The sequence below is a fragment of the Schistocerca gregaria genome, chromosome 4 (genome assembly GCF_023897955.1).
Source record: "Schistocerca gregaria isolate iqSchGreg1 chromosome 4, iqSchGreg1.2, whole genome shotgun sequence".
Lineage (NCBI taxonomy): Eukaryota > Metazoa > Arthropoda > Insecta > Orthoptera > Acrididae > Schistocerca > Schistocerca gregaria.
In genome coordinates this window covers 583,009,491-583,153,669 of record NC_064923.1, presented here as the reverse complement: position 1 = coordinate 583,153,669, position 144,179 = coordinate 583,009,491, and positions in this window count along the sequence as shown.

The following is a 144,179-nucleotide window of genomic DNA, read 5'->3' as shown; positions in this document are numbered from 1 at the left end:
CCAAGCAGACGAACTTTTGGAGGACTTAGTCCATTCCATGTAATCTCACACCTTTAGGGAGCCACCACCAGCTCACTCAGTGCCTGTTCATAGCTTGAATCAATGGCTTCGTGAGGTCTGCATCATATTACAACGCTGCCATCAGTTCTTAGAACTGAAATCGGTACCCGTCTGACAACGCCGTGGATTTCCGATCGTCTAAGGTCCAGCTGATATGGTCACGAGGCCAGGAGAGGCGCTGCAGGCGATGTTCGTGCTGTTAGTAAAGGCACTTGCGCCGGTGGTCTGCTGCCATAGCTAACTGACGCCAAACTTCGCCCCAGGTCCTAAGGGATACGTTCATCGAACGTCCGGTTCTCCGGTTATTGCAGTCAGTATTTCTTGGCTGTAGCACCGACACCTCGACGCAAACGCCGCTGTTCTCGTTCGTTAAGTGAAGCCATCGGCCATTTTTTTCCCCTGGCGAAAGGTAACGCCTGAAATGTGGTACTCCCGACACTGTGGATAGTGGAATATTGAATTACCTAACGATTTCCGAAATGGAATGCCCATGCGTCTAGCTTCAATCGCCATTCTGCGTTCAAAGTCTCTTAATTGCCGCCGTGCCGTCTTAATAAAGCGATAAAATTTTTTCACATGAATCAGCTGAATGCAAATGACAGCTCCGGCTATGCACTTCCATTCTATACTTTGTGTACCGATGCTGCCACCATCCGTATGTGTCCATATCGTTATTCCACTATTTTTGTCACTTCAGTATGTTCTAGTTGCGAAGACACGATCGTCCGGTGACACAGTTTCCAAAGAATGCTTCACTAACCTGTGACCATCCTCCTGTCTGTAAGGTGTTTTACGGCTTGAAACCGTTTGTAATGATTTTCGTACCTGGCAATAGGAGGTGCTTTATGAGACTGACTAAAGTTGGCTTGTCCGTTGAATAAACCCTTAGTACGAAGCATTGACAAGATTATTCGCTCAGTACCACCTAATAACCAAATATTTTCCACTTGATTTTTTAACGGTCGAACCCTCTGGTTTTTTCATGGTACTGGCCCGTCTACTTCTACAACCTTGTTTGGCCCACCGATGGCCACATTCTCTTTGGTCACTGTCACGTAACACAGTTCTCAGCAGAAACCTAAGTAGTCACAGAAGACGTTCGTTGGTAATTCAGATTCAGTGGCTTTCGCTTGTAGCGTGTAGCCTCCAGTCCAGCAAGAAACTAAAAGTACTCTTTTGCCGATTGATAACGTCGAATATTCTAATCATGTATTTCTTCTGACAGTTTATCTCTCTCCACTGAAACTGTAAAGGAATGTTGACGTTGGAAGCTTTCCCGCGAAGTTTAACACACTTCTCTCCACCGGAATCTACACAATTTTTCATTTCTTCGTCTGGAAGTAGTCCGTATTCCCTACAAAACTAGAAATAGCTTTCGACATTACACAAACAAGGACTGAAATTTCTCCATGTCAATGTATTGTCAGAGAAACTTCAATGCTATCATTCACTGCTACTCACAACCGAGAGCTATTTAAATGCATTCTCGTGGTAACGCACTAAACACCGATCGTACGATGCGGGGCAAAGTCCGAGTGGTAGTTTGAGAATCGCAGTTCGATATATATCATTCGGGTATGCGAATTCGATAGGCAGTCATTCTTGGCTATTACCGTTGTCACTGATGTCAACTTCTGGGAATGTTGTTTTAAAAATTTCTTTCTGTTTCTCCTATCTGTATATTTTCACATTCTTTGCATTTTAATTTATAAATTCCAGTTCTAGTAAATTTTGTGGGTTGTTCTAGTGAATGGTACATCCTCTCTGAGCTGCACCCAAGTTTTAGATTTGTTTTTGCAGAGCGTGATGAAATTTTCTCACATTATTCGCCAATGTGGTAAAAGAATGTTCATGGATTTCGCTTTATTTTACACTCGTTTAAGTGTAAGTTCTTCTTTTAATTTACCATTCTGTTGTTTTGGAAGCTTTATTGTCGACAATTGTAGGACTATATCCGTTGTTTTTTGATGTAGTTGAAGGATAATTCCCATTAGAGGATATGTGTGTATTTTGTTAATGCAAGAACGAAAACAGGCCTCTTTGTGGCATCAGTGGTGGCAAGAGTCATTGTTAATTAGTGTATCTCTAGTTGTAGGTTTTCTGAAAATGTCGAAGACATATGCTGAATTTCCTTCTTCAATTCTTAGATATAGAAAATTTCTTTTGTGGTTCTTCTTAAATTATATTTTGAATGTGATACATTAGATCCACTGATTAGGACAAAGATGTCATCAGCCTATCTTCGGTAGTACTCTGTATGTTAGTGTTGCACTCTGTGTGCTTAATGGATAAGTTATTTTTATTTATGTCTGGGAATATATTTGCTAGTGTACCAGCAAGGAAGTTTCCCATAGCAAGGTTTCTTTCTTGTCTGTAGTATTGCTTATTAAAAATAAAATAGTTTTGTGGTACAATAAGTAGGGAGATAAATTCAGCTATTTTCACTCTCTACAGTCATCCGCAATTTTCCTCGACGATGGGGCAAGTCTCGTTGACTGGGACGTAAATATATAGATTTCTTCATTCACTTCTCTTACATTTGTGCCTTTTGTTTTACGACGAACATTAAAACCGATTTCGTCGAAACTGAAAACTTCGAACTTGGCCAAAACGTTGCGTCATGTCACTACGTGTTGTTTATTAATGCTGTTGGCTGTGTTTGACAGCTATTGGCTGATAATAGTAAAGTGAAATCTTACATTAGATTCACTTTCCGCCGTATCATATGTCACCTTCAGATTTTTCCTGACCTCTTTGGCACTAAGGTAGGAAGTGTTTGAATACCATTGAAAAGGAATCTTACGTAAGAAATTTAGTCTGTGCCTAAGTTCTTCAAATACGCCCATATTCTCTACTCAAGAGAAGTCACCACTCCACCGCAGAAAGAAAATTTCATTCTGGAACCGTACCTCAGAGTGGGTTTAAGCCATGTCTCAACAATGTCCTTTCTTCCAGAAGTGCTAGTACTATAAGTTTCGTAGGAGTGTAGATGAGATACTGATGGAAGAAAAGCTGTGAGCGTGGGTCGTGTGTCGGTGATAATTGAGCACTTGTCTACAAAAGGCAGAGGTCCCAAGTTCGAGTCTTGCTCCGGCATACAGTTGTAATCTGCCAGGAAGTTTCATGTCTGCGGACACTACGCTACAAAGTGAAAAACTCATTCTAGAGTATGACAGCAGTCAAGCAAACGCATAAGTAGAAACGAACTCGCCACACGGAGTGACTGCGCGGTTTAAGGCTCCATGTGACGTATTGCGCGGCGCCTCCCCGCGGACATAGGTGCGTGTGTTGCTCTTAGCATAAGTTATTTTAAGTATCGTGTAAGTCTAGGGACGGATGATCTCAGCAGTTTGGTTGCTTAGGAATTCACACACCTTTGAACTTTTGTAGAAACGAACAACACATAGTGAAATGACACATGTTCTAGGCCACTGTCGCATGGGTTCCTCTTCTTGGATTTCAACAAATTAGGTGTTCAAATTCGTCTTAAAACAAAAGGAAAATAACTAGCGGGTTTGCGTGAAGAACCTTGAAATTCGAAAACATAATGACCACGCTAACAGACTAGTAAAGTCTGCTTGAAATTATTTAGAATTTTTTGTGATTCTAATGTATTTTCTTTTATATAAAAGATCTGCTGATTTTGTGAGTTTCGTATTGTTTGTGATAATGATAAAATCAAATGGCTCCCAACACTATTGAACTTAACATCGGAAGTCATCAGTGCCCTAGACATAGAACTACTTAAACCTAATTAACCTAAGGACAACACACACATCCATGCCCGAGGCAGGATTCGAACCTCAAACCGTAGCAGCAGCGCGGTTCCGGGCTGAAGCGCCTGGAAGCGCTCGGCCACAGTGGCCGGCGTGTGATAAAGATAATAATTATTAATAATGTATATTATTCTCATTTATACTAATATGTTCATGATCTGGACACCATACAAAATTAATAGATCATCTCTAAAAGCTTCTATGAAGGCTTAAAAGTAAAATACAAGTGTGTAATAAACAAACAACACAAATACACAAAATTATGAACAAATTCCAACTCACATTGTAGGCAACCTATAGCACATATTGTGCATTATTTTTATATATTTTTTTCTAGGCCGTTGACTACGAACAAGCGCTCGAAAACTTTTCTGTAAGTTAGAAATTGTAACAAAGAAGCAGTCTTTTCTGTATATATACGAATGGTTCAAATGGCTCTGAGCACTATGGGACTTAACTACTGTCGTCATCAGTCCCCTACAATTTAGAACTACTTAAACCTAACTAACCTAAGGACATCACACACAACCATACCCGAGGCAGGATTCGAACCTGCGACCGTAGCAGTCGCGCGGTTCCGGACTGCGCGCCTAGAACCGCTAGACCACCGCTGCCGGCTGTATATATACAAATGAAAATTATTGTTTAGGGTAACAACAACTTTATACAATGGACTCATGTATGTCCTTGAGGAACCTAATATTTCGTCTCTATCTGCGGTGGACATGAAGTTCCGATTCACGATTCACACACTGGGTGGCTACTCGCTGAAGTTACTGTTCGTTTCGGGGCTGCAGAGACGTGACATCTTTTGTTTTCAGAATCAAAGAGCAATTGGCCGTTGTCGGTCGCAGTTATCTACTTTTGCAATCGCCCCACGATGAAAGACTATTACACACCTTCTTCGTTATTAGAGTTCGCATAAATTCAGTTTCATATTCTTGTTCTTCCTATTGAAGTTATTCACTTTTTTAACAATCTCTGTCTCGTCAATGTACAGTCTGTCGCAGTATCTGTTCGTGGCAGCAACGGTACGGCTCCTGTCAAAACGAATCTGGTGGTCTCCTGAAAGGCAAGCATATTTCACTGCAGCTGACAGATGCATTTCTCCCCATTTAAAGTTCCCCTTACATTCTTATAGTTGCTTTTCCAGCTTTAATTTAGTGGTACCTATATACACGTCCCCACATTTACATAAGATCCGGCAAGTTCTAGCATTTTGCAGTGGTTCACGAGCTCTCTTGGATGACCTTAGAGGTCAGTTAACGACGGCGACATTCTGTTTCTCAAAGATCTTCCCCACACTGTCAGTAAAATATTTAATGGGCGTTAGGAAATCGTTAGTGTTTGAAGACAGTTGCAGACGGCTAACATTTTTTCCTGGCAGTCTTCATAACGCAAATTCTGTGTTGAGCGGATCCGTTTCACAGACCATCTTTTCCCAGTCGGCCAACGTTCCTACAGGGTGGTCAGAAACAGTCTGGAAAGCTTGTGAGGGTGTTGCAGAGTGGGTAGCGCCAGGAAATATTTGTCAAGAAAAGTATTCCAAACGTTGCGCGACTCCTAGTTATTTAGCATTGAAGTTAGCCAGTGAGGCCATCGAGTGTGCAAACTCAATCGGCCTGCCGGATTAAATTAATGTCTTTTTCCTTGTATCGTGAATTATATGGCACGATACCGCTCAAGCTTTGGTTCTGGCTCGATCTTTTCTATCGTTCCAAGTCGTATGTTCGAATCACTCTCTTTTTCGGTTTTAGGAACCCAAACGTAGAGCACCTTTAACGACAACGTCTCTGGCGCGTCGGACGTACAATAGATTGATTGGCTAACTTCAGTGCTACTTAAGTCTTTAACAGCGCAACGTAGTAACACTTGTTTTTCAACACAACATATCCTGCAGCAAACACCACGCCGGTCTTTTGCCCTGAATGACGGCTCGAGGCAACATGCACGGTACCACCCGTGTGTGTGTATTTGGGTATACCGTGTGGTCCATGTCACCAACAACATTCTCGACAAAGTTTAGAAAATGTTATATACTTGTACCCGTCCACCATGAAGAACAGAATCTTCGGATTAAGAGCATTAAGGTGTTCAAGAAAACCGTCAAATTAGTTTCGCTAATGTTCCTAAAACACACTCATATCTTCAACATAACGGAAAACGACGTTGGAATTTTGGTAGCCGGGGACTTTTGCTAGATTTGTTAGCGGTAGATTCGATAAACAATACAATATTGCGAAATTGTACCTGAAGCCAAATGGGAATCGCTGGAGGGAAAAGAACGTGGAACAGGACATCCATTTCGCTAATACTATTGAGAACCTTTAGGGTGTCGTCATTTGCGGAAAACTGCAGGACGATGGATTCTCCTGCCAACCATACGACCTGCCACCAAATTAAGAGAAATCAGTACTCGTATCGAGCTATGTAAACAGTGATTTTTTGCTTGCTTCATTTGTAAGTGGAACAGGAGAGGAAATGAATAGCAGTGGTACAAGGTACTCTTTGCCGTGCACCATATGGTGGCTTAAGGAGTATAACCTTAGATGTAGAATGCATTCGATAATAGAATTTTTGTAATAGGGAAAATTCTCTGAAATCATTTAACGCTTTACTGCGCAGTACTATATAGCTGCTCGAAATTACAAATGCGTAAGCGACCCCTTGAAAATCCGACATCGTTCGTGGTAGCGCTTGTGTCATCTTTCACGTTTTAGTTAACTTTTCCATCTGACAAGTGGTTGCCGAGGAAGCAAACACGGTGAAAAGCCGACCACGATATTTAATGCAGAGCAATTAGTGGAATTTTCGGAACTGGACTTTATTTCGCTCACAAAATAATGCTTTAGTGTTTGGCTCTCTTTAGCTGAAAGCAAGTGTTTAGTCGAGGCGCCAAGTGAAGCACCGCACGTTTCGAGCACCACTAGAGAGAAGCTAACACATCGGGTTTTAACGTTTCGGGAACAAATTTTTAGGAATTAAACTGCAGCGTTTATAGATATAGCAGCGCTCACTGTTTGCAGCTGCTACTTGACATAGATTTTCCACAGCGAAATAAAGTTAGTCTGCTATAACGAACCATTTAACATCAAGATGTGGCAGACAACTTTTCACGTACATTTTGTTCATTTCCGATAGCTTTCATACTGGTCCAAAACGTTTTCTTTTAGTTATCGTGTGTATCGTAATACAAACATTCAAATCGCGTGTGTGGCGATAATTTTCTCAGTGGCTCACATTAAAGTTGAATAGTAACATGGCCTAGATCGTAGTTTTGGTTAATTATAATAGTACCGACTTGCACTTTTTCTCTAATTGTTTGCTGTCACTAACGGACGAGTGTCTCTTCCGTACATTCTGAAACATTTATTATGACGATCTCTTGACTTGGCTAACTTAAGTAATAATGTACATGTAGATATCATCATCATATCCCTCGAAAGGCAACCGGAGAGATTTGCTTTTACTTCTTCTTATGAAGTATCTGTACAACGACTGGAATTCACGATATCCAGTTTTATGACACTATACGATAAGATCGCTGTTTTGAAAAACGAGTATGGGGCCTGAATATCTCAAAATGAATTGCCGACAGTAGTTGCTTTCAGAAAAAAATTATCTTAAAGTTTACGGCTGTTGGTAAAGTTTATTGACATTGAAAAATACGTAGAAGCCGATGTCCCTTGGCCGTGATGACCCAACTGAGATTGAGAGAGAAATATCCTTAAGTACTAGGACTAGTGAGTCAGTTTCTGAACAAATGAAATTGTTTTCAAGCCCGAACGAGGCCTCGGATGGAAACAGTCGACATAAAGATACTACGATGAATGTATTCACTCTTTATTCAGTGATGTAACAGTATTGCTAACGTTGTTGTCAGTACATGTTTTTAGTTCTAGTTGTTTTTTTGATGGATTTAATGACGATGGTCGAGAATCACAATGAAAATGTTTTTTCGATACATTTTATTTTGTGTATAAAACCAAAACATGTAACGATATCACAATTTTCATATATCTCTGTACGATTACCGTAACATAAGTTCACGATTACCATTTACATATCACGAACACTGCGCCAAGAACAGGTTTTCATTTTCTTGAACAGCATTTATCATCTTTCCCCAATTTCTTTTTGTGTGTGATCAATTTTACTAAATTGGTTCACATTCGTTTCTTTTAATGCGTTTCAGGGCGCCGATGACGTCGACGTTGAGGCCCCAAAGGGTCCAACACACACACACACACACACACACACACACACACACACACACTTTCATCGGTCTGTTAGAGAAGTTATGTACAATGAGGAATTAATTTGTTTTGTGCAGGACGCTGATTTCTTACAAACACTGCAGTTTGTCCCTCGTGGAATTGAACACTGTTAAGAAAGAGGAGGAGGAGGAGGAGGAGGAGATTAGCGTTTAATGCCCTGTCGACAACGATGTCACTAGAGACGGAGCACAAGCTCGGATTAGGGAAGAATGGGGAAGGAAATCGGCCGTGTGCTTCAAAGGAATGATCCCGGCATTTGCCTGAAGCAGTTTAGGGAAATTACGGGAAACCTATTTGGGAATGGCCGGAAGCGAGTTTGAACCATCGTGATCCCAAATGCGTCTGTTAAGAAAGAATTTTCGCAATCACATATTTTGCATTTACATTCAATACATTTTTTGTTCCTGTTAGCCACTATACCGTCGTCGACGAATAACATATGGAAAGGATATGGAACATTGTGAGGTACATGTTTATACCATTAGGATGCAATTTTTAGGTATATCAGTGATTATTATCGTTGTTGTTGTTGTTGTTGTTGTGGTCATCAGTCCTGAGATTGGTTTGATGAAGCTCCGCATGCTACTGTATCCTGTCCAAGCTTTTTCATCTCCCAGTACCTACTGCAACCTACATCCTTCTGAATCTGTTTAGTGTTTTCATCTCTTGGTCTCCCTCTACGATTTTTACTCTCAAGCTGCCGTCCAATACTAAATTGGTGATCCCTTGATGCCTCAGGATATGTCCTAACCAACCGATCCCTTCTTCTGGTCAAGTTGTGCCACAAATTTCTCTTCCCCCCAATTCTATTCAATACCTCCTCATTAGTTATGTGATTCTTCTGTAGCACCACATTTATTGTCCACGTTTCACTTCCATACATGACTAAACTCCATACAAATATTTTCAGAAATGACTTCCTTTCACTTAAATCTATACCCGATGTTAACAAATTTCTCTTCTTCAGAGGCACTTTCCTTATGATATGATCTTCTTTTCGTGGCACGTCGTGATACCGTCTCATTTTGTTGAATTACTTGCAAGGAACTTTTGGAAGCGGCTATGATACACTGAATGCGTTCTGCTTACGACATACCCATACGTAAGAGCAGCTGATATTGCTGTCACATCTACATATCTAAACAATTTTAACTATCCCGGTAATTGTATTTAATTACAAGTCTTTCACCTACCGGCAGCATACAGCAGTTGATTAAAATACGGCAAGTGTAGTCGGACACTTGCAGTGTGTGCTGAGCAGACTGATAATATCTGTTCAGTTTTTACATAGGCGTTCGATAAAATAATGGAAGGTCCAATTACAGTACACTTCCTTGTCACCTTAACTTGATAAAATGTAAAGAGCGACCGACGTGACTGGACAGTGGATGGATGAAAATAAGCGATTTGAGGTGATTAATCACGCTGTACCCTGTGCCAATCACTTGAAAGGGTATGGGTTTGGCGAACAGTTGGTTGTGGCCGAGCGGTTCTAGCTGCTTCAGTCCGGAAACGCGCTGCTGCTACGGTCGCAGGTTCGAATCCTGCCTCGGGCAGGATATGTATGATGTTCTTAGGTTAGTCAGGTTTAAGTAGTTCTAAGTTTAGGAGACTGATGACCTCAAATGTTAAGTCCCATGGTGCTTATAGTCTTTGAACCATTTTTAGCTTACGGCTGGAAAATGTTACCTGCCGTAATGTTTAGTGCCAATAATAAAGAAAAGAGGTGATGGTGTTACGGCTTTGGGCTTCTTTTAGTGATTATAGAGTGGTCCCCGTATTGAGCTTAAGCAAACGCTAAATGCAGAATTATGTGAACATATGTGACAGTATTGTGTACTGTGACAGCAGACGAGCAGTTCGAAGACTACGAATGTTTGAATCGGTATGACCTTGCACCCTGTCAAAGACCATCATCCGTGAGGCATTGATCTGTGGCCAAAAATATTCCTGGATGGACTAGTCTGCACGGAGTACCCAACAGAACGAAGAGGTACACCCTTGGGAAGAGTTAGAAATTGAGCTTCACTCAAGATCTGAGCCATACAACATCACTCCTTCTCTGATATCGGCTGTTGAGGAAGAATGAGCTTCCTTCTCTCCACAGATATTCTGGTGCCTAACTAAATGTACTCCCAGCAGAATTCAAGCCATCTTGAAATCGAAGGGTAGACAGCCCGCTACAGATGTCCACTAATACACTACTGGCCATTAAAATTGCTACACCAAGAGGAAATGCAGATAATAAAGGGGTATTCATTGGACAAATATATTATACTAGAACTGAAATGTGATTACATTTTCACGCAATTTGGGTGCATAGATGCTCAGAAATCAGTACCCAGAACAATTACCTCTGGCCGAAACAACGGCCTTGATACGCCTGGGCATTGAGTCAAACAGAACTTGGATGGCGTGTACAGGTACAGCTGCTCATGCAGCTTCAACACGATACTACAGTTCATCAAGCGTAGTGACTGGAGTATTGTGACAAGCCAGTTGCTCGGCCACCATTGAACACACATTTTCAATTGGTGAGAGATCTGGAGAATGTGCTGGCCAGGGCAGCTGTTGAACATTTTCTGTGTCCAGAAAGGCCCGTACAGGACCTGCAACATACGGTCTTCCAAAAATTTAGGGTTTCGCAGGGATCGAATGAAGGATAGAGCCACGGGTCGTAACACATCTGAAATGTGACGTCCACTGTTCAAAGGGCCGTCAATGCGAACAAGAGGTGACCGAGACGAGTAACCAATGGCACCCCATACCATTATACCGGCTGATTCGCCAGTATGACGATGACAAATACACGCTTCCAATGTGCGTTCACCGCGATGTCGCCAAACACGGATGTGACCATCATGATGCTGTAAACAGAATCTGGTTTCATCCGAAAAAATGACGTTTTGCATTCGTGCACCCAGGTTCGTTCAAATCAAATGGCTCTGAGCACTATACGACTTAACTTCTGAGGACATCAGTCGCCTAGAACTTAGAACTAATTAAACCCAACCAACCTAAGGAGATCATACACATCAATGCCCGAGGCAGGATTCGCACCTGCAACGGTAGAGGTCGCTCGGTTCCACACTGTAACGCCTAGAACCGCTCGGCCACTTCGGCCGGACCCTGGTTCGTTGTTGAGTACACCATCGCAGGCTCTCCTGTCTGTGATGCAGTGTCAAGTGTAACCGCAGTCATGGTCTCCTAGCTGATAGTCTTTGCTGCTGCAAACGTCGTCGAACTGTTTGTGCAGATGGTTGTTGTCTTGCAGACGTCCCCTTCTGTTGACTCAGGGATCGAGACGTGGCTGCACAATCCGTTACAACCATGCGGATAAGTTGCCTGTCATCTCGACTGGTAGTGATACGAAGCCGTTGGAATAAGCACAGCGTTCCGTATTACTCTCCTGAACCCACTGATTCCATTTCCTCCTAACAGTCATTGGATCCCGGCTAACGGGAGCAGCAATGTCGCGACACGATAAATCGCAATCCCGATAGGTTGCAATCCGACCTTTACAAAGTCGGAAATGTGATGGTACGCATTTCTCCTCCTTATACGAGGCATCACAACAACGTTTTGCCAGGCAACGCCGGTCACCTGCTGTTTGTGTATGAGAAATCGGTTGGAAACTTTCCTCATGTCAGCACGTTGTAGGTGTTGCCACCGGCGCCAACTTTGTGTGAATGCTCTGAAAAGTTGATCATTTGCATATAATAGCATCTTCTTTCAGTCGGTTAAATTTCGCGTATGTAACACGTCATCTTCGTGGTGTAGCAATTTGAATGGCCAGTAGTGTAAATGGCCAGATACTTATCATACGTTAATGTACTTGTCACACTGATGAAAGTAATTCACGATATGTTTTTTTTAACAACAGTTTTCAGAAACATCGTTTTGACCTTCAAATACTTTTTTTCTACTAGCGGACAAACTGTGGAATGTAAAGCCTGCTTTGTCATCGCGAGTTGGTTTCAGATGTCTTCTTTAATTCGATAAGCCGGTTAGTAAACTTTCTTGGTCCTTTAACGGAGATTTGTCCAATTTCGATATTTAATATTTACTTCTCCTCTTACACTTTTTAGGCAACACTTGAATCTTGAGAATGTTTATCCTCGGTCCATACACTAGGCCAACTATCTGACAAATAATTTATTCTGCCATTGCACATCATCTTTAATTTCAGAAAGAATGAGTAGGTCACGCGATAATTTTATGGGTGATGCCTATTTCGTTCCTATATTTACCCCTTCAGTACTACAACGTGCCGTCATTATTTTCAAAGATTCTAGCATACTCAATCTAAAGCTATTACGCCCACGTTAGAAAACATATTGACAGATTCTAACTGAAGCTCAGTTCGATGCCATCTGTTTCGATCAACGAAATAGTCACCATCATGAAAAAACTTCCCCTTAGTATGCTGTTGTTTCACTTTGTTTCTATGAGTTCGCCTACGGTCAGATCTTTGGCACTGATTAGTCGATAATAACGTTTGAAATAATATTCAGGGTAGCATGTAAACCTTAACATTGAACACATACTGACATCTGACGACAACAGGAACGTTTTTCACTAGGGACTGATTTGTCACATAAAGTTGTTTACTAACATCCAACATGCAAATTATACCAATAGTTTGATTTGTATCTTAGATTTAAATTTGTCGATTTACAAACAGATTTGACCCTAACTGTTTATGATCTATAGGCAGCATGGCCGTTATAGAAATCATGATGGATTATACAAACAAGTGCTAAGCTATTGTTTTATAGACTGATGACTATCCTGCAGCACGGAAATACTAATAAACTAACGATATGTAACGCATTACTAAATCTAATACAATATTATTTGTTTATAAACTATAAAAGAAGATACAGCTGATTGTAACTCCCGCACGAACGGTATATCGTAAGCCACATTAGAACTGTGGGAACAATACTGAGCCGTGCTGCGGCTAGCATTGGTGCTGATAGTAGGTTTCCGCCCTCTGTTGCAGGCCAGACGGTATCGTTTAGTTGGCATGGTTGCGGTTATTTGTCTTCTTCTCATGTTGACTGGCCCCACTCGGTTTTACAAGCGTTGCCTGTCCTCTAGTGGCAATAGAGGTGGATATAGATATGTAGTAACTGTTGCCCTATCTTTGGGGTGACGTTGTTGTTTTCCCGGGCCGTGTGAGTGTGACAATTTAGTTGGAGACTCAGGAGGAGCCAGGTCCGCGCAGTGCTAGAACACAACAGGACCACTGGTGGTGAGCATGGACTGCCAGATGGAAGGGCTGTAGTCACGAGGGTGCACGACCTCGTTGTAGATAGATCCTAAAGGATTTAAGATGAGTGCATTTCAATTCAAGTAGAGAAACCACCACCACTGTGACATCGATTGTCCAGTGACTTGGGCTCGTGTTGCTGCTCGTAGTGTCGCCGAGGCGAATAGCAGTGAGTGGAGTGCTCGGGGAAAGAACATCTGATTAGCTTTCCTCTCCTTCTTATTACTGTTTAATGCATTCTGTTTGCTACAATTTGTCGCCTTCAAAAAATGGCTCTGAGCACTATGGGACTTAACAGCTGAGGTCATTAATCCCCTAGAACTTAGAACTACTTAAACCTAACTAACCTAAGGACATCACACATATGCATGCCCGAGGCAGGATTCGAACCTGCGACCGTAGTAGTCGCGCGGTTCGAGACTGAAGCGCCTAGAACTGCTCGGCCACGGCTGCCGGCTTTGTTGAGCTCAACCAGTGGTATTTCACCTGCCTGGTGGGCGACAACGCCCCAGTTACCTGCCCTGGGAGGTAGTGTATGTAACGGCAGTGTACCTTTCTTCGCATTGCCTCTGCTTTCCGGTAAGGCGTGAAGTTTGGACAGCTTTCTTCATTGTAGGCCTTTTATGATTCTTCTGCTCTGATGGTAGTGATTCCTTCTCGTCCCAGACGATCTAAGCACAGTATTCTGGGGACGTAGTGCAATCAGCCGAGTCCGGCTTTGGCGCGTTCCTCCATTCTTGCATTTGGTTAATTGGACGTCTGGTAGCTTCAGAAAGATTACCTTTGGTCATTCGTTAGACTGCTACTGGTATGAGTTACCATCTTGTGTAGTGAATGCAACTCTAGGTTGCCTATCTCATCGCTCGCGAAAGTGTTTGTTGCCGGAGCTTTGCAGAGGTCGATTCCTGGAGCACAGTCCGTGACTGACCCTTGTGTTATATTATTGTGTTATTTATTAGCTTACCTTGTAGTGCCTACATTAATGGTTATGTATGTCAAGTCAGTAGTTACGGTCGCATTCTGGAATGAACCTAGCTGTGTAAGGGTTGTGTTACTATGTTACCATCATCTTATTTCCCCCTTTTGATGGTAGTTGCTTATTTGTTTTAACTGACTTTTGATTGTAATTGCTATTTTACACCACGTTTCTAATTTTTTTTATATAATTGCCGTTACTGACGCGTAAGGCCTTCAGCCGTGATTGTGGTCATTTGCTTTGAAAAAAAGAATTGGTATCTGTATTTTAGCAGAAAGCCTTAAAACCTTATTTACTACCTTTCCTGGCGTATGATACCTTCTGCTGTGTTTGTGACCACTTACGTCTTAATATTTCAATACCTGTAAGTTGTAATTGCTGCGATTTCTTAAACATTATTAATTTACTCCCATTCTTGGCGTGTAAGGCCTTCATCCGTGATCACAGTGGCTTTTTTTCGAAAAACGTTGTCTGTATCTGTATTTTTTGGTGATTTGCTAGATTGTAACGCACTCAAAACACTATTTTTTATAAAGTTGTTTATTCCTTCATTAATAATGTGTGGTATTTTTTATTTGTTGTTGAGTTGGGAATTACTGTTTTAAAAATAAATCTCTGTAACTGTAAAAGTCCCAATAGTAACTGATCACGGCCCCGTCCACTATCGTAACCGAATCCTGCCTTCCCTTGACTACCACCTGGTTTCAAACATATCGGAAATATCTCATGAACTTCAAAGGCGATAAGCTGTAGACTTGCTATACTCTATACTCTTCCATTTCTCGATTGTTTACTTACATTATCAAATCAAGAGTAGGAGCTGAGAGAGAGAGTGCTTCTCTCTGCCGCTTATCAGAGCTCAGTTCAGTGTTTCTCTGTTGTTTGTGTACTCTCTCCGAAATAGCTGGCAAAAACTTTGCAGAGGAGGACATTTCATCGACGCCACTTTCCCTGAAACTGATCTATGCTCTGATGTCTTCGCACACGTCCTAACATTGTGTCTTTCTTCTAATTAGTGTCTTCCATATATTTATTTCTTGGACGATTTTGCTGAGAAACTCTTCATTCGACCTTCAGTCCACTTCATTTTCAGCACGCTTTGGTAAAATCATGTGTCCAACTCTTCGGTGGATTATTGTTCGATTTTCCACAGTCCATCATGGCACCCTTAAATACAATTCTGTGCTGCAGACATTCAAGAATGTCTGTCTGTATAATTATGACCTAAGTTAGATTCTACTAGACATCTTTTAGGATAAATATTCAATTTTTCCCTCATTCTTTTGCTTCTTATGTCCTCCTTGCTTCTTCCATCATTCATTGTACTGCTTTTGAGATAGGGGATTGTTTTCGTTGCGTATTATACGTGGTCCTACATTTTCGGTGGCAAGTTTGACAATAACAACATTTCTGTTGCCGCTCAGTGCGTTCGTCTGCCTTTGGTTTACTTTCGATCAATATTCTGCTTTCAGGAGGTTTCTCATGTCATTCAACAGGTCCTAGAGTTCTTAACTATCACTGAGAGAATTTTAATCCCAGTGTTGCACCTTTCGTTAGCATCTTTCGTTCTTACTTCTGTATATATGACAAAAGATGGGCGAGTGGAGATAATGGATTAAATATGGCAGACATAGCTTATGGGAAGTGGGTATTTGAATTTTGAAAAAGAGACCACATTGACATATGTGGTAATATGTTTTCTCTACATCAAGAGAGACAAAGATGGCGGATTTAAAGTTGTAGAGCTGCTTGAATGGGAGATGGGTGAGGTTCAGGAGTTGGTCATCAGCAGAGAAAGGGGGGTAGGATCCATATTGGGTAACAGGAAGCAGATGGTTTTGGTGCATATGGTGGTGGATGTATTGGGAGAAGATGAATTCAAAGACCTTGCTGAACAGTATAGGGAGCAATATTTGACAGTACAATGAGTATAAGTGGGGAGTTTGTTGCGTTTGAGGAAAAGTGGAATTCTGGAGGTTTTTGACAGATTGGGACAGTAGATGGTGCAGAGGATAGTGGTATATAGGGTGACAAGGGCCGTAAGAAAAGAGAAAGGGCGTGTATGGGTCAGATGGTCGTTACCAGGAAAACGTGTTGAGCAATATATGAAGGACTTGCTTTATGTCCTGTACTGTGTTTAACTCTATAGCTGATATACTGTCCAAATACTGGAAACTGGGGCTAGGGAGAGGACTGTAATACCAGTTTTTTATGGACATTAGGGAATTCGAAGTAGTCAAAGTGAGGATTGTCAGAGGTGGAGAAGGTGTCAGCAACATAGGATGCAAAGTGGCTTTGATAAGGTCATCAGCTAGGGAAGAGTGTTGTGAAGGATTGGGTAGTGAGTGGTGGGATGGGTGCCAGTAGATTGGTGAAATGCTTTCCCATAGCTAGAGTAATTAATGAGGAATGTAGCATTCAGGCTTGTGCATTTCTGTGCCAATCCTGTCGTTTATTGGCATTAAGGGAATTTCTCATATGTCACTACAACTGCTAGTGGTATATTGATGTGTCCCTGCCTCAACTCTGTAGGAAGGTGCGACACAAGCAATGGGATTCACAGGAGGAGGAGTATGACCTGTCGTGGGAGAGATGATATATGGCTTTAGTGTAGATATGGGTGAAGATATTCTCCGACAAGGTTATCTACAGGATTGCTGCAGAATGGGTGAGATCGTCATGTTTGCTAGAAGGATATGGGATGGCTTCCTATCTGGGTACCTTCGGATTCCCAATAGGCATTTTTGTCATCACAGCAACAGTCACAGCAAGCTTCAAATAGGGATTGGTATGGGCTGCATAGGGATGGAGTAGGATGTAGGACATGGCGAGGGGGATAGGTAGGTGGTGACTTTCAGTTTGGTTGAGGACTTCTGCAGTTAGACATTCCAGGGTGTTGGGAGATGCTAGGACAACATCTGGGGTGGCGTTGCTTTCAGGATGGGCATGCTGTGGGATGGGGACATAATCACCTTAGAAGTAGTCAATTCACTGACCTCAGCACTGGAGCTCTGCATGAGATTGCCTATGGATGTCGAGGTTGGTGGCAAAGATATAGGATCAAAAGGTAGGGTCCATTTTGATGAGAAGATCCTAGGGAATGGAACTATTAGGTCAGATGTATAGAGTAGCACAGACAGTGTTTAGGGGTCTTTTTAGGGTTTTGAAAACGAGGCTGAGGATCTGATGTTTGGAGAAGTTACTGAGTAAAGATTGTGGCTGAAAAGGGATACTGCTGTGATGATCAACTGACACTCCACCTTGGGCCAGGGGGAGGGGATTTTCAGTGTGGTGGAGGAGATAGGGAGAGGTACAGATGGTGTAGTGTGGTTGGAGAAATGTTTCATTGAGTATGATTGTATTGAAGTGGTGATAGGGAGAGGGTATGTGTGAGAAGGGTCTTGTCGGTCTGGAGGTAATGGACATTGCTATATAGGATGCTCTACAGCTGTTGTACCCTGATGAGACTCTAGGTACCTGGTTGTGTTGGTTAGGGGTGGAGGAGTTTACATGAGGGTGTCAAGATGGGTAAATATGAAATGGCTTTGGTGCTGAGGTGGAATACTGAATGGGTGGTGAGAGAGATTTACTGATGAGTGTGTGAGCATAGGAAGAAAGGGATATTTTGAAGTACAGCAGCAAGGAACTGGATGTTTTTCTCAGCTGTGTGATGTTGGTGGATCGAGTTGTGATGATAGTTGGCATGGTTAGTAGGATATACAGTGCCCTCTGGTCTGCAGTTCTATTGTAGCTTACGTATCGCAGGCAGCACGTGAGAAATCCATCGAAGTTACATCTGCTCGAGCTCGGTAGCAATAAATTCCTTAGTTACGGACCTCTTACATAACCCTCCACTGGGGGGAGGGGAGGGTGGGGGGGAGGGTGTTAAGAATTTGACCATAATGGTGAGCCAATTGGACTTGCCATGAACAACAAATTTTTCTACAACCTATTTAGTTTACTAAGTCTACAGTCACAGAGTATATATATAGATAAGATATATCAAACACCAGTTGACTTTGATAGTTTGCCTTATGATATCTCAATATCTTGACAATTCTACTTTTTTTTTTTTTGCTCCTACATTATGATATTGTGTGTACATTTCTGCACTTCAAAACTGTCTATGGTTTTGCCTAATACGTTTTCTGTCATGCTATGCTGTATGCTTAGTCATATCACTAGAAACAAGTTTTCATTTAATGGGTATATGATTTAAATGTAAGATATTAATTCATATTCATCATTTTCAGAAAACAATACTGTGTAAAAGTAATAAATTAAACGTTCACAGTGGTTTACTATAAAATGAAAATTTTATCGTAGGAATTAACGAAGGAAAATGCAACACATTGTCATGAAGTGTAAATGGATCAGAATTAACAAAGATTACCAAAATATAGTATATGCACCGTATGATAACAACCTTGACTAATTACGTTTCTTTCACAGTATGACGCAACGGCGGCAGACCGTCGAACAGAGCTATGTATGTTACTTTCAGTGATGAAGTATGCTAGATGTAAGAAACTTAGTGATATATGAAATGATGATGCTGATGAATGATGCTGATAAATAAGATAATTAATAATGAACTATTTCTGCAGAGAATAATAAATCATGGTGTCTAGTTATACGAAGAAAATGGTAAGGAATAATGATTTTTTTTTCTTTTTGCAGATGAGAATAAGGATGAAGTTTATGTAGTTATTTAAGTATTTGTTGTAGTTCCATTAGACAACATGTCTTATAGCACATAGTATAATGATTGAGTGTTTTGGAAAGGGGCAGCTAGAGTACATGCATGTTAATCAGATGAGTCATTACCTGTTAATTAGAAGTTTACCACTTTTCAGCATAATATACATTTCATCTATCAGCTCAACAATCCACTTTGTATTTTTTGCAGGAGAAGCTTTTCATGACATTAAAATGATTTCTGAAATATGTCGTTATGTTATGTGCTACAAGCACTTAGTTATTAAACCTGTTCAAGTACTTGCATTTTTATTTTTTACCCAGTTGTCTGTATCATTCATGAATGTGATCACATATACTATACTTGTTTGATAACCTTGATACAGCTAACTCATGACGAATGACGTTAATAATCCTAATAACTCAAATGCATATATTTTCATGCCCCAGCAATTGACTATCGATCAAAAAGCAGTGCACTGCTAGCACCATACAAAATTATTACTAGTCCCAACTATTACCAGTATACAACTAAGTAATGCTACCAGTTTACGATCTATTGCTAGTCCTAAATATACTGCAAATTTTTCTGATGTATTGATTCCATTATGTCTATGTATTATTGGACTAAACACCTTGAGTACTAGGTCCAGTGTCTTACATTTAAAATATGTCTTATCTCACTTGCATGATATAAAATATACTCAATATCAGCTTGTTCCTACATTGAATAGGTCCTGTTTTGATTAATGACATCTACGTCAATAGTAATGCTGAATAATGTTTTGTAATACTACATGAATGCTTTGTAAGTGTCCAACGAGCGGCAATAATTACTGCAATAAGATGAGTCCTGAATAATGTATTGTAATACTACATAAATGCTTTGTAACTGGCAAACAAGTGCCAATAATTATTCCAATGAGATGACTTCTGAATAACGTTTTTTAATACTACATAAATACTTTGTAGCCTGCCAGTTAGTGCCAATAATTACTGTAATGAAATGACTGCTGAATAATGCTATACTATATAAATGCTTTGTAACTGGTAAATGAGTCCCTAATATTCCTGCAATGAGATGACATCTGAATAAAGTTTTGTAATAATCCAGAAATTCTTATAACTGGTCAATGAGTGCCAATAATTATTCAAATCGAATGATACAGTCCTGTGGTTCTAAATGATGACTAGCATAACACTTAATGTATGATTCCCCTTATGACCTACTTAGGACCAATTACTCCTATATCTGTATGTTCCGTTCATCCTCTTGGTAATGGAGCTTTCCATTTGGTTTCTGCATTAATGCTACATCGTTATAAGATTATGGATTCTACAAGAATGTTGTGTGACATATTAAGATGTCCACCACTCTGACAATCGGAGATGTCCGTATGGTCCTACTATTTGGTGTACCTAATGTACTACCAGACGGACAACATGCAGCCTTAATACCACATTTCAATGTTTTGGCTACACTGATACATACTTCAGGCAAAAGAACTTTAGATTATTACACTTGGTGTTGTGCTTCTGTGAAAAGATATGGACTTTTGTGCAGTGATGTGAAATCCACTGTCCTACAACTGTGATGCTATCCTTCCCATTCCTTTCCTAATTTCAAAGACTGATATAATGCGTATGCACTTTATTTCATTTCTTAACATGTTCAGAACTTATATTATTTATCAATAACGTTATACACACACACACACACACACACACACACACACACACACACATATATATATATATATATATATATATATATATATATATATATATATATATATATATATATATATAAAGTCTACAGTCACAGATTATATATACATATATATATATATATACTCTGTGACTGTAGACTTAGTAAACCAAATAGATTGTAGAAAAATTTGTTGCTCATGGCAAGTCCAATTGGCTCACCATTATGGTCAAATTCTTAACACCCTCACCCCCACCCTAACTCCCCCCCCCCCCCCCCCCCCAGTGGAGGTCCGTAACTAAGGAATTTATTGCTACCGAACTCGAGCAGATGTAACTTCGATGGATTGTTCACGCACTGCCTGCGATACGTAAGCTACAATAGAATCGCAGACCAGAGGGCACTGTTGGCTGCAGCAGTAGTAGCAACTACCAGTCGGGCGGTTGGGTCAGGTCTCTCGTAGAGAGCAATGTCGAACTGTATAGCTCACAGCGAGCACTTGTGTGCTGGAGTTCCTACAGTGAAGTCCAGTAGTGGTGTTTTGTAGCTCGACAAGAGCAGCAGACTTATGGAATTACCAAGGTCAATCGTAGAGAACGATAGCGGTGCCTGAGCGATGTAGTATGAGGTAAAAGCAAAATATTATGGTTCTTTATTACCTCTCGCATATGTTAGTTGCTGCAACAGATCTTTGCACTATTGTTGTATAGAAGTTCCATATAAATGTTTTCAAAAAACTTTCAATAACAATCTTTCTTATAAAGCTAACTTTTGACAGTCATTCATCAGAATTTAAAGTTTTTACTAATTTCTCCGCCGATTATTGTATAGAAAATCAGTTGTTTTCCAAACATAACATAATCTAGTGGCCATCATTGCACTGCGCTGTGCCAGAAAAATTTCTTATAGGAGCAGATGTATAAGCGTTATCCTGCGACTTCATTGAGTTAAGAATTTTCAGTTTCATCAGAATGATTTTTTAGGGCGATGACGCAGAACGGCTGACGTCCAGATTTACCAGTTTAGACTCGCAGTCAGTTAATTATTGAAAGGTTACATTATGAGATTTCTGTTGAAAGATTACATTTGAGTCACATTTTTATTCTGAGGTTATGGGATTAATCTGTTGGGAGGTTACAATGTTTCCCATGTTTCAGTTGGCTGCGATGCGCCTTGTGACTCTAGCTATAAGTGTGTTTCATTCCCAAATAATGTTGCTACAGGAGTTCTGCATATATGGGCAGGATGTTACAGCCGCGCATCAGTAAGCTGCAATTCCTCCTCTTGTCAAGTGTAACGACTGCCTGAGTTATCCTCGGGTTTCGAAAATTTTTCGGCCATCGCAATGTAAGCCGTTGCTGCCAGTGCTCGCGGTCAGTGGCCACCGCCTAGTCCTCGTCGTCGAATGCCTGCCGTTGCCTTCCCGTCGTCGTCGCCACCTTCCCGCATCTGCTCCCGTCCGCATCGCCGCTGCCCCCACCTTCCTTCAAAGCGCTCTTCGTGACCGTCGCCGCCGACGACTCGGCTACTCATTCATCCTCATCACATCATCTTCGACATCGTAGCAGCAGTCATAAAACATCTTCGACATCGTAGCACCAATCATCCCACATCCTAAAGACACTCCGAAATCGGAATGTATTGATTTCCATAACCCTCTTCTCAAATCTTAATGAAGACCCAAATCACTACCATCATTTTCCCAATCCCTCCACCATCATCATTTGAAGCGCTCCCTCTAGACCACCACCATATGTTCACCCCCCTTTTCACACTGCTTCCTCCCCATCAACAGTCACATATACCTCCTCCCTCCCCTTATTGTGATGCCTTCTTCACCAATGACATTTTCGTTTGCTTGTCCTCCTCTTCCATCCTTTCCCAACCTCAACATTGTCCTGCAACTCCAGCGTCGATTACAACCAACTGTGATACTGTGGAGACTCCAGATGCCATGACACTGTCCACCAGCAGCTACAGTCGCTTCTGCCCAATGCAAAGACCTGACCAGCGCCATATTACACCATTTGCACAACCTCCACCCCACTCCTCAGTCACCAAAAAACCACAGAAGCTTCAAAACACAGTCATCATAGCAATCAACACCCCCAAGGAATATGAAACTGGCCAACACCCCGTTGAACAAATGGACACTGGTCTTTCTTGCACACGCTCCGCCTCACCTGTCCACACCTTCCTCCTATTCCATCCTGACCCCAAATTTCGTAACGCAAAATCCATCACCCTTGACATTGAGAAGTATCTCCCCCATCAGAAGTATCTCCCCCATCACCCAAGACTCCATCCATATCTAAAATGGCTCTGAGCTCTTTGCGACTTAACTTCTGAGGCCATAAGTCGTCTATAATTTAGAACTACTTAAACCTAACTAACCTAAGGACATCACACACATCCAAGCCTGAGGCAGGATTCGAACCTGCGACTGTAGTGGTAGCCCGGCTCCAGACTGTAGTGTGTAGAACCACCCGGCCACTCCGGCTGACCATTCTCAGCTAATCAAGCAGCCCCACCTTCCCCACATACCATCTATCCAAAATATCCTGCATCATCTATGACTGGATTAGATTAGATTAGTTTTTCATTCCATAGATCCGTGCTGAGGAGATCCTCATGGACATGGAACATGTCAATAATTTTTTTATATATAAAAAACTGAAATAACAACACATATAGTATGAATATACACTCCTGGAAATGGAAAAAAGAACACATTGACACCGGTGTGTCAGACCCACCATACTTGCTCCGGACACTGCGAGAGGGCTGTACAAGCAATGATCACACGCACGGCACAGCGGACACACCAGGAACCGCGGTGTTGGCCGTCGAATGGCGCTAGCTGCGCAGCATTTGTGCACCGCCGCCGTCAGTGTCAGCCAGTTTGCCGTGGCATACGGAGCTACATCGCAGTCTTTAACACTGGTAGCATGCCGCAACAGCGTGGACGTGAACTGTATGTGCAGTTGACAGACTTTGAGCGAGGGCGTATAGTGGGCATGCGGGAGGTCGGGTGGACGTACCGCCGAATTGCTCAACACTTGGGGCGTGAGGTCTTCACAGTACATCGACGTTGTCGCCAGTGGTCGGCGGAAGGTACACGTGCCCGTCGACCTGGGACCGGACCGCAGCGACGCACGGATGCACGCCAAGACCGTAGCATCCTAGGCAGTGCCGTAGGGGACCGCACCGCCAATTCCCAGCAAATTAGGGACACTGTAGCTCCTGGGGTATCGGTGAGGACCATTCGCAACCGTCTCCATGAAGCTGGGCTACGGTCCCGCACACCGTTAGGCCGTCTTCCGCTCACACCCCAACATCGTGCAGCCCGCCTCCAGTGGTGTCGCGACAGGCGTGAATGGAGGGACGAATGGAGACGTGTCGTCTTCAGCGATGAGAGTCGCTTCTGCCTTGGTGCCAATGCTGGTCGTATGCGTGTTTGGCGCCGTGCAGGTGAGCACCACAATCAGGACTGCATACGACCGAGGCACACAGGGCCAACACCTGGCATCATGGTGTGGGGAGCGATCTCCTACACTGGCCGTACACCTCTGGTGATCGTCGAGGGGACACTGAATAGTGCACGGTACATCCAAACCGTCATCGAACCCATCGTTCTCCCATTCCTAGAACGGCTAGGGAACTTGCTGTTCCTACAGGACAATGCACGTCCGCATGTATCCCGTGCCACCCAACGTGCTCTAGAATGTGTAAGCAACTACCCTGGCCAGCAAGATCTCCGGATGTCCCCCGTTGAGCATGTTTGGGACTGGATGAAGCGTCGTCTCACGCGGTCTGCATGTCCAGCACGAACGCTGGTCCTAATGAGGCGCCAGGTGGAAATGGCATGCCAAGCCGTTCCACAGGACTACTTCCAGCATCTCTACGATCGTCTCCATGGGAGAATAGCAGCCTGCATTGCTGCGAAAGGTTGATATACACTGTACTAGTGCCGACATTGTGCATGCTCTGTTGCCTGTGTCTATGTGCCTGTGGTTCTGTCAGTGTGATCATTTGATGTATCTGACCCCAGGAATGTGTCAATAAAATTTCCCCTTCCTGGGACAATGAATTCACGGTGTTCTTATTTCAATTTCCAGGAATGTATATACTATACATCATTTGTTTCTATTAAAACATTCGTCAATGGAGTAGAATAGTATGACTATATATATAATATATCATTTGTTACTATTAAAAAATTCGTCAATGGAATACAAGGAGTTGGCCACCAGTAATTCTTTCAGTCTCACTAGTGGCCTACTCTCTCTACTCCATTGACGAATTTTTAATAGTAACAAATGATGTACTTTATACTTATTCAAATTATTCTACTGATCCTCGTGGTTATCTCACCCCCTTCCACAGTAACACCACATCCAAACAACCCCAGCACCATGATCACCTTACCCTCACTGCTGTGATTATGAAGCTTGGCACTGACATCACAGCAGAGGATGTGTTAGTTGAATTAAACTCTAACTCTTCCCCAGAGGTAAGCACTATCCACCACATCTGCAATGACTCTGGACCTACCTCCCTGATGCATGTATTTACAGAGCGTCCCCCATCACTGACTACCTCCTCATGGAGGGAGCCCTCATCTACAACAGTTGTCAAATACAGTGCGACTCCGACTAACTGCAGCTTCACCCCTGACGCAGGCCCTTCAGTTTCAAAAATCCGAGACGGGTATGTTGTTTGCTTAAATTATGCAACTCTAATTTCTCACAGGCAATATAGATTCCTCTCTTTTATACTAGTTATTTTCTAAGAGGGAAGAAATACACGTATTTTGACGTCGCTAGAGTATCGTTACCTGTTGTGACAATCCTTTACAATACAGTGGCCTAGACTATATTTCGTGGGTGCTTCCAGAGTGCACCAGAACGAATATTCAAAGTCGTGAACGGCAGACCAGCACCAACTTGTCGTGTATGCTCAGACCAGTATTCATCAGCAGGTTGGAATGAATGCTGCACTCCTACTGGCTTCCAGGTTGAAATTGTGGGTGGAGGGGCTAGAGGTTACACAAACTCTCGTCGTGATGTAGGAGCTCTCATTCTGCTACCGTCACTTCGCCTTTGTGTTTGTTTGTGGGTGTTTGTGTCAGTTTTCCTAGGGGAAGAATGAAGTGCAGCAACAGTAGCATCAGCGTCAGCGGCAAGCTATAGAATTGAAGAATGCGATCTACCATGCAAGTAAATGATTATCTGTTTTTGTAAATATGTGGTTGTAGTGTAGAAATAGTGAAAAATTGGTGTGTTACAAAAATTCTTCTCGGTAATTCCATTTCTTTTCATTTTTCACAGTACAACTGCAGGATTTTATGGTGGAAATCGAGGGAAGCTGAGAGGAGGAGCGAACTCTCCGTGAGGAAATCCCACAACCCGACCTGCCTTGTGAGTAGACAAAAAATTCATGGTAGTAGGGTAATGCTGCATTAAACACAGTAGCAAAAATCGCAGAAGTACAGAAAAAAATATCTATGTAGTAGCAGGAGCTACGAAATTAACAGAAAATATGTATTTTTCGTGTTCTTGTAGCATCAATTCTAAAGGCACTAGACGCCATGGACAGACAGGTGCCGACTGTTACCCAACTGCAACAGTCTCCAGCACCTAACGAGACAGCCGAGCAGTCCTGTAAGTGGAAGAGAAGAATTCAAATTTGTTTTATTTTTCTTCTCTAGCAATTGGGTATATTTATATATACCTTTTGGCTTTGTTGTAGGCAAGATGGATCGGTGGCACCATATAGATTCTGACGAGGATGAGATGCCTGAATGCGTCAGGGAATGGCTCTAGAAGAAGAGCTGCGAAAGTGGTGTGACCTGGCCCCTATATAGGAAGACGACTTTTCCAATGGGTTGGCAGAGATACAGACAACGTCAATGAAATGCTCATGCCTTGGGCCCCGAGTTGAGAAGATAATTACTCACCCTGATTATATATAACGACGCTGTGATAGTCTGTATTCTTTCTTTTCTTGCAGCAGCAGGTGATGTCTTTAATTTTTTAGTTACTCTACTGTGGTCACGACTCCACAGCAGCAGCGTGCCGTGGCATGGGTACCAGTGACGCTTCAGCCTGCCTCGCCAAATCATATCCTGGTGAGACGCTCCTCATAGGCAAGAGCGCCGCTAAATGTACTGTGAGATGCCGTGACCGCGGCTGGCGGTACCCTAGCATCGCTCTGGTGTTTATTTCATCGGATAAGGATGTACCATCCATCAGGCTAGAAGGGCAGGCCTACAGAAGCAGCACTTGAAGTCGCCGCCACATCCATGCTGCTCCCACTGGCCTGACCGGGTAACGGCACCTCATCCTGTTCCTCTTGCTCGTTAAAAATGACGACCTCTCTAGGTATGGATGCTTCATTGCGTACCTCTGTGCACCTTAACGACTCCATCCATCACGTGGTATTAGTTGTATTTATGATCCTGTGGCCACCGGCAGTTTCCTCTCCCATTCTTTTAGTGCAGGACATCAGTTCAGTGAACCACACAACAATTAGAACATTCGGTGACTGCAGAGCATACTTTGAGGAGCGAATCTCGCTCGAGAATCCGGCATGAGAATACCGCGACCCTCTTGGTTTCCTAACGGTGTGGAAACCAAGCTCTTCGAGATAGTCCATGATCCGTAGTATACCGACATTAAATGCTGTGCAGTTCTCTGTATTGAACTATCTCCCGCCGTCTCCCCAAAGATACCACTGGCTTTTCAGACACAAAACTTCCTTACCTTTGAGGGGAAAATGAACTGATAACAAAAATGGCTCTGAGCACTATAGTTCAAATGGCTCTGAGCACTATGGGACTTAACATCTGTGGTCATCAGTCCCCTAGAACTTAGAACTACTTAAACCTAACTAACCTAAGGACATCACACACATCCATGCCCGAGGTAGGATTCGAACCTGGGACCGTAGCAGTCGCGCGGTTCCGGACTGAGCACCTAGAACCGCTAGACCACCGCGGCCGGCGAGCACTATGGGATTTAGCATCTGAGGTCATCATTCCCCTAGAACATAGAACTACTTAAACCTAACTAACCTAAGGACATCATACACATCCATGCACGAGGCAGGATTCGAACCTGCCACTGTAGTGGTTGCGCGGTTCCAGACTGAAGCGCCTAGAACCGCTCGGTCACACCGGCCGGCGCATGATAACAGGGACGACATCAATCACCGAGTATTTTCGTGAGTCCATCTAGAGTGCTATACTGGCCCAGTTTTCTGAGATAGAAGTGAGGCGAATACGACATCTGGACATCCATGCACATGTCTATGGCCCAGTAAATGAAGGGTCCAGCTATATCAAGCTCTCTAACGATTAGTTGATTAGAAGGCAAGTATTGATGTTGAAAATAAAACGGACCAAGCTTTCCTGCGTAAGAAAATACAATCGTAAGGATCATCCAAAGTGCGTATCTCGATGCGGCACAGGTACAGAAGTTTGTAGGAGTTACAAGTTTCATGCTATCGAATTCCTAGTCAAGATCCAGGCACACAATACCGGAATATGTTCAAACGTGTGTGAAATCTCATGGGATTTAACTGCTAAGGTCATCAGTCCCTAAGCTTACATACTACGTAACCTAAATTATCCTAAAGACAAACACATACACCCATGCCCGAGGGAGGAGTCGAACCTCCACCGAGACTAGCCGCACAGTTCATGAATGCAGCGCGGCATACCGGAATATCGGTTCACGTTTATTGCCTGGAGAAGTAAAGCAGAAAGAGCATACTTTCGTCGGCTTCTCCATTTCTTGGAATTTGCCATTGAGGGCAAGATGCCTGTGAAACCAGGTTGTTAGATACTTAGAGAGCCCACAGGATAAGGTTATGATTGTTGATGGGGACGTAAACAGTTACTGTTAGTTGCACAAACAAACACAAAATTTTATTTTTCTAGGAAACACTCATTTACACATTGCTTTAAAGATCACAGTTAAACAATACTGCTGAAGGTCTAGTTAAATAAACTGAAATGATTCCTGGGCTGAAGGCCCAAAACCGCACCAAACACAAGAACAGCCAAAGGCCTGGTCTAGAAATCAAAAGCAATTAAAAATAGATGGTATATTTTTTCCATTAAAAACCTGCAAATGAAAACAATTAGTGGCTGACGGCCTACACTATACGTCTAAATGACCACTATAATTAAAACACATTAATAAACAATTTTTCAAACCAAGAAATTTCTTTTCAAACTTGAAACAGAACGATCAAAAGTCTAGTTATAGAATACACACAGCTGAAGGCCTTATTAAAAGGGGTTCATGTAAATCCTCAGCTGAAGTCCACACATAACACATCGAACAACTAACGGATTAAGGTCTTGATTACAAAAAATTTCAGATAGAACCAATTTTAAGGAAAATATTTTTTCTTTTTTAAAATAAGATCAATCTTCAAAATTTTAGCTTAACACCCCTGAAGGCAAGTAATTAAAGGTCTTTACATAGATAGTAAGGCAGCAGTTAGAGTTGACGGTAAACTGAGTTCTGGTGCAGAGTAGTTTCAGGGGTAAGACGAGGCTGCAACTTGTCTCCACTGTTGTTCATATTATTTATGGATCATATAATGAAAACAATAGACTGTCTGGGTGAGATTCAGATATGTGAACACAAAATAAGCAGACTCGCATAGGCGGATGACTTAGCTGTGATGGCAGATTCGATTGAAAGTTTACAATCTAATATTTCAGAGCTAGATCAGTAATGTAAGGACTGTGGTATGAAGATTAGCATCTCCAAAACGAAAGTAATATCAGTGGCAAAGAGATATAACCGAATTGAGTGCCAAATCTACATCGACATCTACATTTATACTCCTCAAGCCACCCAACGGTGTGTGGCGGAGGGCACTTTACGTGCCACTGTCATTACCTCCCTTTCCTGTTCCAGTCGCGTATGGTTCGCGGGAAGAACGACTGTCTGAAAGCCTCCGTGCGCGCTCTAATCTCTCTAATTTTACATTCGTGATCTCCTCGGGAGGTATAAGTAGGGGGATGCAATATATTCGATACCTCATCCAGAAACGCACCATCTCGAAACCTGGCGAGCAAGCTACACCGCGATGCAGGGCGCCTCTCTTGCAGAGTCTGCCACTTGAGTTAGTTAAACATCTCCGTAACGCTATCAGGGTTACCAAATAACCCTGTGACGAAACGCGCCGCTGTTCTTTGCATCTTCTCTATCTCCTCCGTCAACCCGATCTGGTACGGATCCCACACTGATGAGCAATACTCAAGTATAGGTCGAACGAGTTTTTTGTAAGCCATCTCCTTTGTTGATGGACTACATTTTCTGAGGACTCTCCCAATAAATCTCTACCTGGTACCCGCCTTACCAACAATTAATTTTATATGATCATTCCACTTCAAATCGTTCCGCACGCATACTCCCAGATATTTTACAGAAGTAACTGCTACCAGTGTTTGTTCCGCTATCATATAATCATACAGTAAAGGATCCTTATTTCTATGTATTCGCAATACATTACATTTGTCTATATTAAGGGTCAGTTGCCACTCCCTGCACCAAGTGCCTATCCGCTGCAGATTTTCCTGCATTTCGCTACAATTCTCTAATGCTGCAACTTCTCTGTATACTACAGCATCATCCGCGAAAAGCCGCATGGAACTTCCGACACTACCTACTAGGTCATTTACATATATATTGTGAAAAGCAATGGTCCCATAACACTCCCATGTGGCACGCCAGAGGTTACCTTAACGTCTGTAGACGTCTCTCCATTGAGAACAACATGCTGTGTTCTGTTTGCTCAAAACTCTTCAATCCAGCCACACAGCTGGTCTGATATTCCGTAGGCTCTTACTTTCTTTATCAGGAGACAGTGCGGAACTGTATCGAACGCCTTCCGGAAGTCAAGAATAATAGCATCTACCTGGGAGCCTGTATCTAATATGTTCTGGGTCTCATGAACAAATAAAGCGAGTTCAGTCTCACACGATCGCTGTTTCTGGAATCCATGTTGATTCCTACAGAGTAGATTCTGGGTTTCCAAAAACGACATGATACTCGAGCAAGAAACATGTTCTAAAATTCTACAACAGATCGACGTCAGAGATATAGGTCTATAGTTTTGCGCATCTGCTCGACAACCCTTCTTGAAGACTGGGCTACCTGTGCTCTTTGCCAATCATTTGGAACCTTCCGTTCCTCTAGAGACTTGCGGTACACTGCTGTTAGAAGGGGGGCAAGTTCTTTCGCGTACGCTGTGTAGAATCGAATTGGTATCCCGTCAGGTCCAGTGGACTTTCCTCTGTTGAGTGTTTCCAGTTGCTTTTCTATTTCTCGGACACTTATTTCGATGTCAGCCATTTTTTCGTTTGTGCGAGGATTTAGAGAAGGATCTGCAGTGCGGTCTTCCTCTGTGAAATAGCTTTGGAAAAAAGAGTTTAGTATTTAAGCTTTACTCGTGTCATCCTCAGTATCAATACCATCATCATCCCGGAGTGTCTCGATATGCTGTTTCGAGCCACTTACTGATCTAACGTAAGACCAGAACTTCCTCGGATTTTCTGTCAAGTCGGTACATAAAGTTGTATTTCCGAATTCACTGAACGCTTCACGCATAGCCATCCTAACGCTAACTTTGACATCGTTTAGGTTCTGTTTGTCTGAGAGGTTTTGGCTGCGTTTAAACTTGGAGTGAAGCTCTCTTTCCTTTCGCAGTAGTTTCCTAACTTTGTTGTTGAACCACGGTGGGTTTTTCCCATCCCTCACAGTTTCACTCGGCACGTACCTGTCTAAAACGCATTTTACGATATCGTTGAACTTTTTCCATAAACACTCAACATTTTCAGTGTCGGAACAGAAATTTTCTTTTGATCTGTTAGGTAGTCTGAAATCTGCCTTCTATTACTCTTGCTAACCAGATAATACTTCTTCCTTTTTTTTATATTCCTATTAACTTCCATATTCAGGGATGCTGCAACGGCCTTATGATCACTGATTCCCTGTTCTGCACATACAGAGTCGAAAATTTCGGGTCTGTTTGTTATCAGTAGGTCCAAGGTGTTATCTCCACGAGTCGGTTCTCTGTTTAATTGCTCGAGGTAATTTTCGGATAGTTCACTCAGTATAATGTCACTCGATGCTCTGTCCCTACCACCCGTCCTAAACATCTCAGTGTCCCAGTCTATACCTGGTAAATTGAAATGTCCACCTAAGACTATAACATGCTGAGAAAATTTATGTGAAATGTATAGGAGGCACAAAGTTAGAACAGGTGGACGGTTTCAAGTACTTAGGATGCATATTCTCACAAATGGTTCAAATGGCTCTGAGCACTATGGGGCTTAACTTCTGAGGTCATCACTCCCCTAGAACGTAGAACTAATTAAACCTAACATCACACACATCCATGCCCAAGGCAGGAATCGAACCTGCGGTCATGCAGTTCCAGACTGTAGCGCCTAGAACCGCTCGGCCACTCCGGCAAGCATATTCTTACAGGATAGCAACATAGTGAAATAACTGGAAGCGAGGTGTAGCAAAGGTATTGCAGTGAGCGCTCAGCTACGATCTACTCTCTTCTGCAAGAAGAAAGTTAGTACCAAGACTAAGTTATCTGTGCACTGTTCAACCTTTCGACCAACTTTGTTGTATGGGAGCGAAAGCTAGGTTACCTGATCAATAAGGTTAAGTTTACGGATAATTGCAGGTACTAGTAGGTGGGAGCAATGGCAAGAGAGTGTCCACAATGAGGAAATCAAAGAAAAACTGGGAATGAACTCTGTAGATGTAATAGTCAGGTCGAACAGGCTTAGGTGGTGGGATCATGTTACACGCATGGGAGGAGCAAGGTTACCCAAGAGACTTATGGGTTCGGGAGTAGAGGGTAGGAGGAGTAAGGGTAGACCAAGAAGAAGGTACCTAACATCAGAAGATGCACCAATGTTAGCACTGAATTGGGGATCATGGAGGAATTTTATAGGGGGGTCTGTGCTCCAGACTGAACGCTGAAAGGCATAATAAGTTTCAAATGATGATGATGATGATGATGATGATGATAATGACGCCTGAAGGCCTTTATGTAAAATTTAAAAAGAACTGAAATAATACACGGCCAAGTGCCTCGCACAATACTTCAAACTGAAATGGAAATAACAATGTTAGACAAACAGTACAAATGTTGCACGGAAGTGTTCCAAGGGTCTTCCTGAGAACGTATCTCAAATGTAAGGTGAGGTGAGACAGTTAGCCAAGAGCTGAAGTTAAGTAATCGGATGTCAACCCAAACTAGGGACGGCTCAAGGACCGACCAGCAATTTAACGAATTCCCTTCTGTCCGACCAACGGCAGAACGATGGAAAATATGGGCCAAACACGAGGATACTAACAGCACTTCGTTTTCACAAATTGGCGTTTAAAAACAGCCAAGGAAACAATAACCACTCTAAGCAAATATGAACCAAATAACTGAAAAGGCTTTTGAACGCCATGCTGGACAGCATTAACCCAACGAGGAAAGGCACACTGCCAGAAAAGTATGCTAACGACCAGGGCAGGTAACTGGGGTGTTAATGGCCACAGGGCAGAAAATACCGCTGGTGCAATTCACTGGTAAGTAAGAGTGAATTTAATAATTAATCACAGTATAAGAAGACGACTGCAAGATTTCGCCAACCCCAACACATCATAAGTTGTTGCTGGCCCGAACGGTCCAGGCGGCAACAACCCGCAAATGAACAAAGAGGTGTCACAATAGTTGAGGCCTCGTAACAGGTTAATTGATCACTCAACTTCAACATCCAGGTTCGGTGGGCAACGAATTTTGTCGCTCTCGCAGCTAGCGCGTCAAGATCCGAGAACGCGGGCAAGCTGCCAGCGCGGTCCCAGCCTGTTCTCGCGCCGCGCAGAGTTCCTCCCTGCTCCGTCCCAACTGATTGACTACCACACACATCACCACCACCCGGAAATACTAGCGGTCACACCAAAGATAGCACGACAGTACTAATATCGATAAGCACTGCTGTAGCTATTTAAGGAGGCGAGCGAGTAACTTCGTTACGCCAGTAAGTAAGGAAGAAACAAGACGCCACTCGATTTGACAAAATCCCAAAGAACAAATGGCATGAACAAGAGCCGCACACGACTCAGCAGCCAGTAAACACGATTTTATTCAAGATGAGAAAAATAACGGGAAAGGCAATTATCATTATGTTTGGATCAAAGACATCTAAGGACTCCCTTCCTCCCAACTGACAACCGATCATTACGCAAAACATATTTGCTTAAGGTGTCTCAATTATTTTTACTGAGACAAGTTATTAGCAAAGCATATAGAAGATCGCGCATCCAAGTAACACGGGAAACAAATTCATAAGGTTTAAAAATGCTCACGATCAGAGGTGATGGGTGTATATAGTGATGCCGACTTTTAATGTCTCGTTTCTTCTGTGATCTGCTGTGAAGGTGATCCCTTAATCTCACATACTACCTTTACAGAGAAACAACTACCATTTGTGGCAGCGTAGCAAATTGTATCGTCTTGTGATTCAAATCGTAACCGTTACAAATCTCATGTCAGGGATTACCCTGCCGTTCTGCTTGCCACTGAGCTCGAAGAACTTTCATGGGACGTTGTTCCCATGACCAAATCGAAGGAGAATGAGGATTTGCACAATAACGCGGTTGTGGTTATATTTTCGGGATGCCATTTGATAGAAACGCGGAAATTCTTCGAAGGGACCACTGTCATCTTATGGGGAAGTTGAATGCGTTTTGGAGAACCAGTTGCCACGCGGGATTAGCCGAGCGGTCTGGCGCACTGCAGTCATGGACTGTGCGGCTGATCCCGGCAAAGCTTCGAGTTCTCCCTCGGGCATGGGTGTGTGTGTTTGTCATTCGGATGATTTAGGTTAAGTAATGTGTAAGCTTAGTGACTGATGACCTTAGCAGTTAAGTCTCATAAGCTTTCATACACATTTGAAAATATTTGGAGAACCAGTTACCAAGGCAGATACCCGTTTTCTACCATAACATAAGCGGGTAAGACGCACGGTTGCATGTTGAGAACTTAGCTGATTTCGGCATGGAGATAAATCAGGGCAGTATCCTACCTGAGAGCGTCGAGAAATATATTTCATTCTCCACACGAATGACGTTCAGGATTACGCTGAGCTTCCATGACTCGCTATCTTGCAGGCACCACTCCAGAAACTCTTTGAAGCTCTACCTCGGGAGGATACGCACGTCACTCGAGCTGAATTTACCGACGAGGGGAAGTTTCAACTTATGTCAAGGAAGAGGCTTTTCCGTAAGACTAACTGAATATAATGGCAAAAGTCAACGAAACAAGACTACCCAATAGAGCTTCATTCTCCAGCAATTTTACAGGCGATGCCATAGAGGATGCAGAGTATGATCATGCCATGAATCTTTGGCAGGAAATCAACATTTCCACTTTAGGAGAATTAACACGTCTTAACATGGACACAGACGTGCACTTGTTTTCCGATGTTTTTGAGAAACTCGAGAGTCTGTGGATGGTCACATATTCTCTGGATTTCGTATCTTTTACACGGAATCTAGGTTGTCTTGGGACACTATGCTCGAGAAAAATAAGAGAAGCATCGAGCTGTTGAACGCTCCCGACATGCTTCTTTTCTTTGAGCAAGTGATCCGTGGGCGACCTTGCCAATGTTGCCATAGGCTCACCAAGGCAAGTAATCGACGAATGGGTGATACATTCAACGCCTCCCTTGTTTCGAGTTGCATTATTTACTTGGACGTAAATAACTTATGAGTTCATACTATGCTACGATCACTACAGATTGGAGAGTTTCGATGGGTGCCCGAAAACAAATACAAGGGATTAGGTGGAATAATCAAGGAGGATATGCCGACTGATTCTGATGTGAGGTGTGTGGTGGAGACTCACATACCTCACAACCCTATTAGTTTGCATAATGCTCATGCAGATTTGCCATTGTGTCCAGAGCAACTATTTTTGTGAGGTGGTTTCACGCCAAACCTGATGACACATATAAGCGGAGATATATTATTCATTATAGTTATCTCCAGCAGTGTCTCAGCTTGGAACTGGTTAACATCACCCAGGCTATCTCCTTCAAGCTGTCTCCCTGACATTCTGAGATGGCCGTTATGGTGTACGAAAATGCGTTGTCAGACGGAATTTTAAGCGGATCACCATTTTCAATAAGAACTTCGTTGCTGTGGAGATGGAGAAGACTGCAGTAGAGTTTACGAAGCCTGTTTATATGGGGATGTGCATACTAGACTTATCCAAACTCAACATGTGGCGATTACACTATGAGTTTTCGAAAATTCATTTCGCAGATCGTAAGTTACGTTACATAGATACAGATAGCTTGATCTGTTAGCTGAAGAATTGCGATCAATGTAAAGTAATGAGGTATCATGGCGTTTAATTCTACACGTCCTCATACACAGCCGATAATCCGTATGGTATTGTTCCACAGGACAAGAGGGTTATCGGCCTTATGGAAGACGAGGCGAATGCATTTCCGATTTTGGAGTTTTTAGGTTTAAAAATGGTTCAAATGTTGCCAAGCACTATGGGACTTAACATCTGTGGTCGTCAGTCTCCTAGACTTACAACCACTTAAACCTGACTAACCTAAGGACATCACACACATCAATGCCTGAGGCAGGATTCGAACCTCTGACCGTAGCAGAAGCGCGGTTCCGGGCTGAAGTGCCTAGAGCCGCTGGGCCACAGCAGTTTGTAGGTCTGTAATCAAAAATGTATCCCTTTCGCGCATTGGAAGGCGCTACATAGAGGCGGGCTAAGGATGTGCGTCGTATGGTATCGAGAGCCCTTTCTATCGCAGACTATTTGCAGTGCCTGTACAGCGATGTTCGCAGCCACTCCATATAGTGCAACAAATTAGTATCCCGTCTCGAGAACGAATTTTACATTGTGCTGCAGTCTAAAATCGGCCTGTGGCCACATAACGATGGAAGGGTCATTTGTGATGTTGGGACTGAAACTCTCCCATACTCACACTGTTCACATGTTTCGAGAGAGAGGGTGTAGGACACACACTGAGCGAGAACAATGTTTAAAAAATGCAAAAAGCATAAAAATAAATATTTCAGTATCTCTGTTGCTAGTTATCGAAATATTTACTGATTTATACGCATCTTGTGTACTGTGTACAGCTGCAAATATTTCTGTGAACAATGTGCGTCATGTAAATAGAAATAGTCTTTAAGTTTCATCAGTAAAAACAAAAAAAGTACACACAAATTATAAGGTAAATTTCATTTAGTTCTCATCCTACTTCAAAGTAATTTTACATTTTCGTTAACAGGCTCAACGCTATTGTCACACATATTCTTCTTTCTCTTGAGTCGATGGACAGCAGAATATACATAGAATTCGAGACCTTGAAGATTAGACGCATCCATGCGATCTTCTCCTTCCCCTTCACGTAGATGATGGTATCCGTGTGCTCGAATATAATAATGTTGCAGGGAGTTCTGTACTTGTTCTCGGAAAGTACGCAAGGGTTACAATGCGTACTGCGAACCTACCTGGCGAGGGTCAGACGTGTTCGGCTGGAATCTTCTCAACGAATATACCTGCTCTCACGTTCGAATACTGTTCAAAATCTTGCTGTTGTCACATCAAAATTTCCCACCAATTTGGATATTTGACGATCGACCAGTTGATGAAACGGAGACTAACAGTGAGACCCTCTCAAACACTGTCAGATGCTGACAACACAATCTCAAGCGAGTAGGCGGCATTTCAGTGTTCTTCACATCTGATGCAGTTTCAGCTTCAAATGCAAGTTAGTAGTTCCTGATCAAACTCGTAAAATTTATCTGTTAGCTGCCACAGTGTAAAAATTTGATCAAGAGTCGACCTCCCAGAAATGAAGCCACATTGATAAGGGTTTCAAGCGGTTTAGGTGCAGCATTGTAAGTACTTTCATATTATCAATTCTCATATTCTCAAGTAGTAAAAGCCCGTGGTAATTGGATAATTGTGTGACAACTCTCTTCTTGAAGTTAGGACATATAATTGCACCCTTCGATTCTTCAGCATATTTCCCACAGTCCAGACGGTAGATATTAACCGCTTCAAGGCCTTCATCAATGCGTCACCCCCCCCCTCTACCCCCAGGCGAATTATCTCATTTGTGATACCACTACCACCTGGATCCTTGTTGTTACTGAGGGCCTCTAAGCGCAACACGGATTTCTTCCTCTGATGGCTCAGGAATTTCCTCTCTATCAAATTGGACCCCTATCTGGGGTGTCAACACTGTAGGGCTCTCATGGCTCAATAAATTCTCAAAATGTTTTTTAAATAAGTTTGCCTGGTGTAGTGGTGGTACAACTTCACCAGTCTCACTCATTGAAACCAATATATGTTGCCGGTAGACACCTCTGGCAATTCTTGAGGCCTGGAAAAAAGAGCATGATGACTTTGACTCTTCGACTGGTATCAATGGAGTATTTTGGTTCAAAAATAGCTCTGAGAACTATGGGACTCAGCAACTGACGTCATCAGTCCCCTAGAACTTAGAACTACTTAACCCTAACTAACCTAGGGACATCACACACATCCATTCCAGAGGCAGGATTCGAACCTGTGACCGTAGCGGTCCAGATTGAAGCGCCTAGAACCGCTAGGCCACAACGGCCGGCAGTATTTTGGTGTTTCTGTTTCTTTTTCCATATGAGCTGGTCTGTGTTTCGCCTCACCTCACAATTATCTATTCTTGTATCTTCGGAAGGTAGCTCTAGCCATTTCAGCCTCCTCGCTGATCTTGTTTCTACCGGTTGCGGCATTGTTCATCAAACTAATGTTTACTTTTTCGCTTTGGAGGGCAAACAAGTACTTCATTTGCACTCAGTATCACTGCATTCCGTAGTCACAGTCATGTACCATGTTCCTTTCCGCATCTTACAATGTTGTGAGATGTTCTGGAGTTTTTTCTCGGTAGCGCTGTCTACTGCTACATCTTTCATTATTTCGCCATTTGGTTGACGCTTTCAGACATAGTTTGGCTGGCTCCAACCAAAAACTGGTCGGAGTTCGTATCTGCCCCGCAGAAGGTACGTACATGTACTACACTTCCATGATGCCCTCAGTGAACTAGAACATGATCGATCTGGTTCTTCGTACTTCCATCTGGGGACTTCCAAGTAACCTTCTGCATTTCCTTACGTGGAAAGTACATGCTTCTGTTGTTCATTCCCACTGTTTGAGCGAAGTTAATTGGCCTGAGACCCTTCTCATTGATTGTATCACTGCTACTATCAGAGTCAATTGTTGGGCGATACGTCTTATCTCTTCCCACTTGGGCTTTGAAATATCTTATTATCAGTTGGTTTGAATGCTTATATAGTCAATCTGCTACATTTTCTGACACGAGAGAGAAATTGCTCTTCAACTGTTAATAGATGACACATTATTCCAGCTGAGAGTTTTCATCAAAAACTCTCTCATTTGAATGCTAAATTATTGGTTTGCCTCCCACAGTATAGGGATGAATGATAATCGACCTCCAGTGACTGGAGCTCGAATACAAGGATTTAAGTGTCAGATTTTGCACGCGAATCTCGAGTGGAACTGGAGAAGTATAATGTGACTAACTTTCAGAAAGTACTTAAAACATTAACTGCAGAGTTATCATATTGGTACAGGTGTTAAGGAGACTGCAAAAAATTCTGTTCTGACATGATATACTCCGAGGTCGCCAGTTAAATGTCATGCCTCGTCGCAGACTCGAGGGTATGATACATTTTGAGAAACGAGGAGGAATATTTTTAAATTTTTATCATATATAACTGGAAGGTTACGCTGTATCTCACGAGGTCGTATAACTGACAGCCAAAAGTGTTTTTCAGTCTGTGCGAGACAAATGCAAGCTGGGACGCGGAATTCTTATCGAGTTCCGCCTGTGGTCGGAGGGATTTTTTCCCTCTTTTTGTTTTGTTTTGTTTCGTTCCTGCCACGCCCTTTTCTCCGCCTCTTCATTCACGGCAGCAGAATCCAGTTAAAGCACAAAAGAGATACTTTATTGCTGCTTTTCACGCTGGGTTGTTCCCCGGGGTAAATCCATTGTTTCAGTGGAAACGAGAAGCGAGGACTGCTTTATTTTACGCAACTCTCTCTTTTTTCGCCAAAAGGAAAAAAAAGAGGCAAAAAAAGAACACGAATGACTGGTGAAAACTGAAAAGAATGAGCTGAGGGGCAGGGGAAATGAATCAGAAATTAAGAGTTGCTCGCGGAATTGTGAGCATGTTTTCTGTTTTCCTCTTCCATCTTTCTCCGTGGCAGCCCTTCTAACTAAATCAGTCCTTCGCCTGAATTCCTGTATTTCTTTTCGTTTACATTTCCGATTCAAATGAAGATTGATTTCTATAGTTTCCTATCTTCTGCAAAGTGATACACTTTCTGACCCACAAAATGAAGAATTCGTCACGACGGAGACGTTTTAGAGCGAGAATGTTTCCACGCAGTGATACTGCCATCTGACGAATCTAATATCAAATCTTAAACAAACAATTTATTGTGTTTGTATATGTTAATAGTACCAACCTTTACTACTTCATAAATCTTAACTACGTCATATATCAGTTGCAAATGAGTGGTCCGATCGCGTTTCACATAGATTTCCAAATGTGGCAGCATATAATGGACATAAAACTAAGATATTTGAAACTTTCATATGTTTGTTGGGTTACGATCCTGACATTCTCGGTTACTTCAGCATTTCATTCAAGTTTAGACGACACACTGAAAGGAGTTCGTAACTCTGTCCTCGTCGTGCGAAAACAATTGAACCTTAGTTGTTCAGCATTTATGTCTACATCTATATCTACGTCTGCATGATTGTTCACACTCAGTTGGTTAACACAAGGTTCTAGATATAAAGCTATATCTATAGCATTCCACTCTAAAACTGGCGTGTGGGAATTCTCTTATAGTCATCAGTCCTCTATATGTATCTGGTGGTAGGGGCACAAAAATGTCGGCTTTCTGATGAGAAAGTTGTTACAAGAAGTTACCTGAAAATATTTTCTCGCAATGGGAAACGACTTAGTTTGGTCATCGTAATACTCACTTTTAATGTGGATGAAACACTATCAGTTCGTGACAAAACAAGAAGCACAGCTTTGTTTTTGGACTACGTCTATGTCTTCTGTCGATCCTACCACATACGTAACGCGTTCACTGCATCAGTACTCTTATAAGAGGATTATAAATCGTAGTTTAAGGGGTTTTATCTGTTGATTTGTAGTATCTACCAAGGGTTTCGCCAATAAAGAGTAGTAACAACTTCGCCTTTCTCGTTTCACTATTTCAGTTCAAGTTGTTCCTGGCTGTATTTCTCGAAATTTAGTTGATTCGTAATTTCTGTAACTGAGTCGATTATAATGAAAGAGAAATTTAACGAAAGTCTCCTCATAACGACGCAGAGGATTTCGCACCCTTCGTTTTTCATGCTACTTTTTACGATCATTAGAAATTCACATGTAAATAATTATGTAAATCGTTTCGATTTTCTGCCAAAATCTATACGTGTACAGGAAGGTGTCGCATATTCTTACAGGTGGCAGTACTGGTCAAAACTAGCAGAGAAAATTCTATACTCGTAGGTCCAGAAAACATTACCTATTGAGATATTGACCAATCATTCCCATCTGCCTTTTACGCAGAAGTAAACACTATAGGAAGTGCTACATGTGGTTACTCCGTATCCTGACTGAATTCAGCCGTTTCTGCGATGATTCAAGCGCTCTTTTCGATACACCTGGCTCCATTCAGACCGCGTCGACTGCTTTCGTCACACGTACCTGTAACGGATGACTGCACATGGTAGAAGCATTGTACGTACTTCAGTGCCTATAAATGTTCACATATCCAGAATCCTACAGATTTGTATCCGGCGAAGTGCAAGCCCATGTTAAAGGACCTACTCGACCAAACCATCTGCCTTGAGATGTTGCTGTTAGGTGTTGTCCCACAATCGGTTGAAAATGAGTTGGTTCATCTCTGCAAGTATAACGTTCTCCGCTGTATAATTCATCGTGAATAAATCGGTAGTATACTGTACCAGTTAATTCGTCAAGTAAAGTGTATGGTCCCATGAGTCTGCCACTAACAATTTCAGCCGTTACGTTGATACTGAGGCGATCGTGATACCTCCCTTCTATGGCCATTCGATGACCTGGAATTTTGTGGTAAGGACTATGAGACCAAACTGCTGAAGTCATCGGCCCCTAGGCTTATGCGCTAGTTAATCTAACTTAAACTAACACTAAGGAGAACACATACACCAATGCTCGAGGGAGGAATCGAACATCCGACGGGAGGAGCCGTGCGAACCGTGACAAGACGCCATAGACCGCTCGGCTCGTGGAGCTGCACCTGCCCACATGTTCTGAAGTATTGTCATAATTTACCACGCCAACTCCTGTGAATCCTACCTCATCTCCAAATACTACACATTAAGCGCCACAAACGAAATGACCCTTCTCAGCAAGTACTGGCCTTCGGTAACTATGGGAACTTTTCATCTAGTTTTAAAAAGTGCTACCTCCTGTAGAGGTATGTGACACTCTTTTAAACAGTCTGTACACAGACCAAAAAAGGTAGTGGCCAGTCACACATACTGAGCAAAAGGCAGTTACCATTTCGGTTTTACGATGTTAGTTGCCATCACTTACTATGTACTGTGAGCTTAATGACAGAAAATTACTTGTTTAGTCACGTAGCTGAAATTATATTCTATAGGCGTACTACTTTATTATAAGGAACAATGAAAACCTAGAATTCAGTACAACTAGGAATTTAACTGTGTCGTAACACTTGCCAGAATTAAAACATCACCAAACAGTAGTAACAAACGTAGAATTATATAAAACCAGTCGGAGAGGGGCTAATTAATATCCATTCATTAGCCTTCATTCTTATTTTCAGTATTAATAATGATTTTCGCTACAAAAATGAAAAGCAATGTCACTAATAATTGATGAATGTGTTTTATTAATGTGTATTACATCTGATTGTTTGATGAAATAATGCTCTTCACTCTATCGTGTTTTAATGCTGTTTTACGTGATTATCTTTCATAATTAAAGCACAATTTACAATTCACGCATCGTTTGTACTTACTTTGAGTCGTACAGTTTGCATGTACGGTTATGTCTGGTGGCATATAGACAGTCAGTAATTTCTCCGGCGCTCTTTGCTAGTGGAATGAGAGGAGAAATGACTAGTAGTTGTCCAAGGTACAATCCGCTATATACCATACGGTGGCTTGCGGATCACTTACGTTGATATAGCCGTGTAACAGGGCTGTTATATTTCAGAATGTGTTCGGTTGATTGCATATTGTGCTGCATCAACTTCGCTGCATTCGTGAAAGAGCACAAACTACTGATAAGTCGATAAAGGGGTTGTTGCATCAGATAGTGTAAGTCCCGTATCTCAGTTACGTTCTCGTTTTTTCAGGGCTGTCGAAATACTTGTCTTGTAGTGACGTACGCGTACACTCTGAGACAAAAAGATAAATAAAAGAAACGACGCATCACGATAGAGTTACCCTTTTCGGGCAGTTATTGATGAAGTTGTTGGATGCCCTGCTGAGGTATGTCGTGCCAAAGCCTGTCCAATCGGCGACAGTCATCTTGATAGCCCACTGCCGTGCAGGCCGTCTCCACACACGTCTTCACTGGTCATTGGGGGCTCAGTTCGAAGCAGTGCTCATCAATGAAGACAATTTTACTCCAGTCAGTGAGATTTCAGGCCGAACACAGCGGTACGTCGGCGATATTCGACGCCCCGTTTTCTTGGACTCCGTGGCAAACCATCCTTGGCCTACGTTTCAGCAAGATAATGTCCGCCCACAAACGGCAAAAATTTCTACTGCTTGTCTTCGTGCTTGCCAAACCTTACCTTGACCGTCAAGGTCACTAGATCACGCTCCAATTGAGAACTTTTGGAGCACGATGGGCACTGCCCTCCAACCAGTTCGGGGTTTTGAAGATCTAACGCGTCCGTCGGACAGAATTTGGCACGTTATTCCTCAGGAGGACATCCAACAATTTTCTCAAATGCCAAGGCGGATAGCTGCTTGAATAAGGGCCAGAGGTGGATCAAGTCACTGACTTTCTCTTGTTTAATCATCCTGTTTCTCTCAAATATTAATCATTTTTTGTCTGTACATGTATACAACATCTACCGATTTCCGTCTCGTTCAGTTAGTTCCTTCGCGGAGCATCGTTTTTTTTTTCGTGATTTACTGGAACCTTTCAGATATTGTAACGTCTGTAATGGCACATTGGATTTAACTGCCATTTGGTTTAATGTGCATTGAGCTCAGAAACATTTCAGATTTCCTTCTTAGCTTTGGCAAATTGAGTTTTCACTTCCAGACGTGTACAACGTCCATTTGTAATACCCCACACAGTAGGAAAAGTAAATAAAAAGAAGGAAAATATTTTGTTTCGAAATGTTACAGAAGAATATCTAAAACTGGTTCGTAACGGCAGTGTTTTATTATTTTAGTAACAAATTACTTTCTCTGAGCTCAACTAATCAGCACCTATTGCAGTATTAGACTACAATGGAAACTCCCTTTTGCATTTCAGAATAGCTTTATTTTATTTGCACCGTCATTCTATAGAGTATTTATAATTTCATTCTTTTATAATTCTCGTGTTTTGAATATCTACCTACAAAAGGCGCTACACGAAAGAATTGCAATATCTCAAAGTACCTTAATTATATTAATTCAGTCGAAAAAATTTTCGAACATTGTTAGTTCGCTCCAATCATATTTCATATACAGCTGTCATTTTCAGCGAATTCAGTCGACTCGGACATAAGAGTCGGAGGAAGGTTGCAGGCTGTAGTCTTTCAAAAGTTAAACGTGTAAAAGTCTGTTGCTCACTCTGCTACTGTTTACGGAAAGAAACAAAAATCTAATTAAGACGTCATGATCCACATCATGCACAGGACCAGATACAATGAGTACAAAACTTAAAAGCACAAAATAAATTTTGCTCAAACTTCATAGGTACAAAAGGGAGCAGCATCGCCGAATTTTATTTCAGTTCGTCAGTATATACTACCAGCAATTGACAGCAGGACTGCGAAAATACTCTGTGTGTTCGGACAGTACAAAATTTCGGTTAGGTCTACTCTGTGCCAGCAGTTAATCTCTACTAAGAGTGGGAAAGTGTCTGAGGTCTTCCTACAACAGCTACGAGGCCAAACGCCAGACTTATTTCCGTACTTGCATGGGGAACTTATGCTTCATCACATTTCACATCATTTGAACCGTATATAAAACCAAAGGGCATGAGGGACACTTCACAGACATTAGTCACACGATAGTCTTACTTAAAACAAAAAGAAAAGAATTAATGAACTTCAGACGTACTGTAGCCGCCAAAACGCAGCCAAGGGCAGCCACTCGTTTGGCGCCATCTTACGTATTGCGGACTGAAGTTTCTGTTGGCATTTACGAATTATGATCTCATTCCTCTTGCATTTGAGCACAGCATCTGAACAACAAATAAAGCTGCAATAATGTAATTAGATTGTCACAAACGTCTGTTTGACCAGAAAGACGAAACAGTCTGGAACACAGCAATAAATGCTTTAAAAATTACCATTTCAGTTAACTCCAAACCAATGGAATAAAAAAAATCATAGATCCATTAACAATACAAAATTAGAATTATATACAGGGTGCGTCAAAAAATGTATACACACTTTGAACTGTCATAGACAATTTATTTCCCGTTCTACAAGGTTAAATATCTGTGAGAAAGTAATGTTACGTTTCTTCAACAGGTGGCAGCAGTAGCAAGGAAGTAATTGCAACATGGTGGACGTGCGTTTGAGGTTTGAAGCGCGGAACCCGATATTTAAGTGGTACTGCATGTTTGAGAATGTAGCTGCGATTCGAAGACAGTGGAGAAGTGAGTATGGTACAGAACCACCTTCAAGGTTAACTATTACACGTCTACGAGACAAATTCGAAATTTATGGAACAGTGTGTGAAGTGCATAATGGTCGATCAGGGCGACCTCGTACAGCTACAAGTGATGATTTCACAACTGCGGTCTTGGAACTGTTTCAGCGTTCGTCTCAAAAATCTTCAAGGCAAGCGGCACGTGAGAGTAATTTAGGTGCTAGTGGTGTGCTACGCATTCTGAAGAAAGGTAAGTTTTTTGTGTACATTCCAAGGCTGGTGCAACAGCTAAGTGACGGTGATCCAGATCGAAGGTTAGCATTTTGTGAATGGGTTCAGGAGATGGTGAGACGTGAACCGGGATTCACGGGTAGCATAATTTGGTGGGATGAATCCCAATTCAAACTCAACAGAACTGTCAATAGGCACAATTGTGTGTACTAGGCTGAAGATAATGCTCACATTACAGTTGAAAAAGCTGTGAATTTTCCTGGTGTAAATGTGTGGTGTGGTTTTCCGCAAGGGGACTCATTGGGCCTTTCCACTTTGAAGGTACTGTTACTGGAGAAACGTACCTAACAATGCTTGCTGACTCCATATTCCCTGCCATTCGTGCATTATACGGTAATGCTGAGTTTTATTTGCAGCAAGATGGCGCCCCGTCGCACTATCATAGGGATGTACTAGCATACCTGGATTACAATGTGTCAGGCCAGTGGATAGGACGCAGGGGCCGAATCGAGTTTCCTTCACGCTCTCCAGACGTCACGCCGCTGGATTTCGTCTTATGGGGCACAGTAAAAGATGGGGTGTACAAACGTAAACCACGTAACCTGGACACACTTTGGAATGATATTCAGGCGGTGTGCGCAGAAATCTCATTGGACTCTTCGGTGCGATGTACGGAATCAGTGGTGATTCGTACTCAGAAATATATTGTTGCTGAAGGCCACCTGTCTGAACTTTAATCACATTTGAAATGTTCATTTATTTTCCCATAGGACTTTAAGCTGCTTTCCATTTCCAGAAATGTAACGTTGTAGAACGGGAAATAAATTTTCTATGAGGCTTCAAATTGTGTATACATTTTTTTGACGCACCCTGTATTAATACCTTCAGCTGCTGAGAGGCATAGTCATATATCAAAGGGGACAGGTGAAATTTGTGTGCCCCGACTGGGACACTAACCCAGGATCTCCTGCTTACATGGCAAACGCTCTATCCATCTGAGCCACCGAAAGCACAGAGAATTGTGCGGTAGCAGGGAATATCTCGCCCGCGAGACCCACATTCTCACCTTACATGTCCACACACTACATCCCTTGTGTCCCTATCCAGCGCACTCATTACTTGTAGAAGATATTCTTACCAAGTCCTGTGGGAGATCTTGTAATATGTGAGCATTTACACAGAAGAAAAAGGTCACGGCCGGTATTGCCAGAACTATATACTTATATGGATATGGTATCTGTCCTTTTGGACATCTCCGAAAGAACGAACACCATATCCATATAAGTATAACAACACAAACGGTTCTGAGGGTCGTTTCGAAGGTTTCAATCGTGGTTACTAACAGACGAACACAACAGTGTCAGGCGGTCGTGCTTGACAGTGCTGCAGAATGCGTCACTTACAGCGTGATGGTTGCACCTTTGGCGGCGTGCCTAAATGTTCGCTCGAGTCGTCTTGGCAGCATCCCCGTCCAAGCAGTGCACTGATTGCAGCAAGCGCTGTGTAGGTCACGGGTGCTCCTGGCGTTGAGTATCCGGCGATAGCGACAGTGATGCTCAGAGTACAACTGGCGCCAAGCTCATCATCACTGAACATTTTTGACTCGCCAATAGAAATCTCTACAAAAGTCTTCAGCGAGCGTCTCCTTTGCAGATTCGAAGTCCCTGCACTCAGTCGGTCTCTCTCATTGCATTTTAAACTGATCTCTCTCTTGATGTGGCCATACACGAAATCGGTCAGCTCAAGGTTTCTTTCTAGCCAACAAAACTAATTGGGATCATCCTCCTACGTAGTTAAGTACAACCCACAACTTCCACATAACAAAAACTACACACAAACGCCGAGAAAGGAATTCCTAGTAGTCAGCCTGTCATTTGGCATTTTCTGTCCCTTCTGCCGTGTTTTAACATACAATGCGCTGTGGACGCGCCCATTAGTCACCTCTGCCTTTATATTTGCAAACGTACCGGTCACTGACGAAACATACACAGTGTGAATAAAAGTATACGGACACCCCCGAAAAAATATGGTTCAAATGGCTGTGAGCACTACGTGACATAACTTCTGAGGTCATCAGTTGCCTAGAACTTAGAACGAATTAAACCTAACTAACCTAAGGACATCACACACATCCATACCCGAGGCAGGATTCGAACCTGCGACCGTAGCTGTCGCTCGGCTCCAGACTGTAGCGCCTAGAACCGCACGGCCACTCCGGCCGGCTCGAAAAAATATGTTTTTCATATTAGGTGCATTGTGCAGCCACCCATTGCCAGGTAGTCCACATCAGTGACCTCAGTAGTCGTTAGACATCGTGAGAGAGCAGAATGAGACGCCATGCGGAACTCACGGAGCTCGAACATGGTCAGGTGATTGGGTGCCACTTGAGTCATACGTCTATACGCGAGATTTCCACACTCTTAAACATCCCTAGGTCCACGGTTTCCGATGTGGTAGTGAAGTGGAAACGTGAAGGGACACGTACAGCACAAAAGCGTACAGGCCGACCTCGGCTGTTGACTGACAGAGACCGCCGACAGTAGAAGAGTTTCGTAACGTGTAATAGGCAGAAACCTATCCAGTCCATCAGGATCCAATGCAAGTATTATGACAGTTAGGCGGCAGGTGAGAATATTTCGATTTCATGGTAGAGCAGCTGCTCGTAAGCCACACATCACGTCGGTAAATGCCAAACGACGCCTCGCTAGGTTAAAGGAGCGTAAACATTGGGCGATTGAACAGTGGGAAAAAGTTGTCTGGAGTGACGAATCGCGGTACACAATGTGGCGATCCGATGGCAGGGTGTGGGTATGGCGAATGCCCGGTGAATCTCATTTGCCAGCGTGTGTAGTGCCAACAGTAAAATTCGAAAGCGATGGTGTTATGTTGTGGTCGTGTTTTAAGTGGAGGGGCTTGCACCCTTGTTGTTTTGAGTCGCAATATTACAGAATAGGCCTATACTATTGTTTTAAGCACCTTCTTGCTTCCCATTGCTGAAGAGCAATTCGGGGATGGCGATTCCATATTTCAACACGATCGAGCACCTGTTCATAAATGCACACACTGTGGCGGAGCGGTTACGCGACAGTAACATCCCTGTAATGGACGGGCCTGCACAGTCCTGATCTGAATCCTATAGAACACCTTAGGGACGTTTGGAACGCCGACTCCGTGCGATGCCTCACCGAGCGAAATCGATACCTCTCCTCAGTACAGCACTCCCTGAAGAAATGGCTGCCATTCCCCAAGAAACCTTCCAGCAACAGATTGAACGTATGCCTGCGAGAGTGGAAGCTGTCATCGAGGCTAAGGACGGACCAACGACATATTGAATTCCAGCATTATCAATGGAGGGATCCACGAACTTGTAAGACATTTCCAGCTAGGAGTACGCATACTTTTGATCACATAGTGTGCATTCTGAAGCTGGAGCTTGGTGGCCGGTACTCTTCTTGGTGGAATATACAATGGAGGCTGCTGAACGTCCTTTGGAGTCTTTTGGCGTGCGACTCCTAAGTGCATACGTCTCAGCAGGCGACTGTCGTTTCTGGGTGGCTAGTTGAGTGCCTCCTCCGATCGATACATTACAGTACATACACACGTATCATGTGGACTGCATAATTATGGCAACTGCACTCAAAAAGAGGTCAAAAGTGTGTAGCAACAAGTGATATCGATCAGTCGATATAGACGATAGTGATATGTACAGTATATTTTGTCTTTAAGTTTGTATTTATTTGTTCCATTGTTTTGGTCCTCACTCTAAATATATTTTGACGCTAATTCTCTGTGTTTGTAATACGCACCTTAGTGAAAATATATGACGTAATCTTGCAAGTGTGACGCTTATTATTTCTCGCCATCGGTTCAATTCACTTACGGTAGATAGCTAAAGTTGGCGCAAGTTTCCAACGGATGCGACGCGGAACCGCTTGAATTTCCGGAGATGACAGAAATCAGGAAACCAGGAAAGGCTTGCAAGCACGACACTAAGCTCTAAATTCTGACTCCACTCCGATCTCCAGTAACGGGCTGCCCAGTCAGGCTTACGCCAAAAACCACCTCGCTTAAAGATGACATAGCGACACCAATTACTGAAGGCATTCTGTCTCCACCAGAAAAAAGGACAAAATTGGCACCTTTGTGGGGATTGTAGAGTCTGAAATAACCGTAATATTCCAGATAAGTAACCGTTACCTCAGGTGGCTGCAATGACGCCTAGCGCGAGAGACAGTTTTCAACGTTATCGACTGTCACAAGGTGGATAACGGTTTCCGGTAGCAAAGGGCACTACTGCGTTTAGTTTGTTCCATTTGAGCTTTACGCCCTTTGTTCTTCAAAATGCCGCACAATCATATCAAAGGTTTATTCACAAGGTTGTTAGATGAGGTTTTGTAGACATGGGCGAATTTATCGTCTCCACCGACGATGCGGAACAAGATACACAGGTACCAACCCTTTTTCTGAGGCTTAATTACTTCTGGGTGGTAATCAACAAAAACAGGTGAATTTTTAGGAAAGCGGGCTTACAATTTTTTGAGTTCATCGTTTGCGCAGAAGATCTATTTCCTAATCCTGAATGAGTACAACTCATCCTTGACTTACCGGTTGCGCAGACTTTCATGGAATTAAGAAAATTTTTCGGAATGATTACTTTTTACCGGACGCCATCTACCACAGGCAGCTGTCAAACTGGTTCCTTTGACTGCAGTTCCGAAGCGAAAGTTCACCTCAGGGATTGAGAAGGTACAGCAGATCGAGAATGTACTGGAGGTGTTTAAGGATGTTGTGGATGCTATGGTGGGGGCTGCGGCATTACAACAACCTATTCACGATGACAAACTGGCAGACATAGTTGAAGGAGGAGGAGGAGGAGAAGGAGAATGAAGATATTGTTGTTCAGCGTCCTATCAACGACAAGGGTATTAGAGACGGAGTACATGATCTGATTAGGGAAGGATCGGTAAGGAATTCGGCCATGCCGTTTCAAAGAAGCCTTGCCTGAGGCGATTTAGAGAAATCACAGAAAACCTAAATATGGATGACCAGACGCGGGTTTCAACCATCGTCCTTCAGAATGCGACTCCTGCGTGCTAACCACTGCGCCACCTCGCTCAGTGCTGTCATGGTGTCATGGTTGACGTCAAGTGGTAAGCATTCGGCGCGACATTACAACAGGGAACCAATGGTGATCCGCAACTCTTGTCGCCATTTTTTTGGTTTTTTGTTTTTCGACTCTTTACAGAAATACAGCTCCGTTTGGAGCACTGCAGACCGTGAAATGCTGGCCGCATCTACGCATGTCTGGCTACGGGCTGACACTGTATGTCCCCGTCTCCGCCACCTGCACTCAAGTTCAGAAAAAAATCTGAACGCCTTGAACGACTAGAGGTAGGACATGTAGTTTATTCTACAGAAATGATTAGCATTTGAAGCATGTCGCAGCCCTGGTTGAATGTCAACTTCGATATCACGGCGCAACACCACCTACTGGTAAAATGTGCTGAGGCTCCTGTTGACACTATAAACGGAAGGTAATGGATCAGTATTACTTGAACCAACAAGCAGGGTGCCTCAGAGACATATGCTTGAACCATACCATCAAATCAGTGCGCTTGAAATAGGGCGCATTATTAGCATTAGACGGTGGGATGCACCCATCCGGGAAAATGCTGCTCGTATAGGACGAAGTTTTTCGGCAGTAGAAAGAGTGTGTGCAGAATGGTTCACGGAAGGACGGAGAACACGATGAGATTGATCACGTCGCACCATCCAAAGTACCTCCTGAGAATATCGACATCTAATCCGAATGGCGTGGAGGAACAGTTCTGCGTCCTCCTCCAGTTTGGCGCGACAGTGGAACAGTATAACACATCGTACACCACCAGTGGAGGGGGGCGGGGAGTGTGTGTCCATCGCCGTTGCTGTTTATTACGGCATGTGTTGCGTCTGCCTGTCTTTGACGAATGTGCAGAAACACGCTAGATGGCAATGGTGTATGGAACGAAGTCAGTGGAGATACGAACGGGATCACACAGAGTTTTCCGACGAATCCAGGTTCTGTTCGTCTGAAAATTATGATCGCATATTGGTTCGCCACAGAGAGGGGGCGCAGCATCACAATGACAGCATTCGCTCAAGACATACAGCAACAACAGATCACATTTGAAGCATGCACAGGACACTGTGACCAGTATGATCCACCTGAAGGGCATGCTGCCACCTGCAACCATACGCATTCTGCACAACACCCCAGACACATTTTTCAGCAAGACAATAAACGACCACATGTTGCTGCTCGAACATGTGCCTTCCTGGTGTCACAGGATGTCAGGCTTTTGCCCTGGTCCACCGGTTAACTAGACTTATCGCCAATCGAAGATGTGAGGGATATGGTGATGAACTGAGTACTTTGACCAGTGCCAATCACCACAAATGAACTTTTGTACCAGGAGAGTTCAGCATGGGTGGCTATACCACAGCACACCATTCGCACCTTATACGCATCGATGCTATCAAGCACAGAATATGTTTTCTGTGCCCACGGCAGGCCCTGTGCCTAATACGCTACAGGACGTATTCTGAAATGAGGCGCCTGAAACGCTAATCATTTCTGCAGAGCTTACTAATTTACGTGTCGTATCAATACGAACGACCCATCTCTAATGGTTCAAGGTGTTCTGTTTTTCTGAAAATTAGTGTATGTACATGCCCGTTGCGACTGCTGCGCACATTCCTGAAAGACTTCATGATAAATTGGAACGGAAAGCATTAAACGGTCTCCTAGAGTGGCTGAAACCCGCTAACCTCGATTCACAGATCAAAGTGATTTCCAGAGCGGCCGCTATAAACCAAAACGTTCGGGGTCCACACAGACCTCGAGCTACAGACCACAAAATAATGGTTACAGGCCCTCCTACTACTGCTCCAGTGACTGCACTGACCGGGAGAAGTGTTCGGCACATGCCCCCATGTAGCTGGGGCACAGAAATTCAAAAACAGAGGGTGGTGTAATGTCAAGTGATATCTATCAGTGAACGTAGAAGGCAGTGATAGATTTCGGTGTGTTTTATCTTTATGTATATACTTTTTTGATCCATTGTTCTACTGCTCGTTCTGGATATGTATTCGTTCTAACTCTACGTTTTTTATAATTTGTGCTTTAGTGTAAGTATATTAATTTAACTTGGAAGTGTGGAGTTTATTCTTGCTCGCCATCAGTTCTGTTCACGTGAGGTAGATAGCTAAACATGTTGTGTGCGTGTGGGTGCTATTCTGTCATTCTGCGCAACGGATTAATCTGAGATGTACCCTTTAGCCTGTGGCTCCTGCAAGATGCAATTACCACACCCACATTACTACAGAAGACCGACAGACGCTCCTAACGTTCTGAAGAGAAATGCCTGCAAAACTTTCAGCAATAAACATCTTCTGGAGTTGTCAGCTAGAAGGAAATGACACAAAAATTCACAAAATTTCTTATGTAACTAGTGGGATACTTCTGTACTGGAGTAGTGCTAGTTAGTGTAAGAAAAACATGAAACTAACGATAGTTATTTTTTTGCAAAAATTTTGAGAAATTACTATTGCACCTTTAGTTACGAACTGAAGAAGTTATTTCCGGGTTCGTTTAGGAATGTGAAGTTACCTCTTAAGGAAAGGATTTGCTGATGAAATATCTATAGAAAGTTTAAGATTATTATGAACTTGGCAGAATGGCTGAGAGACACCCCTATTCAACTTAAGTAAGTATCCGTTAGAACGTTGCTAGGTATGGTCGAGGCTGTCGCATGTGAAATGCAATGAAGTATACTGTTGTGGAGGAAAAATGGGTCTCGCAAGAGGTGTAGCGCACAATACCGTAAGATGCAATGACTGTTGTCTGCGCCGCTCGCTGCTGACAAATAAGACAACTCTCGTTCTATCTGGATTGACCTTCGCCAATCAAACACTCCCTACGCCTTGATGAAGTCAAGGATTCCTATTGTTCTTGTCTAACTGCTGGCGTGGTATACCGGCCAGATAACCAGTCCACCGCTATGCCACTCAAAAATTCGCTTGCAGGCGTGTAACTATAACTCTGTCGGTTCACACTGCACAATAAGTGTGGGAGCCAACACAGTGAACAACACTTAATCACAAGGACTCAATACCGAATCTCACTGCAATTCGCTCTCGACAGAGTTGCTCTCCCAGTGAAGGACTGAGGAGAGACTTGTTCCTCAATTTTTGAGTACACGTACGAGCGCACATGCTCTCGTTACGTGTTCTCGCTCCAAGAGCGACAACGGAACGGTTCCTCTCCACGCCAGATCGTCTCTTCCACTACTCCTTTAGCTCAAGGTGTCAGGAATATCGTCTGCCAATCAGCATTGCTCTTCTTAAACGGGAGAATGACGTTTCGTTTAAGGTGACAAATCCGGAAATCTGTAGCATTGGCGTTTGGCGTTTGCTGTCTCCATGTGAAAACCTCTGAAACTGTGTGCTATGTTTTTCAAGAATGCATACGCTGGGGGCTGCCTCACAATGTAGCGGAATTTGCTTTTAAATGAACACGGGATCATTCTCCCTTTCACTCGGGCAAACGCTGTCTCCTCTATGGGAGGTCATCGGCCGACATAGATAGGTTGACTCGTTCTCTGAAGAGACCGGCCTCCTGGCGTGCAGTTTGCCTCTCCCAAACTGAAAGCTTTTGTGACCGTCGTGCCTTGAATGTGTGTGTGTTCGCCAGCCTCGAGTATTTCAAGCATGGTGCGCTTACTTGTTATTTTCATATTGTTTACATGAATTCATACAACATTGATTTTATCTTATGGAGTTTGGGTTCGAATGAAGTGCCTTGATGTGCGGAATATGATTGTCACGGCGGAATATGTAAGCAATGAAGGTCAGGAGACCATGACGTCTTACATACCTCCCTCCTTCTGACAAAATGTTTGTCTGGGATTTGCCAATGCCGAGGTAAACATTGACAAAGTCAGACAAAAATTGTACTTTAAGGTTTCCTAACAAAATTTTCTCAGACATTCTTAACAATTTTTTTCTAATGATTTCTTTACAGATATTGTTTCTTTTTTTAATTCTACAATTTATGTTTTGTTGTTAGGCAAATATAGACTTTACAAATATTGTTAATCTTCGTCGTTGCCAGTACATGTCTCTGTTTTTCTTTTTCATTTCCAAAAATTGTTTTTACAATATTAATTTTTCTAAACTCGTTAGTGTACAGTGTATCATGTTTTAGTGTGATTATATCTTTTCTTTAGTTAAGCTTCGCGTGAATGTTTGCAAAAGCTCTGTTGTGTGACTTTCTTTTATGTATTTAGGCATTATTTTTCTTTCCTCTGTGTCACTGTTTTAAGAGTGAAGAAGTGTTTTTTCTTTATTCTATCCTCTTTCAACCTATGGTTAACCAAAATCTTTTTTATATAAATAGCTGACTTGGCTTTACATGGATTTTTTAAGATTATTTACTTAAACTTATTAATTTTTCTTACATACTGTTTTAAGGTCACTATCACATTATGAGATTTACACATATGATAATTACTTTTACAAGAAAGCAAAGAAAAATAATTTTACAAATATATCATTTTCTTAACTCTACATTTGTATTTTTTCAGTCTTTTTACTTTGTGCTGAGTCGGTTTCTGTGCTCGACGATCCCCACTGAAATACTGGAAGGCGTCGTCTCATTTGTATGGGTGTCACAAATCATGAGAGAAGCACTTTAGCATGCGATGCTGCGTCGCACTTGTTAACATTGTCATCATGGAGTGGTACGTTTAACCGATGATGATGATGACTGTGGTTTACTGCATAAACACTGATTTCTAGGCACTCCTTTGCTGTCACACCTGGTTCCGTATGTCAATTTGATGATGTGGTAGGGAGAATACTGTTCATTTTGCTGAATCTATTTCTAGATAATGTTGGTTGGTACTACTTAAGTATTCCGTTTGCCGTTCGCTTGTATTTCTTTGACGATTCAAGGTTTATTTGTGGAGAGGTAGTTGTAGTAATTTCCATGCCTCAAAGTTCATGGAAAGACGTTTGTAGCAATTTGCTTTGTAGGGTAGGAGAGAAAGGTATCTTCCTGTCTTCTGCCCTTCTTCATCTTGTATCTTCAGTTCTTCTCTTCTTCTGTTCTTCTTGGGCTAGGAATATGTGAATTTTAGTGTAAGAGTGATATAGGATTTGTAGGATCTGACTGCCTTTTCAAATGTTACTTGATGAGTTTGTAGATCTTAGTAATTTTTTGTAACTTCGTTGTCGTCTCGTCGTATTATGATCCTCCCCACGCTCTTCTGTGGTGTAGTAGTGTCGTGACATATGAAATGTCCATGCTGCACGTTGTTCTCCTGAAGTCCAACCTGGTTGCAACCTGCATTTCTAGTGTGGCGTTGCTCTACATGTAGTTGTTATTGTCCTAAGTTCTTTCTCAACATGTCTGTACCCTCTCCGTCGCTATCTCGAAGCAATTAGTGTTAAGGGAGCAGGTGACTGGTGTTGGTGGCGATGTCCGTCGTTTCGTGTAGAGAAATTTTTGTACAATGTTTTGTTTTATACAAACAATAAGAGATTTAGACTCTATACAATGCAATGTTCATAAAAATGACAAAAATTATTATTTATTTCTCGTATGATAATTTAATTAAAGCATATAGATATAATTTTTATAGCCTACCACTTCTTCATTCTTTCAATTGTTGTGTACCATTTATTGTTTGTGTGCATGTTGTAATGTACTTGGTACTACAAGAGATTGTTAAAGTGTTTAGTGTCTCTTTTCCTTTTAATTGATGTGTTATTTTGTTGATTCTTAATATATTTTTTACTTAGTGGTTAGTATAAGATAGGGTGGACGTTAGTTTGCCTAATCTCTTCGGCAGTTTTCAGTTCAATCTTTACGTTTTGCAGTATTCGGTGGCCTAACTTCTACATCTGGCTTCTGTTTGCTGTGTTGTTCTTGTCTCTGTGGACCATAATTTCCTCGGTAATTATTTACGCCCTGGACTCGCCAGTTGCTGTTTCTAACATCGTGATTTCTTTCAAAGTACCCTTAACCGTTGGCATTTTGGTTTCTAAAGCCATATCCGCCACTGTATGAGTGTCAATTACTCTTCCTATTTCGGTACCAATTATTCTGGTTATCGTTTCTGTGCTAATTGTCTCCATTTTGCTCTACCCTTGTCTGTTAAATTGCCTGAAATTATTGATGCTTGGATTACGATTATTATTATTAGAATATTTGTTCCTAGTCCTCTCATTTTGCTGTTCCCTTTCCTTTCGTTTCTCTTTCACCTCTTCTTCTTTAAACATAAATTCAAGTTCCCTTAAAACCTCTTTGAATTCTTCGGTATTTTCATTTTTTCCTACTGTTGCCTTTTGGCCTGTTGATACTTTACCGGTAATTCCATTCTACACAGACGTATCAGCTCTCCGTTGCTGTATGGTTTGTCTAGGCATTGATTCTTTTTGTCCATTACATCAAAGAATTTTACCACGCTTTTCTCTCCTGAGTTTTCATAGGGTGTCATCTGAAGTAACACGTATTTAATTTTGTTTTGCGCTCCTTAGACCAATATCTTTCGCGAAATGCTGTTCTCTACTGTAGGTAAGACGTACATGTAGCCGCCATCTTTTGCATCACCTCTGCGACTGTCCCTGACATGTGTGCACAAATGGAGTCAAGTTTGTGAGCTACGGTCCAGTGGTCTGGGAAGCCTACTTGAAACTGGCCGATGAATGTGCGTGCATGCAAGCTACCGCCTTCTTCCGTGAAATGTTGTAATTTGGTAACTGTAAGGAAGTGGTCTGTATCATATCTACTCATAAATCCGGTTTGTGGCAGATTCATGGTCTCAAATAATCTGCCACTGCTTGTGTCGTCGTGTTTATTCTCTGGTAATCCACTGCCTGTCTGCCTATTCTCAATTTTCTGACTCATATCCGCGCCATATCGTATCATTGGTGAACAAAAGGGTTGGTCGTGTGTTTATTCTCTCGTCGTTCGTGTTATAGCACCTGTGCTGGTATTATGTTGTGTCCTTGGATTTACTGGTTCAGTTGCCTGTCTTTCGATTGGTACCGGCTGAATCCATGTGTATCGTTTCTCTAGGTACTGTGACTCGTCCTGTGGCACGTCATGTATTACTTTAATCGGGGTTTTCTGTTTCGATTTCTGCACGAGTGTAGCGTCTAGCCTTGGTTCTACTTGAACATTCTTAGACGGTTCGTATCAACTCTGTTCGAAGCTTTTCAAATTGATCTTTGTTTTTAAGTTCTATGTTATTGATCCTCTGATCAGAATGGCTCTGAACACAATGGGACTTAACATCTGTGGTCATCAGTCCCCTAGAACTTAGAACTACTTAAACATAACTTACATAAGGACATCACACACAACCATGCCCGAGGCAGGATTCGAACCTGCGACCGCAGCGGTCACGCGGTTCCAGATTGAAGCGCCTAGAACGGCACGGCCACACCGGCCGGCTGATCCACTGATTATATTTTTTCAGTGCAACCTTTGCGACCTTGCTTTGAATTGCTAGTTCTTCCGAAATTTGTATTGCTGTTCGAGTGGATTTTTTCGGAAAACGTTCCATCTTTTTGTCAACGTTTACGATGTCCAATTGGACCTTGTCCACGTCAGCGCGTAATTGCTGCTGACCTTGTGTTTGTACTTGATTTCTATCTAGATTATTTCGCGTCTTTGTTTATCTGAGTGATCTGACTATCAATTCTGACGATCACTTCTTCCATCTGGATTTTAATCTGTTGGATCTATGTCTTAGTAGCCTGATTATCCTGTTTCAATTACTGATACTGTTTTGCCATGTGTGTATTCTGTTTCGTTATCTGTGGATTAATATCCTGATTGTGTTTCGTCATACTAGCGTTCATTTTTTGTAACATCTCCATGATCGCGTCCTGTCCTGTAACACTACCTTCTACTGAAGTATGTATTCTCGATCTATTGTTTTCTACTCGGTCAGTTACGTCTTAGACTGGGCTATGCTGTGGCGTTTTTAAGTTTGATAAGTGCAATAACCCGAGCTCTTTGAACGTTAGCTAACTGCCGGTTCATTGACTGTATTGACGCGTATTCCGTCCCTGAATATGCGGCAAACAAACGCGTTTCCTGTGCTCGTTTCGCCTCTAATCTTTGCCATTTCCTGCCTGGGCTGTGTATTTCTGGCTCAGAATGTGCCCTACCTGGAATTTCATGTTCTGGAAATTCGATGTTCTCGTCCCTTCGATTCCCATCTGTCTGATGTGTCTCAATTTTATCCCAGTCTAACTGAACCTGCTGATTCTGCAGCTCCCTGACTGTCCTATTCTGTGATTCACCGACTGTCCTATTCTCAGGTTCACCTTCTGTCCTATTCTCAATAAGCTCGTTTACTTGCTGTCTATCTGGTTGATTCTCCCCCATCTTGTGTACTTGTTGTCTCTCACGTAACCTTTTGGCTGGTGCTCTTGTTAACATGGAAATACTTTCAACACACCACAACCGTATCTATAAAACTGTACGACCACTTACCAGTTGGTTGAACCAACAACAACAACAACGTCGTGACATCTCGGATAATGTTCGGTCTGCTCTGCTGCAGTCTCCAATTTCGCTTGCAAAGGGTGCCAAATGTTATTTCTTAATTCTAACTTATATGATGCTGCGTCACACTGCGTCTCTGCGTCACTGTGCGTCTGTGCCTATCACATGAAAATCCTATGCCCTAAAAGTTACTCAAAAACCGTAAAAAAATGCAAAATTGTCCAACACAATAACAGACACCCTTTTCCCTACAGTTCTGCTTTTTTCACTAACTGTATGTATTCTGATCCCAATCTTTGCAAATAATTATTTATTACATGATAGAAAGTTCTTCAAAGTGCTATTGTTGCGACCTGCCGTAAATAACTATCCTGACACTTTCCTATCCTGGTAGCTTACCTATTTTACCTATCCTGGCAGTTTACCTATTTTACCTATCATGGTAGGTTCGCCATTTTCTGTGGGCACGTGGGGTTGATTTGTTATTCTCTGATTCTGCGCAACAGATTAATCTGAGATGTACCCTTTACCCTGTGGCTCCTGCAAGATGCGATTTCCACCGCCACATTACTACAGACGACAGACTGACGCTCCTAACGTTCTGAAGAGAAATGCTTGAAAAACTTTCAGCAATAAATACCTTCTGGAATCGTCTGCTGTTAGGAAATAACACAAAAATTCACAAAATTTCTTATGTAACTAGTGAAATACTTGGGTACTGGAGTAATCCTAGTTTATGTAAGAAAAACATGGAACTGCCGAAATTATTATTTTTTTTTTTTGCAAAAATTCTGACAAATTACTATTGCACTTTTAGTTATGAACTGAACAAGTTATTTCTGGGTTCTTTTCTGAATGTGAATTTACCTCTTAAGGATAGGATTTGCTGATGAAATTTCTGTAGAAAACTTAAGATTATTATGGACTTGGCAGAATGGCTGAGAGGCACTCCTATTCAACTTGAATAATTATCTGTTAGATTGTTGCTAGGTACGGTCGAGGCTGTCGCATGTGAAATTCAATGAAGTGTTCTGTTGTGGAGGAAAAATGGGGCTCGCAAGAGGTGTAGCGCACAATACCGTAAGCTGCAATGACTGCTGTCTGCGCCGCTCGCTGCTGACAAATAAGACAACTCTCGTTCTATCTGGATTGACTTTCGCCAATCAAACACTCCCTAAGCCTTGATGAAGTCAAGGACTCCTATTGCTCTTGTCTAACTGTTGGCGTGGTATACCGGCCAGATAACCAGTTCACCGCTATGCCACTCAAAAATACGCTTGCAGGCGTTTAACTATAACTCTGTCGGTTCACACTGCACAATAAGTGTGGCAGCCAACACAGTGAACAACACTTAATCACAAGGACTCAATACCGAATCTCACTGCAATTCGCTCTCGACAGAGTTGCTCTCCCAGTGAAGGACTGAGGAGAGACTTGTTCCTCGCTTTTTGAGTAGACTTACGAGCGCACATGCTCTCGTTACGTGTTCTCGCTCCAAGAGCGACAATGGAACGGTCCCTCTCCATGCCAGATGGTCTCTTCCATTACTCGTTTAGCTCAAGGTATCAGGAATATCGTCTGCCAATCAGCACTGCTCTTCTAAAACGGGAGAATGACGTTTCATTTAAGGTGACAAATCCGGAAATCTGTAGGAGTATTCCAAACATCTGAAACTGCTTGCTATGTTTGTATAGAATGCGTAGGCCTGGCACTCCCACACAATGTAGTTGGATTTGCTTTCAAAACGAACATGGGGTCGTTCTCCCTTTCACTTGGGCAAACGCTTTCTCCGCTATGGGTTGTCGCCGTCTGATGTAGATGGGTTGACTCGTCCTCTGAAGGGACCGGCCTTCTGGCATGCTGTTTGCCTCTCCCGAACTAAATGCTTTTGTGACCATCGTGCCTTGAATGTGTGTGTGTGTGTACGCCACCCTCGAGCATTTCAGCCACAGTGCGCTTACTTCTTATTATCATATCGTTTACATGAATTCATAAAACATTGACTTTATCTTATGGAGTTGTGGTGTGAAGAATATGATTGTGTGGGCGGAATATATAAGCAATGAAGGTCAGGAGACCATGACATCTTGCACTATAATAAAGGAAGAAATTTTATTGATATTGTTCCAATAACTGAACATAATGCAATTCACAGGTAACAAGAAGCGTTAGATAATGTGATGGGGGAGAGAGATGGAACAATATGTAAAGATACACCGACAGTTAAACATTTTGGTGCCACCTGAGATGCAGCAAGGTTGATCTAAAGTATCAGTGGTGACTGTACATTCGCGCTACCATCGTCACATTTGATGATGTGCTATTGCGATCGATAAGTAAGAAAACGAATATAATGATTGCTCAGGGAAGTAGATGCTTCCAGTACTCTCCTGAGCTTCTGCAGTCAGTGAAACATGTGCTAACACGGCGGTTAAATTAAGTGTTTACTTGGAATGGCCGTAGACTATACAGACCGCAGAAGCTCATTATATCTCCTGAAGTCCAGGTTAGCTGTTACATTGGCTTTACTAGTCACGGATCTATCCACTTATGCTTTGATGTCTTCCTGGCACTGAGTCCAATCCAACAGCTCCCTGTCTCCTCTGTAATTGCTCAAGGTAAATTTATAATATTTCATAGCTCAGCGACCACAGACAAGAGCCCGTGCTTTCTTTGTTATACAGCCACCCGACAGCAGTGTTTGACAATTCGTCATTAGGAAACAGCATGCCGATATTTAATGGTATAACTGGCATGCCATGAATGGAAAATGGTCGAAACTGCACCAAGTTCTGAAAGATGTAGTTCCAAAATTCAGTTCCTTAGGGAGCTCCCACTTCCACACGCTATACCCCTACCACAACCCCTCAGCCCATCCTCTAACAGCAGTCGCTGTCATCACAACATCACCACCTTTAACATATAGCAAATGCCTGTAAATGTAATTATAATAATACTCATAAAAGGCATAAAACTTCCTAACATAACAATGAGATGAGTAACTAAGCAGATTCAGAAGGATGTAGATTGCAGTACGTACTGGAAGATGAAGAAGCTTCCAAAGGATAGAGTAGCATGGAGAGATTCATCAAACCAGTCTCAGGACTGAAGACCACAACAGCAACAACAACGTAACAATAATAATCTGTTTATATTAATGCTTTATTATAATGTCCACTACAACTCAAATCACTTAAATATAGCTTTTGTGGAATTTGTGTTTGCAAATTTCAGCAGTACACTGAAAAGCCAAAGAAACTGTTACACCTGCCTAATTTGCGTATGGCCCTTGCGGGAACGCAGTAGTGCCGTGACACGATGTGGCATGGACTCGGCTAATGTCTTAAATAGTGCTGGAGGGAACTGACACCATGAATCACTTGGGCTGTCTATAAATCCGTAAGAGTAACAGGGGGTGGAGATCTGAAAATCACGCTCCAGGGCATCGCAGATATGCTCAATAACGTTCATGTCTGAGAAGTTTGATGGCCGGCGGAAGTTTCTGCAACCACTCTGTAGCAATTTTGGACGTGTGGGTTGTCGCATTGTCCGGCTGGAATTGCCAAAGTCCGTCGGAATGCAAAATGGATATGAATGGATGTAGGTGATCACAAAGGATGCTTACGTACATGTCACCCGACGGAGTCGTATCTAGACGTTTCAGGGATTCCCTATCACTCTAACTGCACACATTCCACACCATTACAGAGCCTCTCCTGAAATGCAGGGTCCATGATTTCATAAGGTTGTCCCCTTATCCGTACGCATCCGTCCGCTCCACACAATTTGAAACGAGAGTCTTCCGACCAGGCAACATCTTTCCAGTCATCAACGGTCCAGTGTCGATGCTGACGAACCCAGGCGAGCCGCGCAGCTTTGTGTCGTGCAGTCATTAAGGTTACACGAGTGGGCCTTCGGCTACGAAATCGTATACCGATGATGTTTCGTTGAATGGTTTGTCCACTGACGCTTGTTGACGGTCCAGGTTTGAAATCTGCAGCAATTTGCAGAATGGTTGCACTTACGTCACGTTGAACGATTCTCTTCAGTCAACGTTTGTACCGTTCTAGCGGGGTCTTTTACCGGCAGCAGCGCTATCGGAGATTTGACGTTTTGCCGGATTGCTGATAAATAAGGTACACTGATGAAATGGTCGTGTGGGAAAATCCTCACTTCATCGCTATCTCGCTCGTGCTCCGACTTTAAAACCACTTTCAGACTCACTTCAAATCTTGATAATCTGCCATTATAGCAGCAATATCCGATCTAACACCTGCGCCAGACCCTTGTTGTCTTACAGGGTGTTTGAAAAATGACCGGTATATTTGAAACGGCAATACAAACTAAACGAGCAGCGATAGAAATACACCGTTTGTTGCAATATGCTTGGGACAACAGTACATTTTCAGGCAGAGAAACTTTCGAAATTACAGTAGTTACAATTGTCAACAACAGATGGAAACTCTATAGTACGATATTTTCCACATATCCACCATGCTTAGCAATAATATGGCGTAGTCTCTGAATGAAATTACCCGAAACCTTTGACAACGTGTCTGGCGGAATGGCTTCACATGCAGATGAGATGTACTGCTTCAGCTGTTCAATTGTTTCTGGATTCTGGCGGTACACCTGGTCTTTCAAGTGTCCCCACAGAAAGAAGTCACAGGGGTTCATGTCTACATCTACATCTACATGACTACTCTGCAATTCACATTTAAGTGCTTGGCAGAGGGTTCATCGAACCACAATCATACTATCTCTCTACTATTCCACTCCCGAACAGCGAGCGGGAAAAACGAACACCTAAACCTTTCTGTTCGAGCTCTGATTTCTCTTATTTTATTTTGATGATCATTCCTACCTATGTAGGTTGGGCTCAACAAAATATTTTCGCATTCGCAAGAGAAAGTTGGTGACTGAAATTTCGTAAAAAGGTCTCGCCGCGACGAAAAACGTCTATGCTGTAATGACTTCCATCCCAACTCGTGTATCATATCTGCCACACTCTCTCCCCTATAACGCGATAATACAGGTAAGGATCCCACACCGCGCAGCAATATTCTAACAGAGGACGAACGAGTGTAGTGTAAGCTCTCTCTTTAGTGGACTTGTTGCATCTTCTAAGTGTCCTGCCAATGAAACGCAACCTTTGGCTCGCCTTCCCGACAATATTATCTATGTGGTCCTTCCAACTGAAGTTGTTCGTAATTTTAACACCCAGGTACTTAGTTGAATTGACAGCCTTGAGAATTGTACTATTTATCGAGTAATCGAATTCCAACGGATTTCTTTTGGAACTCATGTGGATCATCTCACACTTTTCGTTATTTAGCGTCAACTGCCACCTGACACACCATACAGCAATTTTTTCTAAATCTCTTTGCAGCTTATACTGGTCTTCGGATGACCTTACTAGACGGTAAATTACAGCATCATCTGCGAACCTTCTAAGAGAACTGCTCAGATTGTCACCCAGGTCATTTATATAGATCAGGAACAGTAGAGGTCCCAGGACGCTTCCCTGGGGAACACCTGATATCACTTCAGTTTTACTCGATGATTTGCCGTCTATTACTAAGAACTGCGACCTTCCTGACAGGAAATCACGAATCCAGTCGCACAACTGAGACGATACCCCATAGCTCCGCAGCTTGATTAGAAGTCGCTTGTGAGGAACGGTGTCAAAAGCTTTCCGGAAATCTAGAAATACGGAATCAACTTGAGATCCCCTGTCGATAGCGGCCATTACTTCGTGCGAATAAAGAGCTAGCTGCGTTGCACAAGAGCGATGTTTTCTGAAGCCATGCTGATTACGTGTCAATAGATCGTTCCCTTCGAGGTGATTCATAATGTTTGAATACAGTATATGCTCCAAAACCCTACTGCAAACCGACGTCAATGATATAGGTCTGTAGTTAAATGGATTACTCCTACTACCCTTCTTGAACACTGGTGCGATCTGCGCAATTTTCCAATCTGTAGGTACAGATCTATCGTTGAGCGAGCGGTTGTATATGAGTGCTAAGTAGGGAGCTATAGTATCAGCGTAATCTGAAAGGAACCTAATCGGTATACAATCTGGACCTGAAGACTTGCCCGTATCAAGCGATTTGAGTTGCTTCGCAACCCCTAAGGTATCTACTTCTAAGAAACTCATGCTAGCAGATGTTCGTGTTTCAAATTCTGGAATATTCCATTCGTCTTCCCTGGTGAAGGAATTTCGGATAACTGCGTTCAATAACTCCGCTTTAGCGGCACAGTCGTCGATAACAGTACCATCGGCACTGCACAGCGAAGGTATTGACTGCGTCTTGCCGCTTGTGTACTTTACATACGACCAGAATTTTTCGGGTTTTCTACCAAATTTCGAGACAATGTTTCGTTGTGGAACCTATTAAAGGCATCTCGCACCGAAGTACGTGCCAAATTTCGCGCGTCTGTAAATTTTAGCCCATCTTCGGGATTTCGCGTTCTTCTGAACTTCGCATGCTTTTTCCGTTGCCTCTGCAACAGCGTTCGGACCTTTTTGTGTACCACGGGGGATCCGTTCCATCTCTTACCAATTTATGAGGTATGAATATCTCAATTGCTGTTGCTACTATATCTTTGAATTTGAGCCACATCTCGTCTACATTCGCATAGTCAGTTCGGAAGGAATGGAAATTGTCTTTTAGGAAGGCTTCTAGTGGCACTTTATCCGCTTTTTTAAATAAAATTATTTTGCGTTTGTTTCTGATGGATTTGGAAGAAATGGTATTGAGCCTAGCTACAATGACCTTGTGATCACTAATCCCTGTATATGTCACGATGCTCTCTATCAGCTCTGGATTGTTTGTGGCCAAGAGGTCAAGTGTGTTTTGGCAACCATTTACAATTCGCGTGGGTTCGTGGACTAACTGCTCGAAATAATGTTCGGAGAATGCATTTAGGACAATCTCGGAAGACGTTTTCTGCCTACCACCGGTTCTGAACAAGTATTTTTGCCGACATACCGAGGGTAGGTTGAAGTCCCCACCAACTATAACCGTATGAGTGGGGTATTTATTTGTTACGAGACTCAAACTTTCTCTGAACTGTTCCGCAACTGTATCATCGGAGTCTGGGGGTCGGTAGAAGGAGCCAATTATTAACTTAATTCGGCTGTTAAGTATAACCTCCACCCACACCAAATCGCACGGAGTATCTACATAGACTTCACTACAAGATAAACCACTACTGACAGACACAAACACTCCACCACCAATTCTGCCTAATCTATCTCTCCTGAACACCGTCTGAGACTTCGTAAAAATTTCTGCAGAAATTATTTCAGGCTTTAGCCAGCTTTCTGTACCTATAACGATATCAGCTTCTGTGCTTTCTATTAGCGCTTGAAGCTATGGGACTTTTCCAGCGCAACTACAACAATTTACAACTATAATTCCGACTGTTCCTTGATCCAAGCACGTCCTGTAATTGCCATCACCCTTTGACATTGCAGCCCATCCCGCACTTTCCCGAGGCCTTCTAACCTAAAAAAAACGCCCAGTCCACGCCACACAGCCTCCGCTACTCGTGTAGCCGCCAGCTGAGTGTAGTGAACTCCTGACCTATTCAGCGGAACCTGAAACCCCACTACCCTATGGCGCAAGTCAAGGAATCTGCAGCCAATACGGTCGCAAAACCGTCTGAGCCTCTGATTCAGACCCTCCACCCGGCTCTGCACCAAAGGTCCGCAGTCGGTTCTGTCAATGATGATGCAGATGGTGAGCTCTGCCTTCATCTCGTAAGCAAGACCGGCAGCCTTCACCAAATCAGATAGCCGCTGGAATCCAGAGAGAATTTCCTCAGATCCAAAGCGACACACGTCATTAGTGCCGACATGTGCCACCACCTGCAGCTGGCTGCACCCTGTGCTCTTCATGGCATCCGGAAGGACCCTTTCCACATCAGGAATGACTCCTCCCGGAATGCACACGGAGTGTACACTGGATTTCTTCCCCTCCTTAGCCGCCGTATCCCTAAGGGGCCCCATTACGCGCCTAACATTGGAGCTCCCAACTACCAGTGAGCCCACCCTCTGCGATTGCCCGGACCTTGAAGGCTGAGAATGATCCTCTGAAACAGGACAGGCAGCTGCATCTGGCTCAGCCAGAGACAGTGCCTGAAACCGGTTTGTCAGACGCACCGGGGAGGCTTTCTGATCAGCCTCCGGGGACGCCTTTCGCTGCCTGCCACGCCTTGGAACGACCTCCCAATCACCCACAGGCGAGGGCTCAGCCCCACTGCGGGCAGCAACCGGGGCAACCACAGCGGCAGACCGATCTGGGGACAGACGGGACGAGGTTGACATTCCCGTGATACCCGAGTCCGGCTCCCTACAGTGGTGCCCATTGGCAACAGCCCTAAGCTGCGCGACCGAAGTCAGCGCCGATTGCAGCTGTGAGCGAAGGGATGCCAAGTCAGCCCTCATCCGAACACAGCAATCGCAGTCCCTGTCCATTCTAATCGATGTTTAACAACAGTTACCGAAACACGAGTCCGTGCCTAGATGACGCAAGCGGAACACGCAAAGAATGTATCAACTAACCTGTACAAATGCCTAACGACTGCGCTACAATCTGCTGAATTTACGATTACAGTAACTAAAACTCGAAATTGCACCTCCTATACGAAACTCACACGCAATTTAAATAAGAATCTACGAAGTAAACACTAAAGCGCGATGCTACAACTGACCAATACTATAATACGCCCAAAATATATGAATTAAACAATGCAAGTACCCAAAAACACGCAAAGAAATTAATTAAACTGTCTAACAAATAAGTAAGCTAGGGTTATACGACTTGCTGCTGCAGCTACTTATCCAACGGCGGCAGGGAGCACATTGACGGACCAACCGACACTGGCCGTTCACAACAAAAACAGAAGACAGACGACTACGCGAATTTGCACTATTCAGGTACTAAGGCGCGATGCTACAACCCTCAAATACTATAATACGCCCGAAATATATGAATTAAACAATGCAAGTACCCAAAAACACGCAAAGAAATTAATTAAACTATCTAACAAATAAGTAAGCTAGGGTTATACGACTTGCTGCTGCAGCTGCTTATCCAACGGCGGCGAATAGGGAGGCCAATCCACGCCGCCTCCAGTATGTTTCGGATAGCCCAAAGCAATCACACGATCATCAAAATATTCATTCAGGAAATTAAAGACGTCGGCCGTGCAATGTGGCCGGGCACCATCTTGCATAAACCACGAGGTGTTCGCAGTGTCGTCTAAGGCAATTTGTACCGCCACAAATTCACGAAGAATGTCCAGATTGCATGATGCAGTAATCGTTTCGGATCTGAAAAATGGGCCAATGATTCCTTTGGAAGAAATGGCGGCCCAGACTAGTACTTTTTGAGGATGCAGGGACGATGGGACTGCAACATGGGGCTTTTCGGTACCCCATATGCGCCAGTTCTGTTTATTGACGAAGCCGTCCAGGTAAAAATAAGCTTCGTCAGTAAACCAAATGCTGCCCACATGCATATCGCCGACATCAATCCTGTGCACTATATCGTTAGCGAATGTCTCTCGTGCAGCAATGGTAGCGACGCTGAGGGGTTGCCACGTTTGAATTTTGTATGGATAGAGGTGTAAACTCTGGCGCATGAGACGATACGTGGACGTTGGCGTCATTTGGACCACAGCTGCAACACGGCGAATGGAAACCCGAGGGCGCTGTTGGATCACATGCTGCACTAGCTGCGCGTTGCCCTCTGTGGTTGCCGTACGCGGTCGCCCTACCTCTCCAAAACGTTCATCCGTCACGTTCCCAGTCCGTTGAAATTTTTCAAACAGATCTTTTATTGTATCGCTTTTCGGTCCTTTGGTTACATTAAACCTCCGTTGAAAACTTCGTCTTGTTGCAACAACACTGTGTTCTAGGCGGTGGAATTCCAACACCAGAAAAATCCTCTGTTCTGAGGAATAAACCATGTTGTCCACAGCACACTTGCACGTTGTGAACAGCACACGCTTACAGCAGAAAGACGGCGTACAGAATGGCGCACCCACAGACTGCGTTGTCTTCTATTATGTTTCACAGTACTTGCACCGCCATCTGTTGTTGAAAATTGTAACTACTGTAATTTCGAAAGTTTGTCCGCCTGAAAATGTACTGTTGTCCCAAGCATATTGCAACAAACGGTGTATTTCTATCGCTGCTTGTTTAGTTTTTATTGCCGTTTCAAATATACCGGTCATTTTTGAAACACCCTGTATATAATTGTTGCGGACCGCAGCTCCTTATTATGCCTGTTTGAATTCGAATACGAATGAGTATAGTAGTTTCTTGGGGCTTCAGTGTATATGCGTCAGACAATTAAGTTAAGAACAATGTTTTCAACAAATTATGCCATTTTTGATGCCACAATTTACGCAATATAAAATCGAACAATGCACTTGCCAGTACCTTATTTTACCAAGCGCTATGATTGCTATCACAGGCCAGCAGACTATAGCTCTGCGGACATATAGAAAAGAGGGTGTAGCTTCTTTTTGAGGCCTCCATTTATGGTTGCGAAGTCAAGCTTTATACTATACCCTTCTCTTTCATGGAATCTCTTTGCCTGTCTTCCCTTCCACATTTCCTGTGGGTTGCCAGTTCGACCATTGGACTCACAAACATTGTCCGATTTGTTGATAACTGCACGCTTGGTCTGCGCTTAAATGTGCATATTTACACGTTAAAAAGCTTTCTAACACGATGTGCTACAGACTCTAGTCGCGCACGCTCCAGTTAAGGCTAGTAGGCATGCTGGCACACTGTGGCAACGTTGCTGAGCATAGCAGAGGCGGATATGACGTCAACTGCGCCGTCAGCGAACAAAGAGAAGATTTATATTGATCGCATTTGTACACCTGCAACACAAACAATTTAAGTTACAGAGAAGAACCATACATCATTTTAAAGAGGAGGTGAAAATCATTCTGGTAAGAAGATATTCTCTGTATTTAATATGTGCGGGAAGCTACAGTGTCGACAAAATTTATTTATCTGAAATTCAGTAAATAATTTTTAAGTTTCATGATATGTGTGGTACCGAAAAGGTTGACCTATCACATAGTAACACTTCTCAGTGTATATCGATTGAGCTGTTTACACGTGTGCTAACGTAATTAATTGAAAATTTTAAACATGGCTGTGGTTCTGCAACTGTTCATGCACGATCTTCAAAGGATTCGAAATAATAGTCAACCAGTTCCAGAACACAAGCTTATTAAACCTTAGCCATTGTTTCAACACTTTCAAAACTGTTTTCAGAAGGTATTGTACGTATCAACAAATATTACGACATTGCGTGTGCAACAGAAAGGATAAGACTACGATAAGCAAAATTTCAAGAAATGTTTGCAAATAATTTTAGTGAAACACATTCATGTAGATTCACACATCACCTGTATCCGATGTAGGAGTGGTTGACCCCAGTACATGTGCATGTTATCCACGTAATCAACATTTAAAGTAAGTGATCTAAAAACAGTAGCTCTCTACTGCAGCAGTTTGTCTTAAATCTTTTTAAAATACCACACGTCTGATAATCGGTTTAACAATGTGTAGTGTCCCACGTGCATATACAAGGCTTTAATGTACCGCAGTACACATTGTTAGATTCTCTATCAGGTGTGCCCCAGTAGACTGTACAAATCTTTCAAGTGTCACACTACACGTTTTTGGATTGATTGTCAAATATGTACTATTTTAAAAAGATTTAAGACATAGCCATACTATGCATAAGTCATCTATTTTAAATGGTGATTAAGTTGATGATACACACATGTACTGGATAGAGTTAATGTTTCTCTCACCAAAAATAGATGATATGTGGTTCCACACTAGGATGCTTCACTAAAATATTTGTACACATTTTCTGTAATTTTGCTTATTGTAATGATAACGACTCTATTTCAAACACAATGTCGTAATATTTGTTAATAGGTGCGATACCTTCTGAAGACGACATTTTTAAGACTGTCTAAATAATGCCCAAGGTTTAATACACATGTATCTAGCCACTCTTGGACTGTTATTCCAATCCATTGCAGCTTCTAATTAATTGACCTGTGAGAGACATATTTACTTGCAATTTTAATTAAAATCAGCATATCACTTAATGTAAGACACCTGCAAAATTAGCAAGTAGGTAATACTACATACAAGTAACAGCACATACAAAATTTAATGTGTAACATTTGTAGGTTTTGTGGTCATTTACAATGAGTTGTTAATTAATTCGTCTAGTTTTTTTCATAATTCGAAAACTAATACAGATACATCCATTTCGACTGAAGCAGTGAAGAAACGATAAAACTACTTGTAAAAAGGAGGTGCAATAGTCTCTTTTCCTGCAGTAATATAAAGTAAGGTGATGATAAGCTATTTTCGAAGCTCCTACTAAAATTAGCAGTTGTTTATTTTCATTTTGTAGCAGATTGCTGCACGTAGATGAAAGTGAAATTTATCACTTTTTTAAAATATTTTTAGCGTTCTTCTGATGGCACATTCGGATTTTTAATAACATTTATTTGCAATAAGCTGTAAATGGAGATAGTGATCGCATGTGGTCATTCAGTGACTTAATGCTCGGTTTTACTGTCGAGGAAAAAGCGTGGCAGCCTTCTTGCTCGTTCACATTGCCCGGGTTAGAGTTGAAGAGGCTAGACCTATGCTTGTTTGAATGGTGATCCAGCCACAGTTTCTTGCGTCACTCTGAAATATTAGTAATTTGTTCACTGGAGACTGCGGCAATGGTTCAGGGCTGATAGTTCAGGAAAACTTGTATTTAGCGTGTGAAGCTGATGTTAACTCAGTTCACATGTGTGGACATTGACAGTTTTTCGGTCCTGATCGTAACGACGTACCTTCGTTTGAGCGTCACACAGACTCATTTATGGAATATGTAGAAATAGTTACCCGGCGGTGAGAAGCGACTGAAAGAGATGAAAAGAAATAGGTCACCAAGTGTGAATTGAATCCCAGTCTCGTTCTGTAATGATTATTCTTCGGCATTAACCCTTTTTAGGTTGCATTTATTGCGAATCTCTCGTCCAGCACAGGGTCCCAAGCTACGGGCAATAAAGGACAAGTGACACCCTATGCAAATGGATGAAAGAACAGAACCACAAAATTTTAGACCATAAGTGACACCCAATTCCAAAACAATGAAGGAACAGACCCACAAAATTTTAGATCAATACCTTAATATAAGTCTCATGCAGAACGCTTTGGGATATTCTGAATTCGAGTATAGCAACATTCCTTGCAACAAAATCAGTATGGAATCAGAAAGCATACCTTGCGTAAAATTCGCCTTGACCCTTCCTCGCGTCATATCCTGTGTACCATGGGTGAGGGGCAAAAGGCGTATTCCATACTCGTAGACTAACGGATAACGTTTGACACAGCGCTCTACAACAGACTGTTAACGAAAGCCTATGCATATGGAATACGTTCTCAAATATGTGATCGATACAAAAATTCCTTAAGTAACGGAACTCAGTTCCAAGTTCCGGACGTCAAGAGTTCGTTTGGAAACAATGTATCGTCAGGAGAGCCCCAGTGTAGTGTAGAAGGATCACTCTTGCTTTTCATATTCATAAAAGAACTGACCGATGTGTTGAGCAGGAATCTGCGACAGTTTGCTTATGACACTGTTAGTATACAGGGAAATTTCATCGTAGAGTGACTTCAGGAGGATATAGGATGACTTAGAATTTACAAAGTGTAAAAAAATGTACAAATGCTGAAAAATATAGCTTTTAAGCTTTTGACAGCTGCGGATGCCCGAATACGAAATTCGTTGTGAATAAACAGTAGTTTTCCCACGCTCCTTTTTTGAATGGAACAGGAAAGGGAAAGATTAGTAGTTGTGGAAGATACACTGAATCACACACCGTATTGATGGTTCGGGAATATGTACTTATATGTATAGCCATCAATACGGTGTATGGTTCAGTGTATACAAATACAGTATCAGTCCTTGCGCGACACTGCATGGTACCAATATGTTCCTAAAAACCGCGCGTGAAATTATGATTTTCAGCGGCCATATCTCGGGTTCAATTATTCACAGAGGCGCCGAATGAAGAGTATGGTTAGCGCTTGGCTACCGACCATTACGCACTTCTTCCAGCAAGGCAAATTGAGGAAATTTGTTGGTTCTATTATGTTAAGTGTGGTTTAGGGCGTGGCGTTAGGCAGTTTCTGAGAGTTATATTTGTTCACGTGTCGTTCCAGAGAAATCCCCGAAAAACCATATTTGTACTGTACCAAATGTACCATTTGTGCGGTTGGCCAATTCGATAATTTTTATTTGTGGTAAATGGTCGAAACTCTTCCCATAAATTCTGAAGATGTTTTCCTGCAGGGACATTGAAACGGTTTTCGGTGTCATTATCCGTTACCGAGATTCAGAGGTTCAAAGTTGCAGTACTTATGAACATAAAAGTAACTAGTTTGAATGAGGTCATTACATGCTTGATCGTTTACATATTTACGGTAGGACGAACACATGCCTATAAATGCCTTTAAATACTTTCTCTACTTTGGCGTAGCACAGTCTTTGACAATCTTTGTATTCAATAGCGAATATCGTAATGACGTTCTCCCGGAGCTTTATTGTTTTCTTAATGAAATTCTTCTTCTTCAATATCAGTGTCAAACCCCATTAGGTCAATGCTTTGAATACCTAGTCCTATAGTATTAAATGTTCGTTTAAGGTTTCCATGTCAATAATTGGATCATTAACACATACTGAGATCTGTGATATATAATTCGTTATCCGTTATACCGTCCAGTGCTCTTATAAACACTAAAGTGTTGAACACAAAGGGTAAAACTTTATACAGCCCGCTTTTTGTCCACTAAATGATACGCTGTATATTTCCACGATTTTATGTTAAAGATATCTGCCAGTATCCAGGAGTCCTATCTAGACAAGTCATCTATCGTTTATTACGAAATGTTTACAGAAGTTAATGATCTACAGAACGACCCATCTCTCGTTTTACTATTTCTTTTAGTGTTCTAGCATCGTTAACTAAGTTCACAATTCCGTCTCTATCACTTACAACCACTACCGGGTAATTATATGGACTATCGCTTCGTTCAGTTACTCCCGACTAGATCATTGCATCTATTTCGTTTTGCACTTCAGCTTTCTTGAATATAACAACAGGATAAGATGATCTTAAAAATGGTTACTGTTCTATCACACTCATGTGGTGTTCGAAACCTACTATGTCTGGTTCGTTGGAAAATACCTTTTCATTTTCCATTAGGTCTTTAAGTAACTGCTTTTTTTGTAATATTCCGTAAGTGAATTATAACATTGTGCTGAAGTTCTATTTCTTCTCTTTATTCTCGACAATAGTTCGTACATAATAACTTTTCAGTACCATCTCCTAGACCATCATTCACTCCTAAGAGATTTACTTGCAGTCGTCATTCCTGTAGTATATTTCCAGCTTCTAAAGAAATTCATGATGATTTCTCTTCTACCCGACAGGTAATAATTTCTTGTCAACGACGAATTAAAGCTTGCTGTTTAATTAGCCAATCAATGTACAAAATTATTTACATACTCAAGTCATGTACACTAAGAATACGTGTGTGTAAAGGATTACCCTTGTGATTTGTTTTTGGAGAGGCTCCACCATGAGGAAAACACAATTCTTATTTTATTTCCTCACACCAGTGTCGCAGAAGTTTCATCATTATCAGTGAATTGTTGTCTGCTATAGAACAGGAAAAATAGTTTTACTAGTTGTAGACACAATAATTTGAAGGTTTTTAGACAGTATTTACATATATAAGAACTGACAAAGTAGTGTATATTTACCTTGTTACCAAATGCTGTGGATTTCCTGGACTTTATAATTTGTCATGTACTTGTTTTGTTACACAGTTTGTCTTCTGTGTAACTTAATGTAGATTAGTTATTTATTTCGAAAATTCGTGATTGGATATGTTATGGCTATGCCTACTAGTAACTAATACTGTGTGGAAGATTGTATGTGTGTTCGCCATATGTTTCACTTACTTTGAAGATTTTCCAGTTATCTTCACTGTGAAGGCCTGCACTAATTCACTTTTCGTGTCACTGTTTACAAAACAACAGAAACACGATGGTGGACACATAACTAGCTAACTGCTTTCTGGTCAGGAACTTTGAATCTTTGTTGGGTGCACTTGTCATTTTGTGTGTGTGGGTGAATGGGTATGAGCTGTATTTATTTAATTATCACTTTTTATCATCTTATATATATATATATATATATATATATATATATATATATATATATATATGTGTGTGTGTGTGTGTGTGTGTGTGTGTGTGTGTGTGTGTGTGTTTTTAAAGGGGGTTTGGGGTGTTTAAGCGACTGTTACACAATACAAGAATGAATACTTACGAGAGAGAAAAATTTTGACTGAAACTGGTCTGTAGCTAACAAACAAAACTGGTATTAAGTAGTTAATCAATTTTGCATTTTTAAGACGCTCGGTGATTGCATGTAAAGGAAAGGGACTCTGCTTGGTAAAGTCTGAGAACAATGACAACTCAGATGCCCTAAAACTTTTAACTGCTGTAGGTTATTATTCACCATAATTATTAAACTTGTGAAAAAATGTGCCACTGTGTAATGACTGTCAGCATTGGTAATAGTCTGGGAGTTAAGCGTCTTATGATGTTGTAGCTGAGTGGACGACGGAGAATGTAGCCGACGACAACGATGCTGTTAGCGAACTACGAGTCTTTTCCAGAGTGACGAATGATTATGAGACAGTCAGTAGCTAGAACTGCCGTATCTTCCGCCTGCCCACTCCGACCGAGCTCTCAGTACTGGCAGGTTAACGAAGGAGGGGCACCTACACTGGCGCGATCAGAGCTGCACACCGCGTTTGCGGGAGCGCCCAACAAAAGCTTTCGCACTCTTTCATGATTCAAGCTGCTTAGCTTCTTCTTTGCTACCAACACGACAGAGTCTTTCCATATACATAGGTAAACTATGGCACAACTACTGCCATTTTTTCGTTGGCTAAAACGCTGCAAATTAGAATATATATATTATAAGTACAGTCACTTATACACAGTCAGAAATAAATACGTTGTTACATCAATTACATATTAAATACAGTTTCTGTAATAAAGCTGGCAGACTCATAATGTACAGTACAGTAGAAGTTATCAACGGATATTAAACGGCGAAAAATTTTGGATGGTCCGGAAAACATATTGTCTGTGTTTTCGGTGTTACAATTTTCAACTAATCTATAAATATTAAGTCGTTATAATAATATAACACTTCCATTATTATGGTTTTGGGTTCTTTAAACAAGTTATATGTATTTTGTTTACTATTATTAGATCCTCAAAGTTATGAAAACTTGTTCGAAAACATGGATACATTTAAGCTAATTTGAAAGCATTTATACTTTTATGCATGGATTTTTATAGTCACGTTTTAAACGAAAAATGTATTAAATATTTTGTTTAAGATGTTCTATTACTAACTACCATGGTATAATTATACCCAAGTGGCACAGTGATAGAGCCTGCTGACATATATGTAGTCTTCATTTTCTGTGTGTGTGTGTGAGCGAGCGTGCGGGTGCCCGCTCGCATGTGTGTGTGTGTGTGTGTGTGTGTGTGTGTGTGTGTGTGTGTCTGTGTCTGAGTGTGTGTGCTTCTTATCGCCCTTCAAGTAATCAGTACCATCTACAGTTTGATTTCTTTTCTTCTGGTTCTCGTGTGGTTTGGGTTGCCTGGAAACAATTTTATCAATAATCATTAGCGATACAGTTTCCATAGGCAAAAACACATACAAACACGCAATCTTCTCTAATGCATATTCACAGCTAAGGAGCTACTTTTAAAAACTCATTTTGTGCCAGAAAGTAAATTTTTTACGAGAAGAGAAAAACGTACCCCGCAAAAAAATTCGATTAATTTTTACGAATTTTACACCGCATACTCAGGCAGGGCTGTTGATTAAGATATTTTTAATACAAGGAAATTGCTTTTTATACTTTAAAGCTATAAGCACTTTAGTGATGGACAAAATGCGTTTTCGTGGATTCTGTAGGACAATCTGTCTTTTGATGTAAGCTGTTTCGGAAATAATGCGTTTTGATTAGTTTTCAGTGACACAGAACTAGAAGAAATACTTTTCATTGTTTGAAAGTACATTTTTCAGCATTTAGTAAAACATTTTAACACCAGAAGTAGGAACAAAAACAAACTGTGCTTCATTTACAATAACCACGTACACAATATTTTTCTCAAAACAGTCTCCTGTTCTAAAGGATCACAAATAGTACGAGTTCGTTACATGGAAGGTTGATAGTCTGAGCGAAAAAACAAAGTATTTCGTTTTCTCTCCAGTTGTTTCCATATCTGAGGCTTCGTACTTTTTCCAGATCGTCTTTCTTTTCTTGTTCCAACCTCATTAGTGATCACACTTGGGAGATACTTGATTCTTTGTTTGAACTGTATCCACGTTTACCTAATGGCAAAAAGCGCTTTGAAGGAATATCAGAATAGTAGTTGATGTGCGTTTTCATTTTCACATCAGTTACCCTTCCACCTACCATATATTCCTTCAAATGGATCCTTTGCAGATCACTGATCCCATCTACACGCCTCACAATTTTACTTAGTTCCTTGAAATCAAATATTTCCCATTATTTCGCTAAAATCCTTCTTTTGGATACTTCTGCATAAGCATCGTGGTACGTGTTTGGATTCAATATTTATGACATTTTAAGAAGTTTCTTTCCTACTCGTCCAAATACTCTGTCAGGAGGTAAAAAGGAATGTCCTCATACCGGAAAGAAGAGAAGTACCCCAGTCACATGCACTGGAGATTCTTTAAATAACCAGAAAGCAATTTCATGAATAACGTGCTGATTTTTGTTTCGTCCAGCACATCGATGTGCAAACAATCTGAAAAATGTGACAGATGTGTCAATGGTCAGTTTCTTTAAGAAACTGGTGATGATTGATGAAATTTCTTGTGATCCTCCACCTGCCTGCGTTTCATTCCATATGTAAAATGTAGGTTCTGTACCTGGCACATTTTTTACACAAAAGGAGATCAGAGATATCTGTCTTGTATAGTATGTCTCACCAATAGATAATTCTGGAAGAGGCTGTACATGCTGTATATTAAAGGCAAATGTCAGGCTACAGTCATAAGTTTGCTTTATTAACTTGGGAAAAGCTCTGACACTTAATTTATGTGAGCCAATGTCAATTTTGAACTTATTCTTTGTGTTGATGTCTGTAGCAGTTTTCATTTAGTGATACTTTCTATGGGAGAAGCTACAGGTATCACTTGCTGGAGTTCGAAAACCTAGATTAAATTTTGTATTAAATAATTTCGTATATCATGTTTTCTTCACGTTCAGATCAGATATGACTGAACTGTTACACATGAGGAAAACTTTGTTTATACTCAGGTCACTTGGCAGATTAAAGGCTCTTGCTCTTACTTCTGGAGTAGTGACTTTCCATTGCTTGCAGATGTGAAATGAATTTAGTTGCCTTTCTACTTTTTGCACTAAACTTTCCAGCTTTATGGTCTCCTCCTCTCTTGTCACGCACTTCTTCGCCTGTCTTAAGGCCATAAGCGATGCTAAGCATTCTTGTTTGACGAACGTCCAAAAGCATCACACGCAGGAATCCTTCCACCTTTTGAATAAACCTGAAAAGCATTAATGATGGCAATTAATATACTGTTCCTCTAACACGTTTTATCAGAGTAATAAATCATAAATTTGACGAATTTTTAGTTAAATGATACTGCACTATAAGAGCAGTTTGTTTATTTCTCGGATCATTCCTTAGTCTCCTGCGCTTAGGACTGCTCACATTGAGAAGGAAGGAATGCATTTTATCTTGCCCTTTTGGTCTGGTTTAGTTAATACTACCATTTCAGTTTGTGTAGACTTAACAGGAATCGAAAATCAGCAAAAGCGTCCTACTTTATGCTGGCAAGAAGGTTCGAAGCTCATGAGATAAGGATTCTTATCCCGACATATGACAATAAAAAATGACAAGAAAAATAATTATACAGGTAAGTAAAAGTAGATTAATTTGTATAGCTTTGCAACAACAACTATTTTACTACTCTTTTCTCTTACCTGTTTTCACACTCACATTCCTTTTTTGATTTGCTCGTCATCGATTTCTCATTCCACAATCCATTTCTTCTGCAAGTCACACATTCACTAGCTATAATACTCTCTATCTAGGCATTATAACGTTTTTACATTTGACTTCTATGAGTCTAACGGACAGAATGATAAACGTTTTTACACAACAACGCTGTAATACTGAAAACGAATATTAAGTGATCATTGTTAGTGAGTAAAAGGGTTTCGCTTTAGTCCACAAGTCTTAAATTGTAGCTAACATAGATTAATAATAAAAGAATAAAAGCAACTCTTGGACTTCATGCAGTTTGATTCAATCATACTAGAGGACAAAATTGGTATTTGTAGCAGCTGCCACTTTTCAGCGCTCTTTTTGAAGGTTTTAAAATGCGTTTCGACACAAGATTGAATCACGTTTACTCAGCTATTAGTCTCAGTTTCTTTGAAGTCCGTCAAGATTCAATTGCATTTATGCCGCCCATTGTTCTTGGTTTAAGATTATTTCTAATGAAGTAATTTTAATTCATCTTCCAGTTAAAACTGAATTACACAACATTATATAATTATTCTTATTATCAGCCCTTCCCATATACTTACATGATTATTAATTTTTCTTTGTAACCTGTTAAACTGTTATCTTTCAAAATTTTCAAACATAGTATGGGACTCATTGGTTAGGTGTCTTAATGTTGCGGTCTTTCGTTTAATTACTTTTCTCTTTCATGAATTACGTCGCTCCAGAGAGATCTACTGGAATTTATGGTTTCTCTGTGTTACCCATGACTCGCCATACATAATGCTTCTCCTCTAAACTACTGTTGCCACACAAAAGTTTCCACACCAGATTTTAGCCGTTTTGGCTATCAGTGTTTCCTTTTAACGTCTCATATAGTACATTTGACATTCGCCCTTCTATCATTTCTCGTCCTTCACTTACTTTGGTTCGCAAGCATAATTCGGCTGTCAACACAAACAAAATGTATTCTACATCAGTTCATCTTATTCTGTGCATCTTTTGATTACCTGTCCCTGTTGTTTTAGTCGCTTACCTTTTACCATATTGCACTGTCATCTGGTGTCTGTCTGCATAATTGTGGTAGATGCAACATTCACAAACACTTGCCTTCAAAAGGTCATAGCACTCTTTCATCTACTCATCAGTTTTAACTGAATTACAAGTGTATCTTCGTCTTTCTGTCACATCACCAGCACCTGAAAATACATCAGATCAGTACATACTCCCATTAACTTATAAAATACGTGTCTAAGTCAGCAACCAAGTTAAAATGCTTCATCCACATGAAATCACTCATAACGGACAGCATCTCTCTACGTCTTCTAAAACTCTAGCTTTACAGTGCCTGCTTGCGCCTGCTAAATACCTAACCCTGCTGTGTCTCTTCATGTCTGTTAAAACCAAATTGGATAACGTCCCTTCCAAGCAACTCGTTAAGCACCATGATTTCTTGTTAAATGCGTTGTCGCACCTGGCGTACCTACAAAATTTAACCTTCAACAGTCCCAATAATCTTTCCGGTGTTCTCATTTTCTGTATATTCTGCAAGATTTTTCTGACTTTTTACAAGTATAATCTCGCTTTTCCATGCAGATTTCTTCCTTTTACTGTATGTTTACTCTGCTCCATAGGGTCGCCTCGTGGTTCTGTTATTGCTTCTTCTTAATGACAGAACGGTGGTTAGGGATTACATATCGGTTAAACTATCCAGAACTTATTAAATATTTGCATGTGTGAAATTTGGTAGATCCCTCTGATGCCATACAGTTTAAAATTCCATGACATTATGGTGGATAATTATTCGATTACTTCGTACTGGGTAAGACCTTCAAAATGTATACAAAGGTTTCCTGTGCAGATACTGGTTCTTCTTTGGATTTTCCGGTATCTCAGGAAACTCTATCTCTAAATTGGCTTTCCATCAAGATTCTCTCTCTTCTTCACAATCAAAGAACCTTTTGTTTCACTACTGTTATTTTCTTACGTTATACACATTTCATGCATTCTCCACATTTCTGAGGTTTAAAACTCTGTATTTAGTAACTCCTTTTATCATCCATCTCTGTTGTTTTTTCCATGCTTCGTTAGTGTTTTTCGGTTGATATTGAAGTCTTCTTCGTCCCTCATGCCTGCTCTTGTCAGTATCTTTCACTAACGTTTTCCAATTCTTCGCGATGTTGAACTCTTCTTCGTTCCTCCTATCATACGTATTCTCGTCTAAATTATTAGGAACTTGGCTATCTGTATTAGATGCAGAGTACCTTTAAGTTCTACGTTTACAACTGGGTACTCGCGTAACTCTACCTCCTCTTCCTCTTGTAACAACACATTACCAATTCCTTCACAGTCTATGTACAAAGCCACGACTGTTCTGCTAAACCATGCTGTCCGTTACTGAGAGGACCCTATCATCAATTTCCTCTGTTCTTCATTACTGGGTTTATGTCAGGTGTCACGGCCTCTAACATCGATTAACATCTCTTGTATTCTTGTCTGTTATCTTTCCGGTCGATATTTCTTCTGCTGTCATTTCTTCAGTTGTTTCTATTGTGATCAGGTCGATAGCACAGCCCTCAGTGAGGCTGTCATTTCGTCTCTCCACTCTGTTGCCATTCCTCCCTGGTAGGTGGCGCATTCTCCAGCTCTGGGTATTTATTATTTGATTTACTGATGGAAAGTTTCTCTGCCCGAAATGTAATAGCACCCTCCCTTCTCCACTCCTGTTACAGCGTAACTCGAGCGTTAGATGCTTGAATCGTTTGACTAAGTGCTTTGTCCTATTAGCGAACCTTATTTCTTTTTCATTCTGACGTGGGAGGTTTGTCAATCAAAGGTGCATGACTTCAGATCGTTCAAACACCACATGTAAAAAATTTGTTCCTCTCTACCATCTCTGAAAAACTGCACAAGATCTAGCCAGCTCTGTCCTTCGTATTTCTGTGACGTCATGATTATAAGTTTTGCTTTCCCTTGTTTGCCCTTAGACCAGTATTCTCCTGTAAATGCACACGCAAATTCTTCGTATGTTCTACGTTGTCTCACAGTACCTCGCATTTTCTTCGCCGCTTCCTGTCTGAATTGAGCGCACATGAATATAATTTTCAAGACAAATTTTGATAATGTCTCAATCAATTGTGAGATCCACAACTTTGAAAGTAGACGGTTCGCAATGTCCGGAAACAGTGAAAATATCTATACAAACACGAACTGCTTCCTAAGCTCTTCTTCGTCAGTGTCGCAATATATCGTATCGGCAGTCAGAGTTTCAGTTCTCGCTTCGGATGTGGCATTATCTTCGCATATAATCGCCAGTCTCTTGTTCTTCCCTGTTCCGTATAGCTTCCCTCGGACGTCATTTTTATGTTCTCTGTTATGGATTGTTGAAAATCTAGTACCATCCTTTTCTTTGGCGGGTGAGTCCAACTTCTTGTTCCCGCAGTTTATGGTTTCTTGTGCATTCTTATACTGCGGGAATTCTCGTATTCTGGCGTTTTCAGTAATGTGTGTCAGAACCGTTCTGTCAGATGCACTTTCCTGACGGTTTGATAACTGCTCCACTTGTTCTGTTGCTTCCTGCATTTTCTCCATCCGTTCTTTCCTCCCATGCTTTCATTCCTTCACTGTTCTTGGTATTGACATTTAAATCTTTTCTTAATATGTCTGTCACGCTTTTAGTGTCATGCATTAATGTAGCCACCCTTGCATTTATTTCTTGCGGCTTGTCGTTCATTTTCTCATTGAAAGTTGTTGTATCCTTTTCTTCGCATTTCTTAATGCGATCATTTAATTTCTGCTTTACGGCTCTAACGTGTTCATCTTAGGTTTTGTCTAAATCTTTGAACTATTGGCTACTCTCATCAAGTAGTGCACCAATTTTTGATCGTTTTTCCTTATATCTACTCTAGTTTTCTTCATCGCTCTTTTCGAGTCATACACTTAACTGTTTGAATTGTGCCTCGTTCTTTCAATAACTTTTTCTAAGAATTTCTTTCCTTTTCCTACATCTCACGTGATTTCTATCGTCGGTGTTCCTATGGTTCACTGTTATCTATTCCCTGTATATTTTCCTGCGGCACCACCATGTCTGTATTTCCGTTAACCGTTTCTGAATTATTTGAAATTTCTCTGTCTGTCTCATTCGTGCGAAATTTCTCACCCTCCATCTCGTAAACTTTGGCATCTCCTAATACCAATATTAATTTTGAGTGTACCTAATATTCTGAGGAAATATGATCATCCTATCACGAAATTCCTCTATCTCTGCACACACACTGTAATTCATTCTCCTTCTAGAGTAAGACACTCACATACACAAAACAAATAATATCCCGTTACAAATTTTTATAACGCCTCTTGAGCTTGACAAAACACATACTGACATTAATGAAAAAAGAAAAGAATAACGTAAATGATTCCGTACCAGTACTTAACAGTTTTATATTTTGTGGACATGTTAAGTAGTAATTATTGAGATGATGGTGTATATCTTTCCGTTAATTTTAACTGCCGCAAATCTAACTTCTGCATCAAGGGATGATAAGTCAGTGAATCCAAGGATCCATCGGCAAATATGAAAGTTGCCATGGTTGTTTAAAATAGGAATGTGAGCCTAGCAGGTGTTAAATAATATTAGGGTTCCCTCCAAAATAATGACTGGGGAGACATTTGACTATTAAGTAAGGAATGAATAACAATGCGTTTGACTTGTTCTCAAGAATTTATTGATAACGAATTAAAAACAATGGAGAAATTAACATAATAATGCATCAGAATATCTGACGTATGGGTCGAGGGGAAGATACTAATAACCGTGCAATTTATGTTAATTGCAATGCAAAGCACCCAATGATTGCTGTGATGTTAGCTGAAAACAGACAATACTACAGAAGGGAATACGTTACACGTGTCGCTTGAGTTGAAAGCAGGTTGTTCATGCTGTTAATTTACAAGTATTCATAGTGAAACTGAAAGCAATAGAATTATTATAAAACCACTTTAATGCCCCTACACATTGTTTCATGGTTGTGCCTCGATCTCACCTTAAAACTGCAAGCAGATGCTCAAGTGGCTGCAGAATCAATCACTGGGAATACCGATGACTCTCACCTGTGGCTAAGTGCCCATCAGCTCAAAAATTTTCCAAGTCCCAAATATATCAATTCAGGCGATGCGGCAGGCCGACAGCGTTTACGGCGGCTCTCAGATTGGAAGTCTGGCAACGAAGGCTGATGAACACAAAGACTGAACTGGAACTGGAGATAACCAGATTTTTGGTCGAATGTTTACTGCAAAGAAACCTCACGTCGCCATCGTTTGCCTCTCTTACTAAATTCAATTTAGCTGGGCTCCAAATCTTCCAGACGCCAACCTATAAAAATGCTCTCTAGAAAAAGTAATCCTTTCCCGTACCTGGTTAATCAGTGACGTTCGTCCTATCACTTGCCAGAGAAAAAAGTTGCTTCATTCTTTATTTCCCTCTTTGACCACTGTGGTAGTCTTATTCTTCCCCTTCACTATCACATTTCCCTCTGTAACCTGTAGTTTATGTCAATGTTGCGTGTTCTTAAACTGCTTTTTTTCTTTTTTTTAAAAAAAAGTCAAAACGTTTAGCACCGTCTCATGCCTTCAAAGGCTAAAAACTGTGGGACACAATCCATGTTCAAGAAGTTATTAATGGTGCCAGGTCTTTCTGGAGGAAATGTCAGCTTTATAAATTTCAGCACTACAGTGTCTTCTGCTGAAATGCGAACCTTCCCCCTCCATTCCTAGGTTGTCAAATATTTTCACGAGTAGTTTGGCCTAGCGAGATTCTGTCTGCGTCCGTTCCGAAGAAACTGAACATTCCGGTGCAGCACTACAAAAGCATGGCCTATGTCGGTGGGATATTGACCCTTAACCCCCTCTCAACACGCCTTCTGCAGATTTGCTCTAGGTGGTGTGGTGGCTGATTCTACTGTCTCTGGTGATCCTCGTGCTATTTCCAACACTATCAATGTTTTCAGCGTTCTGTTACTTCTAAAAGGCATACAGATCTGAATGAAGAGTGAAAGAAGAGTAAGTTTGTATTAATCAATTGGCGACAGTCACTAGTACTGATGTTTATCATATTCTTTGGTTTCAGTTAAAGGTTCCCATCAAATAACTTTTTGAATATGAACTTGTATATGTTATGTGACTCTGTGGAAAAACAGTTGGGTAACACAGTTTATATCTGGTGAAAGATCGAATTCAAATGATGGCTTACTTACAATTGTTCACCCCATAGACCTTTCGCTACTGGAAAAAGAAAAGTGATAAGTGACAATATTACGGAAAGTACCCTCCATTACACAGTGACTTAGGAAGTACAGATAACCATTCTTGTGATGATTGTAATTGAAATAATAAGACGAAACACGAGTACTACAAACAATATTAGCAATACGTTGAAAATTTAGAATTTCTAAAGACTGGTTGCAAAACATTTTCGGGCGTTTTCACATTCTTATTACTCTTCGGTTTAGGAAAAGTAAAATAAGTATGGTGTTTCATTAGTCTTGGTAATGTTGTGGAATAGAATAGTTCTTTGGAAAGCATCTGGATAACATGATCGCACTGCATTCAGGTATTGGCTTACTGCAGCACAGATACACAGAAAATGATATACAATGTCTACTGTCTACGTGTTACCACAGTCAAGAGTGCATACTTTTCCGTTTTCGCTGTGTTTTAATCACTTAATTGTCACTTCTCATTTCCACTTCTACGTCGACGGAGAGCATATGAAGAACGTACGACCACACAACAACTTTCACCTAGGGAAGTATGACAATTTACGTGCTTTGCACGTTAACGTATATTGTTTTCAGGATGTTTTTCGTGTTTGGCCACATAATAGCACATTTGTAATTGTTGAGAATCAGCTAGTCACTGTTTTCTGTTTTACGGTAGTTTTTATTGTGTAATCGTTGACTTTTCACTCTTTAGAATCGTTAAACTTCAAATATATACTGTACACAAATGCAGCATTTTACGGATGGATGACCCTTATGAGTGGTAGAGCAAACACACCTCTGCTTTCAAAATCGTTTTTCCTCCATTTTTGTAACTGGACATACGGTACATCCGTTGCAAGTACCCGACAAAAATCTACAAGCGTGTAAAATGTATTGCAGATATCTTTGAATTCTATGCTGTTATAAAAATAAGTGTCCGTATTATGACAGGATTCACGCTGTTACTTTCAGTCTGCACTACTCGTATTTAACAGAAACTGGACCAAGTGGACGTTAGTGGTTAACGTTATTAAAGAACTGAATTTTTGATATTTCTATTTTGGTTTGCATGTTTTCACACAATACATTTTCTTTTATTGTAAAGTGCTGAATTGTATAATTTTTTTTACTTCTATGAACTCTCAATTATTTAGCCATTTTTAAGAGCCAATGGTAAAGTGTGATCTCTACCACAGATCAAGATTGCAGCCCTGATAAGAAACTAGAAGACAGTACTTGTTTCACTAAATATTGCTATAATTATATTTCTACTGGTTCTATTGAAAGGGTTTTTGTATGAAAATTAATAAAACTCTAGATCAGTGTTATTCATTAGGAAATATCAGACCAGGTGTTCCACCCTTCGAATTTCTTTGAGATGAAACCAGGAGAGTAACACTTCCCCAACTGCTGTTTTGCACATACAGAAAATGGCACGTTCAAGCCACTGAATACGTATGCTGTTTTCACTCTCCTCGAAAGTCACCCAGATCTGAAGGACTGATATCTCAATGCTTAAATAGGTTTCCGCTATGTTGCATTAGTGAAAAAACGAGAATTGATTCAGACACCCAATTTCCGCAACTGATGCACTTAGTAAGATTTTAAAGCGATGCAGAGATTCCCATCTAGTTTAACTTATCAGAAATGTACATTTGACCATTTCAAAAAACGCTGTCACTGTCAGATTATGGTTCGCGCGTACTGACTTACACTAACCGAGTAGTTTAACATGTAGAAATAAGAGCTCTCGAGTGGTCACTGGATCAACTGACTCTGGTGAGAGTGTCAGGAAATAGTGGAAAAACCGAAATTGGCGGACACTTTAGGACAGACGCCTGTTATTCCGAAAAAGCCAACTCTCAATATTTGAGGACCAGTATGAAGTGAAGAATCGAGAGAACTCCTTCGTCTCTCTACTAATGCTCGCCTATGGACAGTGAATAGACGATTGAATGAATTACGGCACGCATAGAAGCGTTTAAGCATTCAACTCATCCCGTTCTCCATACGCGGTTGGAAAGGGTAGAAAATGTGGTACTATGCTATGTATACTCTGAAATACACTTCCCAGTGGTTTAGGTAGATATAAATTCAGTCATCTTACATTTTTGCATCTGTTTAAAGACAATTTAGAAAATTGTTGTAGGAAACCAGTCTATGATAGACACTTACTTACTTCTGTAGTACCAGCAAGACTGCTGCCCTGTCGGGAGCGGTATATGGAAGGGAGTCCCGGCTGTGTAGATGAAGACGTCTTCATTAAATGAAGCGTCTGCTAGAATCTAGCAGCCGTCCACAGACGAGCATAACGGCGAGTTCATATAGGTGTCCGCCCGGCGAAGGACGTTTCGCGCTGCTAATGAAATTCCTTGCTCAAGGCAGGGCAGCTCAGTATGGGTCGGAATGCGGTGTGTGTGTGTGTGTGTGTGTGTGTGTGTGTTTTTGTGTGTGTGTTTCTGTGTGCGCGGGCGTGTAGTCACTAAATATACACGACACGAACAACGCCTCCGGCAAATCCCAGCCCAGAGAGACGGTGCAGTAACAGCCACAAGTCTTTTTGAGGATGGACGATAGGGCTCACTGCACTGCCCTTCCGACAGCGTTCCAAGTTCCTGATGGAAATTCACCGATCATGACTTCAGAGCTTGCAAGAAGATTTTTTTTTATCTAAACAATGACTGAACCACCAAAAATGAGACACATGGCAGTGCACATGTTTTCGATGAACTGATCTTTGGAACCTTTATGCCGAAGTTGGAATTCCACATAAAGGGAAACTGTAGTCTTTACGTTATCTGCATGATATAAAGCTGCGTGCACGGGTTCTGCGCAGACCACATGACAATTATCTTTCTGAATTTGAAACTATTACACACGGTGCACCCCAGGTTCTATTGAGTCTTCACTTCTGGAAAGAATATGTCTGTTGTCTAATATTTACACTAAATCACTAAAAAGGAAAATGTGACTTTCTTCATCACAGCAGGCATCTGAGGGACCTCCTGTACATCTCTGCACAGATTGTAGTCTTCGGCTATAGGTATGTATGCCGCTGTAGCAATCTTCATATTACCAACTTCCCATCTTGATTTACGTCGTTGTCTCAAATCGACAAAATAAATTCCTTGGGCTATCTACCACTCATTTTCTCGCTAAGTGTGCAGCCCACACCCACTTCATTTCACTTATGGACGTGATTGCGCCTACTCCACCATTCTCTCTCATTATTAAACTGTATGTTTATGTAACTCTTGCAATGGAATTTGTCATGGTCAGTTTTCGCTACGTACTGTGCTTCTCGATACATTTAAATAAATGGATTTCTATATGCACAGACATTCTTCAGAAATCATAGTGATATTTCGTTTCTTTGTTATAACTAGGTAAACGTTAAAGCGTTATTTAACTTATGTACAAAATAAAACATTATGGAATTTCTTAAAATAATTATGAAAAAACAAATTGGCCAAATTTTGGAAACATGCTTCACCCTATTATTATTGTTGTTACTTCTGTAATTTTACCATAATTTGAAAACATTTTTAAAGTAAATTGTTAATGACACATAACTTTATCTTAAGTATAAATGAACACCTTGTAATATTTTTGTTCTGCGAGATTCGCATCCTTGCTCACATTTGTCTACCTTTTGACATCTTGTAATGGAATTGTGTTGCAGTAGTGATGAACTATAATACAGGTTCTGTTATTACATAATATAATGAATAAGATATCAAAGATCCGTATCTCTTCTCGTAAATCAGGACTCAGAGAGATAGACACTGAGCAGTTAAACGAAAAAAAACTGGAGATTATTGCACCGAAGTTTGTTAGAAGCTTTACAATCATTCGTATCTCCATTTGTGCTACGCCATATGTAGTACATAGTAATGCACATTAATGAATATCTGCTGACGAACTTCAGTCGCTTTAATACATACCAAAACGAACGGCCATGGTCAGACACTCTAATTAAATCGGAACATCGATCTTTCTTTCAGTTTCTACAGGATTTCCGAAACAGAAATCATCTCTCAGTGAGACGTGTTAAATCTGGTAGCCCATACTGATTGTTAAATACCTTCAGACGCATTGGAACATCTGTTTTGGAAACCTGATTTAGTTTCCTAAAACCACTCAGTTCAGTTTTCGTTGTTATTTTATTTCCTCCTCCATCATTCTACTCGCTTTCTTTAATAACTATTAACACTAGCTCACAGCTTCTTGATTTATCATTTTGTTTACCTGTGGGGCAGTGTGCTGTACCTAGAGGACAGTCTACCTAGAAAAACAATATGGTCTTTTTACCAGTAGTTACTGACTGGTATTAGAATGCCTTGAAGGAATATGGGTAGGAGACAACTATAAAGAGTTTTCGCCATTTTCTACAGTTTTTGTAATTGTTAAATATGAGGTTGTGTTGTCCGCAGCATTTTTAAATATTTACTATAATACGTATCTAAGTGAGATATCATGTATAAAATACGTTAGGAATATACTGATAATTCTTCAGATACAGAATTTTATGATGAGTAAAATGCTATATATTTGTAGAACTATTTATATCGCAAGTGGACAGTTAATCCATACTTCATCGATCGTGCACCATCTTGCACACTGAAACAGAAGAAGGTCTTTCACCATGCAGACATGTGATACTTGCATATAATTTGAGTTTCTGGAATACCCCGTTGGAACTTGGAGGAACACAGACTGATTTACAACTTGTACATAAAGAGATGTTCCACATAATATATATTTAATAACTCGTTATGAACCCGCTTTCTGCTTTCTGGGCCATCGTCAGCTATATTGCTAAAAAGAGGTAGTTCACACACCAGCGAGAGTTCATAGCTGTGAGTAGATTACTTTTCAAAGATATGCGATATTTTATGATTAAGTAATGCAGCACATTTGTTTCTCAGCAAGTTTCGGTTGCAAATATGCGGAGTTGGTAGTGGGAGACCGTGAGTTATTCCCGCTTTATCCCCTTTCACGAAGCCTTCAAAACTTCGTCTGTAACAGAGGTGAGTTCCTAGCACACAGCTGTCACTGAATTTCTTTCGACAAAAACCAAAACATCAGAGATATTCCTAGGCGCTTGCACAATGTCTATGGAGACAAGGAGCACGAGTGACTTGTTGGTCGAGGCCACAACAGAAGGCGCAAAAGTCACTGCAGTACTGATTATCGCTACTGATGCAAATGCTCTTAGCAGGAAAACGTGGCACGAAAGCCATAAAAACTGGATTGTGGAACAATGGAAGAGCGTCAATCGTTTGGATGTGTCTTCTCTCACACATTTCCCAACTTCCTTCGTGTGTAAGTCCTAAGGGTGAAACATGGTGGGGGTCCAGTGATGATTTAGGCAGACATAGCTGCATTGCATTGGGCCCATGGTTACTCTGTAAGGTCATATTATTTCCAAGGACTGTGTGTCAGCTTTGGCTGATCAATCCCTCCCAATATACATCGGTTGTTCCCCAGTAGTGACACTGTATTTCAAGATGACGAGGCACCTGTTCACACATCTTGCATCGTCCAGGTCTGGCTTTCAGAGTATGGGCATGAACTATCGCTTCTCCATGGCCACCAGAGTCACTAGATCACAATATTATTAAACTTCTGTGGTCTGCTTTGGAGAGAATGGAACTAATCGCTATCCACTTTCATTATCGTTACCTGAACTTCCCTCTGCCTTGAAGGAAGAACGTCGTAACATTCCCACAAAAACCATACAGGACCAGATTTGTACGTTCCGAGATGACTGAAAGCTGATTTGGATGCTAAGGGTTTCCTATGCCATGCTGGGCAAAGTAATGTGTTATATTTTTTTTGTTAGATATGTTTATCCACCTCCTGTATCTTCCAGTATACTAACATAAACCGAAAGAATGGCTTGTTTCTTACCTGTTGACACAGAACTTTGTTCAAAAATAGATTAAACACAGTGAATGCGATAATTCTTAATTAACGGCTTCTCAGTGCTCCAAAGTGCTGTATCAATTTGGGGAACCAGCTTGTTCCTTTGTTACGTCAAAATACGTTGGCAACAATTTTAGGCGGCCGGAGTGGCCGAGCGGTTCTAGGCGCTACAGTCTGGAACAGCACGACGGCTACGGTCGCAGGTTCGAATCCTGCCTCGGGCATGGATGTATGTGATGTCCTTAGGTTAGTTAGGTTTAAGTAGTTCTAAGTTCTATGGACTGATGACCTCAGAAGTTAAGACCCATAGTGCTCAAAGCCGTTTGAACCAATAATTTTAGAGAAGTCTTTGTTGAGAGAAGACTGATTTATGTATTTTTTTTAATTGTCTGGCCCCATTCTTGTGAAGGCTGTTAATGTAGTTTTGATCTATAATGTTGGCTATTAAAATTACAAAGGAAGAGAGATAGGAAATAACAAAATTTCACCTATCTACTGCGTGTGTACAGCACTGTAGTAGGACTACGTGCTTACACTTCCGGATGATAGGAGAATGTACAAAGTTCCAAATTTGGTACACACGGATCCGACCTCCAGTAGCACTAATGGGTGTCACATGGCTATTGATTGACGAAAACTGAGTTTAAATGACAGATACGCGGTCCAAATTACCGTTTGTGCGATCCAGAGCTGTCAGTATTGTGTACCGAGTAGTAGAAAATATCACCGTCCGAGGTACTGGGCCGTAATGACGATGACGAGTGGACCATAGCAATGTTCGTTGATCTCGGAGCCTCCTAATACTAATAAATCGCTGTGCCCAAAACGGTGAATGGCTCGAAAAGGGATGCTGTGCCACTCATGTGGCCGATGGGCTTACCACTGTTTTCGCGTTTGTCTTTGTTGCAAGTAGAAAAACGGTTACCATGTTGACAGTCGGTTATGCTTCAGGGCTGTCAAAAAGACAGTGTAGAATCTAGTCTTCCTTCAAACAAGTCCTGTTCCCGACTCAAGTTGTGTGACGTGTCAGTATGATCCCGTAAGTTCGTAGCCTTTTGTCCTTCTTTAGCAAGTCATAAGACTATCACTTCACAAACGATAAAGATTCAAAAGCGATTTTTGAATGAGAGAACTACTGCTAAGATTTTCCTTATTTTCAGATTGTAGGTGTCGTTACTAAATGGAATTTTTGAAATGTTAGTCACTCACTTATGAAAGCTAGTAGTACACTTCATGCCAGTGTGTCGTTCTTGGAATGCCGTCTACGTGTCAGCATTTTTAGTGGACTCGAATTCTACTGTGGGGACCTGGCACTTAGTCACATCCGAAAACCCAGAATACTCGGTCGGTTCGCGTTTTTTAATTTAAAGTTCTTGGCTACATCTGGCTTATTGGTCTTCCCTGCTTACAGAACATTTTTCTTCGTATTTTACCTTTATTCATAGTCCATCACGTAATTAGCATCACTTCGCCACAGAACTAAAAGATAACTTTCACGAAACCCTGTAGTTCTCTTCCATTGCGACGTAGAAGTTTGAAATCTGAATGAAAGATGCCTATAACAGTCCTCTGTAACGGCGCAAAAGCTTTGCGCCCTGCAACATCACCTCGCGCTCGACGCCACATTGAAGTGAATGGTATCAACACATGCGAAAAATAGGTCAGAGCGCGGAAGCCCATGTGACGTGCAAAGAAGATTAATGATGTCCCATTGGCACCAAATTTCTCAACAACTCTCCCTGACGCCGCAGTGGACCTTTAACATAATGAAAACTTCGTCACGTCCCGCCTCAACTGCTTGCCACCAATTGGAAAACTGTGCGATTTGAACGCTGGGCGTCATGGTTCTGAGATCCAAACTGCAGGTAAGACACAGGCTCTAATGTGCAATATGCACTAGAACCAAGACGAAACTATAAGAATGGAAGACGAAGAACGAAGTGTTCAGATTGCAAAAGGTGTAAGACGCAGATGTAATACTGTTCGTAATAAGGAAAACGTTCTTGAATGATATTAAAGATCAGGGTGAAAAGATATCAACACATGTTGGCTTTGCTTTCCACAGGAAAAGTGAAGAATAATAATTGTACAGCTACGCGGAGTGGCCGTGCGGACTGAGGCACCTTGTCACGGACAGCGCGGCCCCTCCCACCAGAGGTTCGAGTCCTCCCTCGGGTATGGGTGTGCATCTTGTTCTTATCGTAAGTTAGTTTGTGAAGAATACTCAGTATTGTAGGACACTCAGTATAACGCCATTTATTGAAACTGAACTACACTTCTCGAACAATCACTATACACACGTAAAGAAAACACATAACATGAACACGACTATTCATCAAGAGCGTCGGTGAGGTCCGTCAGAGCTGGTCGTAGCTCGGCGAGGAACATGCTGTACTGCTTTTTTTTCCCTTTATTATTGTTTTAACACCTAAACAATCAGGTAGGCTGTCAGCGGCATGCTACGCCGCTCTTCAGCAATAGTGTTGACAATAACAGAACACAGAATGGAGAAGCAAAATGAACATAGTGACGGGAAAAAATAGTGGTTACAGATACACAAAAAACACAGAACCGTTCACACTCGACGATGACGACACTGAAAAGACGTTGACACGGCGCACAGAACACTGATGAATCCGTCGGCACAAGTGAACGTAGAAGCGTGACGGTGGACACTGAAAAACACAAAACGATGTCACACACACGAGACACAGATGGCGATGATCTTTGGCGCGCGAAAGACCTTTCAAGAGGGGAAGAAAGGTGAGGGGATGGAGAGGGTGGAGAGGGGATAACACAGATGTCAGTGGCTGAGTAAATGGGAGGACGGGTAGAGAGGGACAGCGGAGGGGAAGCCCGTGGGGAGAAAGGGAGGGAGGGAGGGTGCCCAAAGGAACAGACGCAGGAAGAGTGAGGGAGGATCAAAGTTGGTAGGAGGGGTATATGGAGGGGAGGAGGACATCATAATGGAGAGGGAGCTGGCGGAAGCCACCTTGGGAGAGGGTAAAGAGGGTGGAGAGATGGAGACCGGGTGGGACATGGGAATACAGGCGCGACAGCGGGCGCGGGTGCGAGAGGAGGGGCGAAACAAGCGGGTGAGGAGGATCGAGTTTGTGGGAGGTGTACAGGATCCGTATCCTCTCAAGGAAAAGGAGGAGGTGGGGGAATGGAATGAGATCATACAGGATCCGCGTGGGGGAGGGAAGACAGATGCGATAGGCGAGGCGAAGATCATGGCGTTCAAGGATTTGGAGGGATTTGTACAAGGTAGGGGAGGAGGAGATCGAGGCCGGATGGGCGTAACAAACAACAGGGCGGATGAGGGATTTATAGGTGTGGACTATGGTGGAGGGGTCCAGACCCCACGTATGGCCGGAAAGGAGCTTGAGGAGACGGAGTCAGCAGCATGCCTTGGCTTGGATTGTCCAGAGATGGGGGGTCCAGGAGAGGCGACGGTCGAGGGTGATGCCAAGGTACTTAAGGGTGGGGGTGAGGACGGCCATAGACGGTAAGATAGAAATCAAGAAGGTGGAAGGAAGGGGTGGTTTTGCCTACAATGATCGCCTGGGTTTTGGAGGGTTTGACCTTGAGCAACCACTGGTTGCGCCAAGTGGTGAACCGGTCAAGATGGGATTGGAGAAGGTGTTGGGAGCGTTGGAGGGTGGGGGCAAGGGCAAGGAAGGTGGTGTCATCGGCAAGCTGGAGAAGGTGGACGGGGGTGACGGCGGCGGCAAAGGGGAGATAGGATGGAGCCTTGGAGCACACCGGCAGAGGAAAAAAGGTGTAGGAATCCGTGTTATGGATGGTGACTTAGGAAGGACGGTGGGAGACAAAGGAGCCGATCAGACAGACGTAATTAATGGGAAGGGCGAAGGTTTGGAGCTTGAAGAGGAGACCAGAATGGCATACGCGGTTATAAGCACGTTCGAGGTCCAGGGAGAGGAAGATTGCAGAGAGACAGGAATTAAGCTGTTCGGAAAGGAGATGAGTGAGGTGAAGGAGAAGGTCGACGGAAGAGAAGGATGGCTGAAAGCCACACTGGGTAATGGGAAGGAGGCGGTGCTGGTGGATATGCTGGTGGATGCAGCAGGTGAGGGTAGATTCCAGGAACTTGCTGAAGACCAAGGCTGTACTGCTGCTGCGCTGGCCTTATAAAGCCGGCAGAGGCCGGCGGTGTATTCCAACTTTCCCTGTGTCTGTGAGGCGACCTCTGATGAAAAAGGTTCGCATTAGTCTCTAGCAAGTTCTGTTTACTTTAAAGAATTGTTTTCCTCTTGTTTGCGCCTGCAAGTGCTTGTGAATGTTATGTGGTACACAGGGATGTCTTGAGTGTAATCTCCCTGGCAGGGGCCATCTGTGGCAGATGTAACAGTTTGGGTTAGTTTAACTAGTGTGTAAGTGTAGGGACTGGTGACCTAAGCAGTTTGCTCCCTTAGGAATTCACACACATTTGAACATTTTTGAATAACTGTACTCCATGTTAAATGGAATGAACAATCTAATGAATGTACAATATAAATCGAGAGCAAAACAAAGAAAGACGAGAGTACTGAAGAGTACCAGAAATGAGATGAGTGGTAAAGTTAGCAGCAAAATTGTTGAGCAAAAAGTGGGCGAAAATAAGTAATTATGCCATCTTGGAAGCAAAACTACAAATGAAAGACGATGCAAGGAGGACGTAAGGCCTTAATATGAGGAGGAAAACTCGGAGAATGCAGGCTTGGCTCACATCATGTTATGGTAACGAATAATGAATTGTGGGATACCTAAAAAAGAAGAGAATGTGAATGTTTGGGACGTGGTCCTGTAGAAGGATGTTGAAAATGAAGTTGATGAGTAATATACGGAATTAAGAGTTGCTCTGGAGATGAGGTGAAGAGTGCTATTTATTGTGGGAAACACTGACAAAAGGGATGGGACGGTTATTAGGAGTGGGAGTATGGGCATGCACACCACTAGCCCACCTTCCATTCACGCCACAGCATCGAGGTGCACAGCACAACTGGTGCCGTCAGGGGATCACTTGGACTGGCGTTCTGTGGTCTTCAGCGATGAAAAGAGATTCTTACTGCATGCAAGTGACGGTCGTTTGCTACATTTGACGTGGTTTGCTCTATCTCATAGATTGATTTCGTCTTAGATGCACTGGACATACCTGATAGCTTATGGTCTGGGATGGTCCAATTGTGGCCTTCGAAGTGGCGGCATCGTTCTTTCAGAGAATTACCACACAAGTTGGACGTGGTACCTCTGTTGTGCAACACCTTTGGTGTTTCCGGAGGGATGCTTTACAGCGTTAAGTATATGCAGAATGTTTTACACTCTTTCCTTTGCCATTCTCGCAGCAGGAGTGTGATGTTTTGTTCCAACAGGATAATGCCCTATCACGCACTGCCCATGAAGCTCAATGCGTTATGCAAGACGTGCAGTAACCTCCCTGGCCATCACAATCTCCAGACTTGAGCATGGGTCCGATATGATAGGACGATAAGTGACTCATGGGATTCGTCAATGAACAACTCTTACAGTATTACACAAACAGGTCAAGTAGGAGTGAAATAATCGATAAAGGATACTTTTATAGTTTCTGAATACATTAAACAGCAATGTAGTTGACAAGGAGATGGACAGGTAACGTCACACAAAATAAAAGAAATAAATCGTCACAAACATTCAGTGTTCTTTGGTTCAAAAAATGGTTGAAATGGCTCTGAGCACTATGGGACTTAACTGCTGTGGTCATCAGTTCCCTAGAACTAAGAACTACTGAAATCTAACTAAACTAAGGACATCACACACATCCATGCCCGAGGCAGGATTCGAACCTGCAACTGCAGCGGTCGCGCGTTCACAGACTGTAGCGCCTAGAACCGCTTGGCCAGTCCGGCCAGCCAGTGTTCTTTGTTGTGGGTAAAAGGTCACTAGAGATTTTAGTACCACATGGGCCTTTCACATTCACCTGTTAAATTGGTGCACTGTGAGGGTGGGTGTGAGTCATGCTTGGGTAGTACAACTGGTAGAGCACTTGCCAGCAAAAGACAAAACTCCCGAGATCGAGTCTCGGTCTGGCACACAGTTTTAATGAGCCAGGAAATTTCATATCAGCGCACACTCCGCTGCAGAGTGAAAATCTCATTCAGGAGTTAAATAATATATCCCAGGACAGTGTTCGACAACTGTATTATCGACTGGATGCTACATTCAGCACCTGTACTGGCGTCCGTGGAGGCTACACCAAGTATTAATGTGGCTGCTTTAGTGTGGGTCGAATGCTGGTACCTCAGAAGCGCTTGTACTATTGACCTGTGAATATAGTCATTGTATTATATTGTATTGTACGTTAACCCGGGACCTAGAAACGACAGAGAGGCTGAGACCCCGCCGTAGTCGTAGTGGTCCACAACCCAATGGTGACTACTGCAGTCCACTTCAACCCTCCACCACCCCACAACGAACACAGGGTTATTATTTTCAGCCATAATGGCTATCTTTGCGAACTGTGACTGTGTGAGATAATTATTTATTTCAAGTTTCTGCTACCAGTAATTTTTTTTTCATTTTATGCTTAATCTAACATGATGCAATGTGTTTCGAACATGTTCTGTTCATCTTCAAGCGTTTATACATACATACATAGAGAAATTTTACTTAAAAATAAAGTCTTAAACTGTATTAATCTGGTAAACAATGGACAAAGTGTTCTAGATTAATCTCGTTTGAGACTCTCTGTTTTTAAGTAATAAAAAAAAGGTTTCAAATGGCTCTGAGCACTATGCGACTTAACTTCTGAGGTCATTAGTCGCCTAGGACTTAGAACTAATTAAACCTAACTAACATAAGGACATCACACAGATCCATGCCCAAGGCAGGATTCGAACCTGCGACAGTAGCGGTCGCTCGGTGCCAGACTGTAGCGCCTAGAACTGCATGGCCACTCCAGCCGGCTTTAAGTAACATTTCTCTATGTATGTATGTATGTATATATAAACGCTTGAAGATGAACAGAACATGTTCGAAACGCGTTGCATTATGTTAGATTAAGAATAGAACAAAAAGTGACTGGTAGCAGAAACTTGAAATAAATAATGAACCCACAATTATTGTGGGGTTTGGTCCATTGTGGACCCCCCTCCCCAGGGAACGTCTCACGCCAGACGAACGTAACCCCTCTGTTTGCGTCGTAGAGTAATGGTGGTGTAAGCGTACGTGGAGAATTTGTATGAGTAGCAATTGCTGGCATAGTGTGGCTGAGGGGGTCTAAGGGGAACCAGCCCGCATTCACTGAGGCAGATAGAAACCGCCTAAAAACCAACCACAGACAGGTCGGGTCACTGGACCTCGACACAAGTCCGCCGGGCAGATTCGTGCCGGGGACCAGGTGCTCCTTTCCGCTCTGGAAAGCCATGAGTTAGACCGCTCGGCTAATCGTTTGGGCCAAATGTAGTCATTACATTTACTCCATATGCACTATCGCAGCAATAAATATTGAGTGAAATAGAAATCTCTATAGTGCTGTGCTGCTTATTTACTGCAGTGTATACTGAATAAATAATAGAGTATGAATGGTGCAGGTCCTGGTCCGGGACTAAGAGCTTGACAAAAATAAAGAATATGCAATGGGCTACATCAGTCCATTCAGAAGACTGATGACTAATAAAAAAGAGGTGATGCTTATTAAGTCCAGAACCGTAAATGGTTGTTGTACCATGCCTTCCGGAACAGGCTGTGATGCAGGACATAGGTCGCGGCTTTCGGGGCGCCCTGTGGCGTGCCTGTGCCGGCCGTACCTGACGGCGACCGCCTGGCGTGCGCCACTGCGGCTGCGACTGATTTGGAGGGCCGTCCACATTCCCCATGCCAGGCGTCGCATTCCTAATGAAATTCCTGAGCTGCGCTGCGCGACACGTCACAGATGGACACCCCTGTCTGCCGAGGCGTGGCAAACCGCTGGACGCCACACGGCCCGGCTAGCCGCAGCAGCTCCCTTTGACGTCGTCAACCTGCCGCGAATACGATACTTTATTTTATTTGGTCTTTCTGTACCGCGTCGTCAAATACTCTTGCGAAAAGGAACTCTTTGAAGTGCACAAAGGGAAAGCTATTTCATAATTTTGCGGACTCAAAAGCGGCGGGTCGTGCGCATTGATTCCATCAGCGACAAGTGCAAGCAGTGCTCGATACGTCATTCCTATTCTCTCTTTGACCGTTTCCATGGCAGGAATACAATCACGGGTGGGAGAAGACAGTACAGTATTTCTAAAGCCTTTGTATCTACTGTCTTTCCAATTCTGTGACCCCTTCCTGCCTCATACATCAGGCCAAGATCGAAACGTTTCCAGCTAATAATCGCAAAAGTGCAGCAATTTAACAGATGAATGTAAAAAGCTCATGTGGCACTAAAATCTCTCGTAGCCTTTTACCCACAACAAAGAACACTGAATGCTTGTGACAATTTATTTCTTTTATTTTGTATGGCGTTACCTGTCCATCTCCTTAATCAGCTACATTGCTGTTTAATGCATTCAGAAGCTATAAAATTATCCTTCATATTTACAATGAAATTTAGTACATTAATTGATTGTTTTGTTTTGCATTTTTAGCAAGTGCGAAGAGCTTGCTTTCGTTAGTAACTCGAATCGAGTGGCAATTGAAATAAATTAATCATTTACTTCATTTAGTTTTGGCGCTCAGAATCTCGATCATTGCTATGTATTAGTTTTAATCACTTGACTCTTGGATGTATGAGTGGTTGGACTCACAAAAAGAGAGTGGTCTATAAGACACGTTGCTAAGAGCACATAGAAAATGTTGGTCAGTAAAAGAATAGAATCAAATTATAATGGCTATGGTGACATAGAATTAATGTGAAAAAATATTTTACGGTACTGTCACCTTTGTTCTAGCGTATGACATACAATATCCTTAATTGAATCATAGTATCTATACGATTAAACAACAAACTTTCAGGTGTACTGGCCACATACCGGAAATTCTGCCCTTTGAAAGAAACACTTTTTGACAAACAAGAGTAACATGCTTTTTCTTTTTTTTTTTTTTTTTGTTGCAAATATTTCTTGTGGATTTGCCGCCTGTCTGACCACTTTTCCGTCTAAACGACATGGTAACATGAAACGTCACTCTTCTGGTTAACTCCAGTTTCCGCAATCGTCGGCTGTTAAAGAGCTTTTAGAACATTATTTTTGAGACATAAGTGGTTGACTCTTTCGTCCATATCAGAACGTAGTCTGCCTACCTGTGAATTGCGATGTTGCCATGCTAACGAAAAGACGCTTTTAAAACTACTACAACCGTTACGTTTCTTCGTGAAGGAATAGGCAGTCTTCCTGACTGTCTGCATCACTATTTGCCTTCTGGCCTTCTGGTGAAGAGAATCAACTGCAGATGAGCATGCGCGTGTGCATGTACGTACAATAAATCCAAGATAAGCCTTTAAATTTTTGTGAATCATTACTTATTTCATGTAAACAAGTGTCTTCGATGGCTACATAGAGTAAAAGCTCTGGAGGCCAAAGAAAACAAAAAAAAAATTCTATAGTCTGTCTCCATAGCACCGTCACATTAGGTGGAGACGAAAGGAGGAAGATCAAAGCAGCCGCGAGTTTTATTATGGAATGATAGAGAACTCAGTACTGCGATACTTTTCTTATTTTTGAGCACATAACTTTCTGTTCACATTTCGTATTTGAAATCAGATGGTGAGTCTCCTTCTCTGTTACAATTTCCTTTTTGTTTCGTCTGAGAGTTCCCACTGTTACTTTATTTTTCCCCCATACTTCTCCAAATAATGGAACACTCGAAGTAAATTATCCGTCGCGATATTTGATATGGTACCTCTCAACGTCTTTGTTAGTATTTTCACTGCAGTAGAAGAACCACTGTCACCTTGGAAATATAAACTTAACCACCTCTGGCCTACGAAGTCAACAACACAGCCAAACAATTCTGTCATTTTCTTTCCCTGGTTTGGAATGCTGAATAAACTTGCAACGGCCTCGAAAAGGCATAGGTTGTTCATCATTTGTCGGGGTATCTTGGGTATGTATCCTTTGACGACAGTTTTTCGTGAAAAGTTCTCAAATCTGTTAACTGAAAATGTAACGAAATATGTTGGATTGGCGAATTTTTCGCGAAGAAGTTCTCTGACCGGCATATCCCAGTGTCCACCTGCACTTGTATAATCATCTGCCTAAATGCTAGGCATTTTCTCAGATGTGATATTCTATCAGTTTGTTTATGTTTACACCAAAACTGCACTTAACTTCTAAATTAGACAACGTACGATGTCGTCTGACAATCTGTGCGAGAGAAAGTAATCCCATGCGTCCTTAGGAGTGACGGTTACAGAACCACTTACTGGACCAGATGATATTTTCATGATATTCTTTGCTTGTTTGCTGCTGAATGGAGGCGATGTCTTATTCTACTGAGTTCCATCACGTCCAGTAAATAAATCTGGGCTTCTGCAATCTATGTCATCTGATTCCTCAATGATGGCTTCGCTTCGAACGATGGAAAACGTGGGTTCATTATTCTGGGGGTCATCAGTGTCTCATTTACCGCCACCTTCCTGCTCGAAGAGAGAATTCATCTTCAACGCATTTATAAACGGTTAGTTCAAAATTGTGATCATCTGTGCCGACTTCAGATGATGTTCTTTGCTTCTTTGCATGCGAAGTTCAGAAGAACGCGAAATCCTGAAGATGGGCTAAAATTTACAGACGCGCGAAATTTGGCACGTACTTCGATGCGAGATGCCTTTAATAGGTTCCACAACGAAACATTGTCTCGAAATTTGGTAGAAAATCCGAAGAAATTCTGGTCGTATGTAAAGTACACAAGCGGCAAGACGCAGTCAATACCTTCGCTGCGCAGTGCCGATGGTACTGTTATCGACGACTGTGCCGCTAAAGCGGAGTTATTGAACGCAGTTTTCCGAAATTCCTTCACCAGGGAAGACGAATGGAATATTCCAGAATTTGAAACACGAACATCTGCTAGCATGAGTTTCTTAGAAGTAGATACCTTAGGGGTTGCGAAGCAACTCAAATCGCTTGATACGGGCAAGTCTTCAGGTCCAGATTGTATACCGATTAGGTTCCTTTCAGATTACGCTGATACTATAGCTCCCTACTTAGCACTCATATACAACCGCTCGCTCACCGATAGATCTGTACCTACAGATTGGAAAATTGCGCAGGTCGCACCAGTGTTCAAGAAGGGTAGTAGGAGTAATCCATTTAACTACAGACCTATATCATTGACGTCGGTTTGCAGTAGGGTTTTCGAGCGTATACTGTATTCAAACATTATGAATCACCTCGAAGGGAACGATCTATTGACACGTAATCAGCATGGCTTCAGAAAACATCGCTCTTGTGCAACGCAGCTAGCTCTTTATTCGCACGAAGTAATGGCCGCTATCGACAGGGGATCTCAAGTTGATTCCGTATTTCTAGATTTCCGGAAAGCTTTTGACACCGTTCCTCACAAGCGACTTCTAATCAAGCTGCGGAGCTATGGGGTATCGTCTCAGTTGTGCGACTGGATTCGTGATTTCCTGTCAGGAAGGTCGCAGTTCGTAGTAATAGACGGCAAATCATCGTGTAAAACTGAAGTGATATCAGGTGTTCCCCAGGGAAGCGTCCTGGGACCTCTACTGTTCCTGATCTATATAAATGACCTGGGTGACAATCTGAGCAGTTCTCTTAGGTTGTTCGCAGATGATGCTGTAATTTACCGTCTAGTAAGGTCATCCGAAGACCAGTATCAGCTGCAAAGCGATTTAGAAAAGATTGCTGTATGGTGTGTCAGGTGGCAGTTGACGCTAAATAACGAAAAGTGTGAGATGATCCACATGAGTTCCAAAAGAAATCCGTTGGAATTCGATTACTCGATAAATAGTACAATTCTCAAGGCTGTCAATTCAACTAAGTACCTGGGTGTTAAAATTACGAACAACTTCAGTTGGAAGGACCACATAGATAATATTGTCGGGAAGGCGAGCCAAAGGTTGCGTTTCATTGGCAGGACACTTAGAAGATGCAACAAGTCCACTAAAGAGACAGCTTACACTACACTCGTTCGTCCTCTGTTAGAATATTGCTGTGCGGTGTGGGATCCTTACCAGGTGGGATTGACGGAGGACATCGAGAGGGTGAAAAGAAGGGCAGCTCGTTTTGTATTATCGCGTTATAGGGGAGAGAGTGTGACAGATATGATACACGAGTTGGGATGGAAGTCATTACAGCATAGACGTTTTTCGTCGCGGCGAGAGCTTTTTACGAAATTTCAGTCACCAACTTTCTCTTCCGAATGCGAAAATATTTTGTTGAGCCCAACCTACATAGGTAGGAATGATCATCAAAATAAAATAAGAGAAATCAGAGCTCGAACAGAAAGGTTTAGGTGTTCGTTTTTCCCGCTCGCTGTTCGGGAGTGGAATAGTAGAGAGATAGTATGATTGTGGTTCGATGAACCCTCTGCCAAGCACTTAAATGTGAATTGCAGAGTAGTCATGTAGATGTAGATGTAGATGTAACAGGTACTCTGGTATTCATTCTGTAAATCAGCCAAAAAGACATCTTGTATTATCGTTCTGTTTGTTAAACTAAACTTACATTGATATTAAGTAATTTTTGCGTTGTGAAGCACATTTACCTTTCAAAATGTAGATGGTTGTAAACTTCATAGCTCTTCCTATTTTTTTAAAAAAAAAAACCAGTGTATGTGTGCCGAACAGCCAATTGCTGTCAGTAGTCTTTCCCCCATAAGGTCCTATTCATACCAAAAATAAATCAGTTTTTCGAAAGATGGCGTATTCTCTACAGGGTCTAAATGACGCCTGCCATGTGTTAAAAGTGTAATTAAGGAAAATATTTTCAGAAGCAGAAAGCAATGTTTTCCTAAAGAAAGACAGTTGTTTTTTTCCTAAGATTACAGAGGACACAAGCTAAAATACACAATTATAAAAACAGTTTACAGATAAAATGTAAGGCTGCTGGGAAAAAGACCTGTCGGTTTTCTGGAATTAGACATGAGTCACGGAGAGGTAGCTCGAGTCGTTCCTGTCGAAAGCCGATCCACAGTCGATCGCCCTGTTGTTCATCCAACTATTAAGTGGGGCTAAAGATATTTCTCTCTTGGGTCTACTTATATCCCCCAAGTTGATACTTATACTGAAATCTTATTGTACATGCTCCACGCTGAGACTTTCCAAATTGGAAACATGATGTTTATTTGGAGTATATTAGAAGTATTTCCATCTCAGTAGAGGACAGCGTCAAGGATGTAGAGTATGCCAAGAAAAAATACACAATAATAATTTACAAATAAGAATTAAAATACTAATGTATCTTCCACAGATCCCTAGTAAAATATTCCTCGCAAATGTGAAATAAGCAACAAAAATAATGTAAGCATATTTTTATTTAAAAAGAATTAAATTGGGAGAAACTAATTCGAACGAAATAATGGAGTATATGAAAATTGCAATGTTGTACAATATGGAAATCAATCAACTGGCTGACACGATGACTGAAACTTTTGGAAGATACGTTTTCTGTCTCCCACTGGCTATCCAGAGCATCCCCTTATAAAGCAGCGTTTATTTTCTGGCCTCTGATTGGCTACCAGTCGAGAATAGGGACTGCAGAAATAGAATGAGATTTTCACTCTGCAGCGGAGTGTGCGCTGATATGAAACTTCCTGGCAGATTAAAACTGTGTGCCCGACCGAGACTCGAACTCGGGACCTTTGCCTTTCGCGGGCAAGTGCTCTACCGACTGAGCTACCGAAGCACGACTCACGTCCGGTACTCACAGCTTTACTTCTGCCAGTATCCGTCTCCTACCTTCCAAACTTTACAGAAGCTCTTCTGCGAACCTTGCAGAACTAGCACTCCTGAAAGAAAGGATATTGCGGAGACATGGCTTAGCCACAGCCTGGGGGATGTTTCCAGAATGAGATTTTCACTCTGCAGCGGAGTGTGCGCTGATATGAAACTTCCTGGCAGATTAAAACTGTGTGCCCGACCGAGACTCGAACTCGGGACCTTTGCCTTTCGCGGGCAAGTGCTCTACCGACTGAGCTACCGAAGCACGACTCACGTCCGGTACTCACAGCTTTACTTCTGCCAGTATCCGTCTCCTACCTTCCAAACTTTACAGAAGCTCTTCTGCGAACCTTGCAGAACTAGCACTCCTGAAAGAAAGGATATTGCGGAGACATGGCTTAGCCACAGCCTGGGGGATGTTTCCAGAATGAGATTTTCACTCTGCAGCGGAGTGTGCGCTGATATGAAACTTCCTGGCAGATTAAAACTGTGTGCCCGACCGAGACTCGAACTCGGGACCTTTGCCTTTCGCGGGCAAGTGCTCTACCGACTGAGCTACCGAAGCACGACTCACGTCCGGTACTCACAGCTTTACTTCTGCCAGTATCCGTCTCCTACCTTCCAAACTTTACAGAAGCTCTTCTGCGAACCTTGCAGAACTAGCACTCCTGAAAGAAAGGATATTGCGGAGACATGGCTTAGCCACAGCCTGGGGGATGTTTCCAGAATGAGATTTTCACTCTGCAGCGGAGTGTGCACTGATATGAAACTTCCTGGCAGATTAAAACTGTGTGCCTGACCGAGACTCGAACTCGGGACCTTTGCCTTTCGCGGGCAAGTGCTCTACCGACTGAGCTACCGAAGCACGACTCACGTCCGGTACTCACAGCTTTACTTCTGCCAGTATCCGTCTCCTACCTTCCAAACTTTACAGAAGCTCTTCTGCGAACTTTGCAGAACTAGCACTCCTGAAAGAAAGGATATTGCGGAGACATTGCTTAGCCACAGCCTGGGGGATGTTTCCAGAATGAGATTTTCACTCTGCAGCGGAGTGTGCGCTGATATGAAACTTCCTGGCAGATTAAAACTGTGTGCCCGACCGAGACTCGAACTCGGGACCTTTGCCTTTCGCGGGCAAGTGCTCTACCGACTGAGCTACCGAAGCACGACTCACGTCCGGTACTCACAGCTTTACTTCTGCCAGTATCCGTCTCCTACCTTCCAAACTTTACAGAAGCTCTTCTGCGAACCTTGCAGAACTAGCACTCCTGAAAGAAAGGATATTGCGGAGACATGGCTTAGCCACAGCCTGGGGGATGTTTCCAGAACAGTTTTAATCTGCCAGGAAGTTTCATATCAGCGCACACTCCGCTGCAGAGTGAAAATCTCATTCTGGAAACATCCCCCAGGCTGTGGCTAAGCCATGTCTCCGCAATATCCTTTCTTTCAGGAGTGCTAGTTCTGCAAGGTTCGCAGAAGAGCTTTTGTAAAATTTGGAAGGTAGGAGACGGATACTGGCAGAAGTAAAGCTGTGAGTACCGGACGTGAGTCGTGCTTCGGTAGCTCAGTCGGTAGAGCACTTGCCCGCGAAAGGCAAAGGTCCCGAGTTCGAATCTCGGTCGGGCACACAGTTTTAATCTGCCAGGAAGTTTCACTGCAGAAATAACTGATACGAAAGAGTGGCTAGGCAGGCTCAGTATTAACCTGCGTAGAGAAAGATGTGCGAAGTGCAGACATGTGCTATACACAGTAATTCTATTAACGTTTATTTCGATTGTTTGTGATATTCATCCAAAATAATTGTGAATATGAATAGTAGACATACACAAGGGTAGTTCTCGTGATCTATAAGAAAGTCATAGAAGCCTTTATCACATTTTTTAAATAGCCAAGCAGCTCATTAGTCATTTCTAGTCGTCTTCATAGCCGACCAAGCGATATCTTCTGCATCAAGAAAACGCCTATAGCGGACGTAAGGTTGACCGAAACAATAATCGCGACGTCTACCTGAACTGTACATGTCCACCAACATGAAATGTCTGGTTGTTACAGTCAGTCCACACCAACACGTCGTTGGCAACAGTGCCTAGTGGAGACATAGCCGTGTTCCGAAAGCGTTCTCATGTACTCATCAGTTGGAATTTCGCAGGTAAAGTTATATTTTCCAGTCATCTACTGAAGACGGGCAGCACTATTCCATTTTCTGAGTGTATAGCTGTGTATTTTGACGCGCCACTGCGATATTTGTCGAGGAGTTAGCGAGTCGGATGAAATTAGGATCCACGAATGACCCGTGTGAACGGAGAAAACGGTATAACGTGCAACGTGAAAATGTTTATAAGGAGGCTGAATATTGCAGTCCTCAGGAAAAGTATTGTCATCAAGCCACTGAAAAGGCAAAGATGAACATAGATGTATCACGCTACTCTTCATAACAGAGTCTGACGAAAATTGACGTGACTTCGACGATCGCTTCAAAGAATACCACGTGTTGACTCAAGGCAGTTTTCATACTTTCATGTATACTGAAGCGCCAAGGAAACTGGCATAGGCATGGGTATTGAAATACAAATATATGTAAACACGGTGAAAGTTTACGAGCAACAGGATTATGGCAAAAACGTACCGTTGCCCAAGATGGCGGCGATGATGTCAACTAAGATGGAGGCCATGAGATCAGCTGATAACATATGTACCGTTATCCAAGATGGCGGATTGTGGCGGGATCTTTGAATTATGGCGGGTAAAAGCCACACACCCCTGGCCCAGAAAATGGCACGATGTTAAAATTCCAGGGTGACAATGCACCACACCACGGTTATCTCTACTAAATAACGAAAATCGCGGGAAGATAGCTCACTTGGGCTACCTCTACTAACGTAAGTCACCCTAACTAACGTAACACCCTAATGAACCCCAATTAGGAAAGACCATCATGATGTATAGTAGGGAAAAGCTATCCTGACGGGGACGACTACTTTGCCGATGATATAACACCAGAAAATCTTGATAAAAGCACCAACATTAAGCGTTACAGAGTGTGTTTTAGCAGAAAGTAAAAAGAAAGAAAGGTCGTCTTTAGTTATTTGCCAAACATCTAAGTAGGCCTAATAATTGCAAATTAATTCCATGAAAGTTAAGTTCAAAGAAATGTCAGTCAAAGATAACTTTTGTGTGGAAGAGAGTTGTAAACGCAACGAAGAAATTCAACGCGTCTACAATACTCATTCACGGGAAAGGTAAGTCGCTTGCTAGTTATCGTGCTATCAAGTCATACGAGAGCAGCTCTTGTCATAGCTGAGGGAACGGAGCGTGACGAGATTGCTTTACTGTCAAGAGTCGTTGTTGAGTGACGTAGACGCACGGATGTTGTGAACTGATATTCAGACTAGAGACTTGAACCGAGATAGTATGTTGACTGCTTATACCGAGTTGTTGGACTTTATTAACGGAAGTAGGCAATATTGGACTCAATATTCACATAAGTGAACTTATAGAAAGGAATGGACAAAGTTTCAGAAGATTACAATTCACGTTTAGTCTCGAGCAGGAGACATTGACACGAATACATGAAGAAGATACAATTACGCCGAGGGTTAAAGTTGTCTAATTCTCACGATACCTGAAACTAACCGAACTACCAGTGCTAATTAACCGTGTGTGCGTGTGGCGTGATGGTTATAAAGTATTTCTTAAAACTTTTTCAAATCTTGCCTCTCGTTAACCGACCGAAACACACATCATCGAGCAACGAGTCTCGACTCCACCCAACAAGCTGTAGCACTAACAGCTCCACGGCGTCGACAACACCAGCAGGCGGCGAAGAGGGGACGTCACACCGCCACATCCTCCTACCAACTGCCACCAAGTTTTAATTTTGGCGGTAACAAAGCTCACTTGTGGTTTCTCCACTATTGTTGTTGTGGTCTTCAGTCCAGAGACTGGTTTGATGTAGCTCTCCATGCTACTCTATCCTGTGCAAGCTTCTTCATCTCCCAGTACCTACTGCAACCTACATCCTTCTGAATCCTTTAAGTGTATTCATATCTTGGTCTCCCTCTACGATTTTTACCCTCCACGCTGCCCTACAATACTAAATTTGTCATCACTTTTTGCCTCAGAATATGTCCTACCAACCGATTCCTTCTTCCAGTCAAGTTGTGCCGCATATGTCTCTTCTCCCCAATTATATTCAATACCTCCTCATTAGTTATGTGATTTACCCATCTAATCTTCAGCATCCTTATGTAGCACCACATTTCGAAAGCTTCTATTCTTTTCTTGTCGAAACTATTTATCGTCCACGTTTCACTTCCATACATGGCTACATTTCATACATATACTTTCTCTACTAAGTAAAGAAAATCGTGGGCAGATAGCTCACTTTGTCTACCTCCACAAACCTGTCACCCGACCACCACTTCCTCCTACGAACTGACACCAAGTTTAAATTTCAGCAGCAAAATACATCACATCCCGGTTACCTCTACTAAGCAAAGAAAATCGAGGGAAGATAGCTCACTTGGCCTACCTCCACTAACCTGTCACCCAACCGCAGGCTATTCCTATGAACTGGCCGCAACTTTTAATTTTGGCAGTAAACAAAAGTCAATTCCCATATCTCTACTTAGCTAAGAAAATGGCACGAAAGAGAAGACACTTGAGTCACCAGGCTGCAACCTCCTCCTAAGGATTTGTGGGAAAAGGACTTGGACATAAGTTTTTATTTAATCAATTCCATGCAGGTGTTCTCCCCACAAGGTTAGGACTACAACTGACTTAAAACACATCGCCACAACCAGAGGGCACTACCGTGACGTCAGATTACGACGCAAGTACTGTTATCCAAGACCGAAGCATACAACGTGTTCACCACAAGTCTTGGACATATTGACAACACCAGAGAGCTCTACCGTAGACATGAATTTTCGCAAATACCACGTAGTCCTCGACTTGGAAGGAAATTGTTAAAGTTTACGCCAAGATCCTCAACCGAGCGACATGTCTCATTACCAACCCATGTTGTCGGGACAACATGGCCTAACGTGTATTAACGTCCACAGCGTATGACTTCATTCAAGATAGTGTGATAAAATGGAGGGAAAACGACTCTGTCTATCGTAAACATAAATCTTTATTATTTTGCAAGCAATGTCTCCACCACCAAATCGAGGTCACAACTGACCTAGTACACATTACTGACACCAGAAAGTACGATCATCCTTTCTATGACCTAATCCCAGATTGTGGTCTGTAAGGTGAAAATGATGCAAAAATGATTCAGGCAACACTGGGCTCCTGGGGAGAGTAAAGAAGTAGTGCACTCTATTTATTTTGCAACATTTTATTTAGGGACTGGGTAAATTTATCACAATGATACAAAACACACGGTCTCACATGCTTAGGACCACCTCACACAGCCCACAGACCTGCAAATTACATCTAAATAACACTGTCCAGACACGCAAACAACTCCTAATTTACCCAAATAATTTAAGTACAGATATGCAGACTGCTCCTAAATAGCGCAACACAGTCATGTGTAGACACGCTCACTACTCGTAACTGTCTAAATAACGCACGGCACAGCCTACAGACCCGCAATCAACACACGGAAGTACACCCTCCCCCTCCCTCCACACCTGTCAACTAGGGTGCGAAGTGACAGTCAGCTGTCAAACCACACACAGGTGCCCTCAGGTTTGAGGTTCTCACATGCCTTTCATACTTGATTTTGGAGAAATTCCTATCAACATATGTGTTAACGTAGACACACAAACTGACGTGATCGGGTGGGAGCGCAGTCGTGAGCCGCCGAACGCAGGTGAATGTCGCATCTAGTCGCTATTGGTGATGCAATCGAATGGGAGCAAAGACTTGCTTACAGAGGGCAGACGTTCCAAGCGTGGGCACGCGCGGGTTCGTCGCCATACTCTCTCTAACCGCGGTCAGGCGAAGAAATCCATTCCAGAATAGTACAAGCTACTTCTTCTTAGCCATTCTAAGGGACCATGCGTGACGTGACGTTGACGCTTCGCCGCACGTAGGTACATACCATCGCAAGCGCATCTGGCCACGGTCTCAATGTTATAATATAAACAAATTGCTATATAAAATAATAACCAAGTCGAACTCTAGTAAATTCCACAGTCCCCCCAGACATACTTAACGTGCCCTTTTGTAGGAGATTCCGTGTTGTCTGAGCTTGTATGCACGGAAATTCTTGCCCTAACACAACCTGTTTACGAAAATATTGCACAATAACGTCGAATGCAGTTTTCCTCGTGGACCTAACATGGTAACCACTCCATCACGTGCTACCCTTCCTGCTCTCAACATACGCAAATGTTCTCACAGCAATGCGGAGGCTCCTATATCCCACCACAAAGGATCTGAATGAATGGAACATTATGATTGGCTCTTATCGAATTTACTCGTCGAATTACTGATGCTGCCGGTATCCAAGCACCATCCACCTCTTCTTTCTGAGACTTTAAACTGTAAAATTTTTTTGCTCACTTCACTAAAGTGCATTGACAGTGAAACCTGTAAACTTGTCTATAGCTCGTCAAATACATACCAAACTCACAAGGATATTGGAAGCCAAGAACATAGCTACCAGTCTAATCACAATTAAATATTACCATTGCTGCTACAATCTGACACAGATCGTTGTACAGTTAATGTCTCCTATTCACAGCTGTACTTCAGGAACCAATCTCACTATTTATAGCACATGTAATTTTCAACTTAAAGAATCTCTCGCAAATGTCCTCAACCTATATGTCCCTCACGACATGACACACAGTAATTTTCTCTAGTCTTGCCACAACATAAACTACATTAACTTTACAATGAAATATATTCACATTTTACACAACATAAGCCACAAAAACTTTACAATGCCATATATACACATATTACCCAAACAGTTGAGTTATCTTTTATATCTGTGCAACACCTGAGAATTTATCTTATTTCTACACTCACACCAACTTTATGTCAAAATGCTCCGCAGTGCTAGGAAAGCACCATCCACCTCTTCTTTCTTCCTACAGACGTGACATTCAGCTGCAATAAACTATTTTACACTGATCGCCATATTGCACCGAAAACTAATCCTCACATACTATCCTCACATACTGCCATACATAACGTTAAATACGTAAAGACACCAACTCATTCACACTCTCCTCCCCCTGCGGAGAGGTGCTTCAACATTAGTGCGTGAAACCGATCTTCAACTCACCAATATATCAACGTATAGCGTACCGATGTACTAAACATACAATTCCTACTTGCGCCATACAGAAACACCCATTAGTGAATCGAAGTCACTCTCAGAACTTATGTGCAATGACAGTTTCGTTTCCCCCTCCGCACAAACGAGCTACTGTTTCTGATCTGTACTTGCCTGGTTGCTTGGGTTTCTACAGACATCTCCAGACTCGGGGATTACAAGAACCCAATTAAGCGACATAATTAAGAAGGCATAGACTGGAAATTATTTCTCTACAAACCAGAAATTTTAGCTACCTGGAGCATGCTCTAGACCACTGAGTAACTACAAACAAACACATGAAAAATCATATTTCCACCCGTGAATACCAGTCGCGCTGATGTAACATACTCCATACAGTTTACAAGCCAACTAAAGTCTTTCCCATCTCTAGAGAAGAGGCAATCATATATACCACGTCCCAGTTGCACATACTACAATCGATCTTATCACAAGTAAATAAAGGCGCGAAATGTGAAGAAGCAGTCATCCAAACAATTTATATTGGAGAGAGTAACGTTATAGCGCCAGCGTACCTCCGTACACAATGTTCTCACATTTCCACTTGGTTACGAAAGCTGCCCATCTTACGATCGCGGTCTCAATTGAACATCACTCGTCAGTGAGCGAAGTATTGGAAGTACTTCATGCTGTCGGCAAAGGCTCTGGAAATATAAATATCACTAACTTTCTTATGAATCGATACACTTCAAAGTGGTCCAAATGGCTCTGAGTAATATGGGATTTAACTGCTGAGGTCATCAGTCTCCTAGAACGTAACTTAAACCTATCTAACCTAAGGACATCACACACATGCATGCCCGAGGCTGGATTCGAACCAGCGACTATAGCGGTCGCACGGTCCCAGACTGTAGCGCCTAGAACCTTCTCGGCCACAACGGCCGGCCCGATATAGCCTACCCGTTGCTATCACAGTACTCCAAGTCAAATCCACACCCTCCTTACGACTGGAAATATTCATTTCCTTTACAGAGACCCACACTTTATAAACCTGATGCTCAAGTGCGAACGTATCACTCATTCCCCACTACTACTACGTATAATACTTAGACAACAGATGATTGGCTGCAATACGAACTAATACTGACCGAAAATCAACGATCCGTGTTCCTGTCTCTTAGGTTTTTCTTGCGAGTCCTAACATCCTGTCCAAGAAAGAGGGACGTAATCCGTTAGATATTAAAGAAAAACCCGATCGCAACAACTACCGTATGTCTTTGTCACAAGCGGTCCTCGTTCTACTGGTGCACACAAGTATCCATGTTGAAAGCTATACGCGCTTTAGGATCGAGGTTTTTTTACTGACAACTACCTTGACAGTGATCGTAGAAATGCGTATTACCAGCCCACAATGCAACCTCATGATAAAATTACCCCATTTAGAAACTGATTCGGCTAAGGAACGTGGTATGTAAGCTGTATTTGCCACTCTCTCACACCACCCCAGATAGATAAGTCTATAGTATTTCTAGCACATTCTGTCTCGGTACCATATCAGAGGTTATGTGATATATTCACTGAGTTATAGCGATGACTGACTGAGAAGGTATACAAACAGTAGTAGTAGCTGATGTACTGATGGAGGTTGTAAGAAGATAAATTTACACTAGCTTCTCAGATCTCTAGTGTTACGCTATCCGCTAGATGCCTCAGATTTGCAGACAGCTCTTTCCGTTCCAAGTACATACCTGCATTCGAACCTATTGACAATTCGTTTAATGATTACAACCACAATTCACAATCATGTTTCTGACACTGCCATATCTCGAAATCAGTCCACCTTTCCCGAATCTAGCTACTACAGTAGAATTGCAATGTGGTTTTAGTCACCCCCTATGCATCTTGCAACTGCTCCCATTTCTGCAGCTTTCCGCATGTGATTGTTCCAATTCCAGTCGAAACTGAGCATAAGTCGCAGAAAGACATACCCACCACCTTCTGAAACTAGTGTAGAAACAGAATTACCTGAGTTCGGGCAACAGGACAGTGCTTTGAGCATTCGGCAGAATTGAACGCAATGATTTATGTCTCAAAACTACATACAAGTGCTACAGATCTACAGATCCACGTCCATTCAAATCAGTCAGCCCAACATGCTATCATAGTTATTGTATACCAACCCCCCCCCCCCCCCCCCCCCGCTCCCAACAAGGAAAGTTTACGAACCATAAAAGATCACCCTATTTACAAGTCACTTAGGCACCAATGCTGGTGCAATGACACAAAGCTGCGTTGTGGTCCAGTGTGGAGAAAGGGATTTCGCAATGCTTCTCCAGAATAACTAAGAGTGCACACCTCTAAGCATTCCTAAAGGTATAATCAGTCCCTCACCGGATTCACACCTAAAACTGCTGCTGCTACTGACGCCTATTAAATATACATGTGCTGCAGAGGCCACTTCAAAGTTTGACCAGCTATACTCCAGGCGAATGATCATATCCCGCAGACTGTACTAAATCGCTCTGATCCTGTTTCAAACACTGTTTTGTAACACGATCTTGTGCAATGCAGAAAATGTGTTTTTTTTTTTCTGCCACGACTTTCAGGCCTTTGCCGGGTTCTAAACTGACATAAGAAGTTCTGATCCATGGTCTTTCGCTGGAATCTAGACTTTGCACCTTGTAAACTATATTCTTACAGCAGATATGATAATACTGGATGATTTAAATAAAAGACAGTTACAACATAAGAAAATTGGAAGATGTTTACAGTGTTGGCGTAGGTCCCCAAACTACAGTCCGAATGTCGTTCACAAGCTCTACATTTAGACTCATCTCTCACACTGACGGAATAGCTGACGACTCTGCGTTCCCTTTCGACTGATTTCTCATATTTCACTCATGTGCACGATCACTGTTTTACGGCTAGCAACCCGCAGTAGTTGCTGTCCATCCACCAAGACTTTTTTCACAACTCAAACAAGCCGTATCAGTCAATCATTAAGTGGTAACCAGTGCACGGATGGGATGCAAAAGACACCATTGATGTACTCTAACAGTAAACATCACAGTTGACAGCACGAAGAATTTTACGGTAACTTCAACACCTGCCAATGATGTGACATCATGTTTCCCCAATATCAGTACAATAGGTAAGCCATCTCCTCTCCACTTTGCGAGTATCATTGCGAACCCACTTAGTGAGTATCATTGCGAACATGGATAGATGACTGTCCAGTATGTACATTCAATCTTAATTCTCGAGCACATAAGTCATCAAAGTATACCAGACAGCGCTCCTCATATTTCTGTTACCTCGAGCATAGTGTTTAATTTACGAACTATCTCTTTGCGTATGAGAGTCACAGAGCATTATCGCTGTCTTAGGGTAAAATTAGAAACTGAAAGACCCTCCTCAAACTGTCTGCGACCAACCAGCCATGCAGCACCGTTAGCGAATTATTGTGCAACCGACCAGGGGGAAGAAGGCCGCTACACTCCACCTCTCGTGAACGAATGGAGCTTTCCGAGTGCTCTACCATTTCGAGATGCGTCCATGTCTAGGAGCATCCTTATCGATGTATAGTAACAGATTTCAAAGTCCTGTCGTGTAATAACAGACAGTTAAGAAGAACAAGAACTGAATTACTTTTATAGAAGATGGAGCTCCAGACAGATAGAGTTCGACACATTTTTACGTAAATCAAGCAAGGTATCAACTCCAAAGTACTATTCTAGGGTCTAGGATCGATTGGTGGATGATACTGGTAAGAGAGAACATACACGTACTTCTAAGGCTACAACGTTCTGCACTTCACGTGGGCCTATAATCTTACATCACCGAAGTTTCCAACCTATCAGAACTATGGAATGTAGCGTTGTTAATATTACTTTGTGAGACATATATATTTCAAATGTATGACATACAGACTCCTTCCCAGTTTCTCTATGAAGAACTATGTCATCGAAACGTAAATCACTTGCTCTACGTGATACAAACAAAATATATACCTTTCTGGAGACGTATAGTGTAGACTGTTCAAATCCGAACACCGTTCAGAAATTATACAATGCCAGCATCAGACATACATAAAATGATCGTTAGTAGCGGCGGATACATACTAGAAGGAAACAAATAAACACATTGCAGCAGCGTCTGACATGTGAAAATTACAAGTCTTTCCTTCACTAACTCTGTAAACAACACATCTGTCAGGCATGTGCTGTTTTCTTAACATCTGACGGATTACGTCTCTCTTTCTAGGACAGGGCGATAGGACTCACAAGAAAACCCTGAGAGACATGCACACAGATCGTTGACATTCGGTCAGTATTACTTGGTCTCGCAGGCAATCATCTATTGACTAAGTATTATACTTAGTAGTAGTAGGGAATGCGTAATATGTTCACATTTGACCATCAGGTTTATAAAGTATATGTTTGGGTAAAGGAAATGGCTATATCCAGTCGTATGGATGGTGTATTTCCGATACTTCGCTCATTGTCGAATGATGTTCATTTCAGACCATGGTTGTGAGCTAGGTGGCTTTTGAGATCAAGTGCACATTTGAGAAGATTGTTTATGTCGGTGCTTTTGTGCTGGACCATAATTTTCTCCCATGTAAATTGTTCAGTTGACTGCTTCTTCACATTTCGCATCTTTATTTAGTTGAGGTATGATCGACTATGGAGTGTTGATCTGGGATGTGGAAGATACGATTGCATGTTCTCTAGAGATGGGAAAGACCATAGTTGGGATGATTTGGAGTATGCTATGTCAGGGAGATCGATATTCGGGGTGGAAATATGATTTTTCATGTGTTTGTTTGTAGTTACGCAGCGGTTTAGAGCATGCTCCATCTAGCAAAATTTATGGGTTTATAATGAATTAATTCCAGTGTATGTCTTCGGAACTATGTTGCGTGAGCGATCAGTAGGCTACTCCTGTGTGCTTGATATCGAGAAGTACTGCGAAAATCATATAATATTATGGCAGATGATGTGGAAATATGTATGTTGTTGTAATCCTCTAGGCTGGAGATGTCTGTAGAAATGCAAGGAAGCAGGCAGGTACAGAACAGAAACAGTAGCGCGTTTGTGCGGAGGGGGAACACACCTGTCATTGAATTAGTTCTGAGATTTACTTCAATTTACTGAGGGCGTTCCGAAGTAAAAAGGGTGATTTTGTATAGCGTAGGATAGGAATTGTATGTTTAGTACATCGACATGGTACGCTTTGATATATTGGTGTATTGGAGATCGGTTTCACACACTAATATTCAAGCTCCTGTCCCCAGTTGGTGGAGAGTGTAAATGAGTAGGTGTTTTTGCGTATTTCACGATTTGTATGGCAGTGTGTGAGGATTAGCTTTCGGTGTAATATGGCGATCAGTGTAAAATAGTTTATTGCAATCAAATGTGACGTCTGCAGGAAGAAAAAAGAGGTGGACGGTGCTTCCCTAGGACTGAGAAGCATTGCGACATAAAGTTGGTGTGAGTGTAGACATAAGATAACTTTTTCGGGTGCTGTACAGATATAAAAGTTAACTCCACTGTCAGTGTAATATGCGTATATATTACATCGTAAAGTTATTGTGGCTTATGTTGTGTAAAATGTATATATATTGCATTGAAAAGTTACTGTAGTTTATGTTGTGGCATGACTAGAAAGGATGACTGTGTGTTCTGTCATGAGGGACATATAGATTGAGGAAATCGATAAAGGTGAGAGATTTTTTTATGTTGAAAATTACGTGCGGTATAAATAGTGAGATTGGTTCCAGAAGTACAGCTGTCAATAGGAGACAATTACTGCACAACGATCGGTGTCAGACTGTAGCAGCAATGGTAATATTTAATTGTAGTTAGACTGGTAGATATGTTCTTGGCTTTCGGTATCCTTGTGAGTCTGGTATATATTTGATGATCTGTAGACAGGTTTATGGGTTCAACTGTCAATGCACTTTAGCGATCTGTGCAAAGTAATTTTGCAGCTGAAGTTCCAGAGAGAAGAGGCAAATAGTGCCTGGATAGTGACAGCATCAGTAATTTGGCGAATAAATTCGATAAGAGTCAATCATAATGATTGATTCATTCAGATCCTATGTGGTGGGGTATAAGAGCCTCTACGTAGATGTGAGAACATATGCGTATGTCGAGATCAGGAAGCGTAGCACGTGATGGAGTCGGTACAACGTTAAATCTGCGAGGGAGACCTCATTCGACGTTATTGTGCATTATATTCGTAAACAGGTTCTGTTAGGGCAGGAATTTCCGTGCATACAAGCTGAGAAATCACGAAAACTCCAACAAAAGCCCGCGGTTAGTATTTCTGGGGGACTATGGAATTTACTAGAGTTCGACTTGGCTATTATTGTAGATAGCAATGTGGCCTGAGTAGAACATTGAGAATTTTGCTAGACGCACTTGCGATGTTAAGTAGCTACGCGTGGCGTAGCGTCAGCGAAATGTCATGCATGGTCCGTTAAAATATGCAGGAGAGAGCAGTTTGTGTTTATCTGGAATGGATTTCTGCAGGTTCTTCGCTTGACTGAAGTTAGGGCAAGGGTAGTGACGAACCCGCGCGCGTGGCCACGCTTGGAGCGTCTGCCATCTGTTAACAAGTATTCGATCCCAACCGATCACGTCAAGAACGGCGCCTAGATGCAACTTTCACCTACTTTCTGCGGCTCTCAACTGCTTTCCCACCTGAGCAAGTCAGCATGTGTGTAGATAAACACGTAATTGAATAGGAATTTCTCCTAAATCAAGTATGAAATGGATGTGGCACCCTCATGCCTGAGGGCACGTGTGTGAGGTTTTGACAGCTGACAGCCGCGTCGCTTCGCACTCTAGTTGACAGGATGTGTGTGGGGGGACAGTGCTTGTCCGTGTTGATTGGATTATTTTGCTGGCGGGCCTGTAGGCAGTGCTTTGCACTATTTGGACAGTTTACGAGAACTGAGCGTGTCTACACATCACTGTGCTGCATTATTTAGGAGCTGTCTGCATGTCTGTACTTAAATTATTTCAGGAAATTAGGAGTTGTTTGCGTGTCTGGAGAGCGTTATTTAGAAGTACTTTGCAGGTCTATGGGATGTGTCAGATGGCTCAAAGCATGTGAGAACGTGTGTTTCGTATCAGTGTGATAAATATACTCAATCCCAATAAAAATGTTCTGAAGTAAATAGAGTGCACTACTTCCTTACTCTCATAAGCATCCAAGTGCAGCCTAAGTTATTTTAACTCCATTTTCCTTTTACAGACCGCAATTCGGGATTATGTCGTAGGAGGGATAACAGTACCCTCTCGTGGCAGTAATGTGTACTAGGTCAGTTGGGGCCTAGATCTAGTGGTTTAGACACTGCTTGCAAAATAATAAAGACTTACGGTTGGGATGGACAGAGTCATTTTTCCGCCATCTCACCCCATAATCTTGGATGACGTAATGCGCTGTGCACGTTCGTTCACATTAGTGCAGGTTAGCCCATCAACATGTGTCGGGAAGGGTTTGTATCGGTCGGTCGAGGTGTGTGGTGGAGACGTTAACTGCTTCATTCGAAGTCGAGACAGGCAATGTAGTCGCGAAAATTCATTACAAGTACACAGTAGCGCATTCAGGTGCTGTCAATACGTACTAGGCCTCGTGGTGAACACATTGTATGCCTCGATCTTGGGTAACGGTACTTGTCTCATCACCTGACGTCATCAGCAGCGCCCTCTGGCAGTGGCGGTGTTACTAAGTCAGTTACAGTCCGGATCTCTTGGTGAACACACTGGATGGCCCCACATTCGATTACAGTACTTGCATGATCATGGTACCTCCCTCTGGTTGTGGCGATGTGTACTAAGACAGTTGGAGTCTTGATCTTGTGGTGAAGACACTCTCTTTCAAATTCTAAAGGTGGCAGGGGTAAAATACAGGGAGCGATAGGCTATTTACAATTTGTACAGAAACCAGATTGCAGTTATAAGAGGCGAGGGACTTGAAAGGGAAGCAGTGGTTGCAAAGGGAGTGAGACAGGGTTGTAGTCTCTCCCCGATGTTATTCAATCTGTATATTGAGCAAGCAGTAAAGAAAACAAAAGAAAAATTCGGAGTAGGTATTAAAATTCATGGAGAAGAAGTAAAATCTTTGAGGTTCGCCGATGACGCTGTAATTCTGTCAGACACGGCAAAGAATCTGGAAGAGCAGTTGAACGAAATGGACAGTGTCTTGAAAGGTGGATATAAGGTGAACATCAACAAAAGCAAAACGAGGATAATGGAATGTAGTCAAATGAAATCGGGTGATGCTGAGGGAATTAGATTAGGAAATTAGACACTTAAAGTAGTAAAAGAGTTTTGCTATGTAGGAAGTAAAATAACTGATGACGGTCGAAGTAGAGAGGATATAAAATGTAGACTGGCAATGGCAAGGAAAGCGTTTCTGAAGAAGAGAAATTTGTTAACGTCGAATATAGATTTATGTATCAGGAAGTCGTTTCTGAAAGTATTTGTATGGAGTGTAGCCATGTATGGAAGTGAAACATGGACGATAACTAGTATGGACAAGAAGAGAATAGAAGCTTTCGAAATGTGGTGCTACAGAAGAATGCTGAAGATAAGGTGGATAGATCACATAACTAATGAGGAGGTATTGAATAGGATTGGGGAGAAGAGAAGTTTGTGGCACAACTTGACTAGAAGAAGGGATCGGTTGGTAGGACATGTTTTGAGGCATCAAGGGATCACAAATTTAGCATTGGAGGGCAGCGTGGAGGGTAAAACTCGTAGAGGGAGACCAAGAGATGAATACACTAAGCAGATTCAGAAGGATGTAGGTTGTAGTAGGTACTGGGAGATGAAGAAACTTGCTCAGGATAGAGTAGCATAGAGAGCGGCATGAAACCAGTCTCAGGACTGAAGACCAGAACAACATGTACACCGATAATGTTACTCTTATGAACGGATTTGAACAGATAGATTATCGGACTACTCTTCGATTCTCAAAGGATTTCTGTTGAGAGGAAGCAGTAGAAAAACAAACGAGAATCTAACCAAGATTCTTTTAGTAATAAGGGAAACAGTAATTACGTAAAATCAAGCGATCGTCATTCTAATTAGGCGAAGTTGTACCAAGTACCAGCACTATTCGTAAATAAAGGTGGCTGCTAATATTTACTTTACTTGATACTGAAATACTATTTTTACGTATAGGACTCGAGACAATACTACACTTTTGCAAGCAATATACTACTGGTTTTTCATGAAAGGCACAGAGAAGGTATTAAAACGTTTTGGGGGGAGCTGTGTCTCATTAACATTCACTATATTTATATTAAAGCTGAAAGCTAATGATCATTGCAGATAAATGATTGTTAACTGTGGAGCATTACTATTTGAATGTCATGTTTTTTTACCAGCTGAATTATGTAAAAATTCTTTAACTGAAAAGATATCCTGGAGATTATATGCTCTACTCCGATTACTATTTGTATTCCCAAAGAGTATTCGCTTTTTTATATCACATTGCTCAAATGGGGCCTGCGTTCTTTACATCAGTTACACTCCGAATAACAGTAGCTAGTTACTTATTATAGTACAGTAATGTTGCAAAATTGGTAGTCGCACTCCATTTGCACTGTTAGTGTACATAGAAAGTAAAGCCGTATCAGCAGCTAATCTATGCGTAGACCACATCAAGAATGAACATTTTGGTTAAGACGCTATAGGAAAAACACCTTTTAACTATATATAGACGAAAAGTTAAACACTATTGCTTAAAAGGCCGTACAGTCATTATTACTCATGCTGGTTGCTTAATTTCTCTAGCCAATAACTGTTCTGTATAATCCGACTTTTACACATGTAACTCTACTATTGTACTGTGGTTTCAACAAGAACAACATTCAAACAAAGGTTTTAGACCTCTCCTTGGAAATTATACTTTAGTGAAACTTTAAATCACCTATGAAAAAGACATGGAGCAATTCACAAACAAGATTCACTGAACTGTAATAGAATCTAATGTTCCACAAATGTTATTAAATATTGTTGTAGAAATCAATTACTTTCCTTAAGTTCAACAAATCAGAATACTCTAAAATATCGTGGCACTTGAAATACGACCCTGTCTAGGTAAATGGCTAAGGATAAAATATGGGAGCTCGACATAATGCTTAAAGACGGCAAACCTATTGTTGGACAAGGAAGCACATAACTTCTCCATGCTGTCATGTAGCACTCAGCTGGTTATTTGAGACGAAGGTCGTGACCTTTACGACTACTAATAAAGCGACAAACTTACGCAAGGCTCTTACTATGTAGCAAGTTCTCAAAATTCTCTTCTTAGCGTTTGATTTTGTAGTACAGAAGTGGCCAATGTACGCCACGAATCATAAGCCAAATTGATTCCACGTCGGAGGCGTGTTATATAATGTTGCGGCTTTTCTTGCCTCCTTCAGGACCCAAGATGTGAGCACTTTTCATGCTGTGCACCGATTACCTCTTGCCACAATGGAAGCTTTCAGTTCGACCGCCAAATTCTCCCTTTCTACTCCTGCCTCGTGGGTTTTGTAGCAGAGGGCTAAGGGACTTAGTTCCAGGTTTATACAATTATAGTCCTGGTTACCTTTCGCATGAACCAGAGCTGTAAGTATACTTTTAATATTTCATTACTTTCGTATAACATTACTTTGATAATTACATACATACTGGTAGATTAGTTCTACCGACGAATTATTAGGAAAACATTTGCATAGAAGTACATTATAGAATATGGTTATACAGATGTCACATTAAATAAAAACAGCCAAAGAAGTCATACAAATAAGTATATTTGATATCGGCATCAGTATTACAGGTTGACTAACTACGGGGAATATTCCATCCAGATAAAGGTGACATTTGAAAGTTAACGAAACTTGCTATTAACACAATACGGTTCGTAAGTCAATAGGAAAAACGGGTAACCAACGAAAATTGTACACTGGAAACAAAAGGATACAGGAAAACTATATTCTTGAACGTAGTCAGAAACCGAAAGAAACACTCTTCTCCTCGTTTACATGGTGTCATAGGAAGAGTCTAGAACCACCATTAACAATGGTATTGCTTAGTGAAATACTGATAATTTTTAGTGCACATATAAAGGGGGCGTCAAAAAATGAGAGTTCTTTGTTATTAAACTTCCTGGCAGATTAAAACTGTGTGCTGGACCGATACTCGAACTCGGGATTTTTGCCTTTCACGGGCAAGTGCTCTTCCAACTGAGCTATTCAAGCACGACCCACGACAAGACTTTACAGCTCTAATTCCGCCAGTACCTCGACTCCTACCTTCCAAACTGCGAAGACGGGTCGTGAGTCGTAGCGAAAGGCAAAGATCCCGAGTTCGAGTCTCCGTGCGGCACACAGTTTTATCTGCCAGGAAGTTTCATATCAGCTCACACTCCGCTGCAGAGTGAAAATCTCATTCCTTTTTGTTATTGTTGTTCTTACATTAAATATGTTCGAATGTGTGTGTGAATCCCTAAGTTACCAAACTGCTGAGGTCATCGATCCCTGAACTTACACACTATTTAAACTAACTTACGCTAAGAGCAACACACACACCCATATCCGAGGGGGGACTAACCTCAGGCGAGAATGGTCACGCAATCCGTGACGGGGCACCTGAAACCGCACGGCCACTCCGTGCGACCTGGTCTTAAATTAGTTATGTGATATATGTACTTCGCAAATTTAAGAAAATATGCCCTTCAAAGGCAATACATTTCTGAATTTCAATATCTTGGACATTATGCTATTTGCCATGTAATTTCAGTTACATCGTGCGTTTCAGATTCCTGTCGGCGCAGCTGTTCTCGCCAGAAAGCACATGTATCTAGCAGTCAGTTGACGGCAGCACCACTATGAGACGTGAAGTGACATGCTGGCAGAGCGAAGGGGAGTCTGAAGCAGCCGCGTTAACATGGTACCAGTGTGAGTTACCGTGAACAGGGGCGGGCTAGACTTGGTTCGATGCCGGGTCCATGCAGGGCGCGCACCTGGCCCTGCTCATGTTATCGCTAGGGTGGCCTGAGGAGCAGGCTGCTGTCGCCGAGGGAAGGAACAGCAGCAGGAATGGAGTTGGGAGTACGAAAATCCGAGTGTAGTCGTCCTTCCAATGTGCGACTGTAGTGTACGGCAGGCAGAGTTTGATGGAAGCCCTGGTTATAGTATGGCACGTTCGCTGAGTGCATTTTCCATCGGTGTGGTTAGTCTGAGGCTCTTCCAGTGTGGTCGTGATTCCAGATTGTGGGCGGACGTGCCGGCGGAGTCACCACCAGGAAGCAGTTAGTGCAACGGCAGTGAGTTGTCATATGCTAGTAAAAGTATACATGTATGGTGTGGCAGGTGGCAGTTGACGCTAAATAACGAAAAGTGTGAGGTGATCCACATGAGTTCCAAAGGAAATCCGTTGGAATTCGATTACTCGATAAATAGTACAATTCTCAAGGCTGTCAATTCAACTAAGTACCTGGGTGTTAAAATTACGAACAACTTCAGTTGGAAAGACCACATAGATAATATTGTGGGGAAAGCGAGCCATAGGTTGCGTTTCATTGGCAGGACAGTTAGAAGGTGCAACAGTTCCACTAAAGAGACAGCTTACACTACACTCGTTCGTCCTCTGTTAGAATATTGCTGCGCGGTGTGGGATCCTTACCAGGTGGGACTGACGGAGGACATCGAAAGGGTGAAAGAAAGGGCAGCTCGTTTTGTATAGGGGAGAGAGTGTGGCAGATATGAAACGCGAATTGGGATGGAAGTCATTACAGCAAAGACGTTTTTCGTCGAGGCGAGATCTTTTTACGAAATTTCAGTCGCTAACATTCTCCGAATACGAAAATATTTTGTTGAGCCCAGCCTACATAGGTAGGAATGATCATCAAAATTAAATAAGAGAAATCAGAGCTCGAACAAAAAGGTGTAGGTGTTCGTTTTTCCCGCGCGCTGTTAGGGAGTGGAATAGTAGAGAGATAGTATGAACCCTCTGCCAACCACTTAAAAGTGAATTGCCGAGTAGTCATGTAGCCGGCAGGGTGGTCTAGCGGTTCTAGGCGCGCAGTCCGGAACCGCGCGACCGCTACGGTCGCAGGTTTGAATCCTGCCTCGGGCATGGATGTGTGTGCTGTCCTTAGGTTAGTTAGGTTTAAGTAGTTCTAAGTTCTAGGGGTCTGACCACGTAGTTACGTCCCATAGTGCTCAGACCATTTGAACCATTTTTTAGTAGTCATGTTGATATAGATGTAGATATTGGATAAGTGGAACAGTGATATGGAGCCAGGGAGACACAGAATCCAAACAGAAACAGAGATGGACTATGAACAGTCAACATGGTGTTCACCTGTGTGTAACGTAATATAGCATTGGGTTCCTGCAACAGATGGTGTTTACATCTTAACATCCCTATAGGTCGTTGGCAAATAGGGCATTGGTATGACTTGTGTCACTGGGTGGTGTTCGTAATTCCATTTGTACTGGCATCCGTGTATAACCAAGTGCGTAGTGCTAAATATAATGGATCTTGGATTTATAAAGCACGACAAGGCCATGTTGTGGTGCCATGATGAGAAGCTTTAGTGAGAATGTGACCACAACGTCCCCTCATAGTTTACTCTATGTTAGCTTTTTTGTCAGTATACGCTGTCTGTCTGGTGAATGATATGGAGTTATTTGCATGTGGTACTATTTGGTGAGCTGGTATTGCTGTTGCATAATTACTTATCTCCCCTCTCCGTAACGTTAATTTGAGCGGTGCAATGCAATATTTATAATGTATCAGATTAATGTATGTATTATTTTTATTTATGTTCTTTGGCACACCTTTTAGGTTCTAATTAATTTATTACTATTGGGTTGAGGAATTATGTTGATCGACGTAATTTTATTACTGACGCATTTAGTGTCTCATGGAACTAATATCAGTAGTCGTCATCCCTGTCTTTTATCTTCGCATGATGTAACCAAGCAATTAATGCTAAAGTTACTCACAACAGTGTACGGCGTGGTCCACCTTGCCGATTTATGAGGCTGGGCACAATACTCAGCTGCTGAGAAGACCAGCGCTATGGATGGTGTGGGAATGTACCTACTGGGGCTATCCCACGTCGTTCCACACGATTTTTGAATAATATTGCTACAACATTTTATCTAGGCAGCGGTATATTCAAAATGTATTTTTTATTTGAAAGTGTGCTTTCAAATGTGACTCAAAGGTACTTGTTATGGCAAAGATAATTCCCGTTAAGTTTCACTGTAAGCTCTGTGTTAGGTTGTTTATTGTTCAGATAGAATGCACGCAGCTACTTCAGTTTTACTTGAACTGGGTTTAAGTTACCACTTTATAAAATAGGAGTTTATAAGTAATAGATGCCGTCCGACTAGCAGAAATTTGTTGACCTGGTATTGGGGAAGTGGGAGATACATAGATTGAATAATAGGGGGCCTAAGACGGAGCCCTGTGGTAGAACATTACTTAATTTTCCCTCTTCGCTCACATTTTCTTTCAAGTAACATAGCTCCAAGAAATCGTACATAGAAGGAAGTTCTACAGTATACTAGTGCAGAAAACAGAGAAATACCCAATGAGACGAACACAAGTAATACTTATAATCAAAGACAGTTATTACACTGAAGACATCTCGATTTATGATGCATGCACGAAAGACATGGTTGTTAAAGGGATGTGCGATATCCAAGTACAACAGTACATGCCATGCTACGTGTTCCCATGCCGGTAACCAGGATGTATCGAGACCTTGCAGTGGGGCCTTCAGTTCCTATATCACCGCCAATTCCCACTGTAGGATGGTCGTTGATGCATAAAACCTCTGCTAGATAAATATAAATGTCATGCTGTATCCCAGAGCCAGTCGGCCGCATATTTCAGCATGGAAGTTGCCGGCGTGAAGGGTTAAGACGACTCAACCTCTCGCCCGGGTTATCACATGTAACTGGAGAAATCGATAACTCTGGCACAGTTGTTTGCTCTTATTTGCCCCTCACTGCATCACACTTTGGAAGGTACTCGACAGAGATCGTCTCCCATTGTTTCATCGAATGCGGCTTATAACGAACCACACTTACTAGGAGTTTTGATGAATAGTAGAATATGATAGCAAGCCGATATGACGAAATTTGCAATCCCATTTTTTGAGCTATGTTTACCTAAAATAAAATCGCAACTTTGATGTACAAGAGGCGATCGGTGAAGTGTATGAGTATATTACATTCAATTTTCACAATTTTTCCAGGTTTTTCCGTAATACTCTGGAAAATTATTTTGATTTTTGATTTTAAAAGAAGGTAATTATCCTATACATTCAGTTTGTTTTATTCGATCGTAAATGGCATGTATTTAGATTTTTTCAATATTTTGATTACGAAATTTCTCGTAGTAGTTTATGATATGTTATATGAAGAACCTTTATAACCAAAGTTTCATGGAAAAACAGTTATACGGACGAGAATATGAAATATTTATTATATTTGTAGTCTGTCATACACCGTAACTGTTACAAAACTCCATTTCAAAATTATGTTGAATAACGTATAATTATTTTTATAAATTTGTAAACGTAAAAAGAGCGTGTATTATCTGAAACTGTTCATGTCTGCGAAAAACTACGTACAAAAGTAAATTTGAGCAATTACCGGTTTTCGAACAATGAAGAACTTAATGCTATGATACGTCGTTTGTTGTACATGCCGAAAGTATTTAGTCCTTGTCTATACTCTGAGATGTAAGTCAGTGTTGGTGTCGTGGACACAGTGTGATGCATGTACAATTTTTTGTGTTGGAAACTGAAATTTGTATTGAAAATGCATTCGAAATGCTTTACGAACTTGTTGATTGAGGAAGCAACGAATAGGAGATGTTTGTACGCTGGAAAGAAGACTGTTTCTAGCGATAGGGAGAAACTGATGCATGAATTTCTTTTTTTTTCCATGAATGGGTGTGCAATAGAAGAAAAAAAGCGAAAACGGGAACAAGTAGTTTCACTATCGTTCGACCAATCTCTATCTTTACATCATACGCTAGACTTAAAGAAATCTGGAACCGCAAATACTTTCACGATATTAGGTGAGTATAAAAATCTGTACTCATTAGATTAACCATGAACATTACTATTTTCTGTACTATACAATTATGTAATTACAGACCTATAGAGCTAGCGAAAAACGCAGTATTTCATCATGAAATTGCCTAACAGTGACTTTTAATTGGTGTCAGGGATCAGCATTGTTTGTGGCTGAGGGGGAAACTGTCATCCTAGGGGGTTTTTGCGGACCCATTAATACAATATTATTATTTCTGCCACTTATTAAATTATAAGATGGTAATTAGGGAAGATTCTGAAACGCATGGATTATTAGAGTTATTTTCAAGCATCTTCACAATATTTTATAAATAGAACGTCCCGAGCCAACTTGGAAGTTGCCAAAGAAATACGACAGAGGCGCCACATATAGACAGCTGACAGCACATCCGCTACTGCATGTTTTGAACTACGTGACGACACTGGCATTCAGAGCCTGTTCGTGAATCAGAGCACAATGTAAACGAGTCTTCTTCGCAGAAACGTGATAAATTGTGTGCGTGAGTTTGTGAACTTATATTATCACGGTGAAGTCCTGGAAATGTGCCGGCTGTAATTATTGTGTGGAGGAAGTCGGCGCCGGCCGGTGCGGTTCTAGGCGCTTCAGTTTGGAACCGCGTGACTGCTACGTTCGCAGGTTCGAATCCTGCCTCGGGCATGGATGTGTGTGATGTCATTAGGTTAGTTAGGTTTAAGTAGTTCTAAGTTATAGGGGAATGAGGACCTATGAAGTTGAGTCCCATGGCTCACAGCCATTTGAGGAAGTCGTCACATATTCGTAGCTTGTACACAAAACATGATTACGTTTTTTTTTATCCATATTGAAGGAGGCCAGTTGTCATGCCTAGTAAGTTCAAGACATATCTGTTCCCCATTAATCGATGCTCACACACGTTCACTTGTATTGATATCGTTTAAACAGCTGAGATACATGATAAGGTTTTAAATATATTCTACAGAGCCATTTTCTGCGTTCATCACACACCGTTAAGGTAATAAATCTATACAAGTTACTCGATGTTTTAATTGTGCTTTTATAAAAATGCTATTTGTGATTTTATGTGATCCTGAATTTACATTTTTCTCGTGATGATAATACCGGGTAATCAAAGAGTTAGTATAAATTTGAAAACTAAATAAACCACGGAATAATGTAGATAGAGAGGTAAAAATTGACAAACATGCTTGGAATGACATGGGGTTTTCTTAGAACCAAAAGAAAAAACAAAGGTCACCAAATGTCCGACAGACGGCGCTGGACAGCAAAACGTCAGTAACTGCTACCGTGACGGGTGAGAGGTACGCCGATATGTTACAGAATCGCATGATCCCCAGCCTGGCTGATAAACACCTGCTGGAACGTACGATGTTTATGCAGGATGGCGCTCCACCCTATATTGCTAGACGCGTGACAAATCTCTTGCTCGCGTCGTTTGGTAATGATCGTCACGCTTGGCCTCCCAGGCCCCCAAACCTCAGTCTGTGCGATTATTGGCTTTGGGGTTACCTGTGGTCGCAAGTATATCGTGATCGACCGACATCTCTATGGATGCTGAAAGACAATATCCGACGCCAATGAATCACCATAACTCCAGACATGCTTCACAGTGCTGTTCACAACATTATTCCTCGACTACAGCTATTTTTGAGGAATTATGGTGGACATCATCTTTGCTTTGTCTTACTTTGTTGCTATTCTGATCAGATGAAGCGCATTCTGTCTAATAAAACCCCATGTCATTCCAAGCATGTGTGTCAATTTGTACTTCCCTATGTACATTATTCCGTGATTTATTCATTTTTCAAAATTTATACTGACTTTTTGATCACCCGGTATATCCAGAATATCATATTTCGGAGAATTCGGTGTACGTTACCCATATCGACGTCATGTTTAACTAGTGTGTGTGTGTGTGTGTGTGTGTGTGTGTGTGTGTGTGTGTGTGTTTAAACTGGTTTACTGCTTTAAGAACACTTTCCAAATAAAGGACTCTACAGAGGTAAATCCTTTCAGTACTTTTTTCTATGTACATTAATATGGGAATATACTTAAATCTTTTAGAAGTTTTAATAAATATCACGTAGTATCGAAAAAAACCTACATAAGAACGAGTAGGACTCACTCAACAAGGGTCTCGCAAAAACTTAAATGTGTGTATACACTACTGGCCATTAAAATTGCTACACCACGAAGACGACATGTTACAGACGCGAAATTTAACGGACAGGAAGAAGATGCTGTGATATGCAAATAAATATCTTTTCATAACATTCACACAAGGTTGGCAACTGTGGCGACACCCACAACGTGCTGACATGAGCAAAGTTTCCAACCGATTTCTCATACACAAACAGCCGTTTACCGCCGTTTTCCTGGTAACATGTTGTTGTGATGCCTCGTGTAAGGAGCAGAAATGCGTACTACCACGTTTCCGACTTTAATAAATGTCGGATTGTTGCCTATCGCGATTGAGATTTATCGTATCGCGACATGGCTGCTCGCGTTGGTCGAGGTCCAATGACTGTTAGCAGAATATGGAATCGGTGGGTTCAGGAGGGTAATACGGAACGCCGTGCTGGATCCCAACGGCCTCGTACCAGTAGCAGTCAAGATGACAGGCATCTTATCCGCATGGCTGTAACGGATCGTGCAGCCACGTCTCGATCCCTGAGTCAAAAGATGGGGACGTTTGCAAGACAACAACCATCTGCACGAACAGTTCGAAGACGTTAGCAGCACCATGGACTATCAGCTCGGAGACCAACGGTGAACCTGGATGCACGACTTGCAAAACGTCATTTTTTCGGATGACTCCAGGTTCTGTTTATAGCATCCTGATGGTCGCATCCATGTTTGGCGACATCGCGGTGAACGCAAATTGGAAGCGTGTATTGGTCATCACCATAGTGGCGTATCACCCGGCGTGATGGTATGGGGTGCCATTGGTTAGACGTGTCCGTCACCTTTTGTTCGCATTGACGACACTTTGAACAGTGGACGTTACATTTCAGATGTGTTACGACCCGTGGCTCTACCCTTTATTCGATCCCTGTGAAACCCTACATTTCAGCACGATAATGTACGACCGCACGTTGCAAGCCCTGTACGGGCCTTTCTGGACACAGAAACTGTTCGACTGCTGCCCTGGCCAGCACATTCTCCAGATCTCTCACCAACTGAAAACGTGTGGTCAATGGTGGCCGAGCTACTGGCTTGTCACATTACACCAGTCACTACTCTTGATGAACTGTGGTATCGTGTTGAAGGTGCATGGGCAGTTGTACCTGAACACGCCATCCAAGCTCTGTTTGACTCAATGTCCAGGCGTATCAAGGCCGTTGTTATGGCCAGACGTGGTTGTTCTGGGTACTGATTTCTCAGAATCTAGGCACCCAAATTGCGTGAAAATGTAATCACGCGTCAGTTCTAGTATAATATATTTGTCCTAAGAATACCCATTTATCATCTGCATTTTTTCTTGGTGTAGCAATTTTAATGGTCATTAGTGTGTAAAGTTTAACCATGCCGGGAATCGATAACTTTGACTAATTGTGCGTGTTAGTGATATCGAAACTGGCAAGATAAGGAAGTATCAGACATAAATGGTTGTAGCTTTTGAGTGCATTGCCGTAGAAGCTTAGATATTTAACACGTGGCCTTTAGTATGTGTGACCAATTTTAACTTTGTAGATCTACCCGTTCATGACAAAAAGGTGTCTAAACAAAATGGTTCAAATGCTTTAAGCATTATGGGACTTAACTTCTGAGGTCATCAGTCCCCTAGAACTTAGAACTACTTAATACTAACTAACCTAAGGACATCACACAAATCCATGCCCGAGGCAGGATTCGAGCCTGCGACCGTAGCGGTTGTTCGGTTCCATACTGTAGCGCCTGGAACCGCTGGGCTACTCTGGCCGGAGGCTCTTAACAGAAGGACAGGCAAACAGTTGTACAAGAAATGCCAAATAAACTTTCATCGGGTGATATAATTGGAAATTAAGATTTTTCGGAATTTTCCACTTAGCTGTGCGTGAAACCTTGCGTCTGGCCAAATTTCATAAATCGAGGTCAACGATAAGATTTCGATGGGCGAGTTTGCGAGTATGAAAATATGTGACATAAATGGCCGTAAAGTCTCACTGCATTGACACAGAAGCTTAAATGTTTTACGTCGCCAAGTGACCAGAGACCCAAGTATGTGACACAAAGTTCAATTTGATGTGTCCATCCGTCCTTGAGGGACACTGTTCTTAACAGTGAGAAAGACAGACCGATAGATAAGAAAGTGATCTTATAAGGGTTCCATTTTTACCGACTCTGATACGGAACCCAAAAATGTTATACAAAAGCAGGTATACTTAACAAAAATATCCTGCGTAACAAATTAAATGTATCATGTACATATCAATTAAAATACAAACGCATCGATGAGTCATGGCGGAGGATACCTCGTACCATAGTCAGTTATTCGGTTTCGTGTTCCACTCACAAATAGAACCAGAGAAAGCCGAATGTTTGCATGATGCCGTGCGAGACGTCATTTCTCTATCTTATTTCCGTGGCTCTTCGGTCACTTGTGTGTTGGTGACACCAACAATGTCTTACAGCTTGTTTCAAATGCCCATTGTCTAAACATATTTACACTGTGTCACGAAAGGACGTCTTCTTTCCCAATAAAGTTTCACAAAGCGTTTCTACAAGAATCGCGTGTTGATCGCAACTACCGGAAACTTCCTTTAATCCGAGCAGACAGGGTATACAAACACTGAAGAGGTACTCAAGATTGAGTCGCACGTATGTTTTATACCTGGGCGGCTGTAGAGATTTTACACTTTCCTAGAATGCTGCCATTCGTGTCCCCACCAACAATGTTTATAATTCGTTCCATTTAATCTCCCTTTGCAACGTTATGTCCTTTTTTTCTAAGTTTTCTATGTTTAATTTTGTGACTGAAACAAGACTAAACTGGTATTCTTCAAACGCGTGTGTTTCAGTTGTAATACTGAACAACGCAACTGATGTAGCTACGGAAACGCCTTCTGATAACTGAATCGCCAAATCTGAAGTTGCATAACTGTATACCAGTATTTTCAATTAAATTTGCCAAAGTCATTACAGTATCAAAACCGTGAACTAAAGACGCTACCGATTAAAGATTATTGTGCGATACCGAGAGTAGTACTAAAATGCGTGATCTCAAAATGAGTGATCTCACAATGCGTGACATGTAATTCTAACACACAAGTTAACTTATAGAATTACCAATCGAATTTTGAGAGAGAAAATAACCGAAATGGTTCAACAGAAATGCCCTGTGAATTTACATACACAATCTAACAGAGCAAAGTTCCAAAACGTGAACAACACACATGTGAATCTAATAATCCACTGTGACAAAATAAAATTGTCTGCATATAAAATTTGAACTTAATTTTAGCTAAACTAATCTAGTACTGAATTCTGAAAAGTAAAGTGAACAGTAAGTGAATTCACTGTGTTACGACTGTAATGTAAAACCGACTTCAACAAACAAGCTGCAGACCGCTGTCACTGCCCTCTTTCAGGCAGACCATGCGATCTCCAAGTTCCAGGCTGCCGTTCCGTCACGCCCCGGTGTTCTGTCCCCGGAGGTGGAATATAGCCCGAATCAGTACATAGAAAACAGAATACAAGTTTATGCAGAATAGTTATAACGTGGTTGCCAGACTGGCTTCTATGAGCGAAGACCATCACAGCTCCATCCCGATGACTGACCTGGCACACTCAATCCCAAGCTAAAATTGTCCATCTATTTATATCAGTTTTTCCTTCTTTTCTGACGCAGTGTCAGAGAGAGACAGAAACTATGGCAGGGATAAATTCCCACACGTCATCCACTTACAAATGGCCACTCTTGGGTCTGGCCTAGTGCCCCGCCTCATACATCGCAATAACTTAAGGCAACGCTGCAGTGTACTGCCTCGCTGTTCCACTCAAAACAAATTGTGTGTGCAATACTGCCGTCGCAGCTTCGCGCCCGCGAGTGCCATGTTTACCTTTCCTGGCCCGCTCACTGTTGACTGTTACCACACACTGCCAGCGGCCACAGATTTCATCTCCCAACCGTGCCTTCATTGAATTTTGACATAATTTTCCCTTTCCTTTGATTATGACTAATACTAGTGCATCATACCTCCTACCTTTCGACAAGATTCGTCCCGAATCGAGATATAACGGACGTGGTCTGTGGCTGCTTAAACATATCTTGCTCCTAAAACTGACATTTTACCTACTAAAACTAACTATAATATCAAAACATTGACTCTACATCTGTACATTGTTTATACTGGTTACCCATGCCATAAGCAACTGATGTGTTGGCATTTCCTCTACTGGTGCACATTTCCACATCCTCCACAAAGCTATACTCAAGAAATGTAGAAGAACGTCACACCCTATGGCTGAAATTCTCACCGTCATTATTCTGTCGCTCCGATGATGTTGTAACGTTCGAAAGTGTTCCAGTACTTTACTAACAGCGATAGATCATTCCTGTGCATTAATATACGAATGCGTCGATTCCAAAAACTCTGGGTTTAACGTGGATTTTAAATATGTGAGATTCTCCACTAATAATATCTCCAAAACCCCTTCAGGATAAAACAACATTCCATGTGACAAAGTTAAAGCTGTTTCACCCGTACGTGATGCTGGAAGACGGAAATCTTCCCCCACAATCTCACAAACCATACCGTTTATAATTATTCCACTTTTCCGCAGTTGCTACCTCCTTATTTTATCCGCTCTCTGATTGGTATAACAAGTGACCATCATCAATATCGGCGTAAATACCTAACATAACCAATGCCTCACTACCTTCTGGAAGAAGGAATGTGTCGATAACACCTCTTTCTCACAACCTCAGCCATTCGTATTTCCCAGGAACAGTCCAACTTCGCATGTACTACTATCCGTAAAAACTGGTCGATTAGGGCAAATCATCACTCGACCGTGCGTAGAATGCTCTAGTTCTGACAATGGTAGTACTCAACGAGTTTCTCCGTTCGCGAAAATGAAAAGTACGTCTCGCATCCTAGTCTGCACCCATTTACCGATCTCCTTCCATTTCACTGGGTATGGACGAATAGTTCATAACTTGAGTCAACTCCAACTACTGGAAAATTGACTTCGATGTAAATTCGTGCCCCATCTGTCCTCACCTGTGCCAACGACACATGAAAGAAAATTTGTATGGAGGCCCATGTTACCTCCACTACATATTCCATATCTGGTGGAAATTGCCTCTTCGCTAATTGTAATCCTCTAAAAGGATCGTCTGGCGAGATTAACACTGGACTAAGATGCCCTTTTACCGCATGATATACTGCTTCCTGTGACATCGTTACTTCTGTACGTGCGTCACTTAATCGGTCTGCTAACACCCTGAACAACCTGTCAATAGCCAACTCACAATCCAATATGTTTAATCGTTTCTGCAGCATCTCCAAATCACTATTTATAACTTCCTGTGTGTCTCCCACATATCGAGTCAACTCCTCCGCTAAGAGTCGTACGAGCTTGGTGTTACTCAAGACCCTCGTACCTAGGCTTGACAAGCGTGCTACGTGCCACTCTATGGTTCCTCTAACCTAACTGATCGCTTGTTCCACCTGCATTACTGATTGATTCAGCGTTCGGACATTATCGTCATCTGCTGTACCGAACACCGTTTTCAATATCTTTCCCCCTGCATTTATCCAACCCCTCTTGTGCCTAGTGGCCACCTGCGGCATATTCTCCCCGAAATGAGACAATTGTGCAATAAGTTTACTATAAGTCAACTGTAGCTTTGATACTTCCCTTATGCTTCTTTTAATATGTGATTCCTTCCCCCCTCGGCATACAATCCGAGATGATTCCTGTAATTTTCGTACATCACTCCTGACTTTCAATACCTCTATTGTTTCTCGTAGTGAGCACTTATGACTTGTTACTAATATACCTGGTTGCCGTGAATACAGTAACCCTGACTGCAAGGTCTGGATCATTATCCGCTGATGTCTGGCTTCACTTCTGTGACCACAAATCAGCATACCTATGGCTATCATCCGGCACATCTACATATGTTCTGTCCCTGCGAAGGAAAGGAACAAAACATGCCCGTACCACCCCTTTTCCACTACAAGTTACTACAACATCGTACGACATCCTCAAAAATTCCTGATAGTTCACTCTGCACCTATCGAATTCTGTAAAAAAAATAGACTTCCCCATACAATAACAAAAAACTAAACCAAAAAACAAGAATAACGCAACTATTATCGGACCCACCAAAACCCGAGAAAAAAAAACAGAAACACAAAAAAAGCAAATTATCCCTTGATACCAAAACGCCAAATGTAAACATGCCATACAATATTACACGTACAATAATTTACTCCCTTCGGGATCGTAATACATATGGAACCTTATGCGTCCGCCGTTGTTCTTCTGCTGAGCCCTTCTTCCTCAACTTGCATTGTCTAGCCTCTGCAGTCGCGTCACTTCCTTGTAATTGAGGTAATCCATTCCAACCATTCCTTTAAAAAGCTTTACTCTACTCACGTGGATAATGGATGTTTTTGTTGGCAGCTGAACTTTAACATTCACAGGCGAAGTCATCTCCACGACCTGCTATGGTCTAGGGTACTTCGTCAAGAATTTTATCATCTTTCCCTTAGGTGTATATGAATTCGTGATTAATACCCTTTGATCTACCGTCTACTGTGGTAAAGGTCCTAACTCCTTATTCTGTTCTTCCTGTCTCTCTAATGCTTTCGTATTGACCTTCTGTAACCTCTTCCAGACTTCCTGTGTTGTTCGTGCAAATTCCCTCACTGCGTCCCCTTTAGCTCTCGATTTCAGACATAGAACGTCAAATGGCGATGGCATCTTCCTTCCATATACCACCTCGAATGGTGACATTCACACCCCCGAATGTATTTTAGTTTTATAACTCGATACCACGTGTGGAAGATATACGTCCCAGTTCTCGTGGCTTCAACTCACATAATAACTTAGCATTTTCTAAATTGTCCTACTTACTTGCTCCGTTCTCCCATTCGCCTCTGGATGAAATGGACTGGTCAGTAACTTTTTAATTCTCAATGGACAACACACCTGTGACATTAATTCGGACATGAAGTTCGTTCCCTGAATCATAATTATGTTATCAGGCACCCCAAACTTCAGTAACCAGTTATTGACTAAAGCTTGTGCTACCATACTTGCCTGAAGGTCTGGTATTGCGACCAAGGCTAGAAACCGTGAAAAGTGATCAATTATAGTTAAAGGTAACGATTCCCTGCCGGTGTTTTGTTGAACGGCCCACAAATATCTAGCACGATAAGCTCAAATGATTTCGAAGCCTCTGGTAATCCTTCCAATGGAACTCTTGTGCGCGCGTGATGACTGGGTGTTGTGTGATGTCCTTAGGTTAGTTAGGTTTAAGTAGTTCTAAGTTCTCGGGGACTGATGACCATAGATGTTCAGTTACATAGTGCTCAGAGCTATTTGTACCATTTTTTCTTGTGTGCGCCACATCTGCTCACTGCGCACACAGCAGACAATTTTCTATGTATTGTTCGACACCCCTTGGCCAAGTGCACCACGATAATCCTTCTGCTATTCGTCTTTTTGTTACTCGACAACCAGCATGCCCCAAAAGCACATGATCATGGGCCTGCTTAAGACATCCACTCTCGAATTCTTTGGTACCACTACCCGTGGTCAGCTCCTGGTAACTCTACACAACAAATTTCCCTCCAAAATGAAATGTGGTTGAGTTCTGAAAACCTAGAACACCTCATCCTCGGCTTGTGCCCTTTGCTATTCCGTGACACTCTTATCCATTCCTTCTAATGTGTCTAATTTGCCACTTAATGCATCTGCATTCCGATGTTTCTTCCCTGGCTTGTTAATTACTTCAAAGTCAAATTCACTTAATTTTAGAGACCACCGTGTTAACCAACTGGAAGGATCCCTGAGACCCAGTAACCATATCAATGCTGCGTGATCCGTCACGACCTTAAAGTTCCTACCATAAAGGTAACAACGAAAATACGTTACTCCATTTAATACAGGCAACATTTCGTGTTCCGTTGTGGAATTATTCCGCTCTGCCCTATTCAACTGTCTAGAAGCAAACGCCGCTGGATGCTCCTGTCTGTTCACCATTTGTTCCAAAACACATTCTACTGCGCCATTTGAAGCGTCACATGATAAGATGAAGTCTTCTTCAAAATTCAGAACACCAATGCCAGACCAGAAACTAATCTCATCTTTAATTTATCGAAAGCTTCCTGACACTCCTCCGTCCTTTGAAATTTAACACCTTTCTTTAAAAGCTTTGCTAATGGCTTAGCTATTTTAACAAAATCTTTTACAAATTTACCTTAATATGAACAGAACCCAATAAAGATTTTAATTGCTTTATTGTACGTGGTGATGTAAAATTCTGAACGGCCTCTGTTAAGCGGGGATAGATTGGAACCACTTGTTCACTGATTACATCAGCAAAATATTTGACCTGCGTCTGCATAAAATATATTTTTCGAAACTTAATGTTAACTCTGCCGACCACAATCTTCTAAAGACTTCTCTTAAATGTGATACAAGTTCTGGTATATCCTTCGAAAATACTATAATCTCATTTAGGTAAACCATATATGTCTTTGGTTTCGATCCCCTTAAAATACCGTTTAATAATAGCTGAAAAGTTGCCAATGCATTCTTTAACGCGAACGGCATACTGATATTGTCCCCCAGCAACAGTATAAGCTGTGTCCGCGGCTCGTGGTCTTGCGGAAGCGTTCTCGCTCCCCACGCAGGGGGTCCTGGGTTCGATTCCCGCCGGGGGCAGGGATTTTCTCTGCCTCGAGATGACTGGGTCAGTATGTCTCCCATCCTCATTCACTCGCAATTCGCCGTAGTGGCGTTAAAGAACGTGTGGAGCGGCGGCCGAACCGCCCCGCGAGGGTTCTCCCGGCCACCAATGCCATACGCTCATTATTATTAGTAAAACCTGTCTTTGCTCGATCCTCTGACGATACTTCCAACTAATGCTGTCCTCTCCGTAAATCCATCGTTGTAAAATACTTATACTGTCCCAGATTGTCCAATGCGTCTGTGATATTCGGATATGTGTCCCAAATGTTTATCGCATACAGAAATCTCTAATCCCACAAAAACCTATACTTCCTTGTAACATCCACCGACTTCTTAGGTACAAGAACTACATTGCTTGAATATGGACTATCGATATGCTCTATGGCTCTATCCATTAGTAGTTGTTCTATAAACTTCTGTAGTAGCGGTTGCATATTACATGGTATCCTATATGGTTTCCTAAACACTGGTTTATTATCCTCCGTTGGTATGTGATGCTTTGAAATCAGTGTTGCCGGTAACCTACACAACGTGGCCAATAACAGCCCTTTCGGAAAGCTAAAATCCGCTCTGCCGAAGTTATCTATACTTACAGCAACTCTATAATCTCCTTCCACATACGGTGCGTGAGCTAATTCCTCCGCAAGAAACAGTGGCCATTATCCAACTCCTCATTACTAGAGAGTGGGTCCACCATGTACAACGTATCCTTTGGTAAGTCCATATTTATCGAAACCCAAACTACCTCCCTTGTACCTGACAGTATGTTATACTACTGATCGACCTTCAATGAATCCGTTCGCAGTTTGCCTACCGTCAGCTTCATGTTAAGTGCGCCTTTCGACATTCGTCCATTTCCAACCGTTTCCCCCGTGCAGAACATTGTTCCACCGAGTTCCACTGTTTGTTGCCAAAGATCTACCCTCACACGATGTTTGTCAAGGAAGTCCAGTCCGAGAATCACCGAATACTCCTCACCTACACACGGTAACACCTCTATGTGCTCACTAAACTTAGTTCCTGTGACCACGAATAGAATTACCGTCGTACCCAATGACTCCACTTTATTGTCTTCCACTCCACGCAACTTATAACGTCGTGACTCAAGCCTTCTCCTGCTTAGCAGGTCTAGACTAATAACAGACACGTGTGCCCCCGTGTCAACTAGAAACCTTTGTTCCCTTCCTTTCACCAAGCCCAATAAGGATCATTTCGTCTATAGGCCTACGTAATTTCGCTCGGACTGCTCTCCGACGGTTGAAGTAATCCCGTTCTCGTTTGACGGTTGCTGCCGTCGATGTTCACCCCTACTTCCACTTCTGCAGTTCACTGCGCGGTGTCCCATTTTCCCACGTGAGCAACCTCGCAACTAACGCTGACATTGCCTCCTAATATGCCCTACCTGTCCACAACCAAAACACACAATTCCTATTGTCAGAACTTTATGCTCCACCCTTTCCTTCGTCGCCTAATCTACCTCCTCTAACTACATGGCTATACTTAGAGCTTCCTCAAGATCACTAGGATTCTTCCTTCTCAGCCGACGTGAGATCTCTGGCGGTATTCCTCCCAAAAACACATCTAACGCCCTATTCTCAACCTCTTGCAACAGCACTCTATTAGTCTCCACATTCTGTGGCATTTCGAACGTCTGTACATTCTGTTTTCGAATCCTATCTGAGAAAACTTCCACAGTCTCATTTCTCCTCATAATTAACAAAATTAATTTTTACGAAAAAAACTGGTAATATCCTGTTTTTGGTACCTCTTGCGTAACCCAGCCTCTAGCTCTGAAAACGTCCCCACATTGTTCAACGTTTCATGGTGTAATATTTTTCACGAAAAAACCTGGTAATATTCTGTTTTTGGTACCTCTTGCGTAACTCAGCCTCAAGCTCTGAAAACGTACCCATATTGTTCAACGTTTCATGGTGTAATATTTTTCACGAAAAAAACCTGGTAATATTCTGTTTTTGGTACCTCTTGCGTAACCCAGCCTCAAGCTCTGAATACGTCCCCACATTGTTCAACGTTTCATGGTGCAATATGTACGACTTGGCATCCCTTAACAAGCGTAACTTCGCCACTCTCAACATTACAACATCCGACCATCCATTGGCCTCAGTCATTGTGATAATGTCATTAAGGAGTACCGACACATCCTTCATGGCTTTACCCGGAATGTGGTACATCAATGCCTCGATTGCCGGGTCAAACGGTCTATGACATTCAATGACCTGTAATTTACTTTTATCTGACATCCCTTCCCCTACTTGCAATGCCCCAAATCTCTCTGCTAATTCTTCATGTTTTTCCTTGTCCATTATCCTCGGCTCTTATAAAACCCGAATTTGCTCATTTTGAGCTTCCATTGTAGTCACCCCTGCAGCCTCCACTGCTGACCGTGTTTCCACCATTCTAGCTTATAGCTCCACTGTTACCAATAATTTCACTCTGCTACTCCTTAAAATTAGTTCCTGCGACGAATTATCGCCAATCTACATTCTGAACATTTGCGCGTCAAAAGACCAAATCTCTTACAAATAAAACAACTTTATGGCACCCTCTTTGTACACGGTAATCTGTAATCTGTTAGGTTACAAAAATTACATCACTTAGGCGCTACGTTATCATGTCCCCCATTTCCCTTGAATCCAGATAAATCTACAGACTCCTCAGACCTTACAAAAGACATCTTCAAAAACTCTCCAAATTCATACGTAACTCTTCAAAAAGCAAAAGAATTACACATGATCAATAAATCAAACGTCACTTACCCATCCACATCGTGCTCTTGTGCAGGTGAACTGCCCTGCTTTCCTCCCTATACTGATAAGGACGAACACCTCCCAAATGACAAGATGTAACAAGAACTGCATGTCCAATCATCATGAACCGAACAACTCAACTACCCCTCTACACAGGCACACCTCAACGCTACTTGCTCGACATAAGATGTGGGAGTGGAAATCCCTTACCAACATTGTAACTAGTACCACTTCTCGCACCAGTGTTGCGGGGTTGGTGTGCCGAAACAGGGTCTCCAGATAGCAGAGCTGAAGCCGAGATCCACTGCACTGTATTTTTTCAGGAGTCAGAGCAAAGTTTAAGAGCGTTAAGGGGCAGTGCCGAGTGATACAGTGGTATTCGGTAACATTCGTTTGTTCAGATAATTTACAGTACTTGATGGGTGACGCGTAGTGTCGTCGTGTCCCCTGCGAGTCCAGCCGACTTAGCAAACTCCTGCTATGCTGATGCCACTGCTGCCTTCATCAAGGCTGCCCTCTGGAAGTCAGCCGCACTCTCCCGGTCGCTGTCCGCCAATGCATTGAGAATTGCGCCGAACTGCAGCCTACGTTTCTGGGACTGCTACAGTTTCTGGTCCTCGCCACCCTCCACCCTGTTTGGCCTGCTCTGTCCTACCATGGGAAGAGGGTGGGTGTACTGGTAACCCATGGCCCTCAGGCCGCCACTGCTCCTGACTCGACTCATGCGTTGTTGGAGCTCTGTTGCATCTCCTGCAGCATACGCCTCGCCCGGACCCCGGTAAGCCAGGTGGGAAGCGAGTGGAACCGATCCCCTCCTGGACCCACTGCTGACCGCTGTCTCTGCCGTCTTTCAGGCAGACCATACGACCTCCAAGTTCGAGGCTGCCGTTCCGTCCCGCCCTGGTGCTGAATCCCCGGAGGCGGAATATAGCCCAAACATGTACGTACAAAACAGAATACTTACAGCATTCCTGCCAGGCTGCCCGCTATGGTGAAGACCAGCACAGGTCCATCCCGATGCTCGACTGACCCGGCACACACTGTCGCAAGCTAAAATAATCCGTCTATTTATATTAGTTTTTCCCTTGTTTCTGATGTAGTGTCAGAGAGAGAAGAATTGGCATTGATAAATTCCCACATGTCACCTTCTTACATTTCGCCACTCTTGGCTCTTGCCTAGTGCCCCGCATCATATATCACAATAACTTAAAGCAACGCTGCAATTTTCTGCCTCATTGTTGCTCCACTCAAAACAAATTATGCGTGTAATACTGCTATCTCAGATCCGTGCCCGCGAGTGCCACGTTAAGCTTGTCTGGCCACTGGCTGTT